General features: G+C 40.2%; 2 protein-coding genes across 2 annotated transcripts; both read right to left on the reverse strand.

The window, feature by feature from the left end:
- Positions 1-53,755: 53,755 nt before the first annotated feature.
- Positions 53,756-90,936, reverse strand: CPZ (carboxypeptidase Z). The gene is made up of 11 exons (XM_050337584.1): positions 90,677-90,936; positions 77,666-77,689; positions 75,003-75,377; positions 74,011-74,223; positions 71,701-71,897; positions 70,599-70,760; positions 64,311-64,469; positions 59,780-59,915; positions 58,584-58,723; positions 55,894-55,993; positions 53,756-54,227 (listed from the first exon to the last, which is right to left on the reverse strand). Exons 1-11 carry the CDS (start codon positions 90,762-90,764, stop codon positions 53,872-53,874), a joined length of 1,950 nt encoding a protein of 649 aa, XP_050193541.1. The 5' UTR covers positions 90,765-90,936; the 3' UTR covers positions 53,756-53,871.
- A 15,893-nt stretch (positions 90,937-106,829) lies between these two features.
- GPR78 (G protein-coupled receptor 78) lies at positions 106,830-114,585 on the reverse strand. The gene is made up of 3 exons (XM_050337585.1): positions 113,450-114,585; positions 112,806-112,919; positions 106,830-108,862 (listed from the first exon to the last, which is right to left on the reverse strand). Exons 1-3 carry the CDS (start codon positions 114,115-114,117, stop codon positions 108,625-108,627), a joined length of 1,020 nt encoding a protein of 339 aa, XP_050193542.1. The 5' UTR covers positions 114,118-114,585; the 3' UTR covers positions 106,830-108,624.
- Positions 114,586-144,179: the final 29,594 nt, after the last annotated feature.

Raw genomic sequence — 144,179 nt, forward strand, 5'->3', positions numbered from 1 at the left:
AGTGTACTGGATGCTGACCATGCATCGTGGGTTAAGGCCCATAAACTATCTTTAGTGTAGGAAATTGAGCAGAACATGTTTAAACTGCAAAACCAGATGATATTAATGCTACTACAAGCCCTGTTTGCACAGTCTAAATGATTTTTTTTCTTTTTTTTGGAAAACAGATTCATCTTGTTGGCCTTTAAAGCATGTACTTGGCACTTACTAGCTGTAGGACTCTGACCTTTTCAGTGATGGGTAATTATTTGATTTACCATCCTGTATTCACCACTTTATTTAAATTGTTTATTCAAACTCCAACATGAGAAGTCTTCATTATCAACTGACAACCTTTCCTTTATATATATAGTTTTAAAATCAAACAGACCTTCCTGGGTCTTATTTGCATATTTTTATTGACTTCAGAAGAACACCAATCATTCCCCTTATGAGAGATGTGGCTTTCATGTCATTCTGTAGCTCTAAAAAGCTGTGAGGCAAAGACAAGCCAAAAGTCGTATCAGTCCTACACTTTGTCCTCACAGTTCATTTCCACAGCAGTGCACACAGCACTGATACAACCTGCTTTTCCAGGGAAAATGAGAAAGATATGTGTGTATGTTACATGACAGTCATTAAAGATGTGAAGTACAGATGTACATCCTAAGTTAAAAAAATATTATGTTTGTTTTTTGAGGTTGAAGTGCAGCAAATATTGAGTATCTTTGGACACTGACTATTTTACTGACTATTTTTGCACACACTTTTCTTAATGATTGAAATCCCAGTTGTACAGATTACAGTTATGGTCAAGAGCTTTGAGTTAGCAAAACAATACACTCCTCCACTAAAAGCATTAAAATATGGTGATAAAGGAAATTTTGTGATCTTGACTTCCCTCAATTTTTTGCTGTTAGTCCAGAGCCAGAAGAATGAGCAGAGAAGTAATTTTGGAGCCCAGAGAAACATGTGGTTTCTGTCTACCATGATAAGTGACAGACCAGTTATGGCCTGTTCTTATCACCTTTAAAATTTGAAGGTTTTGATTTTGGTTCAAATGACTCTGGTTTTTGTAGGAGGATTTTATTCCTTTTTTTTTCTTTCCTTTTTTTTTTTTCCCCACCAGTTGCTCAAAAGTAGTTGGCAAATCCTGATGTTACAGCAAAGCAATATGGGCCCACAGGTTTTGGGGTCTGATCCTGGATCCACAAACTTAGCCAGGTGCTTGGAGTTCTCATTGTATAACAGGCACTGCTGATGTTTATGGTGGATGTTGATAAAACCTCAGCACTGTTCAGTTTTTTCGTAAGTACCAGGCACACCTTTTGCTTATGGGGTACCAGGAAGCTCTGGTCAGGAGGAGGTTTCCCCAGATCCCTCAGTTCTATGTACCAGTTCCAGAACTAGCTCAGGACACTCTCAAAGGGATCAATGGCCACAGTTATAAATGACCAGGCTATTCTTAATGAATCCCTGTTTCAGATCTTTTTGGTCTGAAAAATCTGGGGTTTAACTTCATGCAGCCTGGCAAGCCAGTCTGCTGCAACATCCTTATATCCAGCTAGGAACGGACAAAGTGTGAAACAGCGACAAAAAAGGATGTTTTTGGAGATCAGGTTCTACCAATTGTTTCTTGATGCTCCCAGTACTCTTCTGCTCCGTTTCAGGGAAAGAAAATCAAGCAAACTCCCAAACCCTTCCAAAGCATTTCAGGGCAAGACAACACATCAGCACTCACCGGCTGTCTCTCCTTGCTTTGTGATCTTTAAGTAGATAAGTAACAGACAGAGTGTGGCTGTTTCTTGCTTGGTTTCCATCTTTTGCCCTCTCATGCATAGGGGCAAAGAGGTAAACACAGCATAACATTCCCATTCATATTCCTGGCCTTGAAGAAATCATAGGTTCCCTTGAAGAAATAATTGTTTCCATAGAAAATCCCCACATGCAGACCAATTGCCTGAAGTTATCAAGACACAGAAAAACTTCAAATAAGTTCAACTGAAACTCATTCTTTATTCAGTAAACATAATGGAAAATACTGATACAAATATTAATGGTTACTTTGAAGACTGTTCAGCAGGGAAAAAAAGGTATAACTTATAATTTTTTTTCAAAACCAGTTTTACATGTGGAGAAAGCTATATGACAGTTATATTTTATATTAAAAGATCTTTACCTAGCCCCAACCCCAAACAACCTCACATGGCTCCATTTTTCCAGGGAGGTCTTGACTACATTTATACAGACTTTCAAATTCTGCTAATGTGTCTAAACAAAATATTTTAAGTGGTTTCCAACCTCAGGCCCAGAGCTGCGAGTTTGAGGTTCCAGGAATTGATCCCAAGATGCAAAATGCAATTTGCAGCTTGGGTTCTGTGATACTAGAAAAGTAACTTACAGTATTTATACCTGGGCTTACAATATGATTTTGAAGGCATCTTCATTCCTTTTCCCCAATTCTAATTTTTTTTTTAAAAAAGGGAAGTTCTAGTTTGCAATGTAATTTGGGACGATTTGACCCCAGACAACCTTTGCCAGATACTGTTAAAGAGCAAAGGGGGCAGAAAGGCAGAAATGGTTTGTTGAACAGAAATGGTGACTCTGTGCTAAGCTTCATAGGTTGGAAAGAGCATTTCTAAAGTCCAGGCAAAAATGTGACAAGAAGCCAGTTTAAATACGAGCACATAGGTGTGATATGTTCTGAGGGCCAGGTGTGACTTGGGAGCCTGGCAGCTTTGTGCGCATTGTAACTTTGACATCATAGATGAAGAGAGACAGGCTAACAAAGATTACCAATAATAAAATCATGGAAAGGTATGGCTCACAGTGTTATTGCTCTTATGAGACACGGCGAGCAAATGCACTATGAAGGGTTACTTGTGTAAAAGGCAAGTGTATTGTTTGTGGCATAGCCATGAGCAGTTTACAAATGCATTTATTCTGTCTTGGTACATCTTTGCTTGTAAGCATTTACCTTGTAATAACTGGCTCTGAATAATGCTCCATCCTCCTGCTTTTGTGTATGAGGAAGAGGTTAAAAGACACAAAACAATAACCAGCTTTCTTCTCCTTTTCTACAGTTGGTGGCTGCTGTTACAGTTTGCTGTTGAAGAGGTTTTAAGCAGGAACACAACCTTCAGAATCATGAAGAAAAATACTCTTGTGTGAAAGTGTATGTACCAGGCATCAGTTTTTAAAACCCAGATCCATTGTTTATAACCAGGCCAAGCGGTACTGACATCAGCAGGGCTCCACAGCCAGAAAACCAGTGCAAATTCATCGTACAAATCCTCATTTTCTTTGCCAGTTATAGAAAAATGATTTACTATCCATTTGCTTCTTTCCTGAAAAAAATCCTTGATGGGATAAGGGCATGAGAAGCTGAAGGTACATTTGAGAGGAACATCTGTTTTTTATTGTTATATTTCCCACATAAAACATTAAAAATTTTTTTTGATGTACATATGCATATGTGCAGTGTGTGCATCCTCACCTTCCCTCCTAGTAGCCCTTCTCTGCTCTCATCTGTGTTCAAACGGGTCCTTACAGTAGGGGAGGGCTTTGTCTTGCTTAGCCATTGATCTGGAAAAGTTACGTGTCAAACCTGAGATAGGTGTTTAGGCTCTCTTTGCAGTCAGTGGACCATAAATAGTGCCTAGAAGACAGTGGAGGAATTGTCCTCTGCAGATGATTTTGCTGATTGCAGAAGGATCTCAGATAACCTGCAAGAGGTGGAATGTATGTAGTATCCAGCCAAAGACAGAAAAGTCTGCTCAGAGAGCCCTGGCTGGTGTTCTGGCTTTACATATAAATTATCCAGTGCATGCAGACGACTAGGAGAGCTTTTTGCTGCAATTCTTTTATGTACATAAAACTTGGCTTCACAAAAGAATTAAAAATTACTCTGAATATATTAAAATCTTTGGCCATACTATGTCTGATTTTTGATGTCTGCAGAGGAAAAAAATCCTCCCCCAAAATCACAAAAAGATTTTAGAGCTGAATGCGTAAGAAAATACGATTCATTTTAATAAGCATTGCAATGATTTTATTCTGCTACATACTCCAAAGTCTAGAATGTTTGAGTTAGACTAAGAATATACACCTCTAGCACTGCATATAATTTCCAGTGCTTTCTGAGAGTGTATTACACATTTATAAATCAATATACTATTAAATATATATGTTTAACTAAACATGCAGATCCTTAGGCAAACAGCTGATTGGTTAGGCAGTATGACCATCACGAGAAAATGTGTTCCAGAAGATTACTATGTGCATTCCCTTCTAACAGGTCAATGTTAGGAGGGAAAAACACAGAGATATGAAATACCAAGATATTTGTCCTTCGTCCTGTTCCATGTGCCCCATGTGAGGCTGCTGAGCACACTGCAGTGGGACCACATGCAGGTCAGGCAGTGGGATTAGAAATGTGCAGAGTTTGCTCCTTTGGGGGTCACTGGCAACAACTCCCAGGTGTGCAGAAGAGTTCTCTGAGGTTTGCCCTCAGTGCTGTAGGTTGGAGTGGTCCTGTTAATTGCAGTGCACAAAGAATCAGGATGCAGGATCTGGTGTGGAAGGCAGGCTTTAAATTTTGGTGCTAGTGTGTGCACCAAGAAGAAAGAACCCAACAACCCAGCCTACTCAATATAACTGTGTATATTAAGCTTTTTCTTTTTCTTTTTTTTTTTTTGCAGGCTGCTTTTTCATGCTTCAGAAATTCCTGTTCTTTATAAATTCCATTCCATTTTACATGATCTTAAATTCCTCTTTGGCCATCTCCTAGTTTTTATAATGCAAAGCAGTGTTGGGTGACTGTATGTTTCACATCGCTAAGTATATTTCATTTGACACTTCTTTTTCTCTGCAGTTCCTTAGATGCCTTAACATGTTGCTTTCTCCCTCCTGGTGTTCTTTGCTTAATGCTCTTTTCTGCTCCTTCCTGGAGCTTCCTTAATTGATGCATTTGGCTATTTGTTGCATTAAAAAAAAGGAGCTTTGACTTACCAATTTAAAGCACTTCCATTGTCTCATGTTGTGGGTTATTGTCCGCTGCTTTCTTTCCTCAAAGAGAAAGGGAGTGAAATTAAAATGTATCTCTTTTTTCAGACACTAATGTGAGCATGGCTCTTCTGCATAAACTTTCTCAGGGGTCACCACCAGCTTCAAAGGATTTCTTAATAAGCACAGAAAAAAAAAGTCTGTCTGGGTTCAGTTCCTGTCATGTTGGAAAAAGATGTGACCAGTGTTGGATTCATGCAGCAATATTTGCTTTTTGATTAAAGATGTGTTTAGATTGGAAGTAATTTCTCTTTATTCCATGAATAGTGGGCAAAAAATACCACTGTTACTGTGAGTTTGGAAGAGCTCTGGGATTGGGCAATGTCTAGGAAAAAAGGACTTGATTAATGAGTGGACTCTTCAAAATCTACTAATAATCAGCATTATTAACAATACACTTTAATCCTTTAAAAAAAAAGCAATGGTTTCCTCAAGCATCTGGAGGATGGCTCCCCCAGACAGATTGCAGTGGAGGGGCAGCAGATGGAAACTGGAGCCTGACCCTGCTCGTAACCTGCAAGCTTGAGACTCAGGCAAGCAGTGTGAGTTTGCCCAAAAACGTGAATGAGCCACAGCCAAAATCCCTAGACACGATTGCCTGCACCTGGCAGGGGCTCCCAAGGCATGTGTCCCCAGCCATAGTAAGGATCCTCACCGGGATGGGGAAGAGAAGGAGATGGGGGAACAAAGATACTGCTGCAACAAATGCAGCCCTTTTGTTTCTTTCAGCTGGTTTAAGGCAAGGAATATAAAAAACCCACAAAACCCAAACAAGCCCACCCTGCTTCTCCTGAGCGGGTGCTCTGCTCAGCTGGCTGCTGTGGGTGGGCTTCTCTGGCACAGATGGGATGCAGCAGATTTGCCCCCACCTCAGTTAATTCTGTGTCACAAGATGCAGCTACAAAACCACCCATGAGCCAGGATCCGGCCCTGGATCATGCAGAGGCTGATCAGTTGGCCAGCCACTGCCAGGCTGGGGGAAAGGAGGTTTTGGGGAGTCCCAGCTGCAACCCAGGCTGGAGTGGTCTGGCTGCATCCCAGGGGAAGGCTGCGAGGGTCACGGTCAGGGAGAGTTCAGGTGGAGCTGCGTCATGGGCACTGCTCCTCTCTCCTGGAGATGTTCAGCCTTGTGACACACACTTGAGACAACACCAAGGCCAGGTTTCCCTCTGCAGCTGGCCCTAGGGAGCTGGACTGCATGCCTGCATGGATGGTATGCCCACACACACACGCAGCCCCCAGCATGGGCCAGCTTTGGCTGGGGGATGCTGAGGATAATGTCCCATGGAACACTGCAAGTAGAGGGGCTGGGATTGCCAAACAGAGCACAGCACTGTGACAGCGGTCTTCCTGGGTGGGTCCCGTAGCCTTGCAGTCTGTGCTTTTTCCTTCTACCCTATTATTTACCATTGTATTTTCTTTGATATAATCCTCACCTTTCTGTTTCATGGGGCTGAAAAGCTATCAGGCCCAGAGCCACTGCCGATGAGCCTACCCACCGTGTCCAGAGGGACTGCACACAGGAAAAATTATCAAATGCCTGCTTCTATGGCTGCCTCAGTTTGCAGAAATCCTCTGAAAAGTTTGAGAATTATTGGAAAAAATAAAATTAAACCACAAGTTTTACCCCTCAGTTCTAAGTTTTAGTTGTACTCATGCATCTGTATTATGTGTTTCTGGACATAAGTCCCTTGTGGGTCAGTTTTCTTTGCTTGGCCCTTATGGCACTCAGAGATTTCTGTCTTATTTATTAGAAAGGATCCAATGCCTCATTCTATCTGGTTTTTAGATACCTTTCTGAATGTGTTTGTAAATCAACATGATTTAAGTAGATTTTGGTAATGACACATCAATACTAGATTATTTTTCTTATAACATGAAGTAGGAATACACTATTCTGTCTGTATGTACAATGTTGGGAGATCTTCAGTTAAATGTGCATGGCTGTTGGGACAGCACTCCTTTTGCTGTGATTTTGTGGTGTTTAAGGAAAAGAATGAACTCCATTTGCATACTTAACTTTGAGGTTAAGAAAAGGGCATCGGTACTCATATCTCAATAGTGACATTTTATCCAAGAACTTCAGATGAAGTAAAGATGGCTCTGGAATATGTTTGATGATATTATGTGCATTGCTTAAAAATACTAATAACATGTGTTTAAAAACATGCACCTAAACCCTTGTAGTGCAAAATCCTACTTTAGGATTTTTTACATGTTTAGGTTAAATTCTAATCTCATTTCTAGGTTTCTCTAACATTACCATCAAACACATGTCACTTACATAGTCCATTTATATTTTAATTTAGTGTCTGCATATCAAATGTATAATGTACAGCTGGACTCAACACAATATTTTCTACGAAAGGTATACAGAGTTATTATTCAATAAGAAATACATCTGGCTTTGGTGTAGCAGAGCTTTTCCAAAGCCAGAGAAATTGCTGTGACAATTAAACTTGAGACCCAGAAAAGGGCAGAATTCCTGCTGGAGTGTAAGTCCTTGCACAAGGACTGAGATCCCCATGAGATGTTTTTTATGGCTAGTAATCTATTGAATATTACTAAAATACTCAAGGAAAGGTGCGGCCAATTATTTGCAGCTGTCACTTGGTGGCTCTGTCAAGGTATTAGACAATCTCTTACACACCAGCTTAGGAATCTGTCATATTTTTGCTTACAGTCAACTGAGTCCTGAGCAGATGAACACGCTAAGCCGTCTGCCCCGGCGCTTCCATACAAAAGGCTTTTAAATTAAAGTAAAAATTCAGTTTAACAGTGAGGTTATGTTTTCCCTTGAGGTTTCTAACACTGTTCACTTTCATTGCTGTGGATGTTTCTGCCTTCACAGTAAAAGCTTTTCTTTTTGTTATCCTTGCAGCCCTTGTTAGATTGAATAAGTCAAGGTGCTACTCCCATTGTATCGCTAAAGGGCCCGATTCCACATCCCTTGTGCCTGGCTGTGTAAGGCAGCCAGAGAGCTGGGTGTTAGAGGGGAGCACAGGTAAAATGAGAGGGAAATAAATAGGGAAGACAAGAGGTTTGTTTGTCTTCAAGTTGTTAGTTGTCACCTACAGCTTCCTAATAGCAAATTGAGGCTTTCTTTTTTGAAGCAACAAAGGCTTCTCTGGAAAAACTAAAAAACTTGCTCGATTTTACTCACTAATTTAGTATGCAAGAAGTGTTAGTTTCTTCTCTCAAACACCAGTAGACAGACAGCAGAAAAAATATAGTAGGCTCTGGACTCCCACTGAAAGCTGACCTAGTCTCACCCCTGGCTTTATTGTTTTTCTTTCATAATTAGCTTTTGCTCAGCTTTGTCATTTTCGTAAGCCTCGATATTCTTCAATTAACAAAACAGAACAAGAACAACAAGAGCTTAGGCAGCTCATGAGGTCACTTCTTGCAGGGGCTGGATTATGGCACCAAAAGAAGCCTGAAAAGCATGTATTGATCCAGTCTGACAGTTCCTGCCACATTAAGCCTCACCACAGCTGTGATATAAAGGCGCTTAGAGCTGTTATCATAAATACCATCCACTATCTTTAAAGATCATCAAAATTGCTTCACATTGTATAAGAGTTATTGTCATATAATTTGTTCAATGCATTTTAACAGCATAAATTGGTTTAGCATTTTAATACTAGCTTAAAGGTCAAATGCAGATAATTTAAACTAACATTTATCCTATGAAAGTTATCATATAAGCTCAATTTACTGAACGTGTGGAATGAAAAACAGTCATCTTTATTATTTCCTTCATTTATCCAAAAGCTAAATAGAGCCAATAATTTTTAAATAATTTTAATACCCTTCTATTTAAACTGTGAAAGAACATATTTTATGTTATTTTGTGAATGCCTATAATATTTAAGATATAATTTTAAAGCAAAATAATGTCCTATATTTTGTTTTATTGGAAGAGGATTGTAAGAGATGAATATTTACAATAAAAATTGGAAAAATACAGCTACAGCTTTCATGATGAACTGAAGATATTAGGGAGAAACATGTCTATGGATCTCTTAACCCCTGCTACAGCTGAGTCTCCGCTCATCTACAGTCCTGCTGTGTACAGAAATCTCCCTTCCAACTTGTGGCTTATTGAACCAAAAAAAAAAAAAGGAAAGGCAAATGCCTGTTTCAGAGAGAAAAATAAATTGGTGATGATATGAGTAGAAAACACTATACTCACTAATATCAGCAAAGACAAGTAGTCCAAGTCTTATTGTAAAACACACTTTCCCAGTGGGGTCTCCTGGAGTTTTTCTGCTGTACACAAGAGTTGCAAGATACTGGTATGACCTACAGTAAAGTGTTCACTCAACAGAGCTGTAACAGCAATCAGGTCTCTTCTGGTCCCACTCTGAATGTTGTTGTGGAAGAGCCAGTGCCCTGCTGGTCAGACTCTTCAGGTGGGATGCGATAGACCTAGAACACATCTTCTGAGGCTGATAAGAAGCACAGTCAAAATTAACACTTGCACCATCAGGGGCTTGTCTGAGAGATTTGGTTTATTCCAGAGTGTTTCCCAAGCATTTGGAGGAGCAGGAACTGGAGCAGAGATTTCCAGCGTTGTAATGGACTTCTCCAGTCATTAGGTGGCAGAGATAATTTCTCAAACAATGTGCTCATCTACATAGCCATGTTTTGTACTTCATGCAAAAGTACAAAGTACAAGTGCAGCAGAAAAGGACAGAACAGTGAGGTGAAATCACATTTGTTACCTCTCACATGACTTCTGAAACCAACTAACAATTTCTTTGCTGGCTGTTGATGAATTTTATTTCATCACAGTTTCTGGAGTCAAGATGTCTGCCCAGAACTTCTCCACAGATGCAGTGTCAATTTGTTTTGTGGGACTGATAGTCAAATTTTTGCTGGGCCTTGAACTAGTGTCCCCAGAATCCCTCACAACCTCGTGGCACCCCTCTGTCCATCTCATCCTCTCTGAGAGACTGCCCCAGGCCCCAGACCTGGCCTTTTGGGGTCATCTCACTCCTCAGTGACTGTGAGGAAGCGTGAGTAGCATTCACAGCACTAACATCTATTAATGGTGAGGTGGGGGAAGGACCAAAACCAGGTGCTTAGAGAAGCATAAGAAAACAGGAAAGCCCTCAGTGATGATGCCTTGAATATTCTCTCGGCATCCAATGTTTTGCAGCTCAGGACCTTTTCCAGCCAGAGGTGTTCCCCAGGCAGATGACAAGGATAAGAGCATGACTGCTGGGCACCTGCTGGAGGAGTTACCACTAATGCATAGCTTGGAAGGGTCCTTTGCTTCTTGTTTTGTCCAGTTAGCCCTAATTTCCTTCGATCTGCATGGAGACTTTTATTTTTTTCCCAATCTTTTTCCTTCACCATTTGAGCAATCTAATTTGATGAGACAACTCCTAATCTAGTCTTAACTCTTCCATGTTTTTTCAAGTCTGATGTTTGTGAGCATTTCTAAAAAGCTTCTAACCGGACAAATTAGCTAGTTCAATAATTATTATAAAGGAGCATAACTGTCTGTATTACCAGAGGTCTTGTTGGTTATGATATTATGAGATGAAAGATTAAGTGCATGAATCATTTGTAATAACAAATCTGACTTATTTTCCTATTCATGAACAGTCCAGGGAGCAAGTTGCTCCTATCAAATGATTGTATAATTGGAATTATTTATATTTCTGTTTTCCTACTTCTTTTTGGGTTTATTCCTCTGGGGTCACAGGGGTGGAGGGAATCACTTTCTTTTTTGCTTGTGTATTTTCCCACACACGCTTACTAGAGAAAAAAGAATTTTGAGAAATTGCAAAACTCACTGTCACTTTAAAAGTAGCCCCCAAGTTTACATTCTGGGTTCAGATAAAGCAATAACAAAAATATAACACTTTTACCTCTTTATATAGAAGTAATAACAAAAGGATTGAAGACTTTTATCTCATTGGACAAATAATTCACAGTACTGTTCCTCTTTTTTATTATCAGTGGAAACTTTTAGTGTTGTTCCTTCAGTGGGATTCACAGATAGAATCAGTATTTTTTAATATTTGTTAATATTCAAATTCATTGGAAAGTCCACACTTGGTAGAATATCTTTAGATATATCTTTAGAATATCTTTAGATAAATAAAGGGAAGGGTCAGAAAAATTCAACTAAAAAAATAACAAACCCATTTTTACAATGTTTTTCATTTCCATATGGGAAAAAACCAATCAAATAAACAAATTAGATTTAAGATAAGAAAAAAAAATTGAGGTGTATAATATTTCAAGAGTAAAGGAAGACCCATGATCTGGAGCTTTTAAAATTAGATTAGATAAGGCAATGAGACAATAAGGATACCATGAGACAGCTTTCTTTTTCAGCAAAAGAAATGGCAAATTAATAATTCCATATTCTGAGTTTTTGAAATGTAACTTCAGGGCAGTGTTATCATTTTTTGAAAATACGGTTAGCAAACTTTTCTCAGATTAGTTTTTGTAAAATCATTAGATCAGATATTTGGAAAAATTTCTTCACTGAAAGATTTAGAACAGGTTGACCAGTGAAGTGGTTGAGTCGCCATTGCTGGAGGTATTTAAATGTCTTTAAAATGCAGACGTGGCACTTAGGGACATGGTTTAGTGGTGAACTTGGCAGTGCTGCCTTAGTGGCTGGACTTAATGATCTTAGAGGGCCTTTCCAACCTCAGTTTAGCCTACACTTTCACTGGCTATATACCTCAATAATTTGCCCCAGGACAGAAACCCTTTTCCTCAACCAGCTGACCTGCAGTGGCTCATGTGCACACTGAGTGCTGTGCCTGCTTCCACGATGCTGAGCATCCTCACAGTTCCTGGCTCTGCACCCTACCCAGCTCCCCAGCACACAGACAGCGTCTGCTGGCTCCATGCTTCTCACTCAACACACCAGCTCTCCTTTGGGTTATATTTGATTTTAAGATGTGAAGAGGTGTCTGTGTTACCTATTTGAGCAAAATCACAATGTGAGTCTCTGAACCACCCATAAATTTCACTGTTTTGTTACACTCCAGAAAGTGTGTTGGTTCCCCTGATTACCTCATTTTTACCAACTGGTGATGTTAAAAAATGCACCTGATTTCTTGCAAAGGAAGAAATAGCAGGAAGCATAAGAGTTACCAGCAGGGGCAAGGTTGGTTGTATTTTATTTTATTTTATTTTATGCATACAATTTTAGTATTTACAAGAAAGGCAGCATTAATTTTTTGTAAACATTTTTCCTCCTATATCTCAGAAATGGTAGCATTTCTGAAATCACCAGAATTATGTAGAGAAGAAGATTATGAGATGCACAGTAAGATGGCAAAGCTTAGTTTCCTTTTCATCTGTTTGAGCTTCTGTAAGAGGTTCTTGAGTCTCAGCAGAGTCAATCTGATTCATTGCAATCTGAATTAGCTCTTTCTTTAGAACCTGAAATCAGCCTTGTAAATAGCAGATACTGAGAACAATTAGAAGGGGTTTCTGTGTTAACAGATATTATGCCTTTTAGTTAGAAACACTACTGGAGAGGTGGATTTGTCTATGCCCTCTCTTACTCGTGCTCAGTGGGGGAAACTCAGCCTGTTGAACTCACGTAAGTACCAAATGGTACTCACATAGACCTCGAAAGTTTCAGTCGGAGTTGGACCTGCTCTCTGTCACACTGGCTACAGAACAACCAAACTGCAAAGGTTGGACAGGACATCTGGAGGTCATCTGGTCCAACTCCTCTGCTCAAGCAGGAAACTAATCTAAACAATCAAATAATTGTTTGAAAATTTGGAAATCTTATGAATGTCATCCATACTAACTACTGTTAGAAAACAGATGAACGTTCTTACCTACACCCCATATGTTCAGCTGTCACATCGCCTACGGCACAGTCCGACATGCAAGGATGAGAGATAGACAGAGAATGCTTTGAAGCTACTCTGTCAGTGTTTGAGAGTGAAGGATTACCCAACTGTTCTCAATAGTGCTACCAGCTGCAATGTATTCTCACTTAGACATTCTTGAAAGCTAAGGGGTCTGGTCATCTGGAAAGGTGAAATATAACATCATTTTAATCTCTCACTGAGGGGACAGTGAGACTGTGATTGATATGAAAAGAGTCCTAAATGAAAGGTCCCAGTTAATCTTTGCTGTCCCTGGTTTTTGTCCTTTTTTTTTTTTCCCCAACTTTATTGACCAGTGATTGTTGGGGTTTTATAACTGAATCAAGACCCCTACATAAGTTAACTGTATTTCAGGGATTACAGCAAGGGTGCCATGATTTGACAGGTAATGTGAGATTCAGTTAATAATTTGTACTTTGTTGTTTTATTGCATTTATAATCTAAACTTTTCCCAAGAAATAGTTAGAAGTCCTGTTAATTTGATACAGAATTTGTCTTCGGCCTTTTAAGAGTAAAAAGGACAGACTAGAGCGGACTATTTACCTAAGAAAAAATTATTACAAAGGACAGTGGTTGTCATTTGAGATACTGTCACCTCAGGAAAAAAACCCACAAACAGTAATATGACTAAATTTTTTCCCTCTCTAGGGTTTCTGTCAAGGTCAAAGTCATTTATACAAGGCATCTGTGATTAAAAGACACTGTTTTAATGCAGAAAAGGGAGATGACCCAGAGTGAAGTTCAGAGTGATGGATACCTCACACAAAAGACATCTCCAGACTCTTCACTCCTCCTTCCTCTTGCAGTGCCCTCTCAAGCACTTCCCAAACATTTTTTATGCTACTTCCTTGAGCTATTTCAATATTTTTTCTGCACTCTGTCTTTGCTTTCTTCACATCTTCCCTCCATGTCCTTTCATCTGTTCAACTCTCTGCCTCAAGATCTAATACCAAATAAATTATAAAACATAAAAAAAATTAAATTATAAAGAGTAGACACTGGCTGCAGTCACAGGGTGAATGTGATGTTTGCGTGTTACAAATTGGTGACCTCAGGAACTGATTTTGTGTAATCCTTGACCTCTCCTTGTCTATTACAGTCATGCTTGTTTCTGTCCTGGATGTTAAATCATGATTGCCACATACAAGGGTGGAAGACATTTTAATTACTGTTTTCACTCATTCTGCTCCCTTTATTCTGTCTCACATTTACAGTGATGATAATGTATCATTGTTCCCTTTGACACAAATACCCCATTCTGACACAAGTGTCTGTCCACAGAGCAATAGCATAAGCCTGAGGCCCTACAAGTCAGCTTTGCAGGGAAGGAGAAACCAGTGACACCATGTCTGGGTATATTCTAAGTATAAACTGTTTTGTTTACATATGTAAACCAGACGTGGTGATAGAAGTGGTAAACCAGCACTTTATGCCAGGCGATTATTTCTTTAAGGAATATTTGCTTAACAGACGTGTTTAGTTGTCAGAGAATAATTATCTCAATTACAAATACTCAATCAGAGAAGAAAGGACATACATACCAGTGCCCTCTACCATCTTTCAAACTCTTATTCTAAAAAGGCAACTTTACGTGTCTTCCCAAATGGAAATTTCACACACATGCCAGGAACTTGAAAAGCTAAACGTAAAAGTAGCACCTAAAACTTGCCATATTAATATTTTCTCCTTTAGCCAATATTCCAGGGCATTTCTTGCTTGTCATTACTTCAAACTATTGGACTTTGACCCTTCTTTGAAGTCTGTGGCATATGCTGAAAATTAAGTAAGTTCTTAAGTGTTTAAAGGATTGGTTTCACTTAGAAATAGTCAGTGCATTTAACTTCCAGCACTAATTCTAAACTTCTGTCTTCAGCAAACTGCAGCTCTAAAGGACATTAAGTGCACCCATGCTGTATGTCTGTGACTTCTTATTGTCAGTTATATACTCTACTTTTACCCAAAGTAGCTTATGATCAAAGCACACTTTTCAGTAAAGCCATGGCAACAAGGTGGTGCCACCTTGAGCTGCCAGCTGCCAATCGTTTGGGGAAGCACAGAGACCTGAGCATAAAGCAAATTACAGCTTTAGTGTGGTAATAAATGCATGTGACTGGCCAAGAACTAATATGCGTGGATTAAAACTGATTTCTTAGAAGTAACTGACAGGATTCAAGATTTGTGATTAAAATTCTTGGCAGAATTGAAAATCATAGCCCAAACACAGAGTTGTAAAGGTTGGGACCATTTAGCAACTCATTGTGTCAGAGTGATTCTTTGGCAGAGTGCTAACAGCTGTTCTTTTCCATCCCCTAAACCTCCCAGCCCTGTGAGACCTCACATCAAGTTTTTGCAGGAACATGTCTTTACCTACCGAGACAGATGAGGAGCCCGCTTCCTTGCTCTAATGGGTTTCTGCTCAGCTGAGATCCTGCTACAGAAATAATTGAGGGTACGGGGTAGAGGAGGAAGCAGCAAACAGTCTGCGCTGATTACCTACATAAATTTTCTCAGGGACGAGCAGAAAGGGTGGGTGATTGTCTGCTTTAATGTCACTTCCATCTCTATGGTACAGAAGATAGATTGAGCCTTAATGGAGGGACTTCAGCTAAAGCGGCAGAAGAGGATTGGAGCGTCTGTTATTCCTTGTGCTCAGGGATTTTTTTCATAAAAGGATATAACTGTAAATGGAAGATCTGAATTACAAGCTGCAAATTTACTTCTCTAGTGTGATGCATCCATCTCCTGGGATTAACACAATAACCACACAGAGACTTCAAAGATGACTTCAGGGCTGGACAGTTCAGTTCTCTGGGACTTGTGAAGTCTAAAGTCTGTTTGTCCAGATACAAGTTGCCATTCACATGGTATAAACACACAGGACATAGCAGTCAAATCCTGTTCTACAGGTTGGAATATCCCAGTTTTTAAATCAAGCTGTTTTCCTCCATGAAGCCACATACCAGCTGAGCAAGACAGTGGGTCATAAATAGCAAGTTGCATCTCACTATGCCAGCATGCCCTAAGCAGAATACAATGATATTTGAGACAATACAAGGATTGCAAAATCCTTAAATCTTTTCCTAACATTAAGACTGCAATTATCCCACTGACTTAATGGGATTGCTGTCATAATTGGTGTCAGGCATTGCTTAGTTATCTTTGTGATCATCACTCAGAATCACAGAATCAATTAGTTTGGAAAAGACCTCTGACACTGAGTCCAACCTATGACCAAACATCACCTTGTCAAAGCAACCAGGGCACTGAGTGCCTTGTCCAGTCTTTCCTTAAACAGCTCCAGGGACTGTGACTCCACCACCTCCCTGGGCAGTCCATTCCAGTTTCTAATCATCCCTTATGTGAAGAAATTCCTCCTAATGTCCAACCTAAACCTTTCGTGGTGCAGTTTAAGACTATGTCTTCTTTTCCTGTATCTAGTTGCCTGTTAGGTAGATAGAGATAAGACAGGTATTAGTTCACTTAAAAAGTGCACTGTACTTGATTAGAAATTTCTTGCTCTTGCTGTGTGGTAGGGTTTGAAGAAAAAGCAAAATCCAACAAAAGTTTTTACTCACTTGAAAAGCCTAAGTCAGCCTGAAACCTCAAGTAACAATTCTGGGTATAGATGAAAACTATCTGTTTTTGGAGACAACATGCACAGAGGAGCAAAGTGATTGGTGTCACACCTTGAAGCCTTTCATTTCTTGTCCTGAGTGACCCGTGTTTCTCATACAGTTGACCATATGGGCACCTACCCAGAGCCACACTCAGCTCACATGTATTTATTCCAGGTTGTCTTACCCACTGTAGCACCTCAAGTCCTCCAGTTGGACAGGTTACAGAAAAAGCCTCACAATGTACAAGATTTGTTCCAGAAGCAACCATTTCATGTGTCACTTCATTCTCATTTTGGCAAGTTGAATACTTCAAATGAGGTATTTAAGTTGAATAATGTAGTATCTGTTGAATATTGAAGATTATCTTAGATAAAGCACACTTCTCAAAATATAGAAGATTTGATGTTCAGTTTACAATAAATTCCTATTGAGTTTCATATTTATTAAGTTACTGGGTAAGTTTTTTTATGGAAAGCCAGCCTCTCTCCTCTAATCAGGCAACAAATTTCCCAAGAGTTCACTGTGCTACAGCAGTCTGTTAATGACTTACGCTGAAGTCTGTGAAATGAAAGATGTATTAGATAATAAAATCTCCTTTATTTCTATTTACATTGAAGGTATGGGTTTTTTTTCAGCATTGCAATACTTCAACTGGGTTTCATTTCAGATGGGTTAATGATGGATTATTTTTTCTTTTGTTTTGTGGCCACATCAGGAAAAAACTGACTCATGTCAGAATCAAAATGGCTTTTGGTTGCACACAGAGAAACAATGAACTGTGAACCAATAAAAAACTAATTATGAACCACATAAAACTGTTTTCTCCACCTAAGCTCTAATTGTTTTTAATTTTCTTTTTTATTTTAGGTCTATTTGAAAGCCAGAAGAAAACCACTTGAATTAAAAGATAATTTTTAGAAACTAAGAACTAAATATTTTTTCATTTTTAATTTAACCACTCTGTATTTTCAAGTTCTTTCATCCCTTTTTTTTCCTTGACTTAAATGAGTTTCAGCATTTAGCCATTTTAGTATGTTAATTAAGTGTTAATTTCTGCTGCCTGATTCACTCCAAAAATCCATTTCTGGGAGGATATTACTTGCTAACAACCTCCTTGTCAGCTCTCAATAGGGAATGACATGTAAAAAGTGGAGAAAGCACTCTGAAAATGATAGATTTCATATGAGTAGCAGGAACAACTCAAGTGTGTTTTTGTGAACTGGGCACTCTATCTTCTGAGTAGTAGGTGAATGGTAATTTTATTAAGCAACTTAAAACCTAAAATCAAGAAGAAAATGAGGAGACTTAGAAGGCCTTCCATCTTTGACAGAACAACCATGTACTAGGACCTGACAGGTACGATAAAGAGCTTAGATGTTCCTCTAATATTGTTCTTAGCCATAAGCCCCCAGGCTTTGTTCTACATGCTTAGTTAAACTGTTTTTATCTTACATAAATCCTGGTAAGCTACTTTAAGATCCATCAGACTACCTCAATTGCCATTTAAGTGTTTTTTTCTGCACTAACTGCTTCTTGTTAAATAGTTTGACATTTATGTGTCTAGACTTGGGTTGTTTTGATATTGATTTTGTACAGAATGATAATGGAGCATAGTGGCAATATTACTTTTGCTGTCATACCTAGTAGCAATATATCTCTTTGAACTTCTTATGTTGGGAGCAAAATCTACATACATGTAGGTCTAAATTCAGTCTGTTCTTCAAAGCTAGCATTCTACTTTTCTGCTGAAACCAACATTTCTTCCTTACAGTACAGAGATTCATTATTTTGAGGGAAATCTGTCTAAATATGCTGCTTCCAGGTCACTGTCTGCACAGTAAAGATGATTATGCTATCAGCTAACTCTCTCCCTCCCTCCTCTCTCACTAATGACCGTACTGTGGGTATGGAAAGCTGCTCTTTGTGGATGCTTAAAGTGAACATAATAAGTCAAACAGTTTTAAGATGGTTACTGCTATCTCTTAAATGAGATGAGCTTTAGGTTGCCTTTCCCCCTACCCCCTCATGCTTTTTGTTGTTCATCTACCTCAGATCAAAATACTGTAAAGAATCTCATTTGTCTGGCTGTAATTTAAATAGAGTTACATAATGTACAACTCCGACAAAGGTTTTTAGGCAGAAAATTAAGAAGTCACCAATTTTCAGAAAATAACTGCACCAAGGTAGAAAGTTTTGAACTATGAGATACTCAGGCCAATAAACGGAAAGTCAACCATCAATATTTTAACACCCAAATCACTTTGCTATTGAGGTACTAATTTTGTATGCTAAAATCTTCAAAGCCAAGCTGATGACAGTGTTGACCTTTAAACTGCCCAGGTGCTTGCCTCGGCTGTTGGTTCAAGCCTTTGATATTGCAAGGATATGGAAGTCATCTTTTGTGAGTGGAAGGAAAGAGATTTCACCTGGAAACAACAGTTAGATATTTTTCATGCCTTTTCTTCATCTGCCTCTTCCCCAGGGGCTTCTGTTCCTTTTTCCTTATCCCGTTACTTCCCTGCCCTGCTAAAAACTGGAGCAGTGGAAGCATGTGGGGGTGTGCACATGGAGGTGGCACCTCAGCTACTAGCCTACAGCAGAGACTCCTGGTGTCCTCAGCTGCGCAGCTTTCCAAGGTGCAGTTTGTTACAGCTCTGCCATCCTGCCAGTGAGTAGATATGAGCAATTTCAAAAAGGGCATTTCTGATCCAAGCAAATGTATTCTGAACTTGGCCAGCAAAAAACCCACCAAGGTGAGAAAATGTAAGATAGTAGTTTCTTATAATTTCCTGAAAGTGAAGAAAATTACTTATCATCTACCTTTTTCTTTATACCTCCATTCTACTAACTGAGAGACATCTCTGTCCAAGATTTGAATTCTTCTTCTTTCTCAGTACTTGTGTATTTAGAACTTTTTCTCCTAAGGAAATTAAAATATTGGCCAATGTCTGAGATCTGGCCAAACTTACTGCACTGCTTTAGGACACTTCAGATCTCTGGGCTTGAGGCTGTTTTCTCACAGTGCAATGGTCAGGAGGAAAATGGCCCTGTGACGCTGCCATCTGAGACAACTTTGACTGTCATTGCCAAACTTCATACTCAAGAAACACAGTGAACTACTTGTCCAGGCTTGCAGTATACTCAGTGGAGAGATGGGAGCTTCTAGAGGGCTGTTTCACTCAGCTGAGTCTAGGTGGCCAAGACAGTGGCTAAGTTACTCTCTGGAAACTCTTGGTTTAAATTGCAATTAAGAAAATTTGGAATGACTAATTTACAATGAATGCTTACCGGCAAAAAATAAGTGAAAGGATATAATTTCTCAATTAAAATATAAGACACCGGGTGTTTCAGCAGTCTGGGCTCCCTGGACTGTATTCAACTTGCCTAAATTTAATCTTTCACTATAAGTTTCCATTACAATCAGTTTGGTGAAACAGATATTTCAAGGACCTTTTTCACTGCTTTAACCATATGTATATAATCCCACTTACCATTTTCAAAAGTTCCTAATCAGTGCTCCCACTACCATTTAAGTTAATTCTTGGCTAATGAAATGAAAGGTCATTGACAACTGCTCAGTCTACATCACATGATAAGAGACTGCCCATTTAAATATTAATGTTGGTATGACTCGATGTTCTACACTTTCAGATGTTTGTCTGTATCATGTCTGCAGTGGCAATGGGACCCACATGTATGAGGAGGAAATGCAAATGCTCTTCAGTGTCTGTTCAGCCTCTCTGGCTAACCAGGGAGCACCATACGTGAAGCTGTGTAGTTCTGTTGGCAAAAGACAAAGCCCAAAGCTTAAAAAAACAGTCAAGTGAGAAGAAGACCACAGTTAATGTGACCTAATCCTTTAGTGTAATTACATGGAGCCCCTGGTGGTCTAGTGGTAAAGGCGCGGCGCTGTCACCACCGAGACCCGGTCAGGGCCACTCCCGGGCTGATGGAGCTCGTTAACCCTTAAATAGGCAATCCATCTACGTCCTAAGGACCTCGCTGCCACCGTCCAAGCTCGCTTGGCCCCGGCAGATGAACCTTAGGATTAAAGGATGGGCTCAGTTCCGCGCACACTGTGTCTCACCTAAAAAATCCAATGCGCAGGCTGGAAGGTGTAAAGACCTTCCCCGGATCTTCGCTCACGAAGACTGGCCATTATTTTTACTCATCTTTAAATCACAATGAGCTCATGGACAACATAAACCCATGTCTGTTTAGAGACTAACACATAAATATTTTTGCTATATGCATAATGGTCTATTGCAGGGGAGCAGTAGATGAGTAGGATTTATCATCATCCCTAATTATGGGTAAAATCTTACAGAGGTTGTTGGCTGTAAAAATTGTGATATTTTATACAGTTGTGTGACTAATTTGACATCAAATTATTTTAGCTTAAGTACTTTTGTTTTCATTGCATTTTATATATATGTGTGTGTATATATATATATAGTTTATATTTAGTTGCTTAATGTAGTTAACAAAATAATACAAATGGAAACCTTCACAGACCAGATGTTTCTTTCTTAGACTGCAAATGCTACAGGCTACATTAGAGACAACTTAATAAGCCTAATAACACAGTGGTGGTCCACACAACCAGTCCATTTTAGTTCTCATAAAGTCTTAGTAAAAGTTCTAGTCCTAAAGGCTTTTCTAAAAACTTCAGACTTGTACTTCTAGACCATAAAATTGCCAAAATATTTTGGAACTTTTGAACCTGGTTTGTAAACACTTGTGAAATCAGCTGAATTCAGAAAATAGATGAGAGTAACTAACTTAAAATCAGTCAGACTTTCATTTTGGTGGCTGAAAACACAGACACATTGCAACCTGTGGGATTGCTGTGGCATCTAAAGGTCAATTTGCACTTTTCTGTATAGGAACTGACATGGTTATGAAGCAGCCACACATTGCCAAGTGCTTTAGCAGAGCTTGCAGGGCAGAGCTGTTGTGAGTGTGACAGCAGGAAAGGGTAGACCAGGGAGGAATGGTATGTTTCCTAACAGCTTGGGGTGTCACGTGGAGAGCTGGGGATTCTCATGGTCTGGGGCTATCCTGGTGTTGGGACACCTTGTAGATGCTCAGACTGGGCACTGTCACACAGCCAGTGTGTTTTTTGGCACCACCAGCACACCTGAGGGTCATGGGCTTGCATTGGAGGTGTCTGTCCACCCTCTGCCCCAGAAAGCAGTGGGAGGGACTTGGGAGTTTACAGGCGCTGTAGCCTGAGCTGTTGAATATGTCTGGAACTGGAGGCAAGTTTGGAGACACAATGACACCTTCGGGAGAAAAGACTCTTGATGGTGGGACGCTGGACAGAGGAAGGAAGAAAGAAAAGAAGGCAGACAGAAGCCAGAGATATCAGCACAGGGCAACAGCAGGAAAGGACCAGTAGGCAAAAATGCAACAGGAGGTGTACCTACTGTGAAATAAAAATGGATATGTCAGGGGAAGGTAGAAATTTGGAAAGAGGGCACAGACAGATGTAAAAAAAAAAAAAAATATGGAGAGGGAAATACATGATAGAGAAGGCCAAGACAGAAATATTGTTCGGGTTAGTGCTAGGAGGAGCAAGCAAAAGCTGCAGCAATAGGGCCTTGCCCAGAATGTACCAAGTGATGGCTATTTATCTTCAAAGGAGAATTTGGATTCTAGCTGCCCTTGATTTCTGAATAATCATACACTCTCTAAGTAAGCCTCATGAGCATGCCAGGGAGATTTTACAACCCAGAAATTGGACTGCTATTTCTGCTTTTTAATGTGATAGCAATAAACAAGTAACAAGTGTGGGAAAAATTATATCATAATAAAAAGGAGATGAAGAATGTACATGTTCCCTTTTCCCATAAAAAACCCAACCAACTCTTTGTTGGAAATTAGACTTTTTCCAGCAGACTGCAATGATAAAGAGGAATGGGTGTAGTTAAAATAAAAATAGCTCTAAGAATAGCAGTTCTGGTTCTTTTTAGTCCAGTTGGAAACCACTCTAATTTGAAAACTGGACACATGACAATGGCAAAAGACTCTAACTTGATAACTCGCAGGCTCTACAGGTGGACCAACTATGGAGTTATGAGACCCAATAAAAATAATAGTTGGACAGATATTGAGTCCATAAAATGATGGCAGCCAGGCACAGAGGATAATATGAAACAGATGTAGGTGTATCGCTCTGCATAGTTTGCACTCTGGTTCAACAATAAAAATGTGTGATATTTCCAGTACCCGCCACCAGCCACATGAGAGAATAAGTTATCCATCTGGTTTCAATACAAAACACACCATCCTAAAATCAATTGATATTTCATACTCTTTGTATTCTTCTTTCCTGCACATGCAGGAAGTATTAATGGTGACATGATTGTATGTTACTGCAGTTTAACAAAATGATCAGGAAGACAAGCTATGTTAGCAACATTATTCAGACATTTAATAGCATTTATCCTTTTAACTTCATTATAGTGCAATGCCCCAAGGCCCAAAGAAAGTTATTTTTAACATGACTTCAGACAGAACGGAGTAACTTATATGAACATGCACTGGCCTCTTTACGGAGATATATTACCAAGGCTCCAGGGTACAAAAATAAGGGGCTGCCACTTCTGTCTCCCCTCTGCCCTCACTCTTCCTTGCAACCACTCCATGTGGTCAGTACTCTCCGGTTTCTCCCTAAGGTCAGAAACAAAAGTCCCGGGCCCTGAGGCCATCACAGCTGTTACCACTCTCCAGATGTCAGCACTCGCCTGTCCCTTGTCTCTCCTTCCTCCTCCACTCTATTTAAGTTTGCATCTTTTCCCATGTCCCCCTTCAGAAAACAGTACAAGCTACTCCAAGAAACTGAGCACACGTGTGTATGTATATGTGCATGTTTATGAAAAACCAATCTTTTTATCAGCAAGTATCCCCCTCTCCCCTCCCAAAAGGGGAGAAGAGGAGATGCAGAGAGGGAATGAGAGACCTTAGCCCCTCTTGCACACACCAGAGTCGTTGGATGCCATCAGATGCTGGTGACTCCATTAGTGCCCACATGGAACAGTGCCCCCTGTTATCCTCCCAGATAACCAGCCCCACCATCACTTTTCCTCACTTCAGTAAGAGCAGAGCTTCCAGACAGCACTGTTACTGCTCTGTAGCAAACCACTGATAATTTCAAACCATGTTTATAGATCTGTTTTTATACTGTCTTTTTCTATTTTTGTTTCTCTTATCCCCTTTGATTTCATTTTGTACATTTTTTTTCCCTTCTGTTTTCTTTACGCTTCTTCATCACCCTTTGAGTTTTCTACCCTTAACGCCTCAGTTCCTGTTCTCCTCCTGTTTTCCTTTACTGTCACTATTCTGATGCCTCAGCTATATTTTTTCTTCCCAGTTCGTTTCTCCTAATCCCTAATATTTGCTTATTTATTTGGTGCTGAGGTTGGCTGATGACACTTCTGCAATTACAGCGACTAGTCCCAGCAGTTACTCTTTTGTTCTTGCAACCTTTTTTATCTTTTAACTTTTTTCCCTCTTGAAATAGGAATTCCAGTACTGATATATTTATACCTTGTCGTGTCTTGGGTGAAACAAAGGAGATGAAATTCTCTGCTTTCAAAAGAGCTGCTCTCTGTTTTCTCCTTTGTCTCTATAACAAGACTCAATTTTGTTGGACTATGCTTTCACTTCAGTAATGCAAAGGATGAAGAGTGAAGTCTATCTCAGGGTTGCCTTTCAAAAAGAGTTTTCTTACATGTTCTTATTTTCAGAGATCTGTACTGGTTTATCCACTTTCCATACAAAGAACTGCATTTTCATGGCAGTGAAACATGGTACATGCTGCTCACAGTCATATCTCCCCCTGTTCTATGAATCTTCTATTTGGACTTCTCATCTATTTCCCATATTGTACTTTCCAAATCTGTAATTTTCATCATTTCTCTCAAGGGATCCTCACTGTTCCTGGTTTTATCCATCTTCTCACATGGTTCTTCCATGGACTCGACCAGTCTCATAACCAGTGGGACTTTCTGTAGTTAACTGTCTTTCCCCCAACAATTGGATTAACACTGAGTACTATTACACTTCAAGTAAAACAATCTTTGTTTGTATCATTTTGCTTATGTCCCCTCCAGCCTCTATATATAAGGTTTATTGCCCTCTTATTAAAAATAAAAGATAGTAGTTTTGTTGTTTGTTTTTTTTTTTTTTCAAAAGGATCTCATCCTTTTGAAACCCTGTCTCAATCCTCTTCTAGAAAACAAGAAAATACTGAATACCACACAATCCTTCTAATCCTGCAACACACATTCAATTGGCTACTGCACCAATCAATTTATATTTTCAATACACAAAAATTAATTATTCTTCAAGTTCTGAACAATTATTTGTAATAAAAGCTACTCATCTTTGTGTTCATACCAAGTTCACATTTCAGATATTGGGAGACATACACATACCTGCCAGCTGATCTCATTGCAATAGTATCCCAGATCTTATTACAGTAGTGCCACAATATTATTTCAAAAATCACTGTACTGAAATGATGAGCCAGGGAAGGAAGAAGTCGCTGGAAGTTCAAAATGCCAACCTCTTCCATAAACAGGAGCTGTCACTCCACTGACTTCAGCACTGTCAGGGTTGCTGAGGGATGGCAGCAGGCCAACCTTCAGCCAGTTCTGCACTGTATGAACTCATCTGACAGAGTATATGTACGAAGCTCTATCACCTTTTGTCTTCTACTTGTTTTCTCCTTGGCTATGAGTAATGAACTCTTCTCACAGAATCACAGAATGTGCTGAGCTAGAAGGATCATTGAGTCCAACCCTTAGTCCTGCACAGAGCCATCCTCAGGAGTCACACCACGGGCCTGAGTACCATCCAAATGCTTCTTGAACTCTGTCAGGCTTAGTGCTGTGACCACTTCCCTGGGGATCCTGTTCCAGTGTCCAGCCATGCTCTGGGTGAAGAATCTTTTTTTAACATCCAACCTAAACCTCCCCTGACACAACTTCAGGCCATTCCCATGGGTCCTGTCACTGGTCACCACAGAGAGGAGATCAGTGCCTGCCCTTCTTCCCCTCACAAGGAAGTTGTAACTGCAGTGAGGTCTCCCTTTAGTCTTCTCTTCCCCAGAAAAAACAGAGCAAGTGCCATCAGATGCTCCTCACATGGTTTCCCCTCAAGGTCCTTCACCATCTTTGTTGCCCTCCTTTGGATGCTCTCTAATGGCCATATTTTCCTACATCACAGTGACCAAAACTGCACACAGTATTTGAGTATTCTCCCCAGCTCTTGCTGAAACCTGAATTCTTTGACATAATCTCCTTGGATGGGATTCACCACACCCAATTCTGGCTATGTAAATACATGTATTAATTATTAATTTAATATTGCATTATGTATAGAAATAGGTATTACACAAGAGAGAAAAATACATATTTTAAACCTCAAAATTTGCCTACTACACAATATAGTTTCATGTTCATATTAAGAAATCACTTTGAAAGAAATTTATAAATCTGTAAGAACAAAAAGATCATTTAGCTGATTTACATGCAACAGTGAACAATGAAGGCAACAAATATGGTGGGAAAAGTATGCCAAGTTGGCAGAATTTCGCTGGCAAGTGTCCAAAAAGAGAAGGTGGTGTTTTTCCTCTTCATCTTAAATTCTGTTCTAACTAGGTGGTCATGTATCCTGACCCTGACAGCCCATGATGGCAGTTTTGGTGAGGGCACTGCAGCACATTGTCCTTGGGCTTCCACTGCACATTTGTTCCCAACTGAGGCAGGTTGTCATAGGAGCTCCCCACACACCCCTGCCCTTTCCCTCCCACTGGATCAGAGAAGTAAATGTATCACTCATGTTGATCACAACAGCACTAAAGACTGGTAAAGAAGAGGAAGGCAAGGGGATGACTGAGGACCTTGCTATGCAGATCACCAGGAAAATTTCTGCAAAGGGCATCAGAGACCACCATATCTCTGTGGTGCAGAATAATACTGAGGAAATGAGAGGATGAAATGTAGCTCATGAGTGGGAAGCAGCAGATGTTCTTCCTCAAGGGCATAAGCAGAACTATAATTACAGAAAGCAAAGACGTCCTATCAAGCAGAAGAGCATTAGCTATGCAGCTGAGAAAGCCACAAATAAATTGACAAGTATTATTATTTGCCTTTACATACAGCAAATAAAGAAAAATGACACAGGGTCATCCTCAGACACAAAGAAATGGGCATAGGGCAGACAGAAAAGAGCTAAGAACACAAAAGGAGACAACATTTTCTTTACAAGGAGACAAGACGTTCAATAGCATATCAATAGAAAAATTGTACTTGGTGTACTTTAGACAGAAGAAAGCTTCACACATCCTTCTTCAGAGCCTTGTGGATTAGTCAGAATCTACCCAGATCACATTTTGTGTGAAAATAACCACCAAATCACATATCTGTAAGTGTAACCTCTCTGCATTCAGTGGGAATGCGCCTTTATGAAAGGCTACTTGGACATATTTTTAAAGGATTAAACACCAAGACTACATGTCTGCAATGTATTCAAGCGCCTACCTTCATCTCAGCTAACCAAGGCAAAACCCCTGCATGATAAATTAACATGATGTGAAACTGTACAGTGTAATTTTTCATTATTCTTCTAATAGCATCATTCTTCTATTTTCCCAAAGGAACTAACTCAAAAGGCACCTTTCTACTGAAATTCTTTATTTCTATAAACATTAGAAAGTGGTTTATTTAATTTTTTTTTATTAGAGGTCCTCATTTGTATTAAAATACTGAGGTCAAAGTGGTACAATTAGAGTGAATCTGTCCTTACCTCCTTACCCCGCTTCAACTTTGTTGTAGATAGACCAGAGGTGGGATCAAGATAGTCCCTGACAGATCCATAGTCAGGAAGATGTGCACTCACCCTTTCCTACTCTAAAGCTTATTCAGTAGAATAAACTGACATACTTTACAAATCATCATCTACAGAACTTTTCAGTGAGTTCCAATCAGTAACAACGTCATTATCCTACCAAACACAATGGACTTCTCTGTCACAGAAATTATGATCTGAAATTAGTAGTTACACAAATAAAACTGTTTGGCCTGTAGAACCCTCTTTCCTGATATTAATGTTGTGGGAAAGAATCCCATCAACATTCAGAGCTGTCTTTGTTTGCAAGACAAGCACTACATTTTACTTGCAAAACAAGAACATTTGAGATGGGGCCATTGAAGTCAAAACAAAAAACTGTTTGAAAATCTGATTCCAGTAGGAAAACTGATTATGTTTCTACAAAATGCATAACTGACTCAACAGATCTGTCTCTTCAGTGCATTTGGAGTCATATCTGCAAAATTCCACAGTAGAGGCTTGTTTTGTTTATGCTTTGTTCTTTGGTGCATTTCAGCTGCATATTTCAAAGACATAACTGCAGGAGAGGAAACTTGATTATTTCACCCATCTTGCCAGTCATAAGTCTTTGATGAGCTAAAAGCGTAGCCCGAAGACAAATGGGGATAAGGACTCTAAGTCTGACCAGCTGCTGCTGTTCCAAGAAAGCAGTGCCATTGGTAAGGGATAGGAAATCACGATGGCTGGGAATGGTACAACCTGAGAACAATGCACTTGTGCAAAGTCCCATGGACTGATCATCCCAGCGTGATCAGAACACTCACTATTTGGGTGTCAGGTGACATGGAGATTGGGATATTCTCACAAAAACTTTATGGGTGTATAGAACAGACAATGACCAAGTGGATAGAAAAGTGGCAAAATGATGGACTCACGAATGGAAATTATATACAAATTTCTAGGCAAATATGTAGACTTCAAAAATCATAAATAGGTAAGCCCATTATGCTGTCTTGCAGTCAAACTTCAGAAAAGTCCTTTTTGACTATAAGATGCAAAACCAGGTAATAACACTTCGGTCATCTGAATTGTACTGGAGCATTGGCCAAATGTCCTCAAGAAGTGATGAAGTCTATTACTGTGCTCTTTTAACCTTCATGTCCAAAAACATCCCCCAACAGCCCAAAGAGAAAAACAAACCTGGAGCTGTTGTTTACATTTCACTTCTCTGTCTATCCACCCTGTTTTGATATGAAATTGACAAGTGCAACCCCCACCCCTCAAAAAAATATCCATACAGACAAAAAAAAAAAAAAAAAAAATCTGTAGTTCCATAAAGTATTAAATCGACAAAGATTATCAAAACAATATCCTAAGGGGGAGAGAAATTTTCACTGGCATACTGTCAGCTGTCAATCATACACATTTATTATCCTTGTCTGGCCTCTATAATTTGCCCTCTATGTGAGTTAGGAGAGAATCTTTACTCTTTTTACTTCCTTTTTTTGGTTTATTTGTGAAATGTAGATTTTTCTATCAGCATCCCTGTGATAGTCCATATGGACCATAATTATGGCAGCACACAATGCAGTAGGACAGAAAAAGAAAACATTCACAAACTAGAATGCTTGTAAGATACAAGCGCACTCAAAAGCTTCAAAAATATCCTGTGCTCCAAACTTGCTCATTGTTCTTCAGAAACCTCCACCCACCAATTTCTAAACTCACTTTAAAAATTGATCTTATATTGCAGCAGAAAGAAAGGAAAGAGCTTAAGAAGTAGCCACATTTGCTTAAAGAGATTTGCTCTGGAGTTGTTAAAAAGTCTTTGGAAACAAAGTAACTAGAAAATATTGAAAGTGTGAATAAGTATCTGCATGATTCAATTTATTAAGCTTGTTTGCACTATGAATGTTAGTCTTGGGCAATGCTACCTTCACAGTATCAAGACTGAACTGTTTCTTCACTTGGAACTATTATCGTGAACTCTACTGGAATTTTTTTTTTCCTCTAGCTTTAAAGAAAGTGTAACGTTGATGACTATTTTCCATACATAAAGGGGAAATATATTATTTTATATATTGCCTAGGTCTGAAGTACATAGCAAAAATAACCTGGAAACATACTGTAAAAATCTGTTCATAATATATTTTCTGCATTTTATCCAAAAACCTCTGCCAAGATTTAGTACTTTTTTGTTTTAAAGAAGTGTTTTAAAAGAAAATAGATAGATAAATTGTGGACTGCTTCTTAGCAAACAGTATTTTTAAAAGCAGAGTTGGCAAGTTAGATTGTCTCTAGACACTTTGCATCCTATGTTTGGTTGTTATTGAAAGGAATTTAGCAGTTTAATCTTGGTCTTCAGTTGTCGACATCACAAAACCGTCACACAGTCCCAAACTTCTGCAGTCTGTGGTTAAAAAGGAGCTCAGAAGTGAAAGTTCAGAGGAGTTCTTATTATAGGTCACATCAGACATGGCAGGTACCGGGACAGAACGACATACATGAGATATTGCATGACAGCTGTTCATATTTTGTGTTCCTCAAGCTGGTGTTACTGGTTTCGCTTTTTAATAAGCCCTGAAGTCACCCATTAAAAGGGCAAAATGCAGCTCAGGGAAAACTAAAAGCAAGACAGCTTTCCTTTATTCCTCAATCAACAGACGTTTCTGATTTTTTACTTTGTGATGATTCACCACAAATTCGTCTTCTTCTGATGAATGTCTCAGTGCTTCTGAGGTCTCCAAGCTGTCAGTGTCCATAACTCTTCTCCTCCCTTGGTCTGTCTCACCCTTACCTCTTCTGCTGTGCTGGCAGGGGAAGTGCTTTTACTTCCTTTCCGCCTTCAGTCTGGTTTTCTTGTCCCTCTGCTAATTTTCTTCTTCAAATTTCACCCCACTAACCTGCTTCACTTGGCTATTTCAGTGTCTGCCTTCCCTATTCCCCATTGCCCATGGAGAACACCTACAGCTTTCCTCCCCTTCACATATGTATTTGCCTATTCCTATGCTTCCATATTCCCTACAAATGCAATCCAATCCACAGGATTTAATTCTCCTGTTAATTCCTCTTCTTGTTTTCTATGCATATCTGTTGAGCAGCCCTGATTGACAGACCTGCTTTGTACCACTAGAAACTCTGACATCAAAAAGTGTTCAACAGGTTATATTGGACAACTGATATAAATTCCACTGGAACAGTGTTTAAGAGCATTTATTACAGTATATCCAAAGAATCCAGAGTGTGTGATGGAGACATGCCGTGCTGGAGATTAACACTTTGCAGTGGTTATTTATCGTATATAATTTCAACCAGGAGTCAGTAGCAGTCTGCCTTCTGTAAAATACATTTCTAATTGCATGTTAACATGAGCTATATGTTCTGGAGAACAGGGACAGTTTGGATGATACTTGCAAATTACTTTATCAGGTAAATTAGCTTTTCTACAGGCAAAGACCTGCCAGAATTACTGTCTACCATTGAGTTTGCCAAAGACACAGCGATTATTTCCAAAACATTGAGAAAAGTTGTCATCTTGACAGTTCAGAACTATCTTTCAAACAGAAGTCAAATAATCTGAGGAATAATAACTATACAGAGATAAAGTGTGATCATGCATTAACCCTCTAACAAACCTCAGGTAAAGAGGAGCAGAAGTGTGTCCACATCATAAACTGAAGAGTCTTTTCTCTAAATGCCCTTGAAATGAGCACAAACAAAATCCCTGGTGCCTTGGTTACGGTGGCATCTACTCCTATGCAGCTAGGTATGGAGAGGGAGACACATCTCCCTGACTTGATGTTGTAGATAAACATGATTTTATTTACAGTCACCTGCATCCTTGTAAACCTTTGTAAAACTGTTTTGGATTTCATAAATAAATACTCTTAACTAAGCTAACTACAGTAGGTTAACACTAGGGCATCTCATTAATAACATGGTATCCCAAAATAATTTTCCAAGGCACCCAAAATGTGGGAAAGATAATCTCCACAAAACTGTGGAGCTATCTTGGAAAGTAGTAGCACTGAGACCACTGTGGAATAAATTTCTTCTAGTCCACAATGTCAGAGAGAAGAGCTCCCTGGTATACAACAGGACATTCCAATGGCTTGAAGAGAATTTATAGTAGTCTCACACACCTATCTTTTTTTCTTAAATTTTAAATAAAAGACAGTTCTGGAAATGGGCATGAATGAACACCCCCTCATAAGCACAAGGTGCTGAGAAGTGCTTATTAAAACTGCAAGTGCTTGAAGCATGCTGGGATATCCTCTGCCAGATGTATGTGTCCCTCACATCATCTAGGCATGTCATAAAAAAAATACTCAAGTGGTTGTCTTGTTACTCTAATGAAATTACATGGTTTTTAAAACCTTGCCATTCCAACTGCCATGTGTTATGAAAACTCAAGCCTACTGGGATGCCATTTCATGTAAAGTTTAAGTGCCTCACCGGTGAATATAATTAACCATAATAGCATTTTATTAGCCTTAGTCACGGCTGCAACTGAAGTAACACATTGCAAGTCATGCCAGCACACATAAAAGAGAAAGCAAGTACAATGCATCAGCTGGGAAGGAGACAGCTACTCCCAGCAATTGCCCTCCTGTCTGGCCTAGCCAGCAGGAGTAGAGGATAATCCTTAAAAGTCGCTGCTACAGGGCATAACCACTGCCATCAGGAGGAGAGCAAGGCAGGGGGTGACTGTTGAGGAGAGATGAGGGAAGCCAAAAGCCAGACTGAGCTGCAGGAAGAACATGCTGGAGAACTACAGAGGCAGAGAAATGCTATGGCTGCTATATGCTAAAAAAAGGTTTCCTGGCCAATTTTGGAGTCTTGACTTGTTAGCTGTGGAAGAAGTTGCAGTGCTAACAGCGGATCCTCAGCTGGCACTGGAAGGACAGTGATATCCAGAAAGATGTCCATGACATGCAGCTATAGACAGTAGCCTCTCAAATGGCAGAGCTGGAGCAATCACTGCTTTTAAAACTGAATAAAGTTAGATTTTCCAGTATACAACTTCATCTTTGCCTCTCCAAAGTAATCTGAGCATCCCAGTCTATCTGATCCCCTGAATTCAACCCAGGTCACATCTGGCAGAAGAAGTGAATGAGAAACAAGGGATGAGAATTCTTACAGAGGAGAAGAAGGTAGGAAAAAGTGTCAAGGTAAAACAAGTAGAGGAAAAGTGAAATACTTGAACAGGGATAAGCAGCTACACCAGAGGATAGTAAACATTAATAAAAAAAAAAAAACAAACCTTAAACCCTGTGTGTTATTGCTGACATTCACAGGTCCTTGCTGAGGCTGCTGAAAATAGTTACATCTTTTGTGCATTTAGGAACTATAAGACTGTATGTGAATGGTTTCTTCCTGCCAAGGAAGGAGCTAAAATATCCTGGGATGGATCCCATTACACTGTTCTGAACATGGGAATGCTTCAGAAAAGAGCAGTTTGGCTGTATCTGCCCACTTCCCCCTTCCCCACTTGCCTTCCTTGTGACTCTTCCACCTTCTGTAGTACCCACTGTAACATATTACTGTCATCATAGGTCTGTTTCTGCTTAGCTAGTTACTACCAGTGGAAATCAACAAAAACAACAATAAAAAGTGCTTGAAACAGTAGATACAGACTGCATACGGCGAAAGAAAGAAGATTCTTGCTGACATCAGCCCTCTCTCCTCCTTTTCAAAATGCTCTTTTAACAAAATAGTAAACACTTTGATGAAATATAAACTTAGTCAAGGAAAAATATACTTTTATGGCTGCTTTAAATAGGTAAGTTTAGATTTTGCAGCATTAAGAGGGGTACTATTCACCTGAATGATTTTTAACCTTTCTTTAGGGTGGTGAAGCATGTAGAAGAACTTGGTGTTACCTTTGATCATGTTAATTACCAAGATAGGGGTTCATCTTTATATATGTTCAAAATACAGGAAAAGAAAATTTAGATATTGCTCTTTTAAAATTTATTTTATATAATATAGCATTGCAATTAAATAGAACACTGCTGCTAAAGATCTGACAGTAGACAAAAATACTTTAATTAAAAGACAACTGACAAAAAGTGGCAGCCAGGGAGCACTAGCCACTTGGATGGATGAGTATCTGAGGCATTTACTTCGTTGTAATGCATTCAGTATTACAGAAGACTTGGGAGCTGAACCCAGATGTTTTGATTTCAGATCTCGTGATAGAAACATATGCTTTATTTTGCATCTGTTTATCCCATTTAATAAGTTTTCCTGTCATCATAATGCTCCTGAGAAATAGCAGAAATCAGATCTATGTGATGTTGTTCAAGAGCTGGAGATTTCTCTGAAATTGTTGGTGCATGGACCTTCATATTCACAGAGGATATTATAGTCTGTCATGTTTTCTGTGTGCCAGTGTGACTGAAAAGCCCAGGGTGTGCATGGCAGCATTTTTCACCCCATCTACACGTGACATGAAGTTAGATCAGAGCTTCAGTCTGCTCAACCTTTCTCCACTTTCCCCCGCTGCTCTCTTCCTGTAGCTCACTGGGGTATTTTAAAATGAGCCAGTCTCTATTAAAATGCAATTTTACGTGGTCTGGCTGCTATCAGCATGTCTTGGTGAGGTGCAACAAATTTGGTAGAGCTAATATTTCAAAGACTCCATTTGATCTGAAGCTTGATGCCATCCAAATTCCTCACTCTGATAAATCAAATAAAGCCTTCCCTGGCTCTCCCAGAGTGGTTCAGCTACCCATCCAAGACAGGGAATCATTCAGGAGTCTGCGCTACTTTGACCTTTTTGTCTGTGCTTTGCCCACTGTGATTATTTTTTTACTTGCCTTAGTTTAACCAGGATCAGATGACATGGTGAGGATATTAATGAGAAGAAGGGATACAGTAGACATTTCAATAGGTGTATTTCGAAAGTAGTATTAATAATAATTTAAAAATTTTAACAATATAGCTTTTGGCATCGCTCAGCTATGTAATTTTCACTGATAAAAAAGTAAACTTTACAATACACATGGCAAAAATGTACTCTTCTGTTCTCCCTGTCCTCTATGGCTTTTCTGCAGCCATCCAGAACACTGGGGCACAATCTCTGTAAGATCTCCAAACTGGGTCTAGTATTTATATTTACATCTGATAGTTTAAAAATTCCTTGTGTATTTAGGTTTTTTCGTTGATAAGTAGCTACATTCATGAAGTTCCTGTCACCAGTATCAGTCTAAAATTCAAAATCTTCCCTTAATAACTACTCCTGACACTTCTGCTAGAAACATTCCTCTCTGCAACATGTGTCTTTGCTTCTGTGCTGCACTGGGATTTTTGACTGAAGTTTCTTTAAAGTATATTCTTAAAAACAAACCAAATTTCACACAGGGCATAAGAGGGTTTTCCATTAAGTTAATGATGATGGTATTAAACTTATAAGGTTAAAGTATTTTGAATGTCACACTTTTGGTTAGTTTGATTGGTTTGGTTTTCTAAATACTACTCACAAAAGCCTGGATTGCAGTTTTTCTCTTTTATACAAAATAACTTGAAATAAAGGAGTAAAAAATGTTCCTATATTAAACACAAAAAAATATTTTTCAGTAGTATTACTTTCAATATTGAGTTCATGCATAATAGGGCATGTAATGTAATAAATGTTTTATTTAACAGAGGGTAATGTAAAACAGACAGAAGTAATGTTTTCTCCCTATTGTCAAGCATTTAATTTGGATCTCTACTTGTTGTATTTTAGGGTTCTGTGCCTCTCACACTCCTCAAAAACACATCTCAAGTTTCATGCACTTTCTCTTTTCTTCCTACAACTTTCTTCCTCCTGCATCCAAACCTCCAATCTTTTTCTCTGCATTTTCAGCCAAGTCTCACCCATTCTCCTTCTTTGCAGTAATGTCTGCTCTTACTTTAACCCAAGTGAATAATGAGCTGTAAAATCTCCTCTGCAAGCCCTTCATTTTCCAGGCATCTTTTCCTGGCTATTCTACTCCCTAGTATTCTCCTCAGTCTTCTTCCTGAAATTTATGCAATGCTTTGAATTGCCTTTTGACAGTGCAGATTGAAATTCAAAAATATTTCTGAAGAGGGACAAATCTGCACAAAATGGAGTAAAAATGCTTCCAAAACCATCCTTACATTTCCTTCTTCTTTCATTGATAATCCTGTTGGAAGATATCTATTACATTATACTATATAATAGCTATAGACATTGCAATTTGGATAATTATAAACCCACCATCCCTAAAAACTCCATTGAATGGCATACCCTCACCTTTCTGAGTATTGCCTATGCTTGGTCTTTTTTTCTGTGAAAGTGATTGAATTTCCCTAACAACAAACAAGGTAAGAGGCTACAGTTTCATTTATAACAAGTTATTAAAATCACTCCTTGTGGGAGACTGGAATGTTCATGGCTAGTGGCTGAAACAATTGGACATTTGCAAAAGCAGTAGGTACTTTGCTGAGGATGTGCAAGGTAACAGCCCGGGTGCAGAGGGGATGAACACCACAGGGTGACCACAACAATCTTTGTTCAGCAGAGGCACCTGGGTGTTCCCACCTGAACCTGAATGTATATGAACCCATTGAACTTTGTGTTTCATGGGCCTCTCCCACCCCTGACAGATCAAGACTGCCACCATCACTTTGATAACAAACATTTAAATTGTAACAATCAAGTCTCAGTGCTGGATCCAAGCATGGTGATATCTTTCTACTCACTCTTGCTTGCTTGCTTGCTTGCTTGCTTTCTTGCTTTCTTCCTTCCTTCCTTCTTTCCTTCCTTCCTTCCTTCCTTTCTTCCTTTCTTCTTTTCTCTCTTCCTTTCTTCCTTTCTTTCTTCTTTTCTTCCTTTCTTTCTCCCCTTCTTCCTTTCTTTCTTCCTTTCTTCTCCTAACTACTTCTTGAAATATAAGGCACACTAAAAAATTCCACTCAATGCCCAAGTAAGTGCCTTGTTGTGTCTGGATAATCCAAAGTTGGCTAAGTTTAATATGCTAAGTTAAAGTTTATGAAGTGCCTTACTTTGTCTGGATGTTGTTTTAAAATGTGTCAAGGACCTCTTATTCTACCTTCATGTTCTAAAATTTGCAAGTAAACGTTTGTTATGGAACCTCCGGAAAATTATGTTATTCCTCCTGTGCAGGGCCCAGAGTGAATATCTCAACCTTCATCTAAAACCATTGAATGGACTTTGGCATAACACTTCTTTTACTAAACTCACAGTGACAGCATTAAATTCTCAAAAAGGTTATCAAGTTATGGTTTTCTTAAATAGTGGAATTTTGAGGGGGAGAGAAAATTAATACTTAAAAGTTAAGTTACAAATAGTTTCTATCCTATTCATCCTCACTTGCTAAGTGGTAACAAAAATGCCAAAGCAGAACTAATTGGAAAATTTCTAATGTAGCTCTATATTAAAAAGGAGCCTCTGTAGTGACATAAGTCAGAGTCAGGATTTCAGTTAATATTTAGTGTTTTAAAAGAAAGGCAACGTCCTTGACTAATTTCATAATAAAAGATGCATTTGAAAGTTTCACAGATTCTCCTTGCATAATAATGTCATTGCAAACATGGGATCTGGTCTAGTATCATTAATACCAGTGGGAAAAACCCAGCTACATGTAACAGGAACAGATTCAGCCTCTAAGATTCCCTTCAGCCTTGCCTACAAACTGTTATTAGTAGGCTATTCATTTGTTTCAGTTGATTCTCAGTATTTTTTTACATCTGCCATAATTCTCAGTCTATACCAACGAGATAAGGTTGTAAAGCATATCAAAAGGCCTATCTTCAGATTTTGCAGCCATATGCGTTGGTAAATGAGGAATGACAATTTTCAGACCCGGTGGTAGAAGAAAGGTAAATGTAAAAGGATGGAAAAATAAAATTATATTAAGAAAAAAGCCTACAAAGAAGGAAAGTTTTTTTATTGAGGAACAAATGTCAATATCAAAGAAAGACAAAAGTTTAACTTTTGAAAAAACCTAGGATGTAGCAAATGTTTCCCTAAATATGTCAACGTCTGTGCCATGGAACATGACGTGCCATGTGACCGGGATATTCCAACTCTATTGTCCAGATATTGAAAGTATTACTCCTTATTCTTGCCTGTTTGCTATATGGAAAACAGACTTCCAGTAAGCACATAGCCGTGCATGGCACACAAGAAGTTATGGGCACCACATATCTGCTTTGTGAAACATTAACACATATCACCTTTCACCCTAAAGCTAAATTAACTGGTAAGAGGAAGAGAAAACAAAAACAAAACAAAAAAATCCCACAGCAAATCTGAGTATATATGATGGCCATATACACGAAATAAGACATTCACAAACTAAGACTGGGCTGCTCTTTTGTTTCACTGTAAACTCAAAGTGGCTCACTTAATTTCCTAGAAAATTTCTCCCCTTATGTGAATATTTCCAAGCAGAAATGTACTTATTTTCCAGGGAAAGTTAAAGGATGTGTAATAAAACCCAGACTTATTTGTGAAAGGAAACTGGCTTGTTTTTAGACTGAAAATATGCCTTGCATTAGGGAAGTGTGATCATTCTCAATTTTGTGATTTCCACAAAGCAAAAAACTCCAAACTCCCAAATCCTATTTGTGAAACGGAAAGAATAGGACTTTCCATACTGGATCAAACCAGAGTCCTGGGTAGTTCAATATCCTGTTTGTCAGTACCCAAGAGAGCAGATTCAGAAGAAAGCATGAGAACTCTCCCAGGGAGCACGTTTCATACAATCTATCCACGCCCAGATAACTTCCAAGGGTAATTCTAGCTTCTAAAGTTGGAAAATTACATAAGCTCTTAAATTAAGAGCTTTTGCATAAGATTCAGAATTTTTACTAGGACTTGTAAGACTTATTGAAGGTATTTTTGTATACTTCTCCTATCATAAGGTTATAAGTCACACTTGTTTAATTTGCTAGTAATGAAGTGTGTGCAGACACATATATTATTTTAAGATTTGTAGGAAAAAGTTGTCAGAAATCACTCTAATCATCTCAATACCTGCAATCAATTACAGCATTTCCCTCATTTCTCTTGATGTGTTTGAAATATTCAGAGAGGGGTTAAAAAAAAGGAAAAAATGAAAAAAAAAAAAAGGGGGGGGGGGAAGAAAAATGTTACCTGCGCAGCAGTTAAACAATTAAAACAACCTCCATTTAGTGGGGGGTGCAGCTATGTGATGCACAAATGTGTGGGGATGGGGAGCTGCAGTGCTGTGCCGTAGGGCAGGCGTGAGGAGCTGCTTGGCAGGCCAGGGAGATGGTGTGTTGCTGCTGAGAGAACTGGAAAACATCAGTGACCGGCAGTGAAGCATTAAGCACCGCGGCCTACCTGCAAGTGGCCTGAAGCTAATGTGAAATGGCAGCTGAGAGCAGCTCCATACAACTTTCTCAGCCTCCCTAAGTAATTGGTAACCTCTGAACCCCACTCACATGAGTAGCTGGGGGGAGCTGCTCCAAGATAGGCAAAGAGGTCAAGCCAAAGCCTGATTGTCTGGACCTTCAAACATGTGACCTTCCTCCTCAAAACTTTTTTTTCTCACACCTAAAGATCATGCCACTGGCCTCCAGAACTGCACTTTGATCGCTGCTAGGAGCACTTTGTATAGTTTATGTGTTGAGCCCAATCAAATGTCCTTGAACTGTACAGTATCAACTTTTCCCAGGTCCTTTAAGTTTGAGCAAAGAGAAACTGGCCTGTCTTAGCAAACTTCTACTTTACTTAGTGCTGATCTTGGGCTTTTGCAAAACTGACAGTATCACTAATCTAATCCTGATGTCTGCAATGAGGTGTCTGAAACATCCAAGTGAAGTTTAACTGAAGCAATTTACTGAGCTTTTAGGTCCAACATTTTTCTGGGGCATATTCAGCTTTTAGATTGAATATGACAGAATGTCCTAATTAGCCCACTGTTGTGAAAAGTGGAATCAAAGCCTCATTTCAGGCAGCTACCAGGTACTACAGCATTCTTAATCACACTTAGCATTTCATCATACACACAATAAATTTTTGTCAGGCCTTTAGAGAGGTCAAACCAAGTCTTTGTTTTTTGAAAAGTGAAAGAATGGATGCCAATAGCTTTTTCATTATTATGAGCTTTAAAAAATTTTATTTGGACAAACTTCCAAATATTCCAGTTGCAGCACATATTGGTAATTTCTTCTATACTTCCACTACCAGCATTTTCTGGACATATGCCTCACTGTCTGATCATGCTCCTATTTTCCAGATATGATTTTTCTACTTGTTTTTCTCTTCCAGAAACTCTATTGTTGCCTAGCATCCATGACTCTATATCATGTTAAACATCTCATTTCCCTTAATAATTAAGATGGCAGTTTGGAGGAAGTTACTACTATTTCTTTCCTACCTGTTCATCTGCTGTACTATCATTTTCTTTTCCTGCATTTTGATTTCTGTTTTGGTGGAAATAATTTTCAAAGCAGGTCAGTAATAAACTGGCAAGACTCCTGCTCACTGTGGCATTAAGAATAACTATTCTGGCATTCTCTGATATTGAATTTCACATACCAATCACTGGCAAGCCCTAAAATTGTTGCAAGTTTTACCAGTATGAAAGGACATCCCGGTACTCCAAAAATTTCGTACTCACTTAACCTAGTCAAATTCTTTTACAGTTTAGAAAGCCAGCTGCCTTGCAGTGACCGTCAATTTTATTGTACAAATCAATTTGTCTCCACTGACGGAAAATAATTGCAAAGCAAACAAATTATCCATGCTACATTGAACCCTATTCACTCTGGGGACGCTGAGCTTACAGCTTGAGAAGATTTTCCTCTGCCTGTCTCAGAAGTAGAGCTTGCTATTAAAAAAAGCCAACAAAACATTAAAGAATTGTACTGCTTTTACTTTTGCGGCTGCCAGAGATTTTCAGTATATTAATTTTGCATTTGTCTAGGCATTAAGATGCCATTAGGTGGAACTTTCCTGAGTGTATTCAAACCCCAGTCTATGATATGGCTCTTTATACTAAATTTTTGGTACAAAGAGAACTGTTATTGAAAGTGAAGGGTTTGGAAGTGCTTGAAGGCTTACAAAGTCACTTAGGATCTTATGTAAAAGCACAGTCCAGCGGCTCTCTATATAGGCCAATATCCACAGAGGGATTTAACCCCCTGAATAGACTGTAGGCTTGGAGTGCATTTGCTCAAATTTCACTCCTCAAAACCACCAACCTCTTTTCATCTGCCACTGGAAACATTTATATTCTGTCAACATGCCTAACGCCCCATCAGTTCTGCTCCTGCCCAACCCCTCAGACACCTCTGCTCCGGGTGAGGGTCTGGCTGCCCTGGTTGGATGGAGAACATCAGCCTGGACTCTACGAGGTGTGGGTGCAGGTGTCATTTCCCTGCAAACACCCACCAGTAACTAGGGTTACCCAGTGAAGGTGGACAGCCCCTGGAGCTGGTCCCAGTTTGATTGTCCTTACTTGAGCAGTGCCATGTTCCTTTATCTCCCTCTGCCATAACAGCTATTTAAGTACTTTGATGAAAAGTGGATTGAACTGAACCCTTCCTCAGGAAGACTCTCAGACACATTTCATCCACTCCTTCACATTCCTATGAAGCCTCCCCAAGGATAGGGTGGTATTTAATGTAGCAGCTTCAGTCAAATCCAGGGAGGGTTTAGATGAGGCCAACACCAAATCCCAGTGAGACTGAAAAAATTGGGACCTACCTCTAAGGAAAGGTCTGCTTGTAAGCCATAAGGAAAAGAGAGACATTTCATCTATCTGGGAAAGTCACAGAGCTGCTGGAAGAAATACCTTGTGCCTTCATCAGTCCCTAAGAAGTTGGGAAAGTCCATGATTAAAACTTTCTTACCTTTGGCAACCAAGGTCATAGTTATCTCCAGATCATGAATGACAGCTCATAGTCCTAACTGAAGATGTCCAGCTTCTGACCATGTAGCTTTTATAGGTTCTTTCCCTAAATTCAGTGGGTAGAGAGCTGAATGTCAGGCCTTGCAGAGCCATCCAATAGATAAATAAAACGCAGTGGGGAAAAATATATATATATATATATATAAATATATATATATATATTTTACTTCTATCTGTTTGATTTCAGGTGCTGAAGGTGAATATTTCCCTAATTTGAAATACTTCCTTATTTTCTGATTCCAGTTCTGTGGGCCTGTTTATTCATAATGAACATTCAGTGGTATGGCACGAAAAGACCCCTAGGTAGTTGCATTGTGTTGTGATATCAGTAAATTTCAAAACTACAATATGATCACCTTACCTATTTTTAAATAAAAATGAGTACTATGTAAACAGGATTTATATTTCTGATTACTCCAGTCTGTCCCAGAGATCATCTGGGTGGTAACTTCTAGTCTCAGTAAGCCAGTCTTTGAGGTTGCATTTTGTTTCAAATATAACTATTTTATTTCACTGCCTCAGCATTTCAAATAGAGGTGCCACCCAGGTAAGAGATGCAGCAGTTCAGCTAATTTTTTTCCCAAAGATGACACTGAATGCAGTATTTGATGAAATACATCTTACATGGTTTCCCTTTTCAGGTGGGGTTTCTAAGAAATGAGTCCTGTGGTGTCTTTCTCAGTGAATATTAAAACCTACTGGATTTGCTATTTTTCCTTATCATTTAGTGGAAGATTTTAGCAAAAATTTGTCTACTTGTATTGATGTAAATTTGTCAGGGGTAGGTTGGAAGACATCTCAAATTTTCTAAATTTTGGAAGTAGGCCCTCATTATTAGAAAAAAGGAGTTGTAAATTTACATCCACTGAGGAATTGGTTATGGCAAAAACCCTACTTTTTTTGACATCATAAAACCTACATGAAAAAGAAGCCTTAGGAAAGTTCTAAATGCACAAAATGAGGCATGGACTGGGTTAGAACTTCCTTCTTCTTAGGTGTCAAAGCCAAAAACCTTTAGACAAACAGCAGCTAGAAGCCAGACTTCCTCAGTTCCAATGTTCATCAACCACCTCAAGCTACTTACCAGACATGAAAGAAAAAGAGAGGCCAAGAAGTCAGTGAAAGGAGTTACAAAATACTTGGTAGCGTACAGCCTAAATTCTTTAATGACATTTTTAGTAAATGTTCTTGCTGCCAAATGTGGTTTGCTTCACCATCAGATCTGTCTCCATTAATAATGCATAACGCCACTTCAAAATTATTCCTGTAAAGAACTTTCTTAATAGCAGACATCAGCTTTGTGCATTGCTACAGAAGTCAGTAGAACTTGGTTTTTGTGAATGTATGGAGTTCTTTATCTGAACATTTGCAATTTAAAACATCACTAAGAAATATGAGAATTCCCAACAGAAATCCATCCCGAGAGAGGCTAAACTCAAATCATTGGAGACATATTTCCATGATCCTGACCTGGGAAGAACATTGCCCAATCCAGTCTATGATGAGAAAATATTTGAAACAGGGACAAATTTCTCATTGACCTCCTCTTCCCCCACTAAGCTCACATTCTTCACCTCCACTTCATAAGTTTTCATGGAAGAACAACCAGAAGAACAACAAGCCTTTTCCCCATATGTTTCTGCTCAAACTCTAGTTCCATTTACAGAGAGGTTAACTTTCCAAATAAGAAGGGGCAAGAGTATAAGCTCCACATTTGTAGAAGGAGTAAGGGGCACGAGTATAAGCATTCAGATGCTTGAAGGAGTAGAAGGTCTGAAAAAAACCCCAGATACATTTTCCAGAATACACTTTTCATGAGATTTTCAGGAAATTCTTCAGCTCCTGAAATAAAGTGAAATATTTTTGCCTATCTTGATTATGTGTCACTTTACTCTCCTTCCTGCTGAAACTGTTGGTAAGTTTTGGAAATTAACATCTGGGAGAAAAAAAATGTGTGAGGAAAAACTTAGCTAAGAGTGTCTGTTTCACCTACTCATTAAAATCCCAGGAAAGGTCTGTGAACAACCTTTATTAATGTACGCTAATCCTAAATATACATAAAATTTAAATTATAGGTTAGATATCATAGAATAAATATGGATTTATACTGGATATTTTAGAAGAATTTCTACTTAAGCATCAGATATTTTTCTCTCTCTTTTTTCATGTCCTTATTTGCTAAATACTAGAAACATTAATTATGCGGTTATCATAACATCATTATGTAAAAGGAACCAAGACGAGCACTACACTCAATCATGTATAAAGTAAACAAACCGCAACCAGGCAGATGGCACATTTGGGACCTGACTCTGCCCTGTGAAGTCATTTACTGTTTTAAAATTGACAGAGCAATATCTGCATGGTCCTTGTCATTAGTTTAGAAAAAACATTTTAAAACTACCATTTTACTCAAACAGGTACAATCCTGCTTTTAATGGTCACGCTCCACAGGCTCTGTACATCTATTTTTGAAGCACGGTTTTCAGATCTACGTTGATTTAACATTCAGGTAACTCCTTCACCTTTAACGTATTTCCTCCCAGTTCCCACCTACTGCTCTGAAGGATAAGGAAGCCCATTGCACTCACTTAATATTTCATTAATTGCATTTTAAGTCCACAGTATAACCATGCACTGCTACTGGGAAGACAAAAGGAAACACTGCATTATGATAATATTGATTCTTTTACCAGAATAAAATGAAGAACAGGTCAAATTGGGCCAAAGAGAGATCAAAGAAATACAACCCTGGCAGTTAACTGTTGTGATTCAGCTGCCAACAACTGCAGAAGGGTATAGGAAGAGACTCTCCAATGTTCACTAAAGTGTGCTATTACTCTGGAGTCATCAGACTGCCTCGAGTTGGGTTTTGCCCCCTAGGCAGTCATCACAATTAATTGGGCATGCAATTTATCATAGACTAATTAAGTGGCTTCTTCTGTATTTATCACTGCTTGTAAAGTGAAGGAACTCATTCTGGCTTTTTATTTGTATCCCTGGCAATGCAGTTTAAAGCTCTTGAGTTCATCACTTGTAGATGGGTGTTAGATTCCCTGCAACTGAGCACCCTTCAACCAGGAGGGAACAGCACTCCACCCCACTCATCTGGGGCAGATATGTTTGCACTGGCAAGAGTAGTAGGCTGGTTTCTGCAGAAAAAGACCTTGATACAGATGGATTTTTGGGAGTTTGTGTGTGCATGCATGCTCAAGTGAATATCTGTACTTGCCTCTGGCTTTTGGTCAATTGCAATCAAAATTTGAGAGGGGGAGAATGATCTCAAGAGAAGGAAATCCCACTAAGGCTCCCACTGAGAAGGTGACTTTACAGTGAGTTTAGCCCTGCTTGGACATGAGGGATCTTCTTGGGAACTCTAACTTGAGGCACAAGTCAATAGGATACCAGACATCTTGGTTCATATGCTTACAGATTTATGTATACTCACACTGCTACTCTGTGCTGTTACAACTTTCTGCTGCCATCAGGATATTTGCTTTGCTCGTGCTGATCTGGGAGTCATTTTGCAGTCATTAAAGGAAACCTCATTTGAACCAGACTCCATAGTTAGAGCTATGTCACTTTTAAAGACAAGGCAGATCAGTGATATCTGTACAGTTGTGGTGGGGTATAGCTGCTTCTGAAAACTGTTTTTTCACCGCAAAGCTTTAGAGCAGAAGCTCTGTTGGCTTATTCCTACTGATATTGCTAGTTAAGCTAAGAGAATTCACATTTGGTTGTCTTTGCTAGTGCAACACATCCTACAACTTTGAGAAAGTGTAGAAATCTGAGTCTCCCCACCACAGCCTAAGGAAATAAGAACTAAGCCAACTCCCTCATCCACCACTCCAAGGTCAGTGTTGATGTAGACAGTCAGATACTTGAAAAGCTCCAGGGAAATGTGTACAATATTTTTTAATATCCCAGAGTTTAGCTATGTGGAATTGTCTACAGAGGAATGAAATACATAAGGTGATGACGACTGAAGGAATTTAAATCTAAATGATAAGAATAAAAAACTGTTCAGCGTTGTTTCTGTAATTGGCATAAGAAGCCAGTCTATTCTCCAGCAAGATAAGACAGCTTAGCTACTTCATTCAGTTATTAGGGCATCTTAGCCAATACTTCTGAGTCCTCATAATGACTACTCCCATATGCTCCAAGGGGTTGTGTGGTCTCTTCTCTTAGTGTGTACACTGCAAGGTTAGCTTTACACACAGAAAATCAAGATTGCAAAAGCATTTTTGCAATCTTGGAGACATTTCCCATTTGGTCCTCAGCTCCTTATTGTATTTCCCACCCACATAACCACAACATTTATTTTTATAAACCAAACTGTCAAGGGCATGCCTGCACCACCCTTTTGCATTTTTAACATGGATTAAATAGAAGAAAACTGTCTTGTGTTATGCCAGCTTCAAATCTCTGCATTTGCTTCCCCTTTCAAGTAGATTATAAGTCATAGTTAAGGGTAGAGGATGTATTTAATGGTATAGCTATATTCCAGCTACTGTGATGAGTTGTAGGAATAAGTTACTCAAGTTACCTTTAAACCATGTACATGTGTGCACTGGAAATTGTCTAGCCATAACTGCATTGTGATCTTCAAAGCTTTTGTTCCCCCTCATTTTTTTGACACGCCACAGGTTTCTCACTTTTGCAGCAGCAGAAGAGCTGAATGGATATTAGCAGCAGCAGGAAGAAAGCAGAAGAATCCTTGACCTTTACTCAAGACATGTCTTTAAAGAAATACAAGACTTAAAATTATCACACAGTCTGATGTAGCCTGAAAAACTTTCTCAGAGTCTAGGGGCTAATATGCTGTATCTGCTTCATGTCCATCCCTTGCTCAAATCCAATAGCCCTTTCCTACTCAAGGAAGCATTCAAGTTGACATTCAATGAGGGTCAAGGGGCCAGTTCCCACCAGAGAGATTTCTGCACCACAGTTTCTGAAAGCTGTCTCTAGTCTCAGCAGTGGGACTTAGCTTTATTTAGGTAGTAAATTACAACATTATCTGAATAAAGCTGAGAACATTAAAATGTCTGCAAAGTATGATAATCACTCCCTCAGAGTAGAATTGAAGCAAAGTATTTGACAAAAGTTTAACATGAAGGTTGACATTAAATAGCTCATGAAGACATCCACAACTATATAATATCTTGAGGGGTTATTTTTAAGGAGACACTGTTTTTTATGTTCCAGGACTGTATGCTGTAAGCTAAGATTTCCATCACTATCCTCTACTGCATTTCCTTCCATAATGGAGAATTTCTGAGAAATCCCTGAGCAGACAGGTTTTTCAGAGAAATTAATGTACCCTATCATTTTGCTGTTGTTCCCCACCAATGAAGTAGGGAGAGTCTGCATAAGAGGAGGCTGGAGGGAGGAGAAGCAGAGAAAGCACTGTCAAGCAGTTTGGAACTGCCTGGGAGCATGTATGGGTGGTGTTACTGGACAGCAACCTCTAAGGAAGTTGCCTCTCCTACCTTAAACATATTCAAGCAGTAGTAAGACACACTTGAAATCTGACTTCTCTTCTGGATTATGTAGAAAGTCACGTAGCTGTTTGTAATAGTACGCACAAACTTAAAGGCTAAGATCTTCTGTAGAGCAGATATTTTAGGTCAGATGATTGCCCCTGAACCTACCAGATTCATTAACCGATCTGATTTTCCAATCTTCAGTGATTATATCTGTGTAAAGAAAACTATCCATCTTCAAGATTCTGTCAGAGAACAGCTGCAAAAACAGCAGCCAGTGTACTTCTGCTAAAAAAAAAAAAAAGTTAGTTGTACAAATACTTGTAATACAATGCAAATATAGGGGTTTATGATTACATCCCTATGTCTTCTGAATATTTCTACCTCTCAAATGCTTTTCCAAACAATTCTTTAGCATCTTCACAGGAAATCTGAAAACATACTCCGTGATTTGTAAAATTTTCTGGATTCAGACTAAGTGCCAGTCAAAAAAACATCATGGTAAGTCACAGGGACTTAGACCATTCCCTTCCTTCTCTTTTTAACTGAACATAAATCAGATGAAGCTGCTCTGTCTTACCAGTGCATATGTTCTTCCTACTGGCAATTGGGGTTTGGTAGAGGTTTTATACAGAAATATATATTCTTACATGATAAAGTGATATAAAACAGATTTGGAATAGTCCTTGGTAGAATATGCCAGAATCCTTTAAAGGATGTGATCCTCAAAATTCACCTAACCTCGGAGTACTTAAAGACTAGAGATTTATTAATTTTTGTTAGTAAATTTCTTTATTTACCTACACATGTTTCTGCATGTGCCAAGAATCGTGCCACAGATTACACCTGTGTTGGAAACTTGGGACTCAGCTGGAGCTGGCATGAAAATACCTGCATCTAAAGTAGTGCATCACTACCTGCATTAACTATAAACTGAGCTTAAGAGCTAATATCTTAACATTAAAGCTAATATATTAACACTAAAATCTAGTAATTTGATACCCTCAACAGGTACTCCATCTCTTTGCATGTCCAATCTGATAAGTGTGTTCAGTACACTTTAATAATGGTGAGCAACTCCTGAAAACAGGGAAAATAACCATGGTATAATGTTCTGTCATTTTGTCTTTTTTATAGATTTTTATAATCCTTATCATTAGATGAATTTACTTCATACAGTCATATCACCGAGTCCTCCAGTATATAAGCTGTAGTTTTTAGAAGTCACCTTCTCCCTTGGTTATGTTGATACACAAAAGTGTGTTGCCAGTATTCCTGTCTTTGAACAAGCACATGATCTATCTCCCAGATATTTACTCCTTCTACATGGTAAAGGCAGTTTGGTTGTTTACTAGATTTATGGACTACTTTATAACTACATTTGTGACTGACATTAAGGTCGACTAAGACAACCAAGGTATGACTTAATAATGTTCATTTTAATAGTGGGTTGTATAGTTCAAATATATATTTAACTAAGATATTGTTACAGACATAAAATGCTACTTAATATCAGTGTAAGAGCTATGCTGTCTTATTTTTGTTTCAGTTAGCAGTACGTTGCTTTCTGTTGATGGGTATTTGTCTGTGATTTTTATCTAGGAAACTTTATTTTCTGATGACAAACATTATCTTTACTCCTGTTAAAGATGATTAAAGCAGTGAATTCCAAAGTAGTATTTTATTAATCTAATTTATATGGTTTTCTCCAGTCTACTCATCGTTAATCGTGTATTGTTGGTACCCCTCCTTCTGCACTGACCTTGGTGTCTTCGAGGCTATTCCTCTCACATAATCCTCACTCATGTCTCTCACAGCTGCTGCAGATTTTTTACCCTTTCTTAAATATGTTATCACAGAGGCACCACCAGCAAGCAGTCAGGAATAGCATTAAAATTAGAGGACAGAGTTGAAGAAAAGAAGGAGGAGCTTCTCCTCTGTAGAGCTCTCTTGGAAGTCAGTGGTGTAAAGGAGTCCCCTGACCATGGGCAGTCACTGCCCTGCAAAGGTAATATGGTGCAGAGCCTGGGTATAAAAGTTACAATTATATTTTTAAAGTTTCCAGTAAATTCACCACTTAAACTGTTCAAAGTTCTATTTCTAATAATTTTCAACACTGCTGGTATTTCTATACATGTAGCTATAGGATAAGTGGTGATACCCAGTACATACTGCATAGCATGTATTACATTGAATAGTCAGAGGTTACTCAGTGAATTTTCAACGAGAAATTAACAGCTTTTGCATTGCAGAAAAAAAAAACACCTTTCCCTATAACAGTAAACCAAATAAAATACAGTACTTTAAGTACTTTTATCCCATTATTCAAAGTAGCTAATTATTCACAATTACTAACGGGGTAGAAACAAGAACAAGCCTGTTTTTTCCCCCACTAAATCACAGTTCCTAAAAGGAAAGGAATCGAAATTAGAAAGATCTTCCTTAAAATGTAATGGATTGCAAACTGTAAAATGAAGTTTCAGTCTAGTAGGAAACGGATATTTCAGAATTGTGCTTCTGTTTGAATAATGAAAAGGTTAATATCCTGACTTCTTCAGAAAGGAATTTTCTGTTGTCTTTTTCTTGTCAATTTAATTGGATTACTATTTTTTAAACAAACTAATAAAAATCTTAAAAATGTTTAATCAGATTCAGTGTAGAGCAATGCCAGTACTAATTGCATGAAAATAAAGAATATGTATCTTGTTGCAGAAGGAGAAAACTGAAAAGGATGCATGTGCATTACATTAGTTAGTGCACAAAAATATTCAAATTCTGTATTGAAAGAAGGAAATTTAAACAAATATCAGCATCCACTACCACTATTATTTTAACTCTATTGTTAGGTGTTATAGCCCCTTAGAATAATATTTAACTTCTAAGTCTCTTCTCCCATAATTTAAAATAATCTCTGATAACAAAGATTAGTTACACTATGTATACTGATTTTTTTTGTTCTTGTTGTTCCTGCCCTCTTTTGAAGTTAGGCCCTATATAGTGAAATTATATGTATAAATATATACATGTAAATTTATTAAAATATTTTTTAAATGCTACATCCTTTTCCCTAATCCAGTTCCCCACAGACACTGCAGTAGAAGCACCTGCTAAAAAGTTTTGTATTAAAAAATTTATTTATTTTCCTGTTCAGAGACATGACCACACCTTGCCTCCTGGCCTTGCACTGTCAACATCTCTGAACAGGACGGGTAAGTGGTGTTATACTTCCGAGTTCTGCTCATAAAGGTAGGCAGTGTCAGTCCTGGTATTACAAAGACATGCCTGCTGACAGTGGGCTGCAGAGGTGCTCAACCTCTTACACCACCACAGCCACACTGACACTAGTGCTGCTGCACCAGTGTGACAGTGGTGGCCCCTGGGAGCCAGAAGGAGCTGCCAGACTTGGGGAATGCCCCATTCATCCCATTCTCATTTAAGCAGATCTGGACCCAGGAACAGCGTGGCCACCAAAAAGTCGCTACAGAGAAGCCCTTCTGGCATCCCCTAAAGCACAGTGGAGGGCTGGAGGCAGCTCACCACCTCACAGAGGTCTGGCTGCCCCACCAAAAAGTCAACGTGAAGGTCTTTGGCAGCACGACTTGAGAGTACACGATATCAGGAAAGACAAATGTCAAAGGGGATCTCTCGTCCAAATTGCTGTGCAGACAAAGACAGCAGGGGAAGCATATTGCAACCTCCCCATCCACTCCTTTTACACTGCGGAAGATTCAAAACGCAGATCTTACACAGCAAAGGAAAACATCACAAGAATACCTCTGACAGGAGCTTTGTAAAGAGGTGTATCAGCTTCAGCTCACATTTCCATCCAAGACACTCGAACAGCTCTGATCCCTGTTGTTCTTCATCTCCTAAAGGCTGAATCTCCAGTGCTTCACTGCTGCGGGAGGAATGCCCACCCATCAGAGATCTCCCAGTCTGTCTGCAGGCATCACCACAGAGACATACAGGCTTGTCTCACTTTGATGGCTGCTTTTGTAACTGCTAAAGACATTTCTGGCTTGTTTTTGAATTGCAGTGCAGAACTAGAGTGATGGTCACAAAGAAATGGCACTGGCTTGGCAAACTCTGGTCAGCAGCTGGTTCACAGGACTTCGGAACAGACTACAATATTGTTTTGGAGTGCTTGCCTTTAGCTGCTAAACTGAGGCATGAAAAGGAGAAAAACTGCATAAATACTGTGAAAATGATAGCAGAAAGAGCTTCTATTAGCCAGCGATTTTGACACTTAAAGCTTTGTTTTCAGCAAACACCTTTCTTTTCTTTTCTTTTGTCTTTAGGAAAATAAAGATGTTCCTTCCTATATGTGTGTGGCCCAAGACTGGAATTTCATTTTGTTACAGGTTATAAAGACGTCAACAGCTGCAAATTTTTATGCCTTTGTTTATTATTGCTATATTTGATCTAAAAAGTTTTTATGAAGGGAAAAAACAGACTCAAATCTTCTTTTGTATGACTCATGCACACAGCCTGTGATTTAACTGCTGACATTTATTCTATGTGTTCTTGGTTTTTTTTTGCCAAATGAATGAAAGAGAAATTGCATATATGACTTAAGGAGAGCTTTCTCTATGCTCTTTATGTTTGTAGTGCTGCTAGTTAGATTTGCATGCTTTGACTTGTTGGGAAGATTCATTGCTGGCAGAGCAATGAGGTCTGGACAGTTGGCAGGTCAGAACATTTATTAGTGTGATTGTGCAGAAGAAGTTTGGCTCCATGGTAGAGAAGATCCCTCTGAAACAAATGTGGAGACTGGGAAATTAATTATTAAGGAGGATGTTGCAAAAACATACATCAATACTGTTCAATATGTGGTTGGAAGGTAATTGAAAAAAATTATGTAGACTCTGACTTAAAAGGAGAGAGTCTGATGAACACACACTATAATTTCTGACGGCACTGTCTGGCTGCTGAACCTGTCACAATCCAAAGCAGCACTGGAAAAAGGCCAAGTCCAGTCTCTAAGTCAGGGTTTAAGCATCATGGAGTCTGCCAGAGAATTTTGGTTAGTTCTCACTTCTTTCCATTATTACTTCAGCTGTAGAAGGGCATGTTCCATTGAAGCATTTTAATCCCTCTTTCTATTCAGAAAGTATTTAATATGCTCCTAACTTTATATTCCATTGAACTCTGCACGTAAGCATCTTCCAGAGAGGCGTATGAAAGAGCTCATCACTGTGTTAATTTTCATGTATTAATTATAGTGCTGCCCACAGCTGCTTAAACTTTATCACCACTTACAATCCTTTCAACCATCTCGTAGTTGTGGGATGAGTTGTTGTGGGTTATGTCTCTTATATATCTTTTTTTTTTTTTTTTTAACAAAACTCTCTGATAATAAATGCACATTGATTTAAATAAATATTGAAGAAAACTTACGTAATCCAGTTCAGGATACAAATCCAAGCTAATACTTTCTTTCCCAGATATATATAGAACTAAGGCTACATTAATCTCAAAAAAAAAAAAAAGGAAAGGTGATACTAATTTTTGTTGCATTGTTATTTGTTATTCTTTCTCTTCTTTTTCTAATTTTTTCTTTCTCTTTCTCTGACCGCATAAAAAAAACCAAAAACAAAACCAAAACCAAAACAAAAAAATCCCACCACCACAGAAAACTGTAGTAATACCTATTACTGGAAATAAACTCTGGAAGTCTATCTCTTGCTCAATTTTCCTTGGCATATTTAGGGTTCAGAGTTCCTTTAACTTGGCAAGCCTGGGCAAGAAACACTTATCCATGTGCACGCAGTACATTCACTCTCATATAATTACATTATAAATACTTGTTAATGCTATGAAATCGTTTTCTTTCATTTTAACATAGACTCCAGTCCTGCAGACATTCAAGCACGTGAATAACAGTCTCCTAACCTCCATCACATTACAACTGGGAATAAGGTACTTAGCCATGTGCAGCATCTGGTTGCAGAATTAAGATCATTCATCTCCTGGGTCTTCTTAGGCAATTCTAGTATGAGATACATGTACATGGATTGTGGGATTCAGGCAATGGGGGCTGCTTTACCTAAGACAAGCAAAAAAATTTTCAGAAATTGAAGGGTAATGCATACAGCTCATCCAGCAGCTCCTGCAGAAAGAACATCAGCTCCAACAGTCACCCAATTCACACACTGTGGCATTTAGATGGGGAAATACAGCCCACATATAGAGTTCTTTAACCCTTCAAGCCAAAAGGAAGTGTGGGCCTATGTGTTTCATTTACATTAGGGATTTTTTTTTAAATCACCCTAAAAAATGCATTGCCTCTAATATCTGAGAGAACAGCATCTTGCAAGATCACTATTCACTGAGGTTTTGCCCAACTTTCTTGAAAAGAAGTTTGTGTTTTCTTTGATGTCTGCAAGTTCCATTAACAAGTGTATTGGCTCAGAACAGCACATGATGTTGACAACCTTAGTGTAATATGTCACACTTTACCTAAATTCCTCACAAATAATGTCATGTATTTTTCTATGTTATAGGATTTATTTCCAGCGGTAAAGGTATTTTTCAGTATTTTGCTGAAATACATTAAAAACTTATTAATTAAATTTAAAGAAAGCTTTTAAAAATTAAAAAAACCTCCCAAGATTTTGAACTGATATTAGAGGAAATAATGAACTGAGATTAATATGCTAATATAAAAAAGAGAAAAGAGTTTTCTGAATGTTTCTGAAAGTTGTTTTTAGTATATAATCATTAATGCTTTAAAACGTGTACAAAAATGCATTAAAGGATCAGGAATATTTTCCTGCAGGTACTTAGGACCTAATAAATAATGGATGCAATGATTAACTACATGGGTAGAAGTACAGAGCATTACCAAGAAAAAAACTACATAAAATCTGGCCTTTGATTGCATGCGCACCATTTTTTTTTTTTTTAATATACAAAAAACCCCACTTGAATATGCTCAGCTGTGTGTGAAGAGAAAACAAAAGAAGTAAGCGCTCTTGAATTAACATTATATTTTCAAATGAAACATTTAAATATTGCCAAGAGCAGCGAGGGTGTCTGGAACCTGGTGGAAGGGCAGCAGAGGGAGCTGAGCAGAGCACCGCGATGCCCTTCAGCGCTGCTTGAGCAGCCACAGAGGTTTGTGCAGGTCTAGAGAGCTGAAGTAAGACCACCACCAGGGCTTCTCCCTGCCTGGTGACGACCCGCCATGGGCCTCGGGCTGCCTGTGTTGGGCATGGGGGTCAAAAAGTTCCAGTGGGTCGTATGGGTCGTACGAGTTTTCCATGGAGCGGCGGAGGAGTTTGTTGGGCCAGGCCTCAACAGGTCGCAACACAAAATCGACTCGCCCAGCCTGTTTCATCTTGGCAGGAATGGTGACCCTTTTCATCACCCGGCTGTATCCCGGCGCTTGGGCGCTGATTATGTATGTCCCTGGAGGCAGGAGTCGCCAGTAGTCTCCATCAGCAGCTTAGGAAAGGTAAAAGCACAATAAAACTTGATTTTTAGTCTCGCACCCCCTAAAGTTACACAATCACACACCCGTGCGCACATGGATGGCACAAGCATTTAGGGAGCAGTGAAAGGATCTTACGCTCTGAAAAATGTTTGAATGCAAACTCTAGATGACAAAAGGAGGCTTCACCTGTGAAAACCTGGCCTTTAGGAGTTAACGGAGTAAAATTCACATACAAAATGTCAGCAACTGCTGTTTCTGTATCACAGGGAAGAGAAACTTTCCTTCGTCCTGCTTTCCCAAGGGTACAGAGAATAACTCCCAAAGAAATTAATTTAAAGCTATGTGAAATTTGAGAAAGTGAAATCAGAATCCAGGCTGCAATATATATATTTAGCATGTCTAAGGAGCTAAGAAATCCCTGCTTTTATTAAATTACATTCAATTACTTTGCAGACATTCTAGCACATAAGACTACGGAGTCAGAGCTGCAGCTGGTATAAATTGCCATTAGTGTAAAATGGGTGTAAATTTCCTCCAGCTGAAGGTTAGAGCCTGCGGGCAAAATCGGGGAGTTTTAAAAGAGAAAAAATTATTCTTCATTTTATATTTCCTTTATTTTGAATGGTAAGTCTCTTAGCTAAGTAAATGTTGCGTTAATGCTATTTTCTTGTGGAATTTCTTAGTCTTTTCTTTAACACTGAAATCAAAAACTTTTTAATCATATGACATTCTTAACCCCACCTAACTTAAGAACAAATACTCCTCTTTCCTCCAGTGTAAACACATTTTTATTTAATTCTTAATCCTTTAAAGGTTCACTGCCAATGGGAAGCCATTGTCTGGGAAGAAGTTTGAAAAAGACCCTAATTCATGCCAGAGTCTCCCACCAGCCGAAAGGATTCGCATCATCTCCACTATTGTATCCCCTCTAATGCTAGTTTCTTTGGAAGCTGGAAAGCATCCATTACATTATAAGCCATTCTGGCTTTCCAAATTGATTCAACAACTGTCATTAGAGCAAAATGTTACCATTCATGTCTTCTGTTTTGCACTCCTATAGCCTACCCTATTCTCACTGAAATCAATAATATAAAGAGAGCATTGATTTCAGTGACAGCCTAAAAGCTCAGAACTTTATGACTGTGAAAACTAACAGTTACATACCCCTCAATACATGTTTACCAGGTGGTGGTATAATAATTCAATGTTTTATTTTTTTTGCATTTGATATAACTGCTGTACAAAAATTACATATATTTATGCTTTTCCACATGAACAGCAAAGGTTGCAGACCCTTTAATTACTGCAATTATTCTAGCTGTTAAAGTCAGAGTGGATCCTAATCTACTATCTGCAATATGTATCTCAACTAACATTTTCCATCAGCGCTCCACACTGAGGTACAGCCCTTGAGCAGAGATATTGCCCTATTCCCCCAAACACTGGCTTTGGTGGACAGCAGACAATTTCACAGCAAGAACATCCCAGAGACATGTCAAACTCAACAGACAGCTTGACATGTCTTCTTTCTTGTTATTCTAGAAGCAAAGACACAGCTGAACCTGTCTTGAGTTCTCTGTTAAGGTGCCATTTCTATCAAACATGACAAGACTTTTGCAGGTTCAGCTCTCAGTACTTTCCCTTTGTCCAGAAAATATCTTAGACTAAAAATATTACCTGTGGTGACATCATGTTGAATGCCCCTGACTGAAATACGAGCATTTTTTATTGGGTTGCCAAACTTATCAGACACAATTCCTTTTATCCCCCGATGAACCTGGTAAAGCAAAGCAAAGTTAGATGGGAGTCACTTATTACAGTATGACTTCCTCATCTTCTACAAGCAAACTCCTGTAGAGAGGAAACAACTGTCAAAAGGTTCAACCTGTTACAGAATGTCTTAGGTGTTAATGCCTCTTGAGATCACATCCCCTGTTTAGGGAGCTACAAGGGGGCTATGAGAAAGGGATAATGGAACCAGAGCTTTATTTGAGTGAGAAATGTGGCTCTGCACTGAGAGACCCTTCTCTGCACAAATCACTGGCACCTCATGATCTGACCTCAGTATTTGAAGACTGTTTGTGAATGTCTGCCCTAGACCCAGAACCACAAAGAAATGAAAATTTAAGGCTTTAAACCCAATCCAACGCTCTGTACACAATGAAAAGGAATCACTTTAGGTACTTGGGACTGGGCAAGTGCTGCCTGCACTTCACTACGTGTCAGAATGTCATGACATCCCCCTTCTCTACAAACCCAGGACTGAGATGCTTGAGCTGCTGAGGAACATGTTTGGTGACAATCTAAAGAGCAATGTGAATTCTGTCATACAAAAAAGGTGCACAAAAAGCTCACTGTATTTGAAACTCAATAAAATAAAACAAAACAAAAAAAATCCAAATATTTGAAAATTAAACCTCTTAAGGTTCTCTTTTTGCAATGTTCCAAAATGAAAATATTTTATATTGGGAAGTCTATATGACCTTTTTAAGTGAAAAATAATTCCATTTTAATTTTTTGTCTGAACCTGCTATGATCAGCTTGAGCTGTTCTTTACTTCACTTTTCCACGTTCTTATTTCACTCTTATTTTCCCCTCTCCAGTATCCTTTGCCACAAAACAATAGAAAAAAAGCACAAAGCATCAAAACAATGGGAAAAATATATTTACTTTTCTGTTGGAGTATAAACTTTAGAATATCCAACCTTACAGTAATTTGTAATAAAAAGCTGAAAATAAAATGTCTGGTCTAGTGACAACAGTTTTTTAAGGTGAGGCTACGTTGTCACTGTTCTTGTTAAAAGGTCATTCTGTATTGAGTGGAGCTATGCACTAGAAGATTTAGGAACAGCTCAATATAAGGACTTGAAAACTGGTCCTTGTGATGAAGCACTGCAATTTGCTTTTCAGCATGGGCTTGAGGATTTATCTTATGGATAGGGGATAAATCTGGTCAGAAGAGTCATCTTGGACCCAAATTTAATTTACAGTGTAGACATACTCAAACAAGTATGACCTCATCCAACTTCAATAATAATTTTGCAATTACAACATCATGGGATAAAAATGACGAAATTGAAATTTCTTTAACAATGTTGTTTTCTATTCCCTTAGTAAATGAACTGTTTTTCATTTTTCCTCAACTCTGTGCCATATGAGTTTGGGAGAGTGTTTTGATATTAATTCTCATGGGGAGAAGGGATTGGCGTTTAGGAAAATGAATTCTACTTCTGCGCATTAAGCCAAGTGGATTTGTACACACACCAAACAGCCTGGTATATATCAGAATAAGAAAAGTTTGAATTGGTTATGGCAGACTTAATCCTTATCGGGGCTAATTCAGTCATCCTTATCTACAAAGTAGTTTTACTTACTGTCCTGCATTTACTCAAAAAGCTTTTCCAGCAGAGACTTCTACAGTATCTCGCACTATAAAATCTTTACATCTTGAAGACTTCAATTGCAATATATATGGATTTAACCCAGCTCCATTTGGATTCACTAAAACTCATTTTCATCAGACAGCTGTAAAACGAAATGAGCTTGGTGGTCTGTACTGTAGACTTTATTGAATGATAATACTTACCACAAGTAGCAAGAGGTTGCTTAGAAAGGCTATAAAAACACTCCTAACAATTTTAAATTACTGCATAGTCTATCAAAATAAGGCATGACAGAAAGCTAATCTACTAATGGCTGAGAGAAAGATGAGCAACTTCTGTTTCTGTGCTCACTTACTTATTGTCAGTGAGATATTTGTTTTTGTTGAGCTTAAACTTATTATTGAAAATTACTTTTAAATGGCATGTTTTAATGCTCAGAGACAAACAGTTGTTGCTTTGGAAGATTTGGCTTCAGATCTCTAAAAACTACTTCCATAAAGAAATCAAGATGGAAAGTGTGTAAACAGCATTTCTAGCAAGATTTTAACTGAATCTAAATCTTGCTGTGGGACAGTAGGATTTGGGACACAAACACAGAATGTGGAAAGGAAAAAGTTTCAGGAAGCTCTCTTGAGAGCTGATCTTGTTGCTTTAGTGTTCACAAGAAAGGTTGATTTATACTTTTCTGAATATGTGGGGTTTCTATAGCGTTAAATTTTGGACACTTGATGTATAATGTTGCTCAAAGTATTTCTTACTGTTTTGAAGGCCTTTACAGTCCTCAATCTCAACTTTTCCTGCAGTATAGGCAGAATATTTTCCATGTGTACTGCCAGACAAACTGAGGCACTGAGGACTCTGGTGGAGTGTCGTGATTGATTCAGCCCTATCTTGACAGTTAGCTGGGGAAGCAGTAAAGAAACTAATATTGGCAATGAAAAAGTTAAACTGCGAGCACAAAGGTCTGTAAAAGCAGAGCCATACCATTTCCATGTAATTCAGAAGGGCACCTTTGTTTTCATGCCAGATTGTAAACAGTTCTTCCTCCAAAGGAAACTTTTCGCATCCTACCTCCACAGTAACTTCAAAGCAATTTGTGTGAAGGTAATTAAAATCTGCCATACCTATAGGTTTAAAAAGAAAAAGGTGAGCTCATGAACAAGCAATGTAGCCTTTAACTGTAGCTTTGCTGCTGCAGTCAGATGAATGCCGTCCCAGTGGGTTTAGATTATTATATTGCAAAGAGTATATGCTAATATAAGAAAAGTATTCAGCAAATTCAGAATTCTACAACTTGTTTCAACTACCAATTAACTAATGACAGTGACACTTCTTTGAGGCAAAAAAGCATAATTTTAAATTATTATTCTCCTGACCAAGAAGTAGCGATAGAGCGATGAGGATTGGTTAATCATGGTAATTGGATAATCGGCTGTATCAGAGGTGATTGCCAAGGGTCACCAGAACAGAAATGACCTTTTGCCATTATTATGCTCAAAACTGTTTCTGTACAAAAGACACTGGATATAATTTTGAGAAGAATGTAAGCCAAAGATACTTAAACCTAATTCTCACCCATGCCCCAAAGCATTCTAAATGCCTAGTTTCAACATAATTATTTGGGGATCAAGCTGAGTCCTATTTGAAAACACAACTGAACCACTGCTGAAAATTTATGAACATTGATATTTCATCCATGCCAATATTGCAGGAATCCTAAAGAAAACAAAATACTACTATTGGAGAAATCAAATTAACAACAAAAGCACAAATGAATGGGATGTTTGTAATTTTCCCTGAAAAAAATAATTTATTTAAACAGATTGGAAAAGCAGCACTTGCAAAGTGGATTCAAACTCATGCTGCTAAGGAATGAGAGCATAGCATTAAGCATTTATTTCTACATTTCAGATTTGAAAAACAAAATTATATTATACCAAACCAAATTTAATCCTTGCATAACTTCTTAACTTTCCTCAAGTCCCAAAGAGGCTGAATACTTCCCATGTTATCTGAATATAAATGTTACCAACATACATTTTGCTACTTAAATCCCCTGCAAGCTACGTTTTGCAGGCATATGACCTTAAGCAAACTGAAATGAATAAAATTACTTTGTTCAAATCCTTGTGTCTCATAGAGGTTTTACATCACTTGATATGATGGTAAAGTGGTTTTACCTCCAGTGAAGCTGTACCACTCAGCACCATTTATGATACCTCCACGTTTTACAAAGTTTCCGCCACAACGTAGTTCCGATCGGTCTGAGATGACAGGGTGTGCATCTGCATAGGCTTTAGCCAGCATTTTAAATACCTGTAACAAACAGTTTTGAAATGCATTTGCTTCTACAAACTGCAAACATCGTCATTACTGCTAGTAACTATTGCTGTTGCAAGCCCAGACAATGAGCCACCCAGACAATGAACCCCCTTGAGACTGAAGGAGGCAATGAACTGCTGTGCAAGGAAGTTTTCATTTGTCTTCTTCTCTAAGGTCCTTCTCTGCAATCCAATATATTTAACCAAAGACAAAATTTTAAATAACAGTGGATTTTGTGATACTTGGCTTCTATCTATCATCTGGTACAGGAGCAGAAGACTGGTTTGATTGTACTTCAGGTCACAGGTTTCAAAGCTGAAATTATCTCTCCCTGTTATCATAGAATCCTAGAATGGATTGGGTTAGAAAGGTCATAAAAGATCATCTAGTTCCAACCCCCTTGCCTTGGGAAGGGGCACCTTTCACTAGTTCAGGTTGCTCAAATCCACATCCAAACCGGCCTTGAACAGTTCCAGGAGTGGGGCATCCACAACTTTTTCCAGGAAACCTGTTCCAGTGTCTCACCACCCTCATAGTGAAAAATTTCTTACTTATATGTGAGGTAAGTCTACCCTCTTTCAGTTTAAAGCCATTCCTCTTTGTCCTATCACTACCTACTCTCATAAGAAAGTCCCTCTCTTTCTTTCTGGTAGACCTCCTTTAGGTTGTGTTTTATCTTTTGCTATTTTTACCCTTTAAAAAATACTTATATTCCCTTCAGTCCCACTAGATCTTCACATTGACTGCTGCTGTTTAAAATAGACAGTGTCAATTTGCTTTGCATTTATCACTCACACAGGCAAACCTGACGGTTTGATCTCAATGACAGTTGCTTCTTTGTGGGGCAGAAACCATTCCCAAAAAGTGAATGAAAGGATGTGGTGATGTAGGATGTCACCACTGATTTCCTAAGAATGTTGGTATTGATGAAGAGCAGAGCAGTCACCACACAAAAAGGAACAGTGACAGTGACATAAGAAACAGCAGCGATCTGCAGAAACCATTTATTTGAATCAAGTTCCTGCCTTTCTTTTCCAATGTTTATTCCAACTTTGTACAAAAATCCCCCCTCTCCTTTTTGTTTATTTGAACCTCATCTGCAAAGGCTATGCTTTCAGATTTCAACATTAAAATTACAGCAGTTATCAGATGCTATTTGATCCTACTACTCATCATCAAGAGTTTCATTGCATATTGCTTAAGACAATGTGTGCAAGAAGTTGGGTGGCTAAAATCCTAGTTTTAGAAGTAATCCCAAAACTTTATCCTTGATGTCAAAATGACACGACGTTGATTATTATTTATGGTTGCTTCTAATAATCACAAAGCTGAGTCAATTATGGAATCAGATAGGTTACTAAGGAAAGGTGGAAAGTGAGTGTAATGTAAGTGTAAAGACAATTTACCAAAATACTTCTGATGACCAGACACTAAAAAGCCTGACTTAATATAAAGCATTTCTGCAGCTCCCTTGAGTTTCTATGTGTCTAAGTATTGCCCAGTACAGAAAATTATGTATCCTTCAAAGTTTTACTGAAAAGAAGTGGATGTTAATTAAATTAAGAAGAACTTTTACTGCCAATAGTTTAGTGTCAGGCTCAATATCTTTAATTTCTAGAGGAATTTGGGTACCAGTTCTGAACATCCTGTGGAAGGTATTTGCTAAGAGTTTTGAATGTGCCCATGAAACTTAGGAGTATGTTCCTCAGCTTTTACAAAGACATCCGCAGATGTCCTATTTTCAATGACTAAGTCTTCTCTTGTTTCACAGTAAGAGGCATAAGGCTTTTGCCCAGTCACTAGTGCAAGTGAATGAAGACAAGTGGCAGTGAAAAGAGAAAGTGAGAATTCCAAAAGCAAGTTAAACAGATTTAAAAAATAAAGAAATAAAAATTACACTTTAAAAAAATAAATAAAATATTAAAAGTTCCTGGATAACAATACATTTGTTATTACTTAGCAGCTAATGTATGACTAATCACAGACCTCAAAAAAACTTAGATGTTTAGGTGTACTACACTTAAATTTTTCCCATTTTGTGGAAAAAAATGAGAAAAAACAGAGAGGAATCCTTGTGTCTTCAGTAGCGTGATGCTTCACTTCATAAAATGAGGTCAGTGCTGTTACCTTGGTCAGCACTTTTACCCCACTAATTGTCTCATGTTGGGGTTTTCAGGGGAATGAAAGGGAGTGTTTCAACTCACCAGAAGGAGTGGACTTGTTGTGGACCTTTCTGCTCTGGTGAGCAGAAGCACCAATGCAGCTTCTTGCATAACACAAAGTGAGTGCCTGCTAAAAACATCCGTCTCCACAGAAGTCAAAACATGGGAAAGTTTTGAATAGGTAGGCTGAACCAGATGCAAGAATGAGAGTGTAAGGACATGGTTCAGCTTTGAGGCTCAGTGGTGTCTGCAGGTACCAGCCCAGGTTGTGATGCAGGCTAGAGAGGCTTGAAATCTGCAGTGTCTTGGAGCAGGTGTCAAGAGGATCCTTGTGCTACCACACACACACCATGACAGAGTGCAGGGAGGTGGCAGCACCCTGATACATTTTCAAACAGGGCAACGTGGTTTGAATATATTTATCAGAATTTGACTTTTTAATATCTGTCCATTATCTGCACTGCAGCATTTCAGCCTGGGCTGAAAGTTTCCCCTTGCACAGCAAATGGGAAAGGTCAGCAGTCAGGAAAAAGGTTATGGCTAATGTATGGCAGCTAAACCAAACTGCTTTATTTTGGGATGCAGGTTCTCTGGCAGCAGCAGCTGCAGATGACATTGTCTAAATACAAGTGACTTCACAGACACGGGGTTTGTAACATTTTGTGCAAAATTTGAAATGATACTGATAGCGCTGTTGAGGTTCCTGTGCTGAGTAATTTGAAAAATTTGGTTTCATTGAGCACACCCCTATCCCCCCACCACATATGTTTTAAACTTTCACATTTGTTGCCAACTTCCCAGACTTTGTAGCCACTGACTATGCAGCAGTCACCAGTATGAGGCTGCCTGTCTTAACAGTGGTGCAAACCAGGGATCTCCTATTGCATGCTCTGGGATGGAGCCCTTTGTGTGATTGTATCACTTCACTGAAAACGCACATGCTGGCCCTGAGTGGAGACGATGGAGGGACTGCTGTCCTTCTATTCCACAGATGAACTACTTGATAAGGCACACAAGGCCATATTCCTTCACCAATTATGCTTAAACTAGGATAGCCCTAGCCCAGGCAATGGGATATAAATGAACAGGTTTACAATTTCCCCTAGTCCTCACCAAGGGCTTCTGTAGTTTTCATTAGGATCCACCATATATTTCTTACATAAGTTTTTTACTGTACAGTGCCTGGTTAATTTTACTGCTAAGTCATTTTCGTATGTGCATAGTCAGTAGGCATTATACAGCTCAGAAGAAATGGATTGATATAAAAAATGTTTAACAGTCATAAATATTTAAATATTTAACATGTGGTAGCAAGAACTGTCATTTTAGAAGAAGTCAGCCCAGAGATATGCTCAAAGACAAAGGATTCTTCAAGTCAAAGATCAACTTCTGACTATTTTCAACTGCTGTTTGTTATATAAAGAACCACTTTTCTTAGGAGGCCAGGGACATTTTTAGCATACGCTAGAAGGCTGATAATCTAGCTGTTCTCCTGGTGGGCATGTCGGCAATGAATACTAGATTGAGGAAACCAAAGGGAAATAGGAAAGATGGCAAAAAATTTCACAGAAGATTTACAGCGTGTCCCAAATGGGGAGCTTTCCAGGGACGAGAGGGGGAAACCTTTCCCGTTCAACTGACCTGGAATAAATGTTACAAGGCTGCCACCATATGGCAGCCAGCCTTGGTTTTTTCCCCTCTATAGATTTCAATGGAAAATAACACTGCTGGTCAGGTTTGTTCCTTTTCTTCTGGAAATCACTGGTAAAAATATCACAGCCTACTCCTCTTAAAAATTAAAAGCCTGGATTTTCCTAGACTGTGCTTTATGAAATCATATTTGGCCTCACAAAAGATGGGTAACTCTTTCCAGACCATGCTGATAGTGCGTTAACGATCCTCTATTTTAAAGCACATTAAGTAAGTGTATAAATCAGAATCCCATAATATTCTGAGTAGGAAGGAACCCATGATCTCATCAAGTCCAGCTCTTAAGTGAATGGCCCAAATGGGGATCAAACCTGAAATCTTGGCATTATTAGCACCATGTTCTAAGCAACTGAGCTAATCTCACATTATGTATACACTTTCATTATGTATATAAACCTGATTTATTACATATTTAATACATACATGCATATAGAGGGAGACACGCCCACACAATCAAAACAAAACATTTCCACGTGGAAACCGTACAAGTTTGCACTTACTGCAAAAACAGTACTACCTTCTCATCAGGTGTAGGGGAGAACATTTTTTCTTCCATAGGATGCCTTGAATAGTCATAAGGATAGGTCACAACCAGCTCACCCCCATGGAGGCTGGCAGAGAGCACAAAGGGGATGGACCTCAACCACTTCATGACTGCTTTTGTCTCAGGAGCCACCTGAAATCCAGAAGAAAAGAAAAGAAAAGAAAAGCTGTGACTAGCCATGCAGCTCCAAAGGGATTTGGGCAGGATGACGGCCAGTGGAGAAGGCAGTGTGTAAAAAAGAGAACGCTGAGGTTCTTTGGCTTTTCCATCCTAAAGGTTAATAAGGGGAGAAAGGCGGTTCACTCCAGGGAACAGATGAGACATATTATTTCACTGTGGAAAAACTGGGAGGAAAAAAAAAAAAAAAAAAAAGAATAACTTTTCATTACAGTGGCATTTTCAGCAGTTAAAAGTGATGATGACAGCTTTTTAGGTTGAAAAACTTGGGGTGTTTTAACACTACTAGCAAACCAAATTTCTTATCTAATTTAATTTCTGAATCAGCAGGATTGACTGTGGATGGATAAACTGGAATGAGTGGATCAATTTGTAATTCTCATTACTTGTTGAAAATACATTTACTATCCTTTGGTCCAAGTTCATCTGCAAATAAATGAAAATTAATGCATATAATAAAGTACAGCAATGTCTGCAGTTTACCTGCAATGAACCAAAGCAAACAAGTTGCCTTTAATTTTTTTTTTTTTTTTTTTGGACATTCCCTCCTCAGAAACACAGGCCAAGGGAGAGGGCACCGAATTCCAGAAGATCCTCAGACACCCATCCTTTCTCGCGGAACGCAGGAGGCTCCTTCACTCCGTTTCAGAGGAGTAATTTCAGGGCCCTGCGCGCGTGTTAGTTCATTCTTAGGGATAACAGTGTCATCTGGTGGCCAGTCCCTGCAAGCCCAGACTCACGATAGTGCCACTGGAGAGTTGAGGCTCTTTCCTTACAGCTGAGTGAAGCTCCCAGAGAAAAAGACGGTGAGGACAGAGGCTGCTCATCCAGACTCTGCACAAGTGCAGATATGCAGGTTTTATAAAAATTAGAAAGAATTGTTATGATGGACTTAGTTCATCACCTATTTAGGGCTGCTAACATTGCCTATGACCCTTTGCTTTGATTCCATCATATGTCAGAAAACCAGAGAGCCAGGGCTCCAGAGTGCCTAAGAACTCGTAACAGTGAATGAAGTCAACAGTGTACAGGAAAAAAAACTAACACAAGACAAAAAACCAAGCAAAACCCAACTGAATAAAAACCCTAAAGACCTATACATTAATGTTGTAATAATAGTAATTCCTGTTTTCTTTGGATCGGTCCCGAATCTGCTGTTGGTAAATCAGAGCTTTGGGGGTACAGTGGATAGCACAAACCCAGGTGTGGATCCAAGAAAAACATTGTGAAACAAAGGTGAGCCATGGATGTATTATAGTTCCAGTAATGAGTCAGAAAGTAAAGGAAAAAGCTATGTCTAAATAGAGTTTTGCCTGGAGTGATTTAAGAAAATATCACCATGCCCATTCCTGACTGAAGTAGGAGGCCACCTCCCTTCAGATACCATAGTTATTAACTTAATCCTTCTATTTTTCAGGTTTCCTTAAAATGCCATTCTGCAGCTGTTGAGCTGAACTCTGGTGCCTCTAGCCAGTGCACCTGTGAAAGGCTGGACCTCGTACATGAGAAGAAATAGGAACTTGAGTGTTACCACTGCTGTAAGATGAATCATTAAAGCAGAAGTTTGTGGTTAGCACATGGATACAAGCCAGTTTGTGCCACTCCTCCTCAGGAGAAACAGGTCAGGTTCATCTTATTTATCATCATAGTAGTAGCTTTTGAATCTCTGTGTCACAACCCTTTCAACTTTGGCATTATAAAGAGGTGACTTAGAAGATGAGGTGTAACAGGTAAAGTCTGATCAACTCAGGAACACACAGAATGCTCTTTGCACACCAGAAAATTAACCACCTTTTTTTGCATAATTGAGATGATTAAACACAGTTTCCAGGAGAGGATGACATGAAAAACATTTTTTAAAAGGCAGATAAAAGGCCTCCAAAAGGAAAGAACAAATGTTCTGCACTGTTTGCAGTCTGAAACACCCACTCACACAACATAGAGGTGGGAGAAAACAGCCCGCAGGCTTCCTGACAATGAACCTGGCAGTGTCCAAAGAATGCTATCTGCAGCAAAGTATTTGTTTTTCTGGTTTTTGTACCTTGCCCTGGGATGATCTGATCGTGATCTTTGTTCCAAGAGAATTAGGGACTGAACCAACTGCTCCTACCTTAACCCTGGAAACACTTCATTCTTCCTTTGAGCCCATCTCTTCTGAAGAGCAGAAGAGCCAAGGTGGCTTTTAAGGGGTTATAAGTTTCACTGCCTGCCTTGTGGATCCCTGTTTGGGAGTTCTTGGAGTGGCCGAGCACCTACCACCAAGCTCACACCCTACAAGCCCCATAGCAGCAGCACTCCCAAGGAGGATGCTGCCCCAAAATCTCATCAGCTCCCTGCCCTGCTGCATCTGCCCCAGCTCCTGCTGCCCAGTCAGAGAGGGCATACCTGACACAGCATCAGCCCTGCTTTCAAACAACACTCTTGGGTATTGATAAGAAGATTTGAAAGTTGCTCTGGACTTCAGTGGGCAAGTGTGAAATGCACAGTTTTATTTGAGAGCTCCTAATTTCAGTCCTTCATCCTGATTAGCCAGCTTACTCAGTAGATACCTGCATAAGCCCAGAGACAGTGCCATCTTACAGAGCCAATGTCCTGTTGAAGTGAATGTTGTGGAAAATCAGGAGTTTCAATGCCACTATTTTTATCCTAATAGCATTTCAGTGACATCATGTACAGAACGATTAAGGCTTTGAAATGTGCACATCCTGGTTCAGCTCCACCAGATGATAGCAGATGCTGTGTCACTCTGGCCTTTGACTATTCATAGACTTTTCCTTTAATGTGGGTTTTGTGGGTTTTGATTCTTTTTTTCACCAAGGCTCTTGCTTTTAAGTTATATGAGATCAATTTTAAAGTATCCATTTCACAAGAACAATTCAGGGCACAATTAGAAAACAGCTAAATTATTTCTGCGTAAGTACAGAGAACAGCCACTACCTTTTTTAAACCTGAATCTCATTTCTGTCAATTATACTGCAATTAGTCACTGTCTCCATGGCTTTCAAAGATTTCTTTTTTCCTTTTAGAGGCAGCCAGACTGATTTTCCTAAAGACTATGCCAGCCTCCACTGGCACAGACTTCCAAATTCTGTTTTAATCAAGCCAATTGAACTGACTTGATTTCAGACAAAGCCTGAAGTATCTCAGTCTGAGCCCTCAGACCACTTATTACAATAATTCATAATAGTGGGGAACAATACATCCTGTACAGGAAGGGTTATGGGGAGCAGAAGCTCTCCTGAGCTTAGGGGATTGGCTGAGAGCTTGCTTTCTGTTTTCTTATCTTTATACAATGCCCTGCAATATTCAGATAATTACTTTAATAAGGCAGGTAACAAACACTATTAAGTAAATGAAAGCTGAGAGGCTAGTATTGAAACACTCAATCTAATGCTCTTGCATACACAAAGCCAACTACTGTGAGAGCCATGGGTTCATCTGCCTGACAAAATTGAGGCTCATTACAGGAGAGCTGATTTGGCTGTCCTGTGATACCACCAGCAGAGGAGACGGAAATGAGGCTGCGAGACCACTTACTGCCAGATTTGTGAACCATGTGAAACAGCAGTCAGCAGGGAGATTTTTTGGTGCCATCAAGGCCACAGGCAAATTGGTTCCCTCACTTGTTCTGCAAAGCATACAGATTTGGAGATGCTTTGGGTGTTGTTAAGGCCTGGACTAACTTTGGAGTCAGGACAGCACCTAGAAATTCCCTAAGCTTTGGTGCTTTGAGGAATGTATTCTTGGATGATCACCCTAATTATTCTTTAAAAACAACAAAAAGGTTTGCAGGAGAAGTAATGTATTTATAATCCCATATCTGCATCCACTGAGGCAGAGCTCAGGCAGGGGGTGTTGTGTGCCAAGGCTCCTTAGCTCTTTATTTCTGGTGACAAACAACCCAGGGTGACCAGCACACTGCAGCTGGGGTAGAGCTGTAGCTGTAACTGTGAGAGCAATGTTAGGCTGTTTCCATCCATCCTTCTATAAACTGTAATGGTACAGTGTCTAGAAAAGCTAAATACTTGGTTATAAAAATTACTTCTGCAAGTGGTTGCCTACCACTGACCATCTCACAGGTCAGGAAAAGGAACCAGGGCAGAAGCAGGACTCAGAGAGGGATGGAGAAGGTTGGAACCAGAAAATCCAGAGTTAGAGGGGACTCTGAACAGTGTGAGACAAGCTCACAGTTTGCACTGGGCACTGCCTAGGGTGGGGTGGGGGACAAAGACATGTTTGTCCTTTTTCGGTGTTGCTTGGGTCTTCAACCGTGCACCTCTGGGCAGAGAGACAGAGTGAATACATCCTGGAGCAGGGGAAGAGTGTGAGGAGTCCTCCCCTGAGAAGGAAGGACCACCAGAGACAACATATGATAAACTGACTACAGCCACCATTCCCAGTCCCCCTGCCCCACTGAGGGGAAGGGGGCATATAGAATTCTGTTGTAAAATTAAGCCCGGGAAGAAGGGAGAGGTAGGGGAAAAGTGGTTTTAAGATTTCTCATTCCTCTCCTCTGATTTGATTCATAATAAATAAAAGAAATATAAATAATTTCCCCAATCGATACTGTTTTGTCCATGGTGGCAGTTGCTGAGTGATGTCTCCCTGTCTTTATCTCGGCCCATGAGCTTTTAGTTATATTTCCTCTCCCCTGTCCAGCTGAGGAGGGGTACCTGGCAACCTGCTAGGGACAAGGCACCACAGAGGTGAATCAAAATCTCTGACTTTTCTACAAAAATCCTTTTTTTGTTTTTTTTGTCTGTTTTCATTTTTTGTCTGTGGAGCTGACCTCAGGTGCTGCTCCACAGCTCTCAATCCTTCTTTCCCATCTGAGACTTTGTACCCCACTTGCATTTCCCAGCTCACAGTTATCTGTCATTATTCAGTCAAAAGTTGGAAAATTTCAATTTTTTGGCCTTATACTCCTGCAGAAACCTAGTGACACGAGCTGGGATCTGTGTGATTACACACATAAAACGGAATAAACTTCTTGAGCTTAGTTGTGTCAAAAATCAGTGGTCTAATACTCTATGCTGTACCGAACCTCTCAAGCTTTGCATCCTCATGTGCACATTATCCTGAGGAATTGATGTGTTTTTATTCAGATTTCACTGCTGTGAAACAGGGTAGCAAAACACTGCTGCAGCATCAGGGATGCCTTTGGGATTTAGACATGGCTTTACACAAGACCACCTGCAGCACTGTAGGAACCTGAAGTATGGTCTCTCAAATCTCCTGCTAACACATCACCTGCTGAAACAATCCTGTTCCCCACCTGACTGAGGCTTTGTGCTAGCAATAAGAAATTGAATTAGAATAAAATGGCATTTAAAAGCAGAAGGAAAGCAGAGCTCCCAATTCCAGAACTACTGATTTAGCTTCCGTGATTATGCTTCCAGGAGGAACTAAGTTCTGTTGAGAGTTGTTAGTGTTGGGGGCTTCCAGAGACACAGGTAGAACTGAGTTTTACTTTCCTGGACATAACATAACGCAGCACACAGCTTAATGATGACGAGTGCAAGGCCCTGTAGAACTGCCTCCATTCTACTCTCATCCTGCAGCAGGAACTTTCCCTTCCAGCACCATCACAGCTTGACAGGCTGTTTCCGTTGCTCTATCTGGTTGCACTCATCTATAAACATCCTTTTTTTATGGATGCTGATGCCACACAACTTTACATGAAGCCTTTGTACATTTTCCAAGGCAGAAACCACTGCTGCATCAAACCTGTGTAGAGCTTAGTGCAATGACAGCCAAATCCATAAAGTCATAATATGTTCACCACAGTTTAAATCACTAATAATGAATCATCACACACATGTGGCCCCCTCATAAACATTGTTACTCTTAATCTAAAATAACAAAGTTCAAATTATCCACAAATTTTATGACTGATTTGTGAGATCTGCCTCTTTGTCCAGACCTACACCATGGTTTTCATGCCAATTCTGAATCTGTCCAGTTCAGTAGTACTTACAAAACTGGCAAGATTACCAGCAAGGAACTCCAGACCAAGCAATCTCAGTTTCTTAATTCCTGAGTTGCTCTTAAGTATATATGATTTATAAAATCTGTAATTCATACCTTACCCCACCAGTAGGACTGTGGAATGGGGATGTGGTCCAGACGGGCTCCATTAATGCCAGCTCTTCTGTAAGCCTCAGATGTCAAATCTGGGAAATTTCTGTTCAGGTCCAAGTTCTGAGCTGTCTGTCGTCCAATGACCCATCCATTGTAACCAGCTCCCTAATTTGTAACACAGAAGCCAACCTCAGGTTAACTTCCTTTCTCAAAATAGAACTTTATGGAAATTGTTTAAAATGGCATTTTAATCAAAGGGAAGTTTTAAAAGAAGTAAACTGAAAATTTCTGTTTGTTAAAAAAAAAAATCACTCTTATTAATCACTTTTTGTCCACATGAATATTAATGCACTAACTAGCATTCAGGAAGCATTTCACTCACCACTGATGTGACTCATGAGAGGAACACAGCATCTTCTTGCTCAGCACAGAGCAGCATGCAGAGTGGGTTAGAGGAGGAGAAAAAGAAAATACAGGCGATGCCCCAAGACAAGATCAGGTAGAGTACAATAATCTCACTACATGAGCAAGCAGAAAAAAGAAGGTCTAGTTTCATGCTTATGGTGGTAATGAAAACAGTGAGGTGAAAAAAGAAGAATGTCAGGTAACATATAATAGAATTTTTGTTTTCATAGATTTCCTTCAGAAATGAGTTGATCTCTGAAAACTGCCACACATTGTGAAACTGGAACAATACAGAAAATATTCACAGTCCATAATACCTGTACTTCTAAAAGAGGTGGAACATCTATTCCATGGTATTAAGCTACATTTCCTTATAAAACAATTTAAGTCATTACAGTGAGTCAGTAGGCATTTTGTTCTAGAACTGATTGCAGAGAGTGCTAAATGTGTGAAAAAGTAACACAGTCATTCCCACATCATCCCATGCAGGCAGCAAAACTGACAAATATGGCTCTGATTTCCTTTTATTTCTGTTCTCATCATCTTTGGAAAGCAACCCACCACCAAACCCAGCTGGAATTCTGGTTGCCAATTTTAACGTTCCCTCCTTTATGTGACTCTCCCCTCCCAGTTTGTCCTTTCCCATGGGAAATTCTAGAAACATGAAGACCTGAACACCTCCTTATACAAAACCTTTTACCTCTTCTGCAGCCAGTTCATATCCATCAGGGTTGAGTGAAGGCAGGAGATGAATTCTGGTGGTATTAATCAGGGTCTGAATGCGAGGGTTCCCAAGAAGATACTCCGAACACAGATATTGTGCAAGGTATATTAGAAGTTCCTTCCCCACAACTTCATTTCCATGCATATTGCCAATGTACTTAAATTCTGGCTTGACTGTGGAATATGAAGTAATGAGATGCTTTAATTTGATTATACCTGGGTGGTTTCCAAAAGCAGAGTAACCCAAAGAGTCAGAAACTTTTATTTACACTAATTTCGTACACTCTATCCTGTAAACAGCACACCAGTTCCAGGTGAACTTCCCTCCATTACACATCAATTCAGCAACAGTTTAAATAGTGTGAAATAAAGGTAAGTCCAATCTGTCAATATTCCAAACCATAAGAGGCAATCCTTGCTCTCAGCTTTTGCTAGATTCATCATTAATTGTAAACAAGAATGCTGCAAAAAAAAATGTCAAACCATGGCTGAAGAGGAACAAAATACACCCCTGGCACTCTCAATTACCTTGGATGGCTTCAATTTTGTCACAGATCCTAGAAATGACCTGCAGATGTGTAATATATTATCCCTCTATCTGGAACAGAAATTGGGTTGTGCATAAAAAGTGGCTTTCAGGCTAAATAGCCTTGGAATAAGACTATTAGAAACACATAACTTCACAATTCCCTGCAGTTATTCTCTCAGTTTCCATCCTTCCTTAGAGCCTAATGGAAAGTACAAATTAGTTGCACCCTTTCCTGTCTACCCCTTCATATCTGCCTTTGATCCTGGTCAGTCTTGAGCACTAGACACTGGAGGGAGCCTGGCACAGAGCTATTATGCCAGTTGATCAGGCTGGCAAAATCTCCAGCTCTGGAGCTATTTCCACCTCCTTTCAGGCTATCCTCAGCAGCATGAAGCAACAGATTTAAGAAGAAAATGCTAGGTAATGTAATGGCTAAGTACCATCTTTTATCATGTCATATCACAGTTTTCATTTAAAAGCCTGATTCATAGACTTTGTGTTTTCCTGGCAAATGGAATAGAAGTTTCAAAAGACACCTGCAACTTCCTTTCTTTAAAAAAGAGAGGAAGTATAATAGACCAGGAAAATTTAATGTAGATCTTTTCTCTGTTAAAGACATCCACTGGGACCTGATCAAGTCTAAAGGCACCTCAAAACACCTCTACACATGCAAGGCAGAATGACCAAGGGTAAAAAAATCTACCAGTCTTTACTGTCTCTGCATGCCCTGCAGCACAGCACACAGAGGACAGAGTAGCCTGACCTGAGATGATTATCTCAATAAAGTATTAAGTCAGATGGAGTTCAGTTCTGCCACACTGCTGAGGCTCTGTTGATGCTGGAGCTCCTCTGATGAAAAACAACCTGAGGCTCTTAGTATGCAGCAAGTGCCCAGAGTAGTCCACCAGATTTAGTCAGGTATAATTTTTGAGCTGGGAGCTGGTAACTGGAAAACAATACCTAATACTCCACTGGAAAATTATCTGAATTTTGAAGAATTTAGAACATTTAAAAATATGACCCTTGCTGTCTCAGTGATGAATCTAAGAAATAGAGATCATCACTGTTGACCTCTGCAGGGATTCATATCCTAATATATATTAGCACCTCTGTACAGTATAACAGCATCTACTCAGGTGCTCTGATATCACAAATTCCTGGTATCATCCACCTCTTACACTGACAGGTATTGCACTGACCTGAATCTCTGTTCAGGAGTGTTTTCTGTGCTGAATTGTCCTTTTTTGATATCAATGTCCTTCTGTATCTGAGGCTTTCTCAGAAGATGTATGCATTTTAGGATGTGAAGGGCTGTGTTCAGACTAGGGACAGGCATTACCTGCAGGAAGCGTGGGGGGGTTCATGGTACAAAGATAAATAAAGGGAGACTGAGGAAGTGGTAGATGATAAAGTAGGGCAAGTCAGTAACAGAAAACTGTCCCAACTTCTTTGTGCACTGGGTACAAATAAATAACAGCCGTATCACTGCAACCAAGTTCATGGTCATACATCTAGGGACAAGAAGTACTAACCAGGGTCATACAGAGAGGTCATAACAGTACGAAATTGCTACTGGGCTTCTGGGTTGCAATTGCTACAGTGAATCACTGGGTATCACTGTAATTCAGGAATACAAGGGAGGAGAAATGTTTTTGAACAAATGCATTTTACAGTTTGTTATCCAATTAAAAGGACCTGTTTTCACTTGGGTAGAATGGTTTCCCCTCAGGCACCCTGATCAACACTGATGTAACTCACGCAGTTCATGGTGTCCAGGCTTGGTTGAAAACTCAATCACAAAAAGATCCTTCCCTTCAAAACTGCGACCTATGCTGTAAGTTGTTGCAATATGGGAGCACTTAGAGGCAGTCTTCTTCAACGTGCTCACCATTTGGGAATATGAATGGTGTTTGAATTGAATAAAAGTTGCTGGCAAGTTTGAAGGCAAATCTTCCTCAACATCTACTTCTCCTGAAAAGAAAAATTATAACATGGTGTTTAAGACCATAGTGCTCAGAGGATTGCATAGAAGCCTCCTTTTTTTTGCAAAATACCTTTATAAGTAGAAGAATGGAAAATACAGGAAAATACAGACACAATTAAAACCTCAAATGTATGTAGTACATCTTACACTGTGTATTGTAGCATATTTTGTTTTCAAAATCCTACTAATGCATATGCACACTGACAAATATTTTGTGCAACCTCCAGTTTTAATCTGGCCTTTGCATGCTGGCAGATTTTAGTCACAAATTGTACAGATTTTTCCCTTTGAATTTGATGGATCAAATTTATTTTTTTATGAGATTCATCTGTCTTCAGCTATCTGGATTTTCTTCATCCAAACAAAAATCTGTGACAATCATTAATGAGAATACTTTAATGAGCTGTTAAGCTTGTCAAGCAGTCAAAAATTCATGAGTGCATTAAAGTTTCAGTTTTAAAATAAAATATTTCAAATATATAGACAGCTATCACACAGGACAGGGCTTATCTAAGTGCATCCAAACATCTTGCTCTGAGCTGCCTGTCTTGATCTCTTTGTAAATGAGGGAGAGAAACAGATACTTCTTGAGCACAGTTTAATTAGGTATTAAAATAAGTGGAACAAAATGAATCACACAGGCGTCTATAAAGGTAACAGGCTGAGATGACAAGCAAAGAGGTTTTGTGCCATAGATATGTCGAGTAAAGTGAGATGAGACCCTTCCCATGTAGACAAGATGTGTTGGCAGACCTTTCTTCCTCACCTCGCAGCTTTGCCAGCGGGTCAAAACATCCCTCTTCTTCCCCAGCGAAAAAGCGGTCGCAGTCTAAGAAGTAGGGCCAAGCCATGTCTATTGCATCAAAGGCAGGGAGGCAATTTTTTTTTAGGTTTTCACAGACATGCCTGCAGGGCTTTATAACTTTGTCCTTTTCACACTGTGGGGCCAGCACTGAGCAGCCCAGGAGCCTCAGGTCAGGATTACACTCTCCCTGGAGCAAGTTGTGCAGCACACTGATGAGCAGGTACTCAGAGCTGTACTCAACCACTTCTCGAGACTTCTGATCCAGAAAATTGGGATACACCATTTGAGTATAGGCAACATCAGTACAAGAACTTAAGGCAATATCCACACACTTTGCTATGAAAGGGAGATGAATAGAGGAAAAATAACTTACTTCACAGACATTCTGAATAGTTCAAAGACAACATAACAAATACCACGTTTAATGAACTTATTCCTTTTGTTCTCAGATAGGCTGGAAGCAGTTTGCAATACTCTGAAATGAATTTCATGTCTAAAACAACATATAGAAAGATGATGAGAACCATGCATGGTCTGGAGACTGATTGCAAAGGCTTTGATGCATTTAGATGTCATTCAGACTTCAAATGGTATCTGTGAGTGTGATGGGGCATCAGGGCTTATCTGACTGATGACCATGGTTTCTAAATAAGATGCATTTTGTTAATTCAGTACCTGAGAAAAAATAAAAAGGATAAATTCCTGCCCAGAAAACACTGGAGTACCTAGCCCATGTGGGAGTGCATTTGAAACATAGTTTGAAAACTACCAAAATTAGAAAACAATCAAAATTAATCAAGTCTAGTTTCTAAATGAAAGGCTGACACATAATCATAGAATTGTAGAATAGTTTGGAATAGAAAGGGACCTTAAGGATCATGTAGTCCCAACTCCCCTGCCAGGGGCAGGGACACCTTCCACTAGACCAGGTTGCTCAGAGCCCCATCCAGTCCTGCCTTGAACACTGCCAGGGGTGGGTCAGCCACAAATTCTCTGTGCAGCCTGGTCCAGTGCCTAACCACTTTCATAGTGAGAATTTCTTCCCAAAATATAATCTGACTCCTTTAAGCTTAAAGCCATTCTCCCAAGTCCCTCTCCAGACCTCTTACAGGTGCTGGCACCCCCTTGGTGCTGGCAGGATGCTTTAAGGTCTCCCTGGAACCTTCTCTGCTCCAGGCTGAACAACCCTAACTGTCTCAGCCTGTTTTCATAGGAGAGGTGCTCCAGCCTTCTTGTGGCCCCTGATCTGGACTTGCTCCTACAGATTCATGTCCTTTTTTGTGTTAAGAGCACCAGAGCTGAATGTAGTACTCTTGGCAGGGTCTCACAAGAGCTGAGTACAGCATCAGAATCATCTCCCTTGACCTGCATTTTATGCAGCCCAGGATACTTTTGACTTTCTGGACTGCAAGTGTACATTGCTTGGTCATGTTGAGCTTCCCATCAACCACTACCCCCAAGTCCTTCTCAGGATTGCTCTCAATCCATTCTCTACTCAGGCTGTTTTTGTCTTGGGATTGCCCTGGCCCAGGTGCAGGATTTTGCACTTGGCCTTGTTCATCTTCACGAGGTTTGCTCAGACCTGCCTCTCAAGCCTATCAAGGTCCCTCTGGATGACATCCCTTCTCTCCAGTGTGTTGACCTCACCTCACAGTTTGGTGTCATGGGCAAACTTGCTGTGGGTGCACTCTGTCCCACTGCCCATGTGGCCGACAAAAATATTAACAACACCAGTCCCAGTACCAACCCCTGAGGAAAATCACTCATCTCTGCTCTCCACCTGAGCATCAAGCCACTGACTGCACCTCTGAGTGTGAACATCCATCCAATTCCTTATCCACTATGTGGTCCACCCATGAAATCCATGTCTCTCCAATTTAGTTTCCAATTAAATCTTATTTGATTTAAATGACAAATACAATTTGAGTTTATTAAACTCCCAAGAGAGAACAAATATCTGTTGAGGTGTAAATTTGCTGTTGTCTAATGTGAGAAAAACTCAGATTCCTGAAAGAAAGTGTATTTGTGATATCACTCTCTTCCCTGTCCTTGCCTTATCATATGGATTCACTGATGAGGTGTGAAATCATATAGATTTTTTTTTTTAGTGAGGAATGTACCAGTAAGATATCTCTCTTCTCTGCTGGAGCCCACCAAATTTGTAGAGTTTAATATCTCTGAAACTGCAGGCCCTCTGTGAAGTTTGATTGAAATTGCCCTAAGAGATCAAAAGTTATTCTGGGACTTAACTCACAGACAAGTAGACCCATAAATGTGATTACTTTATAAGAAATCAGGTTAGGAGGTCTTCAGAAGGATAAGTGATGGTAATACCTTCAGCCAACTCAAAGATGAAAAGGGAGTGATAGACAGACGCCTATTCATTAAATTACTGGCTATTATAGTATTGGGTCTATGTTTGAGCCTCCTTCTCTTGATAATGGCTCTAGCTGGTAACAAATACTGTTGTCACAGCAGCAAAATCCTATATTGCATAAAAAAGTACATTTCTCCTGTAACAAAACCTACTATAGCACCAACATTAGAATACTTGTCAAGAAATAATGAAGAAATACTTAAGGTTTTGAGATTCTCCACGAAGAATAACCAAAGACACATCATACCTTTCTGTGCTGTTTGGCATTGACCTGCAAATAAAAAGGAAAAGAAAAATCATTACAGGGCAGGTGTGCATAATACCTCCCTGGTGCTAGGAATTGTCCAATCTGGTATCCTCACAGAGGCTGCTGAAGTTTTGTGTCCTGAGGTCCAGATATATCAGGGACAAGCACGTATTCCCAGCAGGCACATATTACATATACACACAAAGAGAAAATGCAGTACAGGCAAACACAAAGCATCATCCTGTTCCCCTTTCTGGCTAAACAGGATGACAGAGCATTGATGAAAAAGAAGCACAGGTGAATCCCTCCAGTTGTTCAGCACAGACACACTGGAACCTGCAGTAACTAGGCTGCTTCCCAGTAGCTGGCCCCTGGATACACTGAACTGCCTCATATGCTGACACACACACACTAGTCCCTCTGGCAGCTGCTCCAGACCAATGGTCTCACTGTTAGCCAAGCCCAAGACACTGTGGTCTTCCTAATAGCTGGCTTGGACCTCCTGATTCCTCAAGTATCCAACTATGAGATCCTCTGGTCTTGTCAGTATCTAGCTCAGGATTACAGTCCCTCAAATATCCATCTCCCAAATATTTTTTCCTGTCCACTGCTAATCCAGTTTAGTGTTTGCTAACAATGGCACACACTGACAAACACACACAAGGCACACACACTTTGATCCCTCCAGCTGCTGCACCCTGGGCACACAAGCAGCAGTTGCAGGCACCTCACACACCTCATCCACACACAGAAAAAAAATACCCTCACCCAGGAAAAGAGATAGAAGTGGAGTTTAATAAAAGACAGGAAAGACTGCAGGTATCAGGAACAGAGTATGGCAGGCAAGCCCACTGACCAGCAAGTCCTTGATCCACTTTAAAAATGGGAGGACTTGGCAATGTATCTGAAGTGCTGTTTCCCAAGAAATCAGGCCTGCGCTTGAAAAAGGTGTTGAGCCCAGCCCTGGCAAGTAACCAAGATTTCTAGACATGCCTAAAAACTGTAACTTTGGTGCCTAGGAAATTTCACGAATCAAAATGTAGGTCCTTATCAATCTGGTTTAGTCTAAAACTCTGTAGGAGTCCTTCCATACATAACAAGGTGTCTTGTTGGTCTCCACTAAAAAATCTGTTGGTCCTACATGATGTTGTCCATGCCTTTCTTGTAAAGCAATTCAGCCTTTGGTAGGTATGAGGAGACTTTGTTTCTTCCCCATCCTACTTCATCCTATCTCTAGTAACTGCATTTTATCATACTTTTAATAACATCTTAAAACTAATTATTTCCCTCCCCAACCACTCTCATGAGAAAGCTTTTCCAAAAGCTCACTCTTCTAATGGCTGGAAATTGCCTTTTAATTTCCTGTTCGAAAGTATTTGTGGCCAGTTTATATCCATGTGGTGTTGTGCCAGCATTGTTCTTTAGCTTAAATATCTCTCTGTGCTCCCTGGCACATTCTTTCACCCCCTGTTTACAAAGAGCAATCAGATCTCCTCAGCTTTCTGTTTACTAGATCAAATAAATGAAGCTCTCTTGATTCTGAAGGAACATGGTTTGATGACTCAGGAGAGGCCTCTTTTGCTTCCAATAGCCAATGATTTTATATTGTCCTTCTCCAATACTGGCAAATAAAGAAAACTATTGCTACCAAGGTATTGGAGTTGTTTTCACCAGTGCCTCATAGGAGCTAAGTCAGTAACTGCAAATTTTTTTCAACACCAACAGCTGCACTTTCCTTATGATGTACTGGGGATCTAGCTCTGCTGCTATTTCTCCTAGCTCTCAGTGGGGGGACAGGCATCTAACTTCTTGTTCATCTTTAAATCAAGCATTTGTCCTCCTAAGACCAAATTCATTACATTTTCTTTTATTACTGCTAAACAGAGCTTAAACTTCTACTCCTGGCATATTTGTTTAAATGTAATCATCTGCATATGTGTTGCTAATGAGCTGATCGTTCTTTAGCCAAAATAAAGTCATTGTAATGAGAACCAAATTAACCCCGGGGTTTTATCTTGGAGGGGGACATTGAATTGGAAATTAGTCTGGTTCTATATTATGGATTGTAATTGAGCCACATTACCTCATAAAATAAATGAGGCATCAGAACTAGCAGAAACAGTCCACCTCCAACACCAACAAGTTCTGGTAAGCAGCAAGCTGGAAAAAATTATATCCATACATTCTCCTTTCCTGGCTCAGTACATTATGCTAATTACATTAAATAATACCTGGTTCATCAACAGTGCCTTCTGTTATAGGATTTCAGTGTTTCCCCTAGCTAGGCACGATCCCCTCCGTGAGTTAGTTATTAAGGTCAAGGCATTTCTAAAAAAGCTTAATCTCAGCCAGATACTGCATGTAGTGTTACATCTGGGGATAATCAAGGAATAGCATTTTGTGTAGTGCTATCTGAAAAAGAGAAAGGAGTGGTCTCTTGTTACTAAGAGCTCCAGCTATTAATCCTGCTGATAAAATTGGATGTCACTACCTCCTGAATCTGAATAGTCTTATAGCCTAATACCATCACACCCACGTTTGAGAGGCCTTGGACACAAGTCTGGAGCCAGACAAATGTTCCATGCAGAAGGGAAAACATGGTCTGGATGGGACTGGTTTGAGTTCAGTCACATCCCAACAAGTAAAGTGACACTGTCTCTGTTTATCAGCTGCGTCATTAGCAATGAATCCCCTTCATTAGTTTGAAGGGTGGATGAGAAATATTTGACACCTTTTTTTTTTCTCTTCTGAGCAGAAAATAAACGTACTGTAGCTATTATTTTACACTAGAGGGTCGTGTGTGCTGAGCACAGTTCTTCATGGGGCATTTGGGGAGTATGAATGGTCTTACTACATCTGCTCACAATTCCTCAACGGCAAGAGGCATTTTGCCCTCTGTTCCCTCTGGGGCCAAGCTACAAATGTCCCTTTTGTTTCTTTCTCTGATATGCAATGATCAAATAGTGAAACTGAGGCACACAGAATCTCCCTGACTTCTTTTGCTGTACAGGAGTGTTATAGCCATCAGTGTGGCACAAGTCCACTCTCAATGGTGTCTCAGGATTCTGCTTATTCAGCTGGAACAAAAAAGTGTTCCGGGAACACGCTGGAACAAGCAGAGGAAACCGAAGAGGAAATGCAGTAGGCGGGGTCTGCACATGGTGCTGCTTCTTCTCCCTGCTCCAGCTCTCTGAGCTGCAGCAGACTTGCTGCATTTAGCAGAGGCCTCTTTCTGCCCTGCTGGCCAGAAGGAAGGCATCAGGAAGCAATGGATAGCTGATGGAAGAGACATGTAAAATTTCGCTAAATCATAGCTATCCCTGGGTTCACCAGAGGATTGGATCCTTTTGTGAGCAGGAGGAGATGTTAGCACAGGAGAGGTAAAGGCAGCTCTGTTTTCAGACTGGCTGCTACCTGGCTTCTACACTTGCATGTTTTTACCATACTTACAGAGGGAGAGGCAATCTATTAAACACCATGGCTATTACTCATTAACAAAGATGCTGACTGAAGAGGATAAATCTATTTTTTAGATGAGGAACCCAAATCCATATAAATCTTTTCCATGGCAACTGAAGTTATTCATCTCAGTATGTGATAAGCAGGGCTGAATCTGCAACATCGCTGCTTAGTGGATAAAGCTTTTCCACTACTCTTGACCCAGGATGCCCCTTACAAAATCAGAGTTATCAGTACTCACCCACTGACTAGCAAAACTGGCTCCTTGCTCCTCCTACACCTAGATCTAAACCTAGGTCTAAAATTAGATCTAAGCCTCACACTTTTGCAGCATGCTAAGCTGTTTTCTCTCTGTCTATGCAACTTTTTATGCTGTCAGAGGTCAGCTCTGCCCAAACTGTACCACCTCTCCCCATCATGCAAGCTGTCATATGACCCATACATCAGTCACAACTCTGTCTTGTAAACACCTAGGAGTGAAACAGCATGAGATTTCAGTTTATCAGGAGCCAATATACATAAAAGAAAGAGAGAAAAGGTCTGGTTTATACCAAATCTTTCTTTACAGCCAGTCTTAAACATGTATGTGTGCTGATGTGGTGTTTGGACTTTCCCAGTGTTTCCTAATGCCAATGCTTACATATGTTTTGGAGCGTGCAGCTCTGCAAGGGCCAAAGATAATTCTCTAGTATGTGTGCTTATATAAATAAGTGTGAATACACGTAGCTGGGCCAGAGACTGCCTGCCTGCCTGCCTGCCTGCCTGCCTGGAGAGCCAGCAGCAGGAAACTCTCCGAGGCCAGCTCCCGAGAAGCAGCTGTACTCTCTGTTCCTGCAGCCCTGCACCCACAGTCCTATGCCTCTGCACACAGAAATCACCAGCAAATCCCCATCCCCACCCACGATAACTCGTTTTCTCTAAGCTCCGGCAATGGCAGAAGAGTTCAGCCACTCCCTTTCTCATTTTCATAAGAGAAATGACAAGCGATGATATACAAAGAGTTCCTGGTTCACTCAGCAGGCTTCAGTTGCTGCTTCTTCTATGCTTGAAAGAGTCTAAACCTCTTCCCTGTTTTGGGCAGAGGCTCCCCTGGGCTCAAAGGAAGACAGTGTCACCTCCTCTCAAAGTCCCATCCATAGACAGGTTGATACAGAAAGACCTTTTTCTTCCTGACCCAGAACAGCCTTTTCAATTTTTTATGTTTATTTTTGTACTCTAGCTATTCCACCAGAGCTACAAAAGTCCTTTCAGTAGCACTGCTTCTATTTAAGATTATGGATAAAATAACTTATTGAAGAGGAGAAAAGCCATTTCAAGCTTTCTGAGCCCTCTCTATAATATACTCTTATGGTTTCAATTTGCAAAGGCAAGTTTGAAAATCTACAATGCAGCACATACATATTTTACTGCCAAGCTTACATTTTTTCCCCTTGATGATTCAGCACTGAAGGAAGCAAGCTGCTGTGATTAACCCTAACCCAGACAACAGAGCTCAACAGCTACTTCCAGTACTATGGCCTGGCCACTTGCCCTTTCAAGAACAAAGGCAACAGGAGACTCATGCAATTAATGATATGGAATAAGCCCAAAGGCCATTCTTAAATCTAAAATATCTAAATCATTCAGTGAGGCAGATTGGTAGGGAGTGTGTAGGTCTTTACAACATAAATTATCTCATCTTGTTTGATCTGTGCAGTCCAGCACACCCCCTACCAGCTTTCTGGGCTTTTTACAATACTTTTCTTAAACTAGAAGACATATGTATTCATTTTAGTCTGCTTATAGTAAAAACTTCTGCTTTTCCAAACAAAGCATTTCAGTTCCTTGTTATATTAGTATTATTCTCTTGCTGTTATACATGGTTCATCAAGTCAGTCTTTTAATGATAATCTACCTTTTAACACTAAAGAGACAAAATATCAGTAGTAAGATGCAAACGCTGTTTGTACCATTTTGCAAAACACTGGAACAGCACCTTCAAATGGTAAAGCACAACCTGCTTCCAGAGCCAGCTCCTAGCTACAGCATGAGGGCAAGATCCATTATATAATACTAGAGTGGACCAGAACCATCAAGAGGAGGGTGAAGGAGGAGTGAATGTGTAAGAGGACTAGTGGCAGAGGACTGAGAGAGATGAGTAGCTTGGATGGGGGGAAAACGGTCAAACAGAAAGCCCAGAAGAGGAAACAGCTACACATCTAAGGCATACATGCAAGGGCAGAACTGGAGAAGATCCACAGCCACAGAAAAGGAATTCCAGGAAAACTGGAGAAGAGAGAGAGGAGTGTTTGCAAAAAGCAGCCACGTGGTTAACTCAATTTTCTGGATACATCAAAGTTTTTGTGAATAGATGACTGAATTCCTGTTATTAATCATCCACTCTGGCAATTGCAGCAACTGCCCAGAGCAGCAATGTGTTTGCAACAGACAGAAGAAACAAGCACGAATAACACACAACCCTACTTTAGCCCTGCTCCCTCACATGAAGAAGCCTGAAAGCACCTGAAAGAGATTAATGCCTCATCTGCTTTCACTTTGCACAGCAGGATCACAGCAGGGAGGCTCAAACCAGTGTTTATTACTAATCACCCTTCTTTCTAACCTACCTGCTGCCTGGCATTCGGTTAAACACCCATTTTTATTGAATTATTGAAGGTGTTCCCACAGCAGTGCCACTGCAGTCAGCTTTTCCTGGCCTGTTTCTCTCACAGGACTGTTCTGGAGCCAGCGAGAAGGTGCTGAAATTTTTCCATGGACAATGGGAGCTCGCAACCTGCGGATGACAGGTCCAAATCTGTGCAGATGCATACCAAGACTTGTCATATGGCAAGGGCACAAAGCCTCAGTGGGGGCCAGTAATTCTCTCTTGTTTCTAGTTGTTCAGATGCAACTCAGACATGTCTGCAGTTATAGGCACCTAAAAGAAAGGATGAAAAGTATTTCTGTCTGCCTGTCTGTCCCCACCACCTGCCTTGGTGCCTCTAGTGACCAGACCCTCCCGTGTCACCTCAGCTGTGTATCTGGCTGGTAAGTGCTGCTCCAGGGAGTCCTTCAGGAGCTGAAAATCCCAAACAGAAACATTATTCTCAAAACAAAATATACTAAATGCCCTTTTCTGGCCTCAGTTGAGATCTTTTCCAAGTTACAAGGGAAAAATTACCCACTGGGAAAACAAAATGCAACAAAGACAACAACAACAAAATGGGCCAGTAGTTGCCAAATTGGCTGAAGGTTTATTGAGCTGCATGTGTGGCTGATGTGCTGAGCAAGCATTTCCTGTGTACCAGGATGATCTGGAGACATATGGAGATCATCCCTCAGTGTTTGGTAAGTGAAGGAAGGAGAAATCAGCTCAGATCTGGGGGATGATAGTATTAAAACAACAGCTGTGGTGGGAAGGTACAATAGGTCAGAAAATCTCTACAACTGTAATCTAAGGGATCATTTTTTTTGCCAGAGTGCCTGGAGAAGGATGAAAACACATATTAACCTGGTAATCTGGAGCTGGGATGCCTCCATAGCTGTACTTCATGACCATATACTCTTTATAGCTCAGTTCCCACTGTCTAAAGATGTAGTATTCTCCACATGCTTTGGCCAACAATAGTCAGAATCTTTCCTTTGAGTAAGTCCAACTATTGAATACCATAGGACAGAGGATCATGTCTGAAAAAAATGAGGGGTTTATCTGTTCTACTACAACCTTTCCAAAACATTTGCCAAGATATCATTCCATCCTCTTTAAACATTCTGTGCAGCCCCCTGGAAGAACTCTGTCTATTCTCTAGTTTAGAAGTATGAAAATTATTATAATTAACATCACATTTGATTCTCCTGTAAGAAATTGAGTTTTAACCAAAAATGGCAGGTTTATGTTACAAAAGGTTGACAGCTTATTCAAAAACCTTGACTTAAATCTAAGTCTTAATCTCATATTGTCTCCTAGATAAAGGTGTCCCATTATAACCCTATAAACCTGGGGTGTCTTATAGGGAGTTACAAATCAATGAAGTTACAGCAGGATAAATTAAGGGATCGAAATTTCATTTTTATTTCTGCAGTGGGCAGAGCAACTCTAAATCCCTAAAATCCATTAATCTGTGACAGCTGCATCAAAAGGGGAGAGTGATTCTGTTCAAATGAGATTCAGCAGTCATAAAAGCCCAGCAAAGAGACTAAGACATGGCCCACCAGCCTCAAATACTATGCTCACAACATGATAGGTGACTTCTGCATGGTATGTCGATGCTCAGCCCTATCTCAAGCAATAATACCTGTGACATTTATCCAACATTTGGTTCAGGCTTGAGAAGGGAATGGCTCTCACATGATGTCAGCAGCCCAAAGGGGACTATGGTAGCTATCAGCCAGTGACTGTGTGAAGGGAAAGGCAATACCTTGAAATGTTACAGGGGATTAAAAATTAGTATTACTAAGTCTTGCTAAAAGCCTAGCTATTCCTTAAGGCAATGGGTTTTTTTCAAGTTTTGACTTCTATATATTCACACCCCCACAGTTTATAGATACCTGAACAAGTATCCTGAAGAAAACTTTGCCTTCAGATTAAAATCATACTTAAACCATTTCAACAGTAAAAGGATATACTTGTGTATTACATTTTCAATATAAACTTACTTTCCCCACATAAGTGGCTGTTTCTGATCCCATTTCCCATGTTAAATGTAGCTGAAGGTCAGCGTTGCTAAAATAATAATTGTGTAGGAATACTAGAGCCAGTGGGGGGAATCCAGAGCAGCTCACATGATTCAGTGATGACAACTGGCTTTACAAGAGCTGGAATTTCTCGTCTTGTGAGTGAGCATGATGTCAGTGCTAGTTCTGCATTTTTTTGTTTTGGCAAGACTTGGACACACCCATCTTGGGTCCAGCAGGCGAGATTCCTAGAGCTTGGGCTTTCCCACATGTGGTAGCACAGTCCTGTGGTCGTGCCCCATGTCAGCACCTGCCTGTGTGAGCCACAGCAGGATGAGGGACCCAGCTGGCCCCACTGGCCTGGGGTAGAGAGCAGACCCCAGCCCAGTGCAGGTCATTCAGTGCAATCACACACCCAGGAGAGGCAGCACCTGAAGAGGCTCTGTCTGTGTGTGTGTGTGTGCACAGACATGAGTTTCACCAGGAAACCAGCATTAGTAACATCAACAGCGGGTGAACAAGTATGCTCAGGTCTCATGAAGCTGGGGCCAGTGTGAAGATCATGGAGGGAAACAGCTTTTCCCTTTTCACTTAGCAAAAACCATGGTACAACTGTGGAGTTGGGAACTGCAGAGAGGAAGAGTGGAAAGGTGTAACATTTATATTGGAAGACACTTTTTCTGACAGTCTGACTTCCCAGAAGACAATAGGCCTTACTCAGTGCCATGGCTTGGAGAGGAACCAGTGTCACAGAATCTGTTCTGGGCTCCAGATAAAATATCGTACTAGTCCCCTACCTCCCACCCTAATGGTTTGTCTCTCCTCATCTCTCTTCCTTGTACCTCCCCACTCCCTCCCATCTCCAGTGGCTAAGGTCAGACACCCCCCAGGATGGGGCAGTGTCTGACTCAGGAACAGAACAAGCCAAAATGATGGGAAACACCAATGTGCTTTTGAGAGGAGGAGACCCTAATGTGACAGGTGTGCCAACCGGGGTAATCCTGGGAACAGCACTCAAGCTGCTCTCCTACCTCCACAGCTTCAGGTCAAACAGCTCCAGTCCTCTGGACTCCTGCCTGGAGAACAGGAGGCTCGAGGTGGGGAGCTTATCACTCTCTACAACTACCTGAAAGGAGGTTGTAATGAGTTAAGGTAGCTCTCTTCTCCCAGGTAACAAACAAAAGAACAAGAGGAAATGGTCTCAAGTTGTACCAGGGGAGGTTTAGGTTGTATATTGGGAAAAATTTCTTCACAGAAAGGGTTTTCAAGCATTGGAACAGGCTGCCCAGGGAAGCGATTGAGCCGTCATCCCTGGAGGTATTTAAAACACCTGTAGATATGGTACTTAGGGACATGTTTTAGTGCTGCACACAGTGGTGCCGGGCTAATGGTTGAAATCGACGATCTCAGCGGTCTTTTCCAGCCGTAACGATTCCATGATTCTGTCCTCTGCCAGGCTATGCCGCGTGCCCGAAGCACCCTTGAAATGCTCGGGCAGGGATGGGGAGCGCGGCAGAAGGCTCGGGCATCCCTGCCGCGTTGAACCCCAGCCCAGCTCCGGTGCCTGCCCGGAGCCTGTACGAGCCGAGGAGCCCACACGGTGGCACCACAGACGGCGGCGCGGCCCCGGACGGTGGCGGAGGCGCTGCCAGGGGCCACCCGGGGCCACCCGGGGCCACCCGGTGCCCGCTGACACCCGGGCCCTGCGGAGGTCCGAGGCCAGCGCCAACCTCGGGCGTTGCCTCCCCCACACACCCTGTAAGCCCTAGGGGCTCGCAACCGCACTGGAGCACCCGTGTACCCCTGCCCCAGAACTCCACGATAAAGCTCTCCCTGAATACAACCGATCAGGAAAGGAAAGGCTTTACTGATATTATTATTAAAGGTTTTATCGCTGTTATGCCCCGTTCGTGGAAGCATTCAAGGCAAAGCTGGATGGGTCTTGGAGAAACCTGGTCTAGGGGAAGGTGACCCTGGCGCTGCAAGGGGGTTGGAACTAGGTGACCTTTGAGGTCCTTTCCAACCCAAACCGTTCTATGATTCTATTATTCTGTGATTCTACTCAGCCTTAGCCTGACCTTGGTGGCATCGCAACTGCAAAGTTGGCCCCAGCTGCAAGTAAAGTCACCTATTGGAAGGCAAGTGACTTCAGCCTGCTTCCATGTGGTTTTTGGCTTTGTTGTCAGATATGATAAAGTACTTCATTTAACTAATTACCACAGGAATACATCAGTCAGCAGCAGAGAACACATGACTTGGCTAAAAGAGGAACCTGTGTTATCAGCTCCCTCCGCCAAAGGTCGGCCACCTCTCAGGGGAAACATGCTAAGCTGTACTTTTCTTATCCAAACTGTAGACTAATAATAATGGCCAGTCTTCGCGAGCGAAGATCCGGGGAAGGTCTTTCCACCTTCCAGCCTGCGCATTGGATTTTTTAGGTGAGACACAGTGTGCGCGGAACTGAGCCCACCCTTTAATCCTAAGGTTCATCTGCCGGGGCCAAGCGAGCTTGGACAGTGGCAGTGAGGTCCTTAGGACGTAGGTGGGTTGCCTTTAAGGGCTAACGAGCCCCACCTGCCCGGGAGTGGCCCTGACCGGGAATTGAACCCGGGTCTCGGCGGTGATAGCGCGGCGCCTTTACCACTAGACCACCAGGGGCTCCAAAACTGTAGACTAAGAGGCCAGTTAAACTCATGAGGGTCTGGAAGTGCTGCCTCACAAGGGGGCAATGCAGCATCCTATCACTGGAGTAGACAGTGGCTTACTGACTCCCCAGGGGTACAGCACAAAGCTAGGGAGAAGGGATTTGCCCTCTCTTGGTGCCGTAGTTCCCAGCTGCTGCTCAAAAAGATCTCCACACAGTGTATGATGCCTATGTCATATTGTAGAGCTGGATTATAGTAATCATTTCCTTATTTTTCTAAACAGAAGAGCACAAAGCGTTTTGAAAAGAACTTGGTATTGTAAATCATGTTTCATTTTGGCTTCTTATTTAAAAAAAAGGCAAAATGAGTCACTGCAGAACAAGTATCACTGAGAAGACCAGGCAGGCTGAAGAAAGCAGCTCCAGCCTTGCTGGGAGTCATACTGTGGCACTGGTTCCTGCTCTCCTCTCCTACAAGAGCAGCTCCAGGCTGGTTCTCCTCTTGCAGGGCACCACAGGTCTGACCACTGAGATCCACCAAGACCTACACAAGGAACCTCAAAACAGGGGAGAAAATCCCAGTGCTACAGCTGAAGACATAACCTGCTGCCCTGACTATTGAGAGGAGACCCGTGCCAGGTCTGTTTGTGAACATCTCCACAGTGCCCTTTCTTTTCATGTGGCCTGACAGGACCTTACCTCCCTTTTGGAAAAGGAAGACCCTTTAGAAATCTGGCAGGTCTCTGAATGTCCAAGCTGCTACTTTATTGCCTTATTCAACAGCCCTCCAGTGTGAAGTGTACCCCACCCTCGTGGCACACAACGTGGTGATGTTGACAACTCCCTTTCCCTACCTTTACCCATCCCTCCAGCACCATATTCAGCTGTCCAGTTCTACCAGATCTAAGGTATTTTTCCACTGCTTGCCCTTCCACAAGCCCTCCCCTAAAGACAGCACAGTTGCCAAAACACACAAAACACTCTACCACAGCAGAGTTACCCCTAAGTGATCCATACATTTGTGGCTGCTAGGATTAATATCCCATGGCAAAACTTTGATCAGTTGGAACTGGAGTAGAATCATACCTCACAGAGAAAGGGCATGCTGTAAACCACACTGCCTCTTCCTGTAATTGGCTGTAAATAGTCTACAACACTTCTCTTTGTGCAGCTTTATCCAAAAATAAAATCCCTTTAGGCTGTGGTAGACCTTGATGTTCGTGGGAACAGCACTCTCAAATTATATGCAGTACATGGCACATGGACTGCACTGTGTAGCAGTTCAATGCCAGTGACAGTCTTTGGCTTATATTTAAGCACTGAAATACAGCTGAATTTCTTTGGACAACATTAAGGTCAGTTACAGGTTAACTTATGTCTTCCTGTAATCCCATAAAATAAATATTTTTCTGACTCATTTTAAGTTTAAACCCTCTGAAAATAGTTTTCCTGGAATAGACCCTGTCTCTACACTGAAATTCATGTCTCCCTCATCTACACATAAATGACATTTTAATTAAATACACTTGATAAAAAACCACAGATTTTTAAAAGACACTGCTAATATTTTTAATTAGTCAACTAGTTACTGAATCAAAAGCTTTCAATTAATTTAGCAACATATTCCTATTCAACCTTTATTCTAAAGGGTAAATCTGCTTTTCCAGCCAATCAACTCATACAAATTCCATATTGCTCATAGCAAGCTAAAACACACCATTACAGCTGTCAGATCCTAATAAATCTCATATTTTGGACTTGAAATAAGTGACCTAAAGATAAATGTAAGGAAAAGCTTTTTTTCTTAAGGAGAAAAGCATACAGAAGGTCAAAAGTTCATCTTCTTGCAATCTGATTACCACATTCCTAGAAGGCAAGGCCAGAGATGAGGCAAATCTTCTTCATTCCCTATGACAGTGAGGGGGGTCCTAACAACTGGGAAGTCCATAAAGTGATAGAAAGGCACAACTACAGACAGCCTTAGACAGTGATGGGGAATCATTATGTTCCTTTACATCACAGCCTTGTTTTTCTGTTGCAGAGCCACACACCTCCTGCCTTCCCATCCACACTTCCCAAGCACAACCCCAATTTCATCACTAGCAGTGTGCAGGTTTCCAAACAGCTGATCCCCCTTGTCTCTAAAGCAGAGTGACAACTCCTATCTCCCTCTCCTTGAAGCTGGAATCCATTACTCTGCTCATCTCTAGGAGAAGGAGGATGAGAAGGGGGACTTTTGGGGTGATAAGCCTTACCTAGGGTCTCCTGGCCGGTTTCACAGTGGGGCGCTGGCTTGGTGGCCCTAAGCAGCCCGCCGAGGAGGAGCAGTAGCCTCAGGACCATGCTGGAGCCCCTTAGGCAAGCAGCACAGTGATGTGGCACTTACTGCCCGACGGAGTGACTCCTCGCTTAGAGCCTCAGCGCGGCTCTGGCTCTCCAAGCTGCAGAGGAAATCAGTGCACTGCAAGGGCATGCCCACGTCTCACAGTGTGTGCAGTCCAGGCGTCAGATTTCAGCTAGCATTTGAGCTTGGAAAGCAGAAGGCTTTGAGACAGAGAGGGAGGAGGAGTGAGCTCCCCCTCCCCTCTGCCTCCAGACCGGCTCCCTCTTGCAGCTTGGTTTACAATTTCGTAAACAGTTTGAGCAAAGGGGGGTCCCTGCGGGGTTGTGCCCGACTGCTCCTCAGCTGCGGGTCTGATTTCTTTGGTCTTCAGAAAACGCAGCAGTTTTCCTAAGGGACAAAAGGATCTTCATGAAAGCGTGTGTCACTGAAGCCAAGAGCAACTGCCTGAAGAGCGCAGAGAGAAAAGGGAGAGAGAAAAGCAAACAATTGAAAGCAACTTTCCTCCCGAAGAATGGTATTTCACCACACACTTAACTGCAAGTTTTAAGCACAACATGACAACAAAGGGACCCTAAGATGCATCCTCTCCAGCACAGCAAGAATGGGAACCCACAGAATAGCCATCAAGATCACTCTCTGGGTGCTCCTCCTGTGCATTTTACTTATGATAAGATCCAGTTTACAGAAGCAACCTTGGAGGGACGCCAGTATTTTCTGTCTGTTCTTAAAAAAGAATAACTTCACAAAAATGTAGATAAGATTCCAGAACAGCATTATAAGCTTTATCTGGATGGTAAATCTATATTAAATTGTTTGTAAATTGATTTTTTTTTAAATTATATTGTTTGTTTCGGGTGGTTCTGTTGGATTTTTTCTTTTTTTTTCCAGAGAAATATGCATTGTATGTTTTTATTTCTATGCAACAGGTGAAGAAGCTTCCCGTAGGTAGGATGTGAAATCCTCATTTCTTATCTATACATCAAAAAAAAAAAAAAGGATTTTTTCTTCAAAAGTCTAGAACAAAACAGACTAAAGCATCCTACATTTTCAGGCAGTGCATGTTCCTTTGAGGACAGATACCTGCTTACACATGAGAACAGAGAATCTGTCCTTGCAGACAGAGAACTCTGGCTCCTGTTGATCAGTATCAATGATCAGTAAGGAGCTATGGTGCTATATGATAATGCAAACAAGTAAACCCCCCCTTGGGAAACCACTAAAGAGGCTGACAGGGCAGGAGAAAGCTGTATGCACCTCAAAAATCAATTTATGTTTCGTCTCATTTGGAAGAGCTGCGTTAAGAAGCTCAGCAGTAAAGTATGTCCTCTGCTTCCAGGCTCTGCAATGAAGGGGGGAAGTTTGTTTCCAAGATTTCCTTCTAGATCTGGAGACTGTGGAGTTTGCCCTGGAAGTAGACATTGCTAAAGCCTATCAGGGTTCAAAGAACAAACTTCCAAGGACAAAATGCTATTTAGCTACCTTTTCTTTTCACCATCATCACACAACAGCATGTCTGGACTCTCAGGGAAAAAAAAAAAAAATATAAGTACCAACAGAGCTCTGGAAGTGTGGCCTCCAAGGGCAGGAATAGTTTACCTTCTGCCCACCCCCACAGCAGCCTGCTCTGAATACCAATCTGCCACATCTGTACCTGATGTGCTCAGGTACAGCTGAGGGTGCATCCAAGCCCTCAGGGAAAAAAAGAGACTGCCCAGATCTAACCAAAGTGAAGCAGGATAAACTGTGGATAAAGGCTATGGAGATAATACCTATAAACAGAAGCTGACCCAGAGCCCTCAGAAATGCTGATATCCGTACTGTAGTTTTCTGCAGCCACATACTTTGGGGTCACATATTTTAAAACACAGCAAATATAAGTCCCCTTTACCAGGATTGCCCAAAATGTTTTGCAAACCACTGACACCTGCTTTCATCAGCACTATTAGCCCTACTGTGACACTCCACATTCATACTATGCTCCATGTTTAGTCTCAGTTATTAATGAGACAAAGTCACATCACACTGGGAATACTGATTTGCTGCCATTTGGAAATGTTCATTTGTTATTTCCCTGAATTAAAAGATTGTGGCACACATATAATTTCTTGTCCTCAAGATTATTGTATCCATCTAATATTATTTGCAGCTTGTCTGTGCACCAATTCCCACACACACTCCAGTTCAATCAGCCTTCAGGTCATTGTATCATAGTTGACAGAATCAAATGGAGGCAGTGTAGGGACTATTCGGTATAACAGAATAAACAAGTAATGAGGAAAGTGATAAATTAAACCCACAGGCACTCAGGAATTAAGGAACTGGTGATGAAGGAGACATTAACAGGGACCAGAATGTGTTTGGTCACTACCTGATGGGCCGTTTAAGGAACAGTTTGGTCATAGCCTTGAATAGGGTTAGGATGAACTTTGTCACTGATAAGAAACATAAAATGTGATTATCTTTAGTATTATAGAATATAAGAAGTGACTTCATGGACCATGGAAAACTTAGGATGGCCTGGTCAGTGAAAGGAGCAAAAGGAAGGACCACAATGGATCAGGGAGGATCAAGACTAGGAAAATCAGAGAGGAGGGGAATAAGGGGAGTGGCAGCATGCAGGTAGGCTGCCAGTCTGTATGCTTTTCTAACCCAGTCCTATGCCTGGTCACAGGACTGTTTTCATATTAAATCATTTTTTCCCCCCCTGCTATGTAATCTTCCTCTCTGACCTAGGAGTGCATGTTGAAAGGTCAAAGTGCCAGCAACCAGAGAGACCAAGTGTAAGCTGCAAAGTCAAAGTGTCAGCCACTGGAGAGGCATGGATGTGTTAAGGTTTCTCAGGTGAATATAATCCTGTGTCCATGTTTGTACATGTGTAGTTTGGTAGAGAACTCCAGTCTGGATTAGCAGGCAAATAGAAGACTTCTGTGGAAAGACTCAAGGTGTGAATCAGTGGCTGGGTAAAGGACCCAGACTGAAGATATGACCTGAGAACTTGTGCTGATATTTGAGGAATCTAGGAATGCGAGCATCCATGTGAACACAGAGAGTGGGAGCACGTGTGTTGTCACCAGTGAACCTCAAACCTGAACAGCCAGAGAGGAGTAATAGGACTGGGCTCTCTGTACTTGGGCTTATGTGAGTTCTGCTGGTGGTAAACCAGTTCTTCTGGAATCGTGCGTGTGTTGACACACGTGTATGTGGCACTGTGGGATTCATCCTGACTGCTCTCTGAACCTGCAATTGGGAGTAGTCATAGCTGCACCACAGGTCCTGATTGCATGGATCTGACACCCACAAACGTCACGTCCTTAACAAGCTCCACTGCACCTACTAAATAAAACCCTCGACAGCTAATGAGCTCCAAGCTTCTTTGTTTCTCAGTTTCCACAAACCTTTTACATTCAATCAGGATGTCTATCTGGTACCAGAATAAAAAATTTACAATACAAGTAGGGGTCTAAGAATGACATTAAGATATTTAGCAACAAAGGCAAATTTATCAGTGTGTCACCACCACCTATAATTTTTTCCATGCTTGCATGCCCTAAAGCATGGAGAACAGTCTGGAGGGGTTATTTCACTTACTCTTAGTTTTGACTGCCTGCTCTTTTCCTCCTTCCCCAGGAATTTTATCCCAGGCTTTGTAGTGTGTCTTTCTGTGAAGGTTTGGCATGGTTGCCATCTCTGGGTTCTCCTGTAGACTTACACCTTTCTTAGGGGAACAGTAGTTCAGCTACTGCTCTTCTCACTCATACACTATTTCCAGCCATCCAGCATTTCTACTTGTTTAACTATTTTTCAGCCCATTATTAGCACTTTGTGTATATCACTTGCCCTTCTCACATTTTTTTTGTGTGTTAACATTATCAAATGGGACTACTAGCAGGTATTGCACAGTTGCATGATCAAACCTAGAAGTATTAAAAGCAGATAGGGAAGGGATGGTTGGAAATAGAGGAATTTCTCAACCTCTCTATTTTTATTTATGGGTTTTAGTAAGTCTTCTAATCTTTCCAGGGAGTTGACAACAAGTTCTGGGTTAGGCTTAAATATGACATTTTCACCCAAGCTATAAAAGAATCTTAGAAATGAACAAACAAATCCCAGAGTGTTAAGCAGATGTAACCTGGGTTTTATCATTTGCTGAATATGTCTTTCCTGATCTGACCTTTCTGTTAGCCTACAGTCCACAGTACAGAAGCAATACAGAAATCCTCAGACAGGACTAAATACCAAAACTGCTTCATGTCCTTGGCAGGTACTCAAAGTGGGATTAAATACAGTACATTTAACTTGTTTGCATTCTCATGATTCTTACTATTGTCAGAGAAATTTAGCAGAGGGATACATTAGACTCAGACTGGGATTCATTACCTGGTTCTTTTTTTATTTTGACTCTGATAGGAGCTGATAGGAGGTTGAACAATAAATAGAAGCAGTTCTGTCTAAATAACTTTTCTGAAGGACAAAAAGACAGAGACTGGATGAAAATGCTATTTCATGGCTTGTTATTCTCTCCCCATGAGCTAGTGAGGCTGGCAGGATGGTGTTTGGCAGCACATCACATCTGCTCCAGTACAAAGCCAGCAGGTGTGGTTTTAGGACTTTACAGTAATTTAAATTAAGCCAGGAGATGCTTGTATTTGCACTGCAGAAACCATTCCTCATTCTGTGTATTCTGTTTTTATTTCCTTTCCCCCCCCTTTCTAAGTTTCTGCAAAACAGGGCAGAGGAGAGGAGCTGCTCTCAGGACAGACTGGGGAGTAAACCAACAGCAATATTTAAAAAATACCCAACCCTATTCTACCTGTCTTTGCAAGACCTTATTTCCCTGTGCCTGATTGTGCTTCCTGCAACAACAGAGATCTGAAAAAGGCCCACAAGGCCTTCTCTTTCAGCTTCTAGCAGCTAAGTTAAAAAAGGAAAACAGACTCCAAACAAATATTTCTAATTCAAATTAACATGCATGTGGATAAGAGAAATGGGTAATTTACTCTAAAGATACACAGACTATTCTGAGCTCTACACTTGTTAAGAGAAGATATTTTGGGATGTTTTGCTGTGCCTTCTGGGACTATCTACATTACTCTTGGGGAGCTTTTAACGTTCTCAGAGAGAGTTTTTTCAGGACTGCCTTTTATCTCAACTTTCAATTTTTTCCCTTTATGACCCATAGGATTAAACCAGCTTTAGAAATTGCCACACTTAAACACTGAGTGCTGAAAATTTGATAAAGAAAATTTGGTAGAGAAAAAGACCACAAAAACAAGAGTTTTCCTGTTTTCCTATGCAGTACTCTGAAAGTTTAACCTAGAATGGATCATGAACTGCAACTGTCTACATGTCTCAAGTACTTCAAAAATTCCCTGTAGTCTCTATCAGTTACTTTTGATTATTATTAACTGAGTACATATTTGTACCAGATCACTAAGTGAGAACTCCAGTAGACCTCCTCAGTGAACCAGTCTAGCAATACTCCAAACATTGGATTTCCTGTAATGACTTCAAAATTGGTCTTTAATTATTTTATTTCTTTTTTTTTTCTTTTTTTTTTTTTTTTCATTTTGACACGTTTTGCCAATTTATTTCCCCTGGTTTTTCCTCATAAGGTGGAAACAAAACCAAGGGGTGAGTGGGTGGATTTATTTCCCCCACTATTAATATTACAGTCACAGATGTTTATTTCCTTCCTGGTTAAATATAACAAATTTTAAGAAAATGCAGGTCTTAAAAATATTTAAATCATTTAAATTCAATACAAGTACTATCAGTGATAATTAAATTCTGTTTTCATCTTCTCATTTGTCACAGATTAACTAAGTCAATGACCCACAAAATTAGTTACTTATACCACTTCCAGGTGAATTACTGAACTGATCCTATCATAATGCAGAAGAATGCAATTAAAACAGGAGAAGGCCTTACCATTCCCAAAAGATTCAACGGAATACATGCCTTTCTTTTAGCCTACCCTTCATGTGGTCTCTGTGCTTGTTTGAGTTAATCAGTAAGAAATGAAGCCACTCAGAAAGTTTCTTTTGATGACAGGAGAAAATGATATCTAGTTAAAATTCAGACATGATCAAAGGCACAAGTGATACAAAAAAACTGGAAGGGAACCTGGCACCAGATGGTAGAATTAGACCACAAAGGGACAACAGTAATAAATATGATTCTATATCCAGGAGAACATGTGCAAAGTAACATGCACTGACCACTAAACCCTGCAATAAGCACACAATATTATTTAAATTTAATCATTAAAAAGATAAAGCTGACATAAGGACTTTGTTATCCTCTCAAAGGCTGCCTCTTATTACTCACACATGTAAAGCAGCAAAGCAGGATTACTGCTGAGGGCTTACTGGTAATACTTTTTGAGGGTTTAGTTCAAGATGAGGCTCAAAGGTGACTCTGCCATAAAGCAAGAAAAATAATACAAATAAGTCAGTGAATCATAGAACTGAATATGTAACAGCTACAAGGAAAAATGTGTGCTCAAAAAAGATCTGTGCTGAGAACTAAAGGTCTTTCTTTTCTTCTGATCACAGATGGAGTATTAAAAATTAATGTAAGTTCTACCAGAAAAGAACTTGACAGTCCTATTTTGAGACTCATTTCACTTCGTCTCTTCTCCCTGTCTCACAGAACATTAATGCCAAAACATTCAAGAGAAGTTCTCTAGGGCTTGCTTTGCACATTCACAGAGGTGCTGGGAAGCATTTTGAAAAAGTGACTTGGAGTGCTCTGGTTTGTAGATACCTGATGAGGGAAACACTCAACAGACCCTGATGCTTTGTGGGCAGATCCTTGGCATTTTCCAAATTAAAATCAGGCCCTCCAAGGCTGACGCTCCCTAGAAAATTAGGAGTCAACTCAGACAGCAAAAACCAGTGCCATTTCAGATGATACTAGCACGACAGCTCTGAGGATTTTAACTTCATTTTCAAAATGAACTTACAAGTCAAATCAAGACCCAGGCCTCACTTAAAACAAGGAGAAACAGGCTGGTAAAGCAGTTAAAATAAAATGCTTTTAAAGCTATTTAGGCATTTTAAAATTACATATCAGTATTCTGAGGGTCTATGTCACACTAAATATCAAGGCCATGATAATATTTAAGTTTCTTAATATTTGTTTTCTATATTGAGGTTCCAACTCTTTAGAGTGAAACAGCCTATAAAAATAAAGTCTTCTAAAAGATAAGGAATTTTAGTTCAAATTTTATGTTCTTCTTTTATTCAAATATTTTACAAAACATCTATCAGTGTATTGAAGTATCAGTGGAAACTAGAGAGACCAAATACAAAATAATTGTAGGGATCATCTTTGCCAGGCAATCCAGGTTGGAGCCTGTCCTTGGGATCATGCACAATCCCAGACAGCCAGCATTTTCAGCAGCATAATACCCAGCCCTACAGAGTCACTACAAATACCCTGCCCTACAGATACCAAGCTGACCCCAGAGTTGTTCTCCCAGCTTTAATCAGTGTCGACATGTGTGTAACTCGTGCCACACCCATATGCAGCATCCTGTCTCCCTTATTTGTAAGAAAGTCATTAGTTTATAGATATGGATATCTATTTCAAGTGTAAGTTGTGCAAAATACTGTTTGGGGAGGTGTCAGAGACTGAAATGGTTAATGGCTTTAACAAAGACTTCTGTCCACTGTAGCAAACTGCAAAGAAACAGCAAAGAATGCAGCAAAGCCCACCCCTCCCTGAATATGCCTCCTAATCTGGACTGCAAAAGAACCTTGAGGTAAGATAAGGGGGAAACTATTGTCCAATTATCCCAGGAGCAGAAGGGTGTGCATACCTGAAACTACAAACTGGATTTTCAGATAAGGGAAGAGGCTGATGATTCTCCTTCCCTGGAGGTGTTTAAGAAGAGACTGGATGTGGCACTTAGTTCCATAGTCTAGTAACTGTGGTGGTAGTGGATCAAGGGTTGGACTTGATGATCTCAGAGGTCCTTTTCAACCCATCTGATTCTATGATTCTATGACTCTATGGATCAAGACCATCACTTTGACAGGACTTGGACCGCCCCTTCAGCCAACAGACATCGGAGCTGCAACTACCAAGTTTCATCACTGGACCCAGTAGGCAGTGACAACAGATATCATTCTACTTTTATCCTTTCCTTCTCTCTTTTCCTTATAAATTTTCTTAAGTGTTATTTTTGCCTTTATATTACTACATTATTATAGATAATAAGAACTAAAATGGCTACACACTTGTTTTCTTTTGAAACCAGATTGTTCTAAATTAAACCCTATATTTACAAAAACCAATGGTTCAATGTTGATTCATTCTAATCTGCTCCAAGGGATCTATTAACAAGAACTTGGGTTACCCTCACCTTTTGGGGCAGGTCATAACAGGAGGGCAGGTGGTGTGTGACACTGACTCTGGGTTTACTAGAGAACTATGGAGTCCTGCACAGCACTGCTATTGTGCCATCCTTCAGTCATGCTATAGTTCTGCATCCAATGACATTAGAAGCATGAGTGTTTCCATCTTAGGAAAAGCTTTAACAAACTGGAAGGGATTTGCAGAGAGGTAACAAATAGGATGGGAGCTTAAGCACTGACTCATCATGAGAAATAATTTGAGCTGCTGAATATGGGGTTTTTTTCTTGGCCAAATAATGACTAATATGATATTCAGGGGTCTGAAAAAATAAGTTGTATAGGACAGGCCAAGACACAGTTATGACTCAAAAGAACAAGCACAGGGCAATAGGAGAGTAAAAGAAAGGTTATGGGGTTATAGGGTCTTTATTATCCACAGTCTAAAGTGTGGGAACAATACCAGTCATGGACTGAACTCTGGAAACAGCTCCTTCAACCAGTCCAATCCTCCTCCCTCTCCTCCCTGCTTTTCTAAAAAGCCAGCATTCTGGACTGAAAACATCTGCCAGTAATCTAGTGCTACTGATACAATGATGTTGCCCTGGTTAGAGAGCTGATATAGGACTGCTAAGGTTTGAACAGACATGAGACATGTCTTATCATCCACATATCAAAGTGAACTTCATGGGAGAGGTTTCTTCAGCCTACAAGGCTTCAGGACAAGATCCTGAGCAGCTTCAAGACTGTCATCGGTTGTTCTAGTCATACTATTAACAATCTGAGCTACTGTGACACTGAAACCCCGCTGACAACCGGGAATTTACATTTTTCTCTCAACTGTTCATATCACTGAGTTATCCTTTACTCTTTTACTATCACTAGGGAACAAAAAAGCAGCAGTGACTCATCAAAAAGATCAACTTTCCTTGTCAGAATTTTGATTTGTCAGGACCTTCCTTTAAACTATCATTAAGCAGGACAAGTTTGGAGAACAGGTATCCAGAGAAATTCCTCAGTTTTTCCATTTTTCTGCAGACAGAGCTCTCAATAACTCCTTCTTTCTCTGTGAAGTAAAACTACCTTGTACCAGAAGGCAAGTCCAACCTCCATCTTTCCTCTGTGAGGAAGCCAGGATGTCAGATCAAGCTTTTTACACGCTCCACCTTATATTGGTCCTCTTCAGCTTCCAGTTGCCAAGCAACAGCCACCCTCAAGACTTATCAAATCAATGCCATGGCAGTAGGGGAAATTACAAGGCTAAGGTCCTGGGATCGATTTAGCTGGTTTTTTTCTGGGTTTTTTGAAGGTTCATATCGTGTGCAACTGAAAATCAAAAGGTGGTTGACACTCAAGAGCTGAACTTGAGAGCATCAGCATTGGACGTAGAGGCTTTGAGTTGCCAGGGCAATTACAGACATTTGGCCATTGCAGAATGAACCCAGAGAAACCCAATATGCATCCACATGGGGTAGGTTGCATTTCATCCAATCTTCCCTTCAGGAGGTTTATTAAGACAGTAGGTGGGAGGTTATATTGAAGCTCCAACAGTAAGAATTTTATTTTTATGAGGAATTCATGCTGAATACCTTGTTTCAGCCATAAATGGTTATCTGGTAATTTCATCTGAAAGCGAGAATGTGACAATAGTCATATTATTACTCCCAATGTGCCAGTAATTGCAGAGATTGGTAGGCTGTAATCCCAAGGGACAAAGTAGGTTCAGTAAGATTCTTGGTTTGATTCCTTTACCTGCTTTCTTTGTTGAGCACAAAAAGTTGAGGGGCACAGCTTTCTTCCTAGTTTATTTAATTTGCATTCTGTAATCCTGCTCAGCTGCATAAAATTAAAAACTGAAAAGGCTGTCAGTGGAAAACTGATTAAAAACAACAAAGAAAACCTACAGGAAACCAAAACCACGGGGCGGGGGGGGAGGAGGAGGAGGGGGAAGAAAAAGGAAAAATACCATCACAGTAGCACAAGGGAATGCATCAGGTAAAGAAGGAGTCTGAATAGCTTGCCTTTCAGGTGACATGAGAAATCAGAGGGTAGGTAGAAACTTTACAAGGTTATGAAGGTGGAGGAAGTGTGGGAATTGACTGAGCTTCCAGCAGTTGCAAAGGGAGAACAGGTTAGCAGAGATGCAAAGAGCTAATGCTCTTCATGTCTGTGTTCAGCTCTAAGGTCAGAGATTAAAACAATTGAGTAGGAGGGAACTTATGAATAATAAAAATAAACTAGGGTTTTAAGAAGGAAGGAGCATACCCTGGATTTGAATCACTTTTCAAAACCACTGTCACAGTGCTCCTCTAGGTCTAGAAGGAAGGAGCTTACAAGAGCCAAATTCAGTTGGCTGGAGTGATTGCAGATGCTCAGCAAGCCACAGGTATCTATCAGAGGGAGGACATGAGAAAGCTTAGGAAAAAAGGGCTCAGAGATGTAAGCAGCTGTAAAAAGACTGGAGTGCAGGCTCCTCTACAGCCACGCCACCTCCATTTGTAGTCTGCTTGATATCTTTTTTGTCATTTGAAGAAAAATGTACACCTTAGTTTACATTTCCACTCAGTGCCACTAGTGTGGTTTGCTAGGATATATGAGAATCCCGTTTTTTGGGGTTTTTTTTTGTGTGTGTGTGTGTGTGTTTAATTAAGTGAACAGATTTCTTAACCTAGCTGGTCTTAAATGATGTTTGCAAAACATTTCTGTAAAGTCAAACTTGGACTTTACTGATGAAAACCTTCAAGTAAAATCTTGGCTTATCTCCACCTGATGCCGGTGAAGTTAGGATCTTTCCCTGAACATATTTTCTGCTTCACTTATGCCTCTGCCCACAAAATGAGTGGGATGTAATAGATAGATGGGATATAAGCAGCCCCCTGAAGAGGAGCAGAGGCATCATCCCTCCCTTGTGATAAGTACACTACCCACTGAACTTCACTAGCATGTACACAGAGTCTGCTCTTTCTCATACACAGCATCTCAAATTTCCACCTAACTTCCAGCCTGGCCAAAGTGACACACTCCAAGGAGAAGAGAGATCCCAGTCTGAACTCTCACACCCAGACAAGACCACTAGTTCCATCTAGAAAAGTGCAAAAAATTGTCTGTCACTCCTTTTTTGCAAGGTGCTGGCCTTGGAAGCTCCACAGGACAGGAAGAGGAACATTCTATTTTTGTATACTACATAACTTTCTCCCAAAAATTCAACTTTACTGTCAACTCTGAGGTATCCCAAACCATCATGAGAGGCACCTTTACAAATGCCTGAGAAACTGAGCAAAAGATCAACAGACAGATTTAGGATGACTGTATTCATCTTCCATACCTAAGTATCTTCTAAACCATGTTTCATGCAATTTGATCCTTTCCTGGCTGTGCCTCAGGTCTCCTGTGAATAGCAGTTCTAGTACTTCTCTGGCTTTCAGCAGGGTAGTAAGAGTGAAATGATAATGAAGTATTCAGACTAATGTATGAGAAGCCCAAAAGATATTTTAAATACCTAAAGCAGGCTTCATTAAAAACTATAACAATAAGGGTTTGATTAGCTGAAAAGCCATATTTCAAGATGAAAGCCAGTGTGCAGCTATTCATCTGAAAGTCTTTTGTAAAACAAAGGTCATGTATCACCAATCAACATCTTGTTTTCCCATGATAAAGGACAAATATGAAACAGAAAACCTAAAACATGTTTAAATATTCTCATGAAGGTGCACACACAGACCACACAAACCCAACCTCCAGTCCCATGCCATGGAAAAAGGACACTGAACAATTTACTGGGTTTCAGAAAACATTCTGAAAATGTGCATCAGGGTTGACAGCTGCAAGCAAAGAGAACAGAGTGGTTGGATATGTAAAGACAGGAATTATAAAAGTGAAAAGAAGATGGTAATGAGTCTGCCACTTATGGTCAGGCTTCATTGAAACACAATTTGAGTGCTAGGCCTTTGGTTGGAAAAAAAATCAAATTGAGAAAGCGAGTTAAGTATAACTACTCTACTATTAAGCAAGATGAACCTTCTTGGAAAGCATTTGAAGATTTCAGTCTATTTGGTATAGAAAAGGAAACTCTGTATGGCACTCACAAACAACAGGATGCTGAAATACATGAAACATGTACAATAAATAACTTAGGTTGTGTCCCAAAGGAGATATTTTGGAGGCTTTTTGGCATCTTTACAACAACCTGCACTCTTGGGATAACGGATACTGAAATGAAGATGTTTCAGTCATGGTTTATAAAATTGTAAGGCATCTAGTTATAAAGTAGTGTCAGGAGACTGGCATGATCTGTAGTTCTCAACACTCAGAAATACCTTTAACCATATGGACCCTATGACATCTAACATACCTGCTTTGCAATATGTTTCATTTGCATAGAGAATGTATGAGAAGCCTGGCTGGGAGCAGCTCATGCAGTGCTCACTTACAGAAAAGAGCAGAAGCACCAAGTTTGCATCATGCACCCTCACGTCCTGGCAAGGAAAATCTGACATTAAAGGGAAAAGAACCAGGGATATGCAGAACTGGGACCGGTATTTAGCCTGTTTCACATTCACAAGCCACAGGGAAAAGCAGCCCCACCTCAGAGAAGCAGCTGTCTGCATATACTGTGCCAGGTGACATTTTGCTCCCCCATGATTCTGGCACTGAAAGATATTCATATATTTACAACCTTTCTTAAGGTCATTTCTGCTGTGTCTCCAGCTGAGCCATTAAATATTAATTGGACTACTTTCCAAAAATAAAAAGCAGACCTTCTAATTTACTTGTGTAATTTACACCTCCCACAAACCAGGTGTCCTCCTGAACCAGACCAAACGAGCCATGTGCTTTTCACAATTCTGAAACGTGATGTGCTTTTGAGACAGACGCACAGTTTCTTGTTCATTCTGTGTTCAAAAGTGCATGTTATTATTTGGGAAAAAAAACCAAAACAACACCTTAAACGAAACAGAAAATATGCCCTCCAGGTGGTGGACTCAAACCTTCCCACTCAGACTAGATGGCTCTCTTCAGTTTGGGCTTCAGGCTTGATTAATTTTTTTTAGAAATATTTTACCTAGATGAATTTTGAATATCTTGTCACAGGTCATTTTGTTCAACAAGGTTCAAGGCTGCTAGATTTCTCAAAGAGCTCAAATTTTAACCCACAGTTGTAAAGAGCATGATCACTTTCTGGTCATACACAAGCATATGCATTAAAGAACTTTTGTATTCTCACATAGAATCATAGAATAATTTAGGTTGGAAAAGACTTTTGAGTTCATAGACTCCAACTGTAAACTTACTTAACCATGTAATAAGCCTAAGAGAAAATTTAAGTGCAATACCAGCATCACTCATGTTAAGACAAGGTAAATATGTATTCAGTAATCACTGAGCCACACAGATTATTTGCAGAAGTTTATTCAGTGCTGATTTACACAGATGAATAAAATTCCTGCTCTTCAGTGAGGCTAAGGAATCTCTGGAGTGAAAATTCACAGAATTTGAGGTCCCTGTTTCTCAGCTGCCATCTAAGCTCAGAGACATTAAAGTCCTCAGTATCACACTACCCAAGAAAGCTAGTTTTGTTTTTCCACTTGTAGTGAAACGCATTCATCTTGTCAGGGTTTAGCAGGCTAGATGCCAGCTCATACCTAAACCTTTTGGGAATCTGTAGTCTAAGAAATACTTTAGCTTTATTGCCTCAGAAATTCAGTCTGTCAGTCTCAGATCTTAGCTGCAATATGGGTGCTAGGCAAAAAAATTAGTTTCTCTTTTCTTCTGGAAGAGACTCTGTCATAAGTGAACATCATAGCACTCACATAGCAAATGGGGCAGACAAGACTCACTTTCTTTGAAAAGGTAGATTCAAAAGGTATCCTGGATCTTGCCTAAAAATATCCAAATCACCAGACTTGGAAATATTTTGGTGAAGCTCTGTTAAAAAGAGAATTCTCTTTAGTTACATGGGCTAATTAAAGGTTTGTTGTGCTGCAGAGTTCATACCCTGACTCCCATTAGGTGGATGATATCACCCAGGGAAGTTGGAGTTCTCAACTCCAGTGTCTGGACAACAAAATACAAGTTCAGGGAAGAGGAGAGGACTTTGCCAATTTGAACTGTAAACAAGAGCTGAAAACTCACAGCCCAGGAGCTTTTTTTGGGTCCTACTGCTCTGAGGAAACAATGCTTCTCTTGCATACTCTTTTAGCAACTTGCCATCATTTTCCCTAAGCAGCCACAGGTGGGTGACAGCAATTTCTGCTGGGGAAATCGTAGTATCAGGCAGTTCTTGCTGACTCCTGTGGTATTTCCACCTCCACAACACACTTGCCTAGTATTTACCATTCTCTTCTCTCTTAGGAAAAGCTACTCCATTGGGGAGGAAATCCAGACGAAGTTTCCTAGAGCATTACCTTTGAGTTGGCAAGTGTGTCAATGGCAAGAGGCCATTTTATATATGACAGTTCAGCTTTGTTGGAAATCTGATCCAAACTAAACCCTACTGTCAGGACTGTGTATCCCCTGTTTTACCTAAAATGTCAAAATGTCAGTAAGAGGGAATCCACAACCACTGGTAAATACTACCATGGTGTAAGATACATGTAGCACCAAATCCTTTGATACTTGTTGCAGCATTCCAAAGAAAAGGAGGCAAAGCGTGGCTTCCCCCTATCTCCTCCTGTCCCTGAATAACCCAGAGCATGGTGAATGAAGCACCAAGCTGAGTTTTGCCTGTATCAAGAAGCCAGGGTAATGAAAGCGAGACCTCTCACTGAATGTTTCCCACTTGGTTAGAAAAGCAGAGGAAGCCCTTCTGGGTTGGTGCTGAGAAGAAGAGAGAAAGGAAAAATTCACCTGCATACTGAGGTGGGAAGAGGCAGGTGCCTTTTGGTAATGCTAAACAAGGCAGTTAAACTTCATTGAAAATCAGCACTGAAGCACCACAGCTCTTCTTGCCCTTCCTTAGTTTCTGCTCTGCAGCACACTGTTGACCTTACCTTCCTAATTCTCTGAGGAAATGGAATCTAAAAGATGCTCTGCATCACCCCGTGCAGGCTAAAATATTTTTTCTTTTTTCTTTTTTCTTTTTTTTTTTTCTCATCTGGACCTGAGGACATCCAGAAATATTCAATACTTTGTGAGATTGCATGGTATTGTAAAGTGTACAGCCTCAACTGGCATAAATAAGCTTCATTAACTTAATAACAGATGTAGCAGTTTAACTGTGTTCTGTTTTATACCTTTAAAATTCAGCTTCTAAGTTAATAGCTTTTGAAATTTGTTACTGTAATAGCTTTAGAGGTTTTTGTTTGGTTTTTTTTCTCCTCTACCACTTTGTTTAATGATAGAGTTCTATATTTCATTTGTATGTCTTGGAGGTAACAATTTAATATACTTAACTATATGTAACATATTCCTTTCTCAGAATGAGGACCATTTTGTTTCAGAAACCAAGGCTAAGCTAACAATTGTAGGTATCGTTAAGCTCATGTTTATTCATGGGTAGATGCTGTAGTCTATTAAAACTCATTAGCACAAAACTGACTAAAAAAATTAGTGAAAATTTAGCATCCCTCCTACCCCCCGCAGAGTGATGTTGCAGCTGAAATGAAAGATTGAAGCATCAGGTTTTTTCAGCGGCAGGGCAGAGGGGGAGGAAGGGGGAGACAGACAGGAAGTAAGTAAAACTGGAAAGATTCCATAGACAACTCTTTCTTTCTGAAATGCTGTATTTACACAAAATTGAAGAGAGTACAAATACTTTACTAAGAAGACAAAACCATTGTAGTACATTCAGTTTAAACACAGGCAGAACTATAGATGCAAAGCACAGAGGCCAAAGGTACTTGCATGGGGGAAAAAAAAAAAAAGTTGCATCAGAAAGGCCCCAGAGATTAAAAGCAGGAGGTACGAGAACATGGTATCTGTTATGCAGCATCACCTTTCTTTGACTTCAGTGGGACTGAACAAGACACTCTCCTTCCTCATTGTAGATAATGGGAAAAGCCCTCTCAATGTGCTGATGGCTCAATACTGGTTTTACGAAACAATTAAGTGTGTACTTAATTTTCAGCATGGAAATGGAGCTGTTAACTTCAAATGAAATTATATTTGTGCCTAATCACATGCTTATATTCTTAGTTTGACCAGAAGTAGCCTTCTCAATGCTTCGCAGGGTCAAGTCCATTGTTACATAAAAATAAGAGTTCTCTACTGTCTTCTTTCTTTTCATTTTTCTTAAAATATACTTTAGAATTGATTTAATTTTCCCCTTAGGTACTCAGTTAGAAAATAGTAGCTTACTGAATGCCATAGAATTTTAAAATTTTATTAAATGTCTTATATAATCAAAGGAATATTGTTCAAAATAATTGCCACAGTTTTCCAAAGCCTGTTTAGATTTAAAAAGAAAGAAAAAAGAGAAAAATACATATAAGAACAAAGCAGCTTTATATTTCTGGGCATTTGGCAGCAGGTCTGTTATAATATCTCTTACACATCTCTTGTTACCAATTAAAATCACCAGATTAATTGATCATTATTAAAGAAAAGGTTGTACAATATTATTACAATTCACCATATATAGCCAATGCATGAAATATTTTACACATTATATATCCCTTAAAAAGAATTAATATATTTTAGCCTTTTCTTTGAAAACAGATAGCTTCTGACATGATATATCTTAAACACAGTGGTATCTGTCACTTCTACTGTCTAACTGATTTTTTTTTTTTTCTGAATAAAAGCTTGTTCGAATAGGACTACTATCTCAGTGATGGAACTACAGTGCTATTTAACTAAATTCCATATACGTCATCATTACTGTTGCTGCAATTATTGTAATTACATACCACTGAAGTGCTAAATATTAGTAACTCAGATATGTGGACTTTGGTTATGCTTGATAGAATACTGGAATATCAAATATATGTACCACTTCCTAAAGGCTATGTTACAATCATGATGCCTAGTAATAAATAATAATAACAACAATCTCAGATTCAAAGTGCTGACTCACTTGAGGCACCAATACAATAAATCAATCAATTCAAAGACTCATTTTTAATGTTTAAAACTAACAGAGCAGATCCTGGATTGCCAAGTTATATGTGCAGCACAGAAGACTCTGAACCTCTCCTTCCAATCCGGGGATTCCTGTGGTCCCAGAAGACACTGGAATATCATGTCTGATGTGGAACGCTCCAAGACATACCAAGTCTTCAGATATGAAATATTAAAAGCTTTCTAAGCTTCTCTAAAGCCTCGAAATGCTCTCTTAAGACCCCTCAAGCCAACTCCATTCAATCAGGGACAAGGCTTTGCCATGCATTGTGCTTGGCTGCAGATCAGGGAAGAGCCTGTCATGAAAGTCCACGATGAAATGTATCACATTATGCAGCTTTCACACCCTGGAGACACTGTCAGCACTGTCAGCACGAGAGGGAGAAGGCAGATTTCCAGCAGCAGCAAACACCTGTCTCACTCGAAGGGGAATGCTTTCATGTTGTTAGTTTGTTCTGTGCAAGCAGTAATCGTTTTCAGTGTCGAGAGAACTGTTGTACCCCGATGAAGGATACAGGTCCCTCTTAAGTATCCTGTTGACAATGTTGATCAGAACTTTTTTGTACTGTTGACGCAAAAGTGAGTAAACAAATGGATCTGATGCAGCCTTACTGTAGGTGAGGCACTTGCTTATAATTCCCCAGTAGTAATTTATGGTAACAAAAGGAAGGAGCTCTATCAACCTGTTAAACATTAAAGAGAAATGGAAACACTTAAGTGCTAATATTCACACTGAGCCCAGTTCTCAACTCATACTTCATGAAACATTCAAGTAACACTTCTTTTGTTACAGCACACAGTCCCTGCAGGAGAAGAGCCCTGTACTTACTGACTCCTTGCTTTCCATAAAGACAAGGAGACCTTTTGCAAAGCCACTGGGAGACAAAAAGAATTTCCTCTATGGGAAGAGGGAAAACCTGTGTTTTCAGTGGTAATGCTTCTGTGCATCGGAGAGAAGAAAGTGCTGTGGTTTATTACTCACCTTCTGAATTTAGAGAGTTGTGCTGGTAAGTGGTCAAAATTTTGGTGACATAATTGACTACCTCTCTCCCACAGCAAGCTTGAGATAGACACATGTGACTCATGGCATCCAGACTCACTGAACGCAGTTGCCTAAGTAGCGCTGTCTAATGGCACTTGAAATATTTGGGTATAATTCCATTGGCATCAGGCTGCTGTTCCTGGAAGCTGTGAGTCTTTGGCATATGTGCCACGCTAGTTAAAGGATTTGGATACTATGCAGCATCTCAAATGACATCAGAAACCTGGTCTACATCACTGAATCCATCCCCTCAGACACAGACAAGTTAACTTTCATTACACCACAGCGGTGAATCATCACAGATGCAAAGAGGATTCATGTCAGATCATTGTAGTTTGAAGAACAACCTGGCAGTATCTATCGCAGAGAGCTTTGAGTGGCACCTGCAATCCCACAGTATGCTGAGGAGCACACCTGCATCTACTTACCCATGAAAGTTTTTGTGTGCACTTAGCTGACCGTGAGTTTGGCCAAAGAAAACAAGGAGACAACACTTTTATCATCATCATATGACCAGTCAGCTGCCTCCAGACCTGTGTCTCCCTATCTGTGCTTCACGAGTGATTAGTGGCCTCAGCACCTCAGCTGAGAGGGATGTATTAATCATGGGGGGAGAAACTGCAACTAAGTTAAACAATTTTTCCACAGAAGTGAGAGCAATCCTTCAGACTGTTCCAGCAAATGTCTCGCCCAGCTCATCAGCAGTGGGCAAGCTCTCCAGGAAGGTGGAAAGAACAGGCTGAGAAGTTTTTATTTTCTGTACATCTTTTGTAAAACCCTTTGCAGGAGCAAGAATATACTACTTTACTCTATTCATTCCAAAAGCAAAAGAAAAAGTACAGTAAGATAAAACAGCCCTTTTCTGTACTCTAAAACATCACTGTTTGAAGATGTCAGATCAGAAGCTTTCTCAAGGCTTGAAGAACCTTCTGTCCTCTTTCCAAAGAGCAGAGCTCCCAACTTGCAGGGTGTTGACTTTTGAAACTCTTCCAATCCTCCCTCTTAGAAAAGCTGACTTACCACCACTAGGACTGAACATTGCAACAAGTGACAGGAAAATTTCTTATTTGTATGAGTAAAAGTGAAATCATTCCTATGACAAGTGCATTTAAAAAAACAGATGACTTCTGTCTGAAGCTGCTTGGAAAAATTTCCAGTGAATTCAAAACAGATAGAACAGGAAGACACAAATTGTGAGAAATAAATGCACAATAAATTACACTTGCTACTGATTGCTTCAATTTATCCCATCCTGCATACTATCCTAATACAAGAAATATACAATTGATATTTACACAACTGATGTTTTTATAAAGATGCTAAATAAGAACAGTAAGGTATCTCTCAGTCATGGAAACAGATGTATTACTATGTGTTCCAAATAATGCATTATGGGTCCAAACTTAATTGCACTGAAGCCAACAGACAAAAAATTACACAGATTTTAATAAGATAAAGGGTCTGGCCAAAACAAGTCAGGCTTAGAAACACTCATGTGAATGCATTTTAGTATCATTTTCTTGTTTTCAGTGCTATTACAAAAGAAATGAAATTCATCTGTTGGCTCTTAGTGAGCAGACGGATATATTGCTAATGATCCTAATCTCATTCAAATTTTTGAAATGAGGAGCAAACACTGAGCTCACAGTACAACCTGAGTCACCAGGCCAAGAGCAAGAAAACAGGGATAATGTCTTTTACATTGCCTCCCCAGAGATTGCTCCAGTGCCATCCCTCCAAAAAACCAGAATGGGGGAATAATGGGAAAACATGCATGGCAGCAAGTCCTCTGACCTCATCTCCATTACCACCTTTTACGTAGTGCTCTTGGTACTGTCTTGTCTTTGGGACAAAGAGTCTTCCAATGCCCTCCCCAGAAACTCCCCATTTTGCTGGCACTGAACCAGCTCAGTCCTTGTGACAGAGACAGAAGCTGCACCTTGACACACATTTCCATAAACCAGCCCTCAGCCTTCTCTGCAGTGACTCAGGAGGCACCCGTTTGTCACATATAGAAAATGCACCATCTCATGTTTGCCAAATGCAAGGTCTGAAGAAGGAGGTAACTTTTATTTTAGAAGTTTATTAGAAATATCTCCACTCTGAAAAATGTGGCCATGCTTGGAATTTGCTGAGCTTGCTAATGTTCAGATGGAAAGAAGATGGTAAAATCCACTTTGCTCAATATAATTACATCCTGATTATGGCAAAAGTGAATAGAAAATGACTCAAAATGTACTGTACAGTGATCAATTAACCTTTTAACTCTGTGATGTAATGTTAAGATTTGTAATAAACCTTCCAACTGCAGAAAAGAGATATGGTTATCCAGGCGATTAGTCAGGAATCCCTTTCAACATGTAAATGGGGACTGAAATAAATGTCACTCTAAAGATTTAAAAACATCATCTGTTTTGTGCACTGGCCTTAATCTATCCCCCACTCATGTAAGAAAAGGGCAGTGACAATGGCCATAAAAGGCCTAGATGTATGTGACTGTATAAGGTCAGAGCACTAAAGCTGGCCAATTTCTGTGAGCTGGTGTTGCTGCAGACACTGGCAGCTTGGTAGTAACCTTGAGGAAGCCCTCACTAGGGGGTTGTGCAGACTACTGCACCTTCCTCGACAGAAGTCATTCCTCTTCAAGGCTGTCTTGAACCCATTGTGAAGTAGGAAATATTTTTAAAAATCACCTGTGAAAAATGTAGCCCATTTTAGTTCAGAGATGAAAGGCTAAATCTGAGGTGCTGTGATTCAATATAATTGCATAGGCTTCCAGATCACTGGTTTATGCAAAATTTAAAAATAATAACCATAGATTGTATAAAGACTATACACGTATATAATGACAACAGTGCATAAGCAATTAAAAAGGTGTAAACCACCGGGATGGATGCCTATAATTCTATCCAGTTGAGAAGAACAGTGTTCCATATACATTTTCAAAGTCTAATTATTGGTTTTCCTGAGAGATAACTTTTACACCTCATCACAAGGCTGTGCTGCACCATTAGCAATATATTTACAGACATTAATGTTTCCAGACAGAAAGCTTATCCTCGGCAAATTTAAATTATGTCACCTCAGCTTCCAATAGCAGCAAACTTGGCCTTATGCCTTTAAAAACAAACAAAAAAACACCACAAAACACCCCACACCAAACAAACAAACAAACAAAAAAAACCCATTTAAGCTAATCAGGAAAGTCTGTCTGCTTTCCTTTCTGTTTCTCGGGTTGTGCTAATAAGGAAGGGTGGCGAGTCTTTTAAACTGCTTTTATCTCCCATGGCATGTAATTAATTCCTGGTACTTGTCCTAAAAGCCTCTTGCTCTTGGCAGAGGCGCCCAGACCTGGTTGCAATGAGCCAAGGAGAGGCAGAGCTGGCTGAGCTGCGCCCCAGGGGTGGGGGTGTGAGCAGGATCGGTGTGTCAGAGCGTGTGTTTGCGAGTGTGTGTTTGGTGTTCTCTGCCCCTCAGAACCGGCCCCGGGTGTCCGTTAGGCTCTGGCACCCCAAAATTAGCACCTTCGCATCACAGGGCGTCCCGGTCCCGCAAAGTCCCTCACCCCAACAGGGGATACCAACCTGGTGATAATGTAAGGACCAAAACAGATCACGAACGACCCTATAAAAATACTGATTTTCTTGGTAGCCCGCTGCCTCCTCCGTTTCTGCTCGTTCAGACAGCGCTGCTTTACACTGCAAAGGGAAAAGAGCAGTAGCGGGGTTAAGGCAAGAAGGGAGGAGGCGCGACGTGAACCGAAGGGAGATGGAAACGACCCTCTTCCGGCCCAAAAGCCCCTGCGCCCGGGAAGGGAAGGGGAGGGAAGGGGAGGGCAGTCCCCGGGGAGAGGAGGGCAGCCCCGGTGTGATGAGGTAAGGGTAGTCCCCGAGGGGACGAGGCGCAGTCCCCGAGGGGAGAGAAGGGCAGATGCCCCGGAGAGAGCAGGGCAGCCCCGCCCCGCCGAGTCTCGGGACGATCGCACTCACCAATGGTTCCCTCTTAAAGGGAGCTTTAGACAACGGGAAGCACCCGGCGAGCCGGATTAGCATTTAAACAGAGAAGGCTACAGACGCACAAGCCCCCGTTCCTGGCACTGAACAGCATCTGAAACTAGAGGCTATGTGGCCGGGGCAGGCAGGAAGTGCTGGGGAGGCAGGACATTCTCTCCGCCAGGGTACCTACCGCAAGTGCCCAGGGGCTATGAATCCGAACACGCACGCATTACCTGGGGTGAATATCCACCAGCAAAACCAGAGTCTGCATGGTAATAATGTCTATCCGCTTGCAGTGGAACCGGGCAACTTTCAACACCTTTAAATAGGTGAAACACAAAATCACCAGAGACAGCATGAAACTGGTGGAGTGAAAGACAATGGTGAACACTGTAAACCTTCTTCGCTCCGACTCTTCCTTCAGGTGTAGGGTGCAAGAGGCATAAACGCTGTTGTAATCTACCCATGAGTAAAACAAGGATACCAAGGGGAACGTGAGGGAGTGGAGCCACGAGTATCCCATCAGTATCACAGCGTCTTTATACCGCATCTTGCTGGTGTAGCTTAAGGGGAACACCACGGCAATCCATTTGTCGATGCTGAGCGCTGCCATGCTCAGCATCGTGTTGGAAGTCAGGAAAGTTTCCAGGAAACCCACCGCTTTGCAGACGCAGCCCCCGAGGGGTTGCTGGTTCCTCAGGATGCCCAGCAGTGTAAAAGGCATGTTCAGGACAGTGAGGAGCAGGTTGCAGAAGGATAAGTTCACCAGGAAAACCCCGGCGACCTGCTTGCGGATCTCTGTACTGTAGACGAAGCATAGCAGCACCAGGAGGTTGGAGAGCAGAGAGACAACCAGCACCAGCACGAGGAGCAGCGCCAGCAGCACGCCTGCCAAGTCCATCTCTCAGCGGGTCGCCTGGAGCTGGCGAGGGCAGGAGGAAGGGGGCACCCGCGCCGGCACCGCAGCCTCGCCTGCCGCCCAACGCGACCGCCCGCGCATGGTGCCGGCGGCGGGGCAGGGGCCGGGGGGCAGCGCCGGGGGCAGCGGGGCGCAGGGAGAGGAGCAGGGGGCGGGCAGCGGGGCCAAGGTGCAGAGAGAGGGGCTAGGGGAGCGGGGCAGAGGGCAGAGGACCCCAGAGGGAGCGGGATTCTCTGACAGCAGAGTCAGGCAGCGGGGGCACAGGGGCCGGGAGGAGCGGAGCGGGAGCCAAGGGTAGAGGGACCCCGGGGCGGGCAGCGGCTGGATCGGGAGGTAGGTGGAAGGTGGAGGTACCCGAGAATCGGAGCAGGAGTGATTCTTGGGGGATCCGGGGCACCCGGGGGCCGGAGGCGAGGCAGCCGGGGCCGGAGGGAGCGGGTCGGGAGCCGAGGCGGGATCAGGGGCCGCGGCGCTCGCCGTGCGCTGTCCGCGGTGCTGGAGCGGCGATGCCCCGACGGCCGCGCCGCCCGCGCTTCAGGCCGCGGTCCGCGGGCCCTCCCGCGCCGGAGCCCCCTCCATGCCCCGCCGCGGCTCCGCTCCGCCGGGCGCTCGGCCTCCGCAGGCACTGAGCATCTTCCCCCGCTGCCCAGCCCCTCAAATACTCCAGCCGCGGAGTCTCCCGCAGCGACTCATGCGCAGACGAGCGGCTGCGAGGCACAGGCTCATCCAGGGATCGCGGCGTCGGGCTGTTCCACTCCCAGATCGCAGGCGAGAGCGGCAGGGAGCCCAACTTTTCGCTAATGTGCAGCTCTGGCAGGATCAGACCTGGAGAGGAGTTAGTAGTAGTTTGATCCCGGCACTGTGCTCAGGCACACCCTGAGCCCACCGGCTGCATCCAGTGCTCCTGGAACCTATACAGAAGTTGGTGTCTGTGCCCCTTGGCAGGCTTGCCCCCGTCCATCTGAGGGATTGCTTTCCCTTTTGCCCCTTCTGCAGATTACCCTCTGGGTATTCACACTGTCACCCCACTGGCCAGCAGGGATGTTGCTTGCCAGAGACTCCACTTTACTTGGACATGCCAGCTGTCTGAACGAGTGCCCACATTTGGGTGGTGCTGACACATTCTGTGGAAAACTAAAGTCTCTCTCTTTGCCACTTTCCATTCACACTGCTAACACGATAGTGCAATGGCAGGAAAGGTTCCTTCTGTTATCACATTGTGGCAAAAGCTGTAAAGACAGGCATGAAGGAGGACAGAAATTCCCCCTCTGCAACAGCCAGAAATGTGGTTCATATGGCTATTTCCCAAAGATGCCATAAATCTTTCTCTTAGATTTAAAATAAATAAATAAATAAAAAGAGAGAGAGAGAAAACAAAGGGAGTAAGTTTTGGTGCATCAAAATACTGATACAGGAAAAAGCTGTCATGTCTAATCACTGTCACATTTTACAGCTGATCGCCAGAACTGACATGAAGAAAAAGGAGAAGAAAAGGTAGCTTTCCTACTATCCAAAATTACTCTTAATATCCTAAGGAAATGTGGTATTCTATATATTGTCCCTACAATGTAGCCTTGTCACGCAAGTGTGACCACTGTGTGGATAACTGTACATAAAACTGCTTGAAAGAGCCTAAAGGCAGTGTTGGTTTTGTTGTTTTTTGGTCGTGTTGCTTTTCCCCCAGCAGCAGTTATAAGTTTTGGATCAGGCTCTAATTGAAAAGCTTGCTGTGGTAAATTATACGTCTTAAGGAAAGAGCAAAGCCACAAGACATGAGATGTGTTATTTGGAAGAGAACCAGTACTGTATTACTCCTCATGATGGAAAGAAGATGAGCATTTTCTTTAATCAGAAAGATGTCATTTCAAAAGTAAAAAAAGTGCAGATACATTTGACAGTGATTATGCTTGATGAACAAAGATCCAATATATATCTGTGTAAGCATTTGAGGAAAAAAAAATCTATAAAAGCATGACAATACCAGTTCTCCAAGAGTTCAGTTGTTGCATTTCTGTCATCAGAGAGCCAACAATTTTTGGGAATGGTTGGGAAGAAATGAACCATTGTGGGAGAATCTGGATATATCATTACAGAGCAAAGGTTCTGCAATTACTCCCTCTCTGAGAGAAACAATTCTTACAATTCCAACTAGTCATAACCCATGTATGACCTACCTTTCATTTAATAGTATCACAAGGTTATGGAGCTTTTATGTTACTCATCAGGGATTAGAGGTTGCCTGTGTAGTGATGTCAGGTGGGGTAGATGCTATTTTATATCATCACAGGGACAACCTGGATGTGCTGTTCTCTTACGGTGATAGTTACTCGAGAAGCTGTTCACTGCTGGATCCAGACAGAAAGCAACTTCTGTCTCTTTCTCTCTTCTACACATACATGCCCAATTCCTTTCATACAGCCTTTTCCAATGAAGAATAATTTGTTTCTAAAAACTAGTGGAGAAAGAATACATCAACGTAAGACAAGAAAACAAAAGGGTGGCAAAAATCCAGGAAAAAAAATGAGTCTGCTTTTTCACACAAACATTGAGTTTTATGTTCCACTGCAACAATATTCTGGGCTTAAAAAAACCCAGTAGGGATGAGATTGGTAGATTTCCACCTTATACTCTGTGGAGCTTTGTCAAGGTGACAAGTTAAGCATACACATGATTTCCTGTGGGATGTCAGTCCTCTGTTTACCCTTTCCCATTTACAGGTAGCAGCTCATAGCGTAGTATGAATACCAGACACCTTTCAGTCTGATGTTCAAATACCCACTTACAGCCTTTGAGGTTGAAAACAATCACCTTTGAGAGACAAGAAGGCTTGAACTTGCCACGGTGGGTTTGCAAAAGTTTGCACTGGCAGTGAAAACACATATATTCCTGTTACCTTTCTGAATATAAGCTGACATATGTCAATGCTCACAATATGCAAATGCTCACAGCAGTCATACTAAGCACACATATTTTCTCAATCAAAATCTTAGTATTTACTGTCATAATCAAGGATCCTGTCTTGACTGAAACTGGTGACTGTGGAGACTGCTGCAATACAATTTAGAAAAGGAAAAAACTAGATGTTCTTGTCATTATTTATCCTTTAATAGACATAGGCTATTTAGTTAACACAGATTAGGTAAGTACTTGAGAATTTTTTTCAAATATCTGCATCATTCTTTAAACCTACACATTCATCAGTTCTAAATATTGACCACAACTTATTGGATTAATTGTTAATGGACTATATTCATTGGAAAGGAATAGGTGAGATTCAAATTCCTTCTTAGTTTCACTCCAGGAGAGATGTGTCATGCAAATTTCAACATAGATCACAACTGAGCATAATTCATTTCTAATCAATGTATTCTGCAATGGCTAGGAACACATTTAATTTGATTCTAATTTTAAGAAAGAAGGACATCTCAAATAATTTATATCAATTAATTTGCAAGTACAGAGAAAAGCAACCCTTTTTCCCAGATTCTCTTATGACAGGTGAAGAGAGGGAAATTAAATTATATTAACCAATATGGGGGAAATGGAATGACTCATGGAAGTGGTGTTAGGAGGAAAGCTTTTCACTTCTAGGCCACTTGCTAAAAATTGATCCATTTCAAAAGTAAGACTGATTAATACTCATGAGATTTTTCAGTATGTTCTGTAAAAAGCTCTGCTACTCATAGTTCCTGAGAAACACAGAGAAATATCTTCTCACTACCACAATGGCAACAAGTGTGCTATTATTGTCACATTAGTTTTAGTTTATGAAGCTTTAGTGGAGACAGAGTCCTTCAGTTCTTCAAACCTCAACAGCAACTTATTTTTTTTACTATTTGTTCCCTCTTTCTTCTCAGAGGCCTATTTTATTAGGATTAGGACTATAGGGTCTTTGAGCAAGCAGGGTTTATTTGGCAGACTAATACAGATTTTTTTTTCTTTCTGGAACAAAAAGACAAATAACAAGTAGATAGTAGTATTGTGACAACCAACTGGTTGTTAGGCTCTAAAGAAAAGATGCAAAGCCAGACTCATCAGTATAATAAAATTCTACAAGACTGTTCCTGTGGCAGAATTCCAGTAGGCACATTTACCACCCATGGAATAACTTTGTCCTTTCTTCCTAAAATGGAGAAAAAACTCCACACGTGTGTAAAGTCCACACATTCCTTCAGTAGAACTCTACTTTGCAGGGGAAAAAAATGGAGCAGTAAAAAATATGTTTATCTGTCATAACTACCTGGGAAGGTAGAAGAGCAAAAGAAATATGAAGTTCAACCACGCCACAGTTCTGCAGACCAAAATTGCTTCAAAATTGCTTAAATACTGTAATGGGGAGTCTCAAAGCTCAACAGATAAATTTGCAGTTGTATCAAATCTGGACACTTGCAAAAATCTTTTGACTTGTGCTTGTGTTTATGCAAACTAGACCTATTCCTACAGTCTACAGAAATTGATCTCAAAATAATTCCAGAAGATAATATTTTATTTTGGAAGATGGATGGCAACAGAGCTCGTGAAGGGTCTGGAGCACAGCTCTTACGAGGAGCAGATGAGGGAGCTGGGGCTGTTTAGCCTGGAGAAAAGGAAACTCGTGAGAAACCTTACCACTCTCTACAACTACCTGAAAGGACGTTGTAGAAAGGTGGGGGTCAATGTCCCCTCCCGGGGAACAAGTGACAGGGTGAGAGGAAATGCCCTCAAGTTGTACCAGGTGAGATTTACATTGGATATTAGGAAAAAATTCTTCCTTGTAAGGGTTGTCAAGAATTGAAATGAGCTGCCTAGAGAAATGATTATCATCATCCTTGGAGGTATTTACAAAACCTTTAAATGTCTTTTAACTGTAGATGTGGCACTTAGAGATATGGTTTAGTGGGGAGTTGGCAGTGTTGAGTTAGCAGTTGGACTTGATGGTCTTGAGGGACATTTCCAACCTAAATAATTCTATGATTCCTTTCTTGATGTTCTTAATGGAAATGGAAGCACAAACACTGGAAGATGACAGGGAAAAAACCCCAAAATATTCACAGAACTCAAACTAGTTTTAGTTGACATACAGTTCTAAAAATGGATATGTATGGATATGTGTCAATGCTTCCTCTTTCTCCCCCCGGTTTGTTTTCTCTTCTCCTTTAACAACATAAGCAGGTGGAACCAGAATTCTGAATTGCAGAATTTGGCTTTGGAATACAGCTGGCTGGATTTTCTTTTTCTTAACCCCCCCCTACCCCCCAGAGTACAATGCAAAAATGTGAATGCAAAAATATGGTATTCTACCAAGCAGCAAAATATATTGATTTCAGTGAAGTTTGTGTCAGGAGGTAAACAACACTAACTAGCTTTTACACCCAACAGATTTGCAACTATAATGCAGGCTGAAATATTTATGGTGGAATACTGTTCCCTCAAGCATATAGCACCAACATTTGAATCCTATCTGCCATAACTTAGTGACAAGTTCTTCAAAATACCCAAACTGTATCAGTTCTTTCCGCAGACTAATTTTACAACAGAGTTACTCCTGATTTAGTTAAATATTCAGGACTTGGGCTATAACCAGAATTTTAAATTTTACGAAGATACAATTCTTCTGGAGCTCCAGAAAAAAATAAAATGGCAAGTAGAAACTTATTGAATCTCAGTGTAACAGCACATATGTTCTCCTTCCATTTTTATCTGTTTTGTCCACATTTTAAAGATTTGATATATCAATATAATATTTCTAACCTGACAGGAATAAAGATTAGAGTGCCTTTTCTTGGTATTTTTCAGTGCCTCACAAACACAGTGGTTCAGTACAGCAGTGCTGTACTACACCAGATTGTTATAAAACTTATCAAAGCTGCAGGCATGGGGATGAAATTCCCAGGAGTCTTTTACTGGCATTTTCAACAAATGTGACAATGTTTAGCAATTCCAGGGGCCAGCAAACATTAAAGGGCATTTTTCAGAAACTGCTGAGGCAATTTATTTACTGTTGCAGTGAAGTTCCAGGAGCCACTATATGAAAAAAACAGCATGTGTTCTTCTGCTGTACTGTAGAAATTCTCCTTTTCCTGCCTCAGAATTTCCCCCCACATCTTACAGAGACAGTTTGATTCTGCTTTCCCTGAGTCAGTGCAAATCTGAGATAAGTCCCTTAAAACCACTGGGAAAACCAATGCAGTGGAAATGAAAGCAATCAAATACAAAGCTGTAGAAACAGTATGAAGCTTCTACAATGAAGCCATTTTGATTATAGTTATTTATTATAGAGAGCACTCTCAGCAAGCACATCAAGAAAAAAATTAACCCCACTGTGTGCAGGGGAAGGGCTGATCTGACAGGGACTAGTGCTGAGCTGCTCAGGGACAGAGATGCACAAAGCCCTTTGAGTGGTTGAGAGGAAGGAGTGTATGCACACAGATGAGAGCTCTGTCCTAAGCTGTTTGCACAGGAGCAGTTTAAGCAGATGCTGAATCAAAGGAGAGGAGAGAGCTGGGCTTGTGGGATGGACAGGTCACCTTGGTTTGAACTCAAACGTGAAATTTCTCTGGTATTATGACATAGAAGCCTCTCAGCTCTGCAAATCCCCTCCTATGGGATAGACATAACTTATCTGCCCATGGACATGCAGCAGACCAATTCCCATAACTCAGGGCAACAGCCCTGTGTTGTACAGCGTTCACCCTGCCCCCACCCTTTAACCTTCACACGTTAATCTTTCTGAGGCAGGATCTTGCTTCAGCAGTAGTTTGCCTTTCCCTAAGCTCTCACTGCAGAGCTGTTTCTTCACACCCTCACTAACAGGTACAGCTTCTATCGGTGGAGGTAATCAACTGGCACCATCTGGTTTGAGGAGTAAATAGCCAAGATATTTTCTACAGCAATGCTGTAATATCTAGGCACTGTCCTCCCATCACACCCATCCCTTTACCCTGCCTACCCCCCCATCCACCCACCCCCACATCCATCCGCAGGAACATGTTTCTGCAGAAAATACTCTGGCTCAGAGGCAACTTCACTCTAAGAAATGGAATTGGCAGGTAATAAATAGGCCTGCGCTATGCTGCTTTCATAGAACCACTCTGGGGCTGAGGCTTTTAAATGTGAACACAGGTTATTATGAGTGCACAGCTATCTCAGAGCCTCTATTATCACACACCTTTCACTGTGTGTTTCACTGACTATTAAAAAGACCCAACACCAAAAAGACCCCCTTTCAGGAGGGTAAAGAAAGAAAATCAAGAAACTGCCAGGACAAAATTAACACTGTATAATGCAAACTCTGAGCACTGGCATAGCAGGGGTTCCCACAGTGAGTGAGTTGCTTAGGAACAATAATAACACATAGCCCCTCCGATTATGCAGGAAGAGGGATTCAGTCTCCCACCAGAACCATAGGAGTGAAGAATTTCACACACGTCCTTGGGTCTCACTCTCATCCTTACTTGGGATAGGCTTTCATCTGGAGAATATGGGAGGAGTTGCTCCTCAGTCCTCCCAGGACCCACCCCCAACAACAAATGCTATGAAGGTCTTCAGAAACTCACAGGAATGGAGAACCAAAACACAGGTGGAAATAATTGCTCTCTAAAGCCTTTGATTCTACACCTCCTCCAACTACCTTTGCCCACCTGTATAGAAGACTGCAGGAAGGGTTCTCCTACCCAAAACAGTGTGCTGGAGTAACCTTGCCCTGACCTTTTCTGTGTCTGTGGTGACCCTTTAGGCTGGACTTCCACTTGTTTGTCATATAGCAATTTTTCATGCTGCCTCCTCAGACCTTGGTCCCGTGGGATGATGGGAGTGTAGATCTTCCACAGATAGGGAGACAAGAAATGCCATGTGCTCCTTCTCTCTGCAAGGGCTCTGGGAAGTCATCTGCAGCTGAAGCTCTCTGCTGTACCTCACTACACACAGGTCCTCAGAAGTACCATAACTCTTACCCCGTGAGCCCAGTGCAGATCAATTATTCTCAGAACACTTTTTCTTCCATATGTTGATGAGGTCCCTCGAGTCCTGTGACCTCTGCAATCTCTTTGGAGATGTGTTTCAAATTAACAATTTATTCTGAATTCCAAATCACTTTTTTTTACATATTTATGTTCATTTTTGTGCCTCTTAAGGTCGTTTAGAGTTTTGTCTCTTTCGTGGATAATTGTTTTCATTAACATAGCAGTAGTCTTGGAAACAGCTAAGCAGAGCTTTGTGCCCATCATCTAGCTTCATGCAATGAGTTAAGCAAGTAAAAATACTCTGTTCTTCTGTTCTGTTCTCATATGCTGAGCTGTTCTGGGCAACTGGTGTGTAGAGCTCACACGAGCTCTCCCTGCCACTCAGATACACACACAGCTTCTCATATTTTTGACAAAGCAGCTAAAAAAAAAAAAAAGCCTTTATTCCCCACAAAAAATGTTCCAGGAGTTGGAAAAGCTCCATTACTAGTTGAGCTAATTCAGTTGCAAGTCTAAGACAGGAAAAGTTTTGGTTTAATTCCTTAATCTGACAGAGTAATTTGGGATAAAAATTCTGCCTTGTTTTAATCCAAACAGTGTGAGAACATGCAGAGGCCAGTAACTAAATTCCTGCATAACAGAAGAGAGTCTTTTCTTGTCTATGGTTTAGTGAAGCATTTGGAAAGCTTTCATTTTGTTCTGACATTGAAGAAAAACAAATATAATGTCTTGAAATGTCTCACAAAATTGTACCCTTGTTGCTCTGCACTTTTTTATCCATCTTTACCCCAACTCCCACTCCTCCCACTTACTAGCGGAATTTGCTGTGTCCCATCCCATATTTACATAATCAAATCTGTGTGCAGGAGAGATTAAAATCTCTGTCTTTTAGTCTTTGCCTAGGAAGTGCCACCCTTGCAGGGGCCCTTATGCATTACCCTAGCAGAAACAACAAATAATTGCACTTCTCAGTGCTATTCAAAAAACATGTAAAATGTGCAAATTCATTAAAGATCATCTTTTGTGGGCATGAAATATTGTCATCTTTGGTTATATGCCTGATCATTCAAGGTCAGTGATGGGAAGGAGGTACCATACCAGGTGAGAAATGTGCCAGGTAAGGGGACGCAGCTTTTGCTCAGAGCAGTATGTGCACCCCACTTGCTGGAGCTCAAGGATTTGCCCTTGAGCCCTGCATTGGATGCAGGGCAGGGATGGACCTCAAATACAAATCATGGTGGACTGAAAGTGAATTACATGTAGTATGGGCTCTGCTGCAGAGGAATAATCACTATCCATGACAACGTATTGACAAAACCAATTGTGGGCCACAGTAACCAGGGCACCTGTGGGCAGCATTTCTCATTGCTTATGAACGGATATATCTAGTAAAATATGTGCCAGGAACAGCTATTTAAGTTAATTTTGTAAAATTCTCCATGTTGTTGGAAATTATGCATGCGCTATTCCTTTCCAATTACACTTCATGATTGTATTCAAAAGCAAGGTGTCTAATAAATTTAAATGGGTTTATGCAGAGCCTAGGAAGTTGTGTTGCTTTTTTTTTTTTTTTTTTTTAAGTAGCTAATGTTAAAAATCAATAATCAAGGTATATTAAGAGGATTTATAGATCATAAAACTAAATAAAGGTAACAGCTGTGATAATTGATTGTGACATTCTGTCAGAAATGGCTATGTTATTATCTTGCTTGGACTACAGCATTAAAAAAAAATCAACTTGATGATAAGTCTTATGCAGGGAATCTGCTGGCTAATCACTCTTACTGCTAACAAAGGTATGGGTCATATCTGAGCTGCATGTGTTCAGAATTAGCTTCAGTCAGGGGATGAGTTATACATTTCCCTACCAGTTGAGAAAGCCAGTTAACTAAATTCTGTTACTGTCAACTGACAGATTAAATCCACCAATTTCCAGTAATTAATTTGAGCCCTCTCCAGTTCAGCACGTCTCTCTAAGAGTGGAAATCACAATCAAGCACAGCCTTCCAGATGCACTTACAAGTAATACCAACCACACTGATTATGGAGCAAAATACTCTGATACATGCTGAAGGCTTATATAAACATCTGTTTGCATCTGTGGCTGATTTCAAAGTTACTTAGAAATCCATGTGACATCATTTTCTTCCCAAGTTCAGAGGGGTCCTTCTTACCAACATAAGCTAAATTAAACGGCCCTACAGGTATGATTTTACACTGACTGTTTTAAAGGATATACTGCATAGTTCTTTTTATTTAGCTGACTGATCTGGACCACTCCAGGCTATAGACCACTCCAGGCTTCATTGTTACTTATCTCCATTTCTTTTTTTTTTAGGTGAAGCTTTTATCAGTGATATTATGTTATCTCTCAAGTCACTGATCAAAGTATTAAATATTGCAAACCAAAACCAATTTCCCTTGGTGTTCTCTAGGAAACATAATAATATGATGGTATTCTCAACTTAAAATTGCCTTTTATGTAAATTGATTTGTATAATAACTACCTCACAAATAAAACCTGACAACTTCATTATGCCATTGAAGAAAAAAACCCACAAAACCAAACAAAACTTGTATTAAAGTAATGATTGAAATCTGACCATTTTGACGTTCAGATTTTCCAAATCATGCTTTTGAATATAAGTGACATGCAAGACGATTCTGTAGGCTATGGGGAGCAATCCTGTAACACAAACAAGAGTTGCGACTCATAAAACCGTGCGTATTGTTTTAAAGATAACATTTTTAAAGATAACATTTTTAAAGATAACATTTTTAAGATGCTCTTAGTGAGTGATGCAGGCACGTGGAAGCTTCCCAGACCATACATAAGCTTTGTTCCCATCTCTTCTTGGACTTGGGGCGAAACCAGTTTTGCATATTTTGATCTGATTAAATTCCTGATGATCCCAGGTAATAGCAAAACAATGTGCAGAGCCAAGGGTGGTGTTTCTCCCTCTCTGATAGCCAGATGATGGGCTTGTACACATTGCCTCCCCTCCTTCCAGGTTCAGCTGGCTGTGCAGCTTTCCAGCAGTGCTTAGCCCAGCAGCTCTGCTGAAGCCTCAGTTTCCTTGTTCCCAAAGGCACTCAGGAAGATTAAACTGGAGTGACTAAGCATGTAGCTTACTTTTCCAAGTGGGTCTCTACAGACAAGGACAAACCATCATTTCTGGTTAAACAGATAATATATTCCTTTGGTCTAAGTAGAAAAAAAAAAGACTCCAGAAGAACAAAATAATGAAAAAAGATGTTTATAAAGAAAATGTTGAATGTCAAAGGAGAATCTGTTTTAACTGGGAAAAATAATATCTAAGGGGTCCATTTTATGGTTGTGTTGGTTTTGGTTTGGTTTAGTTGCTTATTTGCATTTTATTTATCTTTCTGTAGTTTGGTATATACTTTTTTTTTTTTTTTGCTTACCCTTTCCTATGCCCTTGGATGATATAAGTAACAGAGAAAAACCAAAACAAAAAATCAGGATTTTAAGTCTTTTTTTTCCCCTCTGAGAATGCATATATTGGGTCACACTGAGAATAAACTGCAGCATCCCAACATCTAGTTCTCTTATCATTGATTGCCTTTAATTATTCTCAATTTATAGCATTAGTGCTGCAAAGCAAGGGGTGTCATATTCAGAGTTCTTTTCAGCTGGCTAAGCATTAATGGATCATGATTAAAAAGAAAATCTTCCTGCCTTGCCAGTCCAGGCTAAAAGCAAATTGGTAATTTGGCCAATGCATGTGTTTATTGTCCACATACTTGAAAAAAACAAGTAGAAGTCATTATGTTGCTATATAAATGTATGTTGCATTAACTACTAGACTAATCTAACCACTGATTTTTGCTTTTTTCAGAATAAAGTTCAGTTCCAAGATTGCTTCACAACCATTTTGTCAAGCTGAATACCTTGGATGTTTGTTATGAAACTGTATGCAAATATCCTAATACCTGTATCAAGCAGATGATTGAGATTTGAGTGGAGGATGGGGCAAAAACCTGTCAGAATATAACAGATAAGACCATAACAGATCAAGATACTTAATTGGCTACAGCATTTCTCATTAATTTAGTTTTGAACCCACTTGTTCCATTCCCTTCATGACAATGGAAATGGAGTGTGCAAAGACATCTACCAGAAAGACTTCACATTTTCTTAGATCACACCTACATTTCTCACCTCTGTGAAATGGGAAGCAGAAGCACCCCCAGTAAAAGCTTACATTGAAACACCTGCCAGCTTTTAACACAATTTTTGATGGGAAAAGGCTGTATCTTTTGCAGTTGCTAAAGAACTTCCAAGATATGGATGTAGCAACAAGTTTTTGTACATGGTGAAATAAGGTTAATGGGAGTGCAAACATATAGAATGCCTTTTCCTATGTCTTGTCTTTTGTTATTCTCATGCTGTGCAGTTACCAATTACCAATGGTACCCATTTGTTTATGCAATACTTTTTAAATAATTCCTCTTTTATTGAAGAAGAACCCAGATTTACCACAAGCTGAAGATCTAACACCTGGGAGGCTCCTATGAAACGACTGACATATCATAAGGTTATGTCAGAGTAAAACTACAGTGAAATGATTGTAGAATGATTCTTAATTGACACGCTCCTTAGTCCAGGGATTGTGTTTGCAAAATATTCATTTTGAATGCTAAGGAAATAGTCAGTAATGTTTACTTTTGAAATTTTAAAAAAAAATATTTTTACTCTTATGTTTTTCTGGTAATTTCAGTGAGCCTGTAATGAAATAAAATGGCTCTAAATATTTTTAGGGAGGAAAACATCTGGTAACTCAATTTTTTAGAAAATTCTGCAGGTTTGTCTGTTGCAATAAAGCACAGTTTAGTTTGTTTTGTTGTTTTACTTCTCTGAATTTCCTTGTGTTTTGGGTAATAGGAACACTGCAGTCTTTAGGAAGCCTGTAGGGAAAAAGCATCTGTGTTACTCATCATATTTCTGCAGTGTGAAGAGGTGGCTCAAAGCTTCACTGCACAAACTGCTGTCCCACCACCACACAACAGAAGAGCCTTTTCATTTTTCACATTCTATAGGAAGAATAACATGATTTCAAGCAATAGTAGTGAAATATTTCTGATCAGCATGGTTAATCAACAAAATTAATCCCTTACATCATGACTTTCTATACACATTCTGAAGTCACTTATTCTTTTCTTGTATCATGTTGCTAGGTTTTGTATAATGTGCTTCTTGATTGTTGTCAATAAATCATTACACTCTTCCAGTCTTTTGCCTCTCTCTGCACTTTTTTATTATTAAGTTCCTTGCATGGTTTTTTATTGTTTTGTTTTGCTTTGTTTAGTTTTTTCCTGTCCAAATTAATCTTATTTGTTATCTCTTAGCCCTGTATTTCTACTCTTTTTGGGCATTCTGATCTCTAGACCTCAAAAAGGTTAATAAACAAGTGCAAAGCTATATATACACTCTAGTCTTTCAAGATCTGTGTCTCTCTTTTCAGTTAATATTGAAGATGTTTATAGTCTTAACATAATATAATGGGATGAGTTTAGTTGTAGTCCCTACAGTATATGCCACTAGACACACATCTTCAACACTGTAGAAGGAGAACTCTTTATCACTGCCACATGTTTACAATCTGCCAGGCAGTTTTCAGCCCACATGAGTATGCTGCTATCCAAGCCAATCTGAATTAATTTAACAGTAAGATTTCATGAAACACACTGCCAAGTGCTTTACTGAACTCTAAATATGTAACATCCTCAATTTTCTCTTCACAAATTTATATTAGAATGGGTGGTGAGGGAAATTTTCAGAGACATGCATATTGAAGCATGGAACACATTAACTTTCACTTACAGTTTCACTTTGATTTGCAAAGGCATTTAGGGACCCGGTTTGCATTGGTGTCCTGTTGTGACTTGGAAAACATGCTTGTATCAAAAAAAGAAACTACATCTGCAGAGCAATTTATTCTTCCTAGCCTTTCTGTATTCAGTTCCTTCCCAGCTATGCTAGAAGAAGAAAACAGACTATCCACTGGATCCTGGAATCACTTCAACCCAAAATAATGTCTCGTATCCTCTTAGGAAGAAAAGCAACCATTCCTGATGGATTTTTTTCCCCATCTGCTGTGCAAACAGGTAATAATCACTAGGGTCCATGTTTCAGGAAAAAAAAATCTCATCAAAGTTGCTTTTGTTTCTCATCTGTAGTGCCAGAGATGGTTGTCATAACTTCAGTGGTCCCTGCAGAGAAGATGAAGCAAACTGCACAGTAATCCCATGGGACTGGTGTGCCGGTAGGGGCTATGCTTCACAGGTAATTTTGAACAGCACGAGTTAAAACAGGGTAAAAATAATGAAATAATCCACTGATAACAGAGTGCATATAAGGTCAGAGCTCTGACAGGGCACAACTATTTGGCTGACAACCACTGCTGTTCTTGCAGGATAAGATAAAAAGAAGAGAATTTAGCAAGAGGAACTTTTAAGCCATTCTGGCTCTTAAAATTACTGTAACTACCTCCATGCAGTGGTTCAATATTAGCATGCAATTAAAGTAATGGACTTCACTTACAGTTTCACCACCAAGTTCCCTCTGCACCATGCTGGAAGCATGAAGAGGATGGGCTTTGAACTGAAGGTACAAGTAATCACTTTCTATCTCTTTAACTTCCCAGAGCAGCAGGAAGCAATTTTGACACAAATGAGAAGAAACACACAGCTTCACACTGTCTTAGTCAGTAGAGAAGATATTGTGGATATGTAGTGGTGCTTAAAGATTCAGGTAGGGACCTGTGTGCCCTGATGGACACAAAGCTGAACATGAACCAACAATGTGCCCCTTGCTGCAGAGGGGACAAATTTTATCCTGAGTTGCATTAGACAAAATATCCTTCCCTTCTACTCATCATTGGTGAGACCACACCTGAAATGCTGTGTCCGGTTCTGGGCTCCCCACTGTGAGAGAGGCATGGACAGCCTGGAGAGAGTCCAACAAAGGGCCACAAAGGTGTTAAAGGGAGTGGAGCATCCTTCCTATGAGGAAAGTCTGGGAGACCTGGGACTGTTCAGCCTGAAGAAAAGGCAGCTTAGGAAACCTTATCAGATATACATAAATACTGGAAGGGTGGGTGCAAAGGGAGCCAGGATCTTTTCATTAGTGCCCAGTGACACCAAGACAAGAAGAGCAAACTGAGACACAGGAGATTCTCTCTGAATATCATGGAACATTTTTTACTGTGACATTGTGAACACCGGCACAGGTTACCTGGGGTGGCTGTGGAGTCCCCATCTTTGGAGATGTCAAAAATCTGTCTATACATGGTACCAGGAAACTGGCTCTAGGTTTTCTCTCCTTAGCTTTCCTAGGTAGAAAGATCATCATCTTCCTGCTCTGGTGGGACTGAGGTCTCAGATAGGAAGGGAGAGAGATATTTAAAATTCTCTTCTACCTGATTAAATTCAAGGTTTAATCTCATATCTCATTGATCTGATCTGATCAAAACTCCAGGTAAAGTTCTCTTCCTCCAATTTCCCTTTAAAAGAAACCCAGAAATAATAACATTTACTTTCAAGACTCATCAGAATGGAAACAAAGGTTGAAATCTCAATTTATGCTTGTGAAATGTTTGTTCCTTGGTCATCTGTATGCATGACCTATAATCAGAGGCTTTATGTTTCCCATTTACAGGAGGATCCATATCTGTTTGATATGCTAATTGCTGCTGGATTTTATATGTGTTTAGTACAGTAACTTTTCATTGCATTTTTCCATGGAATTTTTTCTCAACACTATGTAATAATCCTTGTATTTCAGTATTATATATTTTCTCTCTGAAGATGTGTCCTCATTTTTATCACATTCCTCAAGATAAAAAAAACCCCCATAATATTTTGGTGAAACTTTCAAATGCTTTAGCTTCTTGCAGGAATGGACCCAAGGTTGAGATTAAGACCAACAAAACCCCCAAAGTCATTGAAAGAGTTTAGTATATATGAAACTTAATTTCATGAGAAGTCAGTGGACTTGACATATATCAGTAAAGCACATCTTTCTGATATATTTTTAAGGCAGAATTTCTGAAGCTTACTCATTCAAGACAGCACTATAGATGAAAGCATATCTCAGAGGAAACACTAGGTCACTAGTTTAGCGGCGTGTTTCAGCAGTGTAAACAAGGCCCAAGAAGGCACAATTTCCTGCAGAACTAACGTGGATGACCACATTGGAGAGAAACAGAAGAAATAAACAGAAAAGGGAACAGAGCAGTTATAACATAGACAAAATACTGCTTGACAATAGTTATTATACTGGTTCTGGCAGCTGTGCAGGGAGTCTGGTGTCTGCCCATAAGTTGCTTCCAAATCAGTTAATCTTTCAGTAACAGGAGTTTCTCCTTGGGTCAGATGCCAGGTGTAGCAGGGGTTTTGCCTTGCTGTGCAATATGAGAAAGAACGTGCTCACTGAGGTTGTTCTTCTGGTTATCTTCACCTAATAAATTTCCTGTTGTTGCAGGTGTCTAGGACACTGGTGACATCCTTGATGTCTCTGCCTCTCCTCCTATGCTACACTGCGGTTTCGTGGCTCTGGTCCTTTCACGATAAAATCATTATTAAGATTAGGAAACGTTTTCTGACTGTAACATGTTTGAGGAGACAGCTACAGAAACTGTGTATTTATGGAGCCTCCTGGACATCCACTTCATATATCAGATGGGCAGTGACTGCAGAGATGCACACATGGCACACCACATAAACCTGAACAGAGCAACATTCACTCATCTCAGTGCTGATGGTCTGATCTACATTACTCATGAATTCTTGACCTTTCACCCTGCTAGTATTCACTGTGTTACTTAAACATTTTATAGTCTCCAGGAAAAATGTTTTTGAAGTTCTTCTGTATATATGTTATCCCCACAAGCCTGGAACCTCCTGTGTAATTCTTTGCACATTTTTCCTTGTGATCATCCACCCAGGAAAGTGTTACCTCCACTGAAAACATATAATTTTTAATAATTCAGGTCTTTACTACTTCTATTTCTCCCTCTCTATCTATTATTCTTGCTGTAATAATAAACACAACCTTCTGTGCCTGACCAGCTTTTGGTATCATTGGTTTCTATTAGCTGTGCACAGATTGAAAGTTTTAGAGCAGTTAAAAGACATTGGCAAGAATCATGCATACTTAAAAACAAGAATAGCAGACTTCTAAAAGCAATTGTTTGAAAAAGGACATGTGAACAGAGAAAATAAATACGTACAGCTAAAATGTTCCTGCTTCTCTAATGTGACATTTTCCCCCTCAAATTTACTACTGATTTTCAGTTCCTTACACCAGATTTTAATAGTTTGTTCTTTTCTTATATGTTGATATTAAAAGTTCTTGGGTTTTTGTTGATAATGCCAAAGCACACGAGTCTGAGGATGTGCAAATAGACCCAAGACAGTTGGATATAAATCCATAGTAGCCGGAGAACCTGGTGCTGTGCCTAAGCACGTAAGAAAGCCCCCAACCATGCAGGGAAGTACGGCTGTGCTGACTGACCTACAGACCATGACAGAGTTACCTTCTACCTATCTTTCCTCACTGGAGACATTAACTTAGGTTACTTCTCCTTACCCTCTTTCATAGAAATAGTAAGAATTTAACTATGGTCAAGACTTCTCTTTTATTTTTGGTTGAAACTGACCAAAAGCAAATAGATGGGAAATTAGAGACAAGTAGCATAAGAGCATTTCTTTCATGAAACATAAAATGTTAGGAAAAAAAAATTCTGTCTAATTCCAGGAGTAGAGACTATGCATTGTTTTGAACATGCTAAAAAAAAAAATAAATCATATTTTTATGGATTTGCTCTTCCATTCCTGGGTCTGGAGAAGGAACTCTGAAAGTTGTCAGAGCCATGAAAAAAGTGTGGGTAGGGAGGAAAAAGGAAACAATGATCCCCATGTGAATCTACCAGATATAGCCATCTTAAATGCTTTTGAAAAATGCATTTTACCATGCCTAGTGAACTTACCTTTAAAGAGAAATCAAACTCCTCTGTCCTCCCATAAGCTGGGGTGCTACCCTGCCTCCCACCCTCAAAGTACCTGAGCATAGAGCATCCCCCAGTCCCACCACAGCAGCACTGCAGCTGCCAGAGCATCCCCCACCCAGGCATTCAGGGCAAAACTCAACTCACCGTGTAAGGCAGATGTTAACAAACGCTCTGGGATATTGTAAATCCTTGACATTGAGAATAGGAGCTTGTCTCACCCATACTTTAAGCAGTGGGCAACCAAGGGCAAGGTGTAGGAGGCAAAGCAACTGATTTGGGTGCCAAGAGCAGAAAAGCCAGAGCCAAGGGGATGAAGAAGGGTAAGTTGACAGAATTAGAATAATGAGCCTATTTATTAAATCGATACCATGTAAGATCATGGAATCATAGATTCAAGTTGATTTAAGGTGACAGAATGTGGATTAAATAATACAGTAATAAAAACATTTTTACCAACTGGAAAGCCACCAAGTCAGCTGTAAAGTCCCAAGCATGCTAATATTAACATTAATGTTAGCTGATCAATGGTCAGTTCAGGAAACAGCACTTTCCCACTTGTGAAAATGCCAAGAAACACATGGCCACAACATCATACTGAGGAGGGTCCTTTACAGTCATGCAGACTTGTACATTTGACTGCTATTTCATAGCGCATTTCTAGTCCTCCTTATAACACAATTCCAACTCTCTTAACTCAATCACCAACATTTTTTTCCTTAGGTCACCTGATATGCAAGGGCTCTGGTGTGCAACAAAAGCCTCACCTCTGTAAAGTGGCATGAATTGAGAATCCTCTGCTTCCTCTCCTTCTCACAGAGATTTCACTTTTGATTTTTTTCACTCCTTGACATTACGCATTTTCAGGGGAATTGCTACAGAGACACATAAACCTCCTGAGAGCTGTTATTAACCTCTGTCACTACTACATTAGAAGAAACTCTGAGGCTCAAAAGAGATATTTTTATTGTACATTACTATTCAATAATTTAAAAACGTGATTCAAATTTTTACCCCCACCTTTTTCTGGGAATACATCTGGAAAGAAGCTACAGGCAGCTTTTCCCTGCCTTAGGCTAAAGCCTGCAAAATCTTGTTGCAATCTCTCTCTCATTTTCCAGGCTGCTGACACCAGTTTGGGAGAAAACCTAGGGGTTTCCCATACCACCCATGCCTTGACCCTCAGAATAGACACCGCGTTGCAGCATGTGGGGTCTCAAAATCCACAGTACTTTCCCAGATGTAAGTCCTAAGAATACAGCTCTCACCACTGGATCATCTATTTTGTCAGCTGTGCAGGGAGTTTCTCCCCACTGCTAAGACTCTTTGAAAAGGCATCTGGACAGCCATCAGATTCTCTTTCTTTGTTTCCATTCCCCAGGCCGTTGTCTAAACACACAGTTTAACTCCCAGAATAAGCTGAGAAATGAGGTTATGCAATTGATTGTGAATGTATATCTACACTGTTAATATACATGTGTGTTTATGCTTTTATATATGCACATATCCTAAAGAATTCATGAAGTTTCCCATTTCTAGAAGGTAGAATTCATTTATATTTATATTCATTTATTATATTCAATTATAGTCATTTCATAGAGATATGAATTAAAAATAAAGGAAACAGTCAAGCAAAAGGAAATGTGGAAGACAGGACATCCCTATGGCTGGCCCAGAGGCAATAAGCAAAGGCTTCAGTCTTGGATGCTGACTTCCTTAGGGAAGAGATGCCACTGCTTGGGTATTTTCCACAGCTTGACACCTGCCTGCTGGAGCAGGCATCCAAAGAGTGGACCATTGCCCATGACTCCTCAGCCTTTCCTTGTGAGGACTTAGAGACAAAAAGGTCAGATCAGACCTGAGTCATCATCATTTAAGAAAAGCAACCGAAAATTTTAATTCATTTTATTCCCAGCAAGAAGACTGCCTGGTAGTGGAAAACTGAAAGGCAAAAGCTCTGCCTTTTTGCCCCACAACTTGCACAGAAAAAAAAATAATAATTGGGTCTAGATGATGTTTGCAAACATATAACAAATAATGAGGAAAAACTAGATCATGTGTACAGCATTAGCTTAACTTCAAGAAATTAGTTAGCATTTCTAAGTAAGTCAGATATACAGCTTGGTCTCTATCTCCTGCTTTTGAAAGTGAAAACTCAAGTTAACCTTGTCATACAGGGCTGTCTTTATTATCACAGTTTTGCAAATACTGAGCTGAGGAAAGACGATAAAAAAGAATATCTAAAAATGCATATCAAATATATTCCTCTTCAATCACAGAAATTCTTTTTTCTTAAGAAGAAGTTTAAACAAACTGTATACCAGATTAATATATTTTAATTTATTTTAGTTTTAAATTAAAAAAACCAACCTGTGAATTATTAATTTGGAAATCAACCCCAAGATGATCCATAAATATATTTATAGTAATGCCTCAAGAGTTCACATAACAGACTTCTCAATATAGTTCACAGAGCTGAAACTTGAACTAAGCATTTCAGGAAATTTTTCAAAATGTGATAAATTTAAATATGGATCTCCTTTGTTTGTGGTTATTTTACAGAAATGGTAAGTTAAAAATATGACTTTTTACCTTCTTAAAAAAAATTTTTGCTGAGAAATTACAGTAAACCATAAGAATATATGAATTTGACCACACAACTGTATGAATTTTCTATAGAATTTTCAAAACCCTTGTTAAGAAGACACAGTCTCTTTTATAAGAGCAGTAGTTTATAACTTATTTCATATCCTACACATTTGACAACAGAGGAAAAACCCAAAGAATATCAAGAATCATTGCATGAAGTTTTGCTTTTAAGAGAGGACATTTATGGAGCAATAAAAAACAGGTAAACAGTTCCACTCAGCTTTAGACAAAATGTATTCTTCTGAGGAGCTACATCTGAGTCCTTGATAGAACCACACTCTTTTCCCCAATCCCTGGCAGAGATTTAGCACATTATACGACCCAGGAGTGTGTGGGGAAGAACTGCTGTTATCACTCAGCAGCATGCTGGTAGATGTAAGTTGTTAGCAATAAGTGATGCAATTAAGTGTTTCTTGGAGTGATCTTCATGCATAATTATGGATCCATTTTGAACCACATGTCACTAATAACACTGTACCTGCTCTGTAATTAGGTGACTACCTTGTATTTCTGATGTACTCACGAACTGTACAGCAAGAACAAGCAACTCTACAGCACTGTAAAAAGCCATCTCTCACTGAGACACAATAGACACCATCTAGTCAATACAAAATGTACTTTAAATACTGTTTCCAGAGTTAGCAGCGATGAGAACAACTTTTTCTTCCCCCAACAGTATAATTACATTTCAAACTTGAACATTTTGCTGATTCTCAACAAACATTTTAATTGCAGCACACAACATTTGATGGTTCTCAAGTGCACAGAGTGGTTCTTATTTATTATATACATCACAGTGGAACCTAAAGAGAGACCTCAGGAACTGCCGTGGAACACACAGCATTAGAGACCCTTTACCTCTCATGGTGGTACATGACCAGGTGGAACATACTACACGAGGAGGGAGACCCATAGGATCTAAATACCTATGATGTTTTATTCACAGCTGCCCAAAACATTTGTTAGATTACTAAATTTTCAGTAGAAAAAATTTGACTGACAGTTAGCTTGAGAAGGACAAAGATGTATTTTTATGTAGAAAGCACTTGGATTTCATGAAAGGGTCTCTGCTTCTTTCTGAGAAGAGTAGGGGAGACCATTTTTCTAGGAAAAGTTGATTGCCAAGAATGCATTTTTGAAACAGGTGAAGATTTGTGATTTGTTCTAGGATTGAACCAATTCAGCGACCAATGACAAAACTGTTACAGTTGCATATTTTTCCCACATCCACCAAGCTCTTGGCAGGGCATCATCCCTCACACACCTTCCTGCACCCTGAGGAGTTGCATCAGCTGTACTGCATGGCTTCCACCAGTGACCATTCTGAGCAGTGGATTTACCCCATGTAGACACATCTTTCAGCATGAATGACTGGGAAAAAATGTCCCCTGAGAAGCATCTGGAGCAGGGTAACCTCTCCCTGGCACTAATCTTGTTCCTGAGCTGGGGAGCTCTGCTGCAGGCAGACAATGTGTGGTTCTGTATCAGGAAAGGAATTTTCATTCTGTGATACCTCTTCTCACCCACACTATACAGAGAGCCCAGTGGTGGTCACTCTGGCCTGTGACTGCCTGGAGAGAAAAGCAAACCTCTCTTTATTTATATTGTCTGCCTGAGTTGTGTGCCTCAGCCGTGAATGCCATATTTGCGGGTGCCATAAACATATAATAAGAGCAGTGAATATGAAGACAGACTGCTGCTCTGTTAGTAATTACAGGTTGTTCAAATAACATAATTTCCTAGTTAACATTAGAAAAGTGACTGAGAATTGCTATAAATGTAAACATATGGATGTGGGTGCCTCTCTCCTGATATCAGCATTTTCCTGAAAGCAATTTAAATGAGGGAAGTGCAAAAGGATTTTATTTTTAGAGTGTGCTTTCTATAAGTGTTTATAGAGATGAATAAAGTAATGTAGAAGAAGTTTTGGAATAAAAAGTGCAGTCACCTTGAAATGCACACTGAAATATGAATTTTAAATTAAACTCACAACTCCATATTATCACAAACACTTTACAAAACACTGAGCTGAATGACAGTGCATTATTTAAACCTTTCCAATTTATCCTTTATAACCTGAACACTGGCATTTTTGTGGGTCTATTGATTAGACCTTCACAGAAGAACTTCAAATGTCATGGCAGATGCGATGACATCCCAGTGCTTCTTTAAGGTGAAAGACACCAATAAAGGGTTTTGCTCTGACCCTGTAAGATTTTACTTTCCCCTCAGCTATCTGTCTTTCTGCTTGCTTTGACTGCAAAGCCTGTGCTGCAGATCCAGATGTGTTTGCACAAATGCACTTTAATCAATGGTCTATAAGTAGCAAGAACAGAGGTAGTGGCTCATGTGCCTCATCACTGGCTCATGTTCCTCATCACTGGGAAGAAAAGAAGCGCAGTGAAGTCTTAAATCCACAGCTCAGAGATCCTATCTGGAACCACAAATATAAATGTATCTTGGAATATAAATCACCAGAACCGCAGTTTATAAAGATTCTCCTACAAAAAAACATACAGAGGGAATGTCCTTGTGAAGAGAACTGCGTTATTTTGATACCATGCAGATTGATTTAATTGCACCAAGAAAGATCTGATGGTTGAACATTGACTTCAAGGAAACCCTAAAGGCCTGAAAGAAGAGTTTTGCAATGGAATGGGTAGAAAATACCCTGGGGATGGAGTGCTGGGGAGGAAATGTGACTGTTTCATTTATGTTACCCATGGAGTTTGAATTATTGAAGCAAACTAAACCACAGTTTTGAAATAGCTTCATTATCTTAGTAATTTACATTGCTCAGTCATCAGTAGGAACATTCATTTTGATTTCAGTAAGTTTGGGAGTCAAATCTTCCTCATCAGACCTGATAAGAAGTGCTGACTGAAACTAAACTTCCCAGAAAGATTAAAATGTCTTGAACTTGGTATAAGGATTAACACCCTTTTTTATTCATGGACTCCAAATGACAGGATTGTTACAAAATGCACCAAAATAACAGACTTAAAAGCAGTAAACTCAGGTGCTTTTGGGATTAAAGGAATATTTTTGCCTTCTGTGGTCATTAATCTTTTTTCCAACAGTGATCAATGTCAGGTTTAAGTCCTACTGTAAAACTTATCTTTCACTAAAACCAGTCAAGTAAAAAAGAAAATGGTGACTGCCTTATTAAGAACAGTTATGAGTAATAGGAATATAGAGTGGCTAAATGTAGTTTTACTATTAACAGAACAGAGAAACAAAGTCCACCCACTTGCTGAGGATGAATGGGCTGATTCTGTAATAGAGACAGCTGCATGTGGCAAATCAAAATTTAAATTTCAGGATGCAGAGGCTGCATCAGCAAAGCTGGAGGGGAAACTTCTGTTGTGCAGGTCAGAGACCCACTCAGAATCCCACTGGGTTCCTATGATCTGGCTTCCCATCAGGGCTGAGGACCTTTAAAGAGAAACCCAAACTAAATAAACCTTGCTGGTTTGCAAACACTGCCTTTAAGGTCTTCCAGCACAAGTGAAATCCATGTGGGGTGCTGTCAGTTGAGCCAATGTCAAACCAATATCTCTTAGCAGGAAGCTGACAGGTAGGCAGGGAGAAGACTGAATAAGCTGCTTGGTGTATTGGCAGCACATAAGCCAGGGTGAAATCAAAGTCATCACAGACCAGACTATTTGAAAGAGGAAAGGATAATAGAAAAGGGCTTTTTCTGGTGACCCCTTCAGAAGAAGTTAAGCCTGATTTTGGGGGATGAAGAATCTGTATTCTGAGTCTGAAAATTAATACTGTTTGGTGGCATATTGTGGGACAGAAACATAGAAGAATGGAGGCTACAAGGCCATTCCCACCAAACTCAGCTGTCCTCAAAATCAGTGCTAAGCTGAGCCAAAAAGTCACGGAGGCAAAGCTGGTATTCTTAGCTCCTGATTTTGGATGTGCCCAACCCTCTCTGGCAGGCAGTTTTCTTTGAGAGAATATTCAGTACACGTAGGTTAGGCAATCATTAGGCAATTAAATTAGGTGCTCTGGACCATGGTCTGCAGAAACATAACTCTTCCCATTCCCAACCTGCACAGCCTGGATTCCTAATTAAGCTACAGTGAATATCAACCTGAATAAGGCTTCTTGCTCCTGGGAAATCATGAGCTGGGCTTTATTCATTTACAGTCTAGTGTAAAGCCCAGAAAAATAAATCCTGCTTCTGAAGATAGCACTGTATGACCCCAGGCATCCAAAGTAGCTCTTTTGACTTCACTGTCATGGTTTATATGTGTGAACTCCTTTCTTCAGCTGAAGTTAGAAAAATACTTCACAATCAAAAAAGTTTGCCTGCTTCCTTCTTTTTTTCAGATAATAGCATTCATCAACATCCACAAGCAAGATATATAAGTCAATCTGTTATCCCAAGAGAACATTGCACTGCTCCAGTAACTATTGATAGGGTGTTTGTAGGTTTTCATTTTTCTTATAAAATTGTATTTTTTGGTTCTTTCACACAGTTTTACAGTTCACTAATGAACTGGATATTGTCCTGGAATGAAAAGAAATCCAGTTCTATTATTTCATACTCGGTTCATCTGGTTCATTCTGGTCATCACCTTTTTCTCTCCTACGTTTTTCTTTTTTTTCTGAGGATCTGTATTCTCTGTGTGTATGAACAGCAACTTTTCCTGGGATGTTCACCAATGAGTAACTTTATTTACAGCAGAAACAGCCAGACAGAGAGACTCACGTTGAGATCAGGCGTAGGCAACATCTCTTGGCAGAAGCTCGTCATGGATGCATCATGCAGAAGCATGAGCTTCTGCAGAATCTGTTTATGTTTGAGGCACAAATACATTTTTCAGTGAAAAATTAATCCCTTCTTTCCAGTGTACTTTAATAAACTGCAAAACTAAGTGAAACCGACACAAAATAAATATAAAGATAAAATTAAAACCAGAGTGTATCCTGTCAAGATGGAATTTAGAGCATCCACTTATACTGCAAAGGGCCCCAAGAATCATTACCATTTATTCTGTACAGTTCCCATGTTTTCTATAGAAACAAAATTAAAAAAATTCTTGGCAAAAGAATGACTGACAGAAATTATCACAGAATCAGAGAAAGTACTGAGTTGGAAGGGACCTACAAGGACCATCGAGTCTAACTTCTGGTGCTGCATGGGGCCATCCCCAGGAGTCACACCACATGCCCAAGAATATCATCCAAATGTTTCTTGAACTCTTCCAGACTTGGTGTTGTGACCACTGCCCTGGGGAGCTGTTCCAGTACCCAAACACCCTCTGGGGGAAGAACCTTTTTCTAATATCCAACTTAAACCTCCTCTGTCAGAACTTCAGGCCATTAACTTGGGTCCTGTCACTGGTCACCACAGAGGAGAGATCAGTGCCTGCCCCTCCTTTTCTCCTCACGAGGAAGTTGAAACTGCGGTGAGGTCTCCCCTTTTCTCCTGGCTGAACAGACCAAGTGACCTCAGCCACTCCCCACACAGCTTGCCCTTAAGGCCCTTCACGATCTTCATTGCCCTCCTCTGGACTCTTGCTAACAGCTTCATATCTTTCTTATATTGTGGTGCCCAAAACTAGACACATTTGAACCATGCATGCTTTAAAGGGACAAGACCACAATGAACTTACCTGGCACATTCAGCTGCAGTGAAGTTCCTCTGTGCCAAATTACAGCACTCAATGAAAGGTTTTGAATCTTCTTTACTTTTCTGTCTCACACTACCCTGGATGGTCACAGGAAAAACATTTTTCTGTACCTGAGAAAGGCCAGGATGCAAGTCCTGATTGTGCTTTCAACCTTTTCTTGGAGTAAGAAGTGCACTGTCCACTGCTCCTCAGAAAGAAACTGGTGGGCTTCAGCTCAACGATGACCACTGCTGGCAAACATACCCACTCTTAAATACATTAATCCTCTTTATTAAAAAAAAAAAAAAAAAACAAACAAAACCACCAAAAACCCCCAACAACAACAACAACAACAACAAAAGCATAAACAAACACAAACCCAAAACAAACCAAACAAAAACTAACACCAACAAAACAAGCAAAAAAAACCAACCAAAACCAAAGAAACCCACAAAATCAAACCAAAACAAACAAACAAATAAAAAAACCGGAACCAGTAATTTCTGTAGTTTCTTAATAGTTTCTTATATCTTATAGTTTCTAATGTATCAAGTCAATTAAAGAGCACAATAAGAAATGTACACTTGCCCTTGGAGGTGCTCTGCTCTTCTGAGGAACCCATCTGAGTCTGGCATAAACATGCAGGGAAGCCAACCTTCGTTTTGGCTTGCCAACAGGAAAAGTTGATGGTGTATAGTGGCTGATTTTAGAGGTTTAATGTATCAATCATTGAAGTGGATTGTCAACCAATTTGTTCTTTTTTTGCATGTTTCTCTGAGCTCCACTGAGGCAAGGTTAGTGCTGTGTAGCTGGATATCACATGCTATGTGTTCTCGAATAGCTTATCAATCTCTTAATTCTTAATCTAATACTACATAGACTCATATTTCTTCAGAGAAAAATTGAACCCACTGATTTATTCCAATTTAGAGGAATAAACTTGTCCTTTCATTTAGTGTCTTGGGTAGGTCTGTAGCGGGAGCACATCCATTTGCCATTTCCTTCCAAACAGGAGGCAAGTGAAATTGTATAGGAATGTTGCTTTACCATATTTTAAAATGTTACAGAAATTCCTTTTGCTGTGAGATTTCCATCGCACAAGGTGTTTGGTACCTCCAGAAACTCAAGAAAATAATTTTTCCTGTCTTGTAAGAGCTGTGTGACCAAGAAGTAAGTATTTATTTGCAAAACAGATGATGGCCAAAAATCACTGGTGAGCATCTGTCTGCTGCTGGATGCCACCTAGGTTGTGTTTTCATCCTCCCTGACATGCAGAGATGGAGTGCTGTGGCAGCTCACCTTCCTACTCCATCCAACAGGAGGGGGGTAAGTCCAGCACAGCCAGAAACAGCACCTAAATCTGTGTTGCAGTTGCTTTCTCCTCAAAACACAACCAGTAACAGTAAAATACACCAAGATCTAGAGGATGAGAAGGATGAGGTCTGAACTGATCTGTTTTTCTCTGCTTTTTGCTGGGACTGAGCAACTGAGAAAACTTAAAGTAAGGACTCTTGGTCTCTTATATGGAAGACCAACTATCAAGCCATTTTTGACTTCTTTCCCCTCAGTCCTGTTTTATGGCACAGCATACCCCATCCCATGATTGTACCCTTTCTCTGGCCATTCTGGATGGCTGTAGCTGTGAGGTTTTTAATCCTTCATTCTGAAGAAGAACAACAAATGTTCATATCTTCTGTGAGAGATACTGCCATTAGACAGCTATAGACAATAATGAAAAAGGTATCCTAAGTGGGGGAAAAAAAACCCAAACAGAAAACCCCCAACACCTCCTTAGTTCTTGCAAACAACCATCAAGAGATATTGTTTACATGGTAGGGAGATTAATATGGATTTCAGGTGGCCGAAGACCTCTGAATCAAGCTAAGATTTGAAAAAAAAAAAGGATTTCAGTGATATTCCTATGACCAGTGTTTCACAGTATCTAACATTAGGCAGCTTCTTACCAGCTGCATGGGGTTTTCAGACCACACAGAGGTTCTGTAGACTATATAAAAAAAATGTAAATTTTATATATATATATATATATATGTGTGTGTGTGTGTGTATACATATATGTATGCAAATTATACACATAAAGATGTTTCCCACCTAACTCTAGATGCTGTCTGGACTAGGTGCTTATAAGAAAGGTACTGTGATACTCCAGTTTTACTCTTCATTCAATGCACATATCTTTTTACCCATCAGGTTTAATAACAAAAGGTAAGTAAAGCATAATGGTGTTTATGGAAACAAGCAGCCCCTTTAGATTGCATGGAGTATTCCATGTGGAAATTTTTTCCTCAGCAAAAGAAATCTAATAAAAATCAGCAACAGTGGAATAATTTCCTTTTCTTCTCTTCCTCTTACTCAGCAGGAAAAATACACTGGGAGGAGAATGGTGAGCGTTTTTGCCTGAAAAAACATTTTTCAGCTGTCAGACACAATGAGAAATATCATTTATACACAGGTTATAATGTATAGACAGAACAAATGAACATTTCAAAGTTAAAAACTTTAGAGTGGAGTTAGTCATATGGCTTTGCAAAAGACATAGTAAATACAGTCTTCATTTTTTCAGTCTAGTTCATGCATTCAGCTTTTAATATTAGGATCAAGATTACATCTCATTCTTTGAAAAATAAAGTCTCTGCTGTCTGTGAGCTTGATAACAGGAATTACTTGATAATATTCAGTTGCTGCATTTTATTTTTGTTTTTTTCATGCAGGAAATCAGAGTAGACGACCACAATGGTCTTGCCAGGCTTAAATATGAATAGAAATGAGCAAATCCAACATTATAATGGAATTTTTTTTTCCTTTTTTTTAACTTGAAAGGTAAAGAAATCCAAATTCAAACCTAGGACAGTGCAACATTTAATGTCTGAGCACTTAATTCTCTTATATTATTAAAATAAAATGGTTCAAGCTTTTGCACTTAATAATTTACTCATGTAATAATTTATATCTTCAAAACAAAAGAATACCTGCATTGAAACAAACCAATGAAAAATAATGAGGCAGAGTTTTCATTAAATAGCATTAGGGTTCTCTGTACAGTTTGAAACTTCTTTGATCTCAAGAATGCTGAAATCTTGTCCCAGTTCCTGGGACTACAGTTTTGGACCCCAGGGACATATACGTGTACAATTTTGTTTGAGCAGAAATGTAATCACAGGGTAGTGACCAGAGTGGCTTTTAGTGAAGACATAATTCAAGAAAATTGTTTCTCACTGCCTGTGGGAAATTATAGCCTTTTTTTCAGGGTATTATGAGTCTGCTCTCGTTTAGTGCAAATAGTTCAACAGCTGACGAGTACTTGAACCTTCCCTAAGAACTTTATCTGGGACTAGATTTCCAGGAAAATCCATTCTTTTGTTTTCCTAGTAAATCACCTGTTAAACACTTTAGCTGCTTTTTTAACCAGATATATAGTCTTGTGCAATGCTACAGGCTTGGGACTGGAGTGACTGGAAAGCTCCCAGTGGAGAAGGATCTGGAGGTGCTGGTTAATAGCCGGCTGAACATGAGTCATCAGTGTGTCCATGTGGGCAAGAAGGTCAATGGCATCCTGGTCTATATCAGAAACAGTGTGGCCAACAGGATCAGGGAAGTGATCATCCCACTCTACTCGACACTGGGGAGGCTTTTCATCAGATCCTGTGTTCAGTTTTGGGCCCCTCACTGCAGGGAGAACACTGAGGTACTGGAGAGTGTCAGCAGAAAGGCAATGAAGCTGGTGTAGGATCTGGAGCACAGAAGGATCTTATGAGGAGCATCTGGGGGGACTGGGGGTG

Source organism: Myiozetetes cayanensis, unplaced genomic scaffold, assembly GCF_022539395.1.
Source record: "Myiozetetes cayanensis isolate MyiCay16 unplaced genomic scaffold, myiCay2020 scf7, whole genome shotgun sequence".
Taxonomy (NCBI): domain Eukaryota; kingdom Metazoa; phylum Chordata; class Aves; order Passeriformes; family Tyrannidae; genus Myiozetetes; species Myiozetetes cayanensis.

Bases quoted from the DNA above. Each gene is read 5' to 3' on its own strand.
- CPZ (XM_050337584.1), bottom strand. From the start codon at position 90,764: ATGGTCCTGAGGCTACTGCTCCTCCTCGGCGGGCTGCTTAGGGCCACC. The intron at 71,898-74,010 runs GTGAGTTACATC...CATATTCCACAG, and splicing joins GCCTGGACACCATGAACTGC to TCAAGCCAGAATTTAAGTAC. The intron at 55,994-58,583 runs GTATGGCTCTGC...TTGCTTTACCAG, and splicing joins TTCTGAATTACATGGAAATG to GTTCATCGGGGGATAAAAGG.
- GPR78 (XM_050337585.1), bottom strand. From the start codon at position 114,117: ATGGACTTGGCAGGCGTGCTGCTGGCGCTGCTCCTCGTGCTGGTGCTG. The intron at 112,920-113,449 runs GTAATGCGTGCG...TTCCCTTTGCAG, and splicing joins CTGGTGGATATTCACCCCAG to TGTAAAGCAGCGCTGTCTGA. The intron at 108,863-112,805 runs GTTGGTATCCCC...AATGTTTAACAG, and splicing joins GGTCCTTACATTATCACCAG to GTTGATAGAGCTCCTTCCTT.